Genomic DNA, 144179 nt, shown 5'->3' with positions numbered 1-144179 from the left:
TCCTGTTGCTGAAGTTCCGAAACTCGATGGGATTCAAAGGTTGGCAAAACTGATGAATGCTTGCAAAGCCATTGCAGTACAGGCTTTGCATCAGTCCAGAAGTACACTTTGGATATGTACTGCTGCAGTTTCTGTTGAAACTTGTGGTAGGTTCGACTAAGTAGAACTCGGATGGGATGGACAGAGTTTTGATGGGTGCTACCTTTGATTTGCCGATTAGAAAGTGGATTCTGATAACCCCGTCGACTTCTGTGCGCACGTATAAACAACACCCATATCCACGCTTGGATGCGTCTGCGAACCCGTGAATTTCTCCCTTGTTGTGGGGTGATGTGAATACGAAGCGCGGAACTTGTATTTGCGAAATGTTTTGAAGGTCAAGTTTTAAAAGGTTCCAAGTATTGACTAAATCCTCTGGGATCAGTTCATCCCACGACAGATTCCTTAGAACAAGATCCTGGATAAATATCTTGCAGTTCATGATTATGGGCGCAATTAATCCAAGTGAATCAAAAACTCGTGCCACTTTTGACAGCACTGTTCTCCTGGTCGGATTCTCCGAAAATTTCACCTGGTTGTGGAATACGAACAAATCCTTTGAAGGCTGCCAAGCGAGTCCAAGCATCTTTGTTCATTTGCATTCGTTTAGTTGCATCGGGATTTCGTTGTCAGAGGATTCCACTAGAACAGCTGAGTTGCTGTTGAACTTCGTCATGGTTAATCCCGCCTTGCTGGGTAGCTGTGTAATTTGCGTCTTTTTCTGAGCAGCTTCTTCGATATTATTGGCACCAGTTAAAAGGTCGTCAACATATACGTCCGAACGTAAAACTTGAGCTGCAAGTGGAAATTCTAATTCATATAGATTAGCGATTTGAAAAAGACTGCGAATTGCAAGAAAGGGAGCAGCTGATACGCCGTACGTTACAGTGTTCAACTGGTAAGTGTGCAAGGTGTGACTCTCAGACTCCCTCCACAGAATCAGTTGAAATCGCCGATCTCTTTCATCCATTAAAAATTGTCTATACATTTTCGATATGTCCCCAGAAAGTGCATACCGATTTAGTCGAAATGAAAGAAGAGTCGTGATGAGATCCTGTTGTATGGTTGGGCCTACCATTAAAAGTTCGTTGACGTCGTTTTAGCGCTCGCGTCGAAGACCACCCTAAGCTTGGTTGTTAGGCTTTCCGGACGCAGAACGCAGTGATGAGGGATATAAAAATGTGGCATGCTTGTGTCCACTGTTGTAGTGCGAGTCATGTGTCCAAGCTCGATATACTCCCTCATGAATTGGATATAGGGCTCCTTCAGTGATGGATTGCGATTGAGTCTGCGCTCCAGCATTATGAATCGTTTGAATGCACTATCATACGATTGCCCTAACCTTTGTTGTTCGATTTTAAAGGGGAGCCGCACCTGAATACGGCCGTCGCTTAGAGCTACGTTGTCGGAATAATGTTGCTCGCAAAGCTGCTCCTCTTCACTAAATCTCTGAGGTGCGGTTTTGTATTCCTCCACTTCCCAGAACTTGTGCAAGCATTCGTCGAGAGACATCCTTTCCTGAATGAGATTGCACTTGTAGGTTGCTGAATTTGCGAGGTGTGTTGCGTTTCCATCCAGCCAAATGCTGTGTTGATAAATGCGGGCATTCCTGGGCCAACCTCGCACTTGCCGCTGCGAATGGCCTCGAAGAATCCTTCTATTCCTATGAGCACGTCGATCCTGTGAGATTGATCAAAGTTTGGATCAGCTAAAACTAATCCATTTGGAATGTCCCATTGTGAGATGTCAATTGGTTCGCTGGGCTGGTGGTTGCAAATCCGTTTGATCACGGCGAAATGAGAACACCACTTGAATTCCGAGACGCGAGACTTAAGAACTGTATAAACGTTGAAGTTTACAGTTTGAGTAGTGTTAGAAACCCCACTTATGGACTGAGAAACGCGAGACTTTTCTAGCTGGAGTCGTTTGGCAGTTTCTTCGGTGATCAGATTCACCTCGGATCCTGAGTCTAGAAGTGCCCGAACAATTTGGAAGTCTCCATGTCCATCCTTGATTTGCACTAGTGCTGTAGTGGCCGTGCGCGCTATTAGAGATACCCTAGGTCTGCTGTGCTGGTTAGAATCAGCGTGTTCTGGAACCAGGGTTTGTTGTGGTTGGTTTGTCATCGAATCATCCTTAATTGGGCTTGGGCTATACGCATGCAGAAGAGTGTGATGAGCGCCCTGACAAACCTTGCACCGAGATTTGGATGAACAATCCGTAATAACATGGGATTTGCGCAAGCAATTAAAGCAAAGCATGGCTTTCTTTACGAAGTCTTTCCGCTGCGTGAGTTGAAGTGCAGAGAACGACTTGCATTGTGTGATGTAGTGACTGCCCGAGTCACAGTATGTGCAACTGGCATTTGTTGTGATGAACGATTTGGACAAATGCATGTGGTTTGTCTTTTGTCGTTGCTGTGTGTCGATGGCTCGACCTTTTATGATGGCGCGTGATCGGCCTTCCAAGAATTGACAGCGGTGTGTCAGAAACTTGCAGCACTCGTTCCAGTCTGAAAGCTTTTCAAATGATTGCTTCTCATCGTAGCTTAACCTCGTCTCGGCATCGACCTTAGATAGAAGCAAGTTTATCATGATAGCGTTCATGACGTCGTTCGGTGATCCCAATGATAATAATGATCCTCGGATCGCTGATGATGTGTCCACAAGGCGTTGCAATCCTGTAGCGTCTGAGATCGAGATGGATTGCAAGTTGAAAAGCCTAGAAATGGAATCGAGAAAAATAAGCACGTTGTTGTCGTAACGTTCTTTCAGCCGTTTGAATGCCTTTGAATAATTGTCCTCAGTGACCTGGAATGCTTGGACTACCTCCAAGGCTGCGCCTGACACACAGCTCAACAAATAATTGAATTTGTCAATATCTGAGATTCCAGGGTCACAGTGCACGAGATTTGTAAAAGCGACTTCAAACCGCTTGTAGTCTGAATATTTGCCATCGAAGTGCGGCAACTTCAAGTTTGGCAATCGGGAAGAATGTACACTGGCGGAGGCATTAAAAACACTGACGTCTGCTGAATGGTTGTGTTTAATCATTAGAGATTTTATTTTGCTTTTGGTTTTAATGAACAATGTTTCCACCTTAGCTCTACCGTCGTCCGCATAATTCAGCTCTTCAATTCGTGTTTGCAATTGACACAACTGGCGAAAGTAAGACTCCAAAATTTGTAAATGGCAATCTAACTCTTCGTGGTTGAGCTCGGTTGCATCGGACTCCCTGTTCACTCTGGCCGCTAAGTTTTCGACGTTGGCTTCCATTTTTGAGCGCTGTAGTCGAAGGGGAGTCAATTTTGCGTCAACTGCCTCTGCTGCCGAATCTTTGGTCATTTTAAACGGTTGTACGAAAGGGCGGCAGAGTAAAGAGCTGAGAAACTGCGGTTCAAAGAAGAAACGAAAAGCTAGTCTGAAGGCGAAACTGTACCACGTGTGCAGCCCGGCGTTATAGTTTTGAGCAAAAAGCAGACACAGAATCAGAACGTATTGGTATGCGTAAAGCAACGGTTATTTCTGCCGTAATTGACCACCTTCAGCAAAGTAATCACACTACCAGCAAGAATTTTATGTTTGTATGTATTTGTAAGTCTACTCACAGGTTATTGTGTGCGTGGCACACGATTATATAATTACGGCGTAGTTTGCGTATGTGCGAATGTTGCAGGTTATGTAGCGGCAAATCTCACTGGTCGGGTAGAGGGAGGGAATCGTCTTGGTTGTACTAATCCCGCTTGTGGAGATGTTTTCAAGCGATTGCGACCTGCGCCTTTCCGATCCACTGCCGATGTTGCGCCCTTTGATTTGCGGGAATCCAGTGCGTGCCTTGATGGTGTCTTCAACGACGATCACACTGAAGATGCTGCGGTTGCAGGCTGGCCTATGTCGGATTGGTTCTCGGCTTTTACGAAATAAAATTATAACCTCTAAACAGCCACGCGGACTTTACTATTTGTCTGGGTCCTGTCACGGTCGCCAAATGTTGCGGTCATACGCAGCTTTAAATTTATATTCTTTCAAGCCCAGCTCAAATAGTAATAATTGCGTGGTTTTTTAGATGTTATAATGTTTATTTGCTGACTTCAATAAGATCTCCCTTCAGATTCGTTGCGAGTAGAATCGTAGAAGGGCAGAGAGAGAGTAATACACACGAGAAACTTAAGCGAACGCGTTTGGGCTTTTGTCGTTTACCAAAATACCAAATTGCGTAAAAATACTAAATTCATGTATGGCTGCAGATTCTGTTAACATTTAAACTTAATTCTAATCTTCCCCAACAGTGATCTCATTTAAATTTCTGTAATCCACTACTAATCTAAACTTCATTTTGCCTGATGCATCGCTTTTTTTTGGAACTATCCAAATGGGTGAACAATAGGGAAATTTTGATTTACAAATTATTCCCTGTTCAATCATTTCATTTATTTGTTTATTAACTTCTTCATCAAAGGTTTGAGGGTATTTATATGGCTTCCTATATACTGGGTCTTCATGTTTTGTTTGTATTGAATGTTTAATAGTACTTGTAAAAGTCAAATTCTCACCTTCCTTGTACTGTATGTCATTGTATTCAAATAAAACTTTCTTTAAATTTTCTTTTTCTTTCTCATTCAAATGTTTTAATCTGTATTCATTGCATTCTTTTAATTCATTATTAATGGCAAAATTAAATGATTGGTCCTTTGATAAGGGCGGATTAAGGCATTCTAATGCGGTCTTATCCTCTTTAATCTCCTTTTTAACCGATGGTGGACTAAGGCATTTTACTGCAGTCTTGTCCTTTCCTACATCGTTCTCACCATATTTTATATAAAGTAATGTATCTCCTAACGTCACTGTTTCTTCTTCGTAATTTATTTTTGCTTTACTTTCTTTCAAATAATCTCTACCTATTAAAATGTCAAATTTTCTGAGAATTTATGTAAATAAAATTTTTATTTAACTGGACAGATTTTACATGGATCCAATGTAATACTTTTATTTAATTCCACTGACCCATTTATTGTGAATACTTTTAAATTTTCATCTTGTTCCTCATTATTTCCAAAATTCTGCGTCATTATATTGATAGATGACCCTGTATCTATCATAGCTCTAAGAAGTTTTCCTTTAATTTTCATTACTCTGACATATGGGCAACACTTTCTGTATCCGAGGCAGTTTGCTGAAAATTTACATCCATTCTATTCTGTGCACTGTCACTCTCTCTTTGTCTTTTAACAGGTGTATTCGGAGAATTATTGGAAGTTGATGCTTGGAAATTTAAGGGGTTTTGGGCCCTACCTTGATCTAAGTTCCTCCTACACTCTTGATATTTTCCCTGATTTTGAGGGGGAATTTGATTTCTATTTGGTGAACTTTGAGAAGTTGTTGAATTTGAATTATTATTGTTGTTTCTTGGATAACTATAGGAGTGGGAATTGTTCCTTTGATAATAATAATTTTGATGTGTATTTCCCGAATTCCTTCGATTATCGTTGCGCCTGGGTTTATAATTATCAAAAGGGTCTGCATCCCAATGACCTAGAATCATTGCTGCTTCTTTTAGATTGGCAACTGTTGTTATATCTTTGTTGGACAAGGAAGTATACAATCTATCAGGAAGTTTTCTTTCGATACAATCCCTAATTGTTTTTTTTAAGGAACTTGTGTAAATTAGCTTGTCTGTTGGATCTGATTCTAATTCTAACTTATTGTGTACATTTGATGATCTGGATTTTAGTTCGTTTACGAACTTACTGATGCTTCCTTGGTATGGGGTGTCGCGAACGTGCTGTACGATGTCCTCGTATGGCCTATGATCCTTGAAAGCTTTAATTAGGGCCACTTTTGCTGTTCACCATGTGTTCGACTTTTCCTCCTCGATCACTGCTTGCGCGGAATCGACGATGGTCCTCTCAATGGCTCCATAGATGATGTGGGTTTGGCGAACATCTTGAGTAGGGTAAAGTTGCAGTAAGTACTCTACTCTGGCAATATAGCGACTTAATTCCGATGGGTTGCCGTCGAAATAAGGTAGCTCTTTGATTTGTCCGATAAGCTGATTCAGATGCAGCTCAGACAACTGCGGTAGCACTGGTGGGTTTGCCATGTTTATATTTTGTTTTCAATATTGACACTTTTTAAAATTCTAGCGCGTATTGACCGAATTGGATTTTTTATTTTAGTTTCTGCGTGCGAAAATTACACATAGATTCTTTAGCGGATCTCGATATTTGTCGTTTTGTATATTCACGGATTTTTCGCTGATCAGGACAAGCTCGTTGTATAGTAATATCCTTTAGTTGATCAGTACCGATGACTTTTAAAATGACTTCAAGATCCTACCAACTGCGCCAATAAAATGTTTGCACCATAAGTTTAATATAGAAAAAAAACTTTATTTAATTTAATTTTAAACTGGTTACAATATTTTTTTATTTGGAAGAACACCGACTGTCTTTAGACAAGTCTCAAACTGAACTCGCTTCTTAACTTAAACTTCTTTGATGATCATACCTCGGTTCTGAGCTTTAGAGCTTTCTATGAGTGGAGTTAGCTTTAATTGAGTGAGTTTTAAAATTGCCCTTTGGATTGTTGATTGATAGTGCACAGGCGACTCAATCCGATTGTTTAGTCTAAATCTTTTGGGGATTCTTTCTCATGGTAATTTTCCATTGTGGGTCCGAAAGTGTGGGAACGAACTGATAACATAATTTGATTCGTTCTGGATGTTTAGTCTAAAGCCTGGGTACATTTGCAATGAGATATTGGCTGGTTGCGAACTAAGGTTATCTGAAGGGTGAATTCTGGGATGGTGTATGTGTGTGTAAGTGTGTGGGCGTATGGACATGTGCATAGAGTTATGTGGAACTATGGATATGTCACTATATATATTTAAATATTATAACAGTAACAGTTTTAAGAAATTGCGTTTTTACTAAACAAATACAAATTATTTAGTCGGATATATACCGCTTTTGAAAGAAGCATTGGGATGCGCCAGCAGCGAAGATGAAGCAAAAGAAATCGGTTAAAGGGGTAAGAAGACTTGATGCATCGCATTATTTTCGAAGGTTTTCTGAGAGAAGGAGGTTTTCCGTGATTAGTTAAATATTTTGTGGCAAGTGATATTGTACATAAATTAAAGTCAGGTAAGTGCTACCTTATATGTAAGAAAAAACGTGTAAAAAACGTATACGAGTAAAAAGAGACAAAATACGCGCCCCATTTCAAATAATTTAAAATTTGCATTAACATAATGTGAAGTAGAGTGACCACAGAAAAAAAGGCAGATTTTTTCCAATGCCATTTCCTAGATGGCGCTAGTGTATATTGTATTGCGCCATCTACCGCCAGATATTGGTACTACTGGTCATAAAAGGCGGAAATGTAGTGATCCTGATCAAGAATATATATACTTTATGGGGCCGGAAACGCTTCCTTCTTGCTGTTACATACTTTTGCACGAATACAATATACCCTTTTACTCTACGAGTAACAGGTATAATTAGAAACAAGAAAGGAAGCTAACTTCGGCCTGCCGAAGTTTATATACCCTTGCAGGTATGCCTACTAAAAATGTTGTTTTTACAATGTCAAAAATCAAAACGCTAATTTCTACAAAGTTACAATGGTTTTTTTATTATTTCTTTTGATTATTCCTATGGGAGCCATAAGATATAGTGGTCCGTTCCGGCTCGTTTCGACATATGTACTATCTGCAATAGAAAGAAGACTTTTGTGAAAGTTTCATCGCGATAGCTTAAAAACTGAGGGACTAGTTTTTTATTTTTTTTTTTCATTTTTCAGTTTTCAGGGTCCGATACTAGAATTGTTTATTCCAGTGTTGCCAAATATGCTTATAAGCTCACTGAGGAAAAATTACCTTTTGCAAATGTCTGAGGCAAATAACACCAGTTTACAAAAAAAAATCGATGAAATATACCATGAATGAAACCTTTGTTTTCCGGTAAGGTACGTCTTCCTGATTAAGAAAATGACACTTAAATTTTTTTTATGGATAAAATTTTTTTAAACGACGTTTTTGACACTTTTTTAATTTCTAACTTGAGTTGTGGTTAACTGATTTCAACCATAAATAACTAATTTTACAGGTAATAGAATGCCCTCCAACTTTCTTATACACTGCATTGATTTCCATTCATTAGTTTAGAAGCTACACTTCGTCAAAGTTGTAAAAGTGAGAAAAAATGCAAAAATGGTGGCATAAATGGAATCGTTAAAAATACACACCTAAAAACCGAAATTATTTTTAATCTTTCCACTAACTAGTCGGATTCCGACTATCGAATGTAGTTTCATGGTATAAAAAGGGAAGGGGGGTTCATATAATTAACACCAAGATCGTTTTCGTTAATCTTTGCACAATTTATTCATTTGTTTTGAATCTTTCCGATTCACTGCACCGTCTCTATCGTTTATTTCACTAACCTTTAACTAACCGTCGACTCACTTTCCAACTTCACCGTATTTTCCCTTCCGCGCGCGTGACCACTTCGATCGAAAGCCCGCAGCCAAGGGCGGGTCCTTGCCAAAGGTAATTCCAAAAAAACTGGTCTCTCAAAAGCTGAGTTTAGAAAGCGGGGTTGTGCGGTTGACTTCACTTGTCTTCGGTTTCTCTTTTTATTTGGTACTGGTTACAATGGCGTAAGCTTAGACTACATGGTTTTTAACCGGTTCGGTTACCAGTGATGCCGAACCAGCGATTCGAAACTAGTTCGACATGAACATTCTCCCCCCTCGCAATGGGGAGAGTGGCGAATCAAGCAAGGGAGCAAGTGCCCGAAAGGAGCCAGCCCAAGGCTGAACTTTGCGCCATGGGCAGTCCGTTTTGACTCGGGCGGATACGTGGCAGAATTAATTCCGCGTACACGTCGGCTCCCAAAACAGCAGACACTAGGGAAGGGTGGAACCATCTGTCATCAGCCAAAGTGATATCTTGAAAGCCATCCCGGACCTTCGGATCCAGGGGCTTGGCCGGAGTTCGGGTCTGCATCTGGTCATCAACCAGCATTAGCAGCTGTCGGGTCATTTTCGACGACTTTGATCGGATTTCGGTGGTGCACACCCGCTCATCGCCTACGCGGGTGACGGAATGGTTGAGAGCCTTTACCAAGGATGCGTGAATGCGACTCACGGGGCAGCAAGGATCCACCAGAGCTCGGACGTCAAACCGTTTCTCCTCAGACCCCACCAAAATGGATGCAGTTGGCAATATGCTCACACTCGTGCGCTGCATCGCCTCCTTCGGCGATGATGAGCGCAACGACGTCGTCGACGCCGCTCTCTGCTGCTGCTGTCCTTGGGGTCGTGACTGCTGTCGGCAGTTTAACAAAGTTCTTAGAGCCTAGCTTAACGACAGTTGACGAAGACGGGGCGAATTCGCAGAGAGCGAGAGAACTTTATTGTGCACCGCCTTCGTCCTAAACTAACTTACACTAAACTTCAAACTTCAAGTACAAATTCAAAATCTCTCAACACCGGCCCCGTTGAACGCTTCAGGCTTCCACAAATGGGAAGCGGCGCCAATTTATGGATGGCTCGCCGAAAAACGCCTACTGCGCCCGTCCTAACGTCGACGACCCTGACCATGCCGTCCTCCCCTGCGTGCCTGGCGATGATTCTCCCCAGGAGCCATTGTTGGGGCGGAAGGTTGTCCTCGGCCACGACGACGAGATCTCCCTCGCTGATGTTCGGCTGCTCCTGGTGCCACTTGCCCCGAATTTGTAGGCCCAGGACATATTCCCGGGACCATCGCCGCCAGAACATTTGCCTGACTGACGAGACAAGCCGCTATCGCCGTAAGCAGCTGAGACCCTCCTGGTCCGGGGTCCGGAGTGCTGGTGTAGCGAGCAGCGGCCCGCCTGTCAGCAGGTGCCCGGGAGTCAGCGCCTCTCCGTCGCTTGGGTCCTGGCTGATCGCTCCGAGCGGGCGGGAGTTCATCACCGCCTCGATTCCGACGAGCACTGTCGCCAGCTCTTCTGCGCTTAGGAGCGCGCTGCCCACCGCCCGTAGGAGTAGGTTCTTGGCAGTTTGGACACCTGCCTCCCATAGTCCGCCCATGTGCGGAGCCCGAGGCGGTGTGAACGCAAACTCGCATCCGCTTCTTGATGCGAATTCGCGTATCGCGTCGGCTTCCTCCTCGATCCGCTCTCGAAGGGCCTGGAAGTGGCGACTGGCTCCGACGAAGTTCGTCCCGTTGTCGCAATGGACGACTTGGAGACATCCTCGGCGCCCAACGAACCTTTGAAAAGACAATAAAAGGAATCTGTGGTTAAATCTGAAACAACTTCTAGATGACCCGCCTTTTACGCGAAACAAACAAAGAGCGCAATGTAGGACTTATACGGAGGCCTACCACGAATTTTCAGTGTATATATATAGACAGGGCCACAAAAATCAACTCACATATAGCAAATTTCCCATAATTTGTGTCATCAGTCGAGGCTTGCACTTGAAGCAGCGGATACATGATCGAACTGTCTGACTGCAGACCTCCTGAGCGTTTACGATCGAAATTCGCTGTCGAAGGAGACTCATAAGTGCTCGTGGACCAACATGAAAATCAGAATGGTGCAGATGCCGAACATAGCTCTGCACAAATTGGGAGCGTTTCGTCAACAACAATGGAAACTTGGCATCGTATGATATAGGAGCGTTAGCTAGTCACCCCCCATCGCAACAACGAAAAGTGACACCAAGTCCCCTTTTCTTCATGAATGAATGGATTCAATCGCTGAAGACTCAGGAGCCTTTACGGACTTTTTCCCTTTCTTCGTGATACTCGTGTTTTTGTAATACCTCGACAATTTGTAAAAAGGCTTCATTATATTCAGTGGGTGACAAAGTTTTTTCAAATACTTTACTTTTGTCTTTGCATTTTCTAATGAAGCGGAACATATAAACGAATACCCTAAGCAGTTTAAGGTGTGACGAAAATCCCTCGATGACATCTACCAAGTCCGAATTTTGTACCGCAGCGGTCAGCCCGACCGCAGTCTTCCTCGATTCTTGCAGTAGGACTTGTTCATCTAGGTCAAAGTGTGCATTTTGGGGCCAGTTTTCTTCTCCTTCCGTTAGATACGCTGGTCCAGTAAACCATATCGACTGTATGATTTCGTCGACGTCAAAACCTCTTGATACGATATCTGCTGGGTTCTGTTTCGTGGGGACATGCCGCCATGTAGCTTCACCTGTCCACTCTTGAATCTCCGCAACTCTATTCGATACAAATGTTTACAACGAAGACGGATTAGACCGGATCCAATGAAGCGTAACTTCAGAATCCGACCAATAAACAATTTGTTCGATAGGTACCTTTAATAGGGGCTTGATTCTGTGACAGAGATCTGCGAGAAGGTGAGCGGCACATAACTCAAGTCTTGGAAGAGTCTTAGTCTTGACCGGCGCTACTTTTGACTTTGACGTCAACAATGATACTTTATAACCTTCTGCAGTTTTGCTACGAATGTAGACGCAAGCTCCGTAAGCTCTTAAGGATGCGTCGGCAAAGGCATGTAATTGGACCGGTGACATCGGATCGGTATGCACAAACCGAGGAATTGATATTTCTTCTGAATTAGACAGTGTATTTTTTATCATATTCCATTCTGTTTCCAAATGCATTGGATTCGACTCATCCCAATCTAACTTATTGAGCCAAAGTTCCTGCAGCAGGATCTTTCCTCTAATTACAATTGGACTTAATAAGCCGAGGGGGTCAAACAGCTTCGATGTCACCGATAGTATGTTCCGTTTTGTCGCTCGGAGACCCATGACAGCATTGTCAATTTGGAACTTAAAGGCATCTTCGTTGGGCAACCACGATATTCCTAACGCCTTTGTGGACTCTGAGTCCGAGATGGGTATGGATTTAGCTGTGCTCTCAGATGCGGTGACGTCAGGTGAGTTTGAAAACCACTTTGTCAATTCAAAACCTGCAGTTTGAAGAACCTGAGACACTTCAGACTTGATAGTCTTTAACTCCTCTACGCATGCAGCACCAGTCAACATGGCATCGACATAAAAGTCGGATCCAATAACTTCAGCAGCTCTAGGAAAAGAAAGTTTGGCAGACTCGCTTAACCTTTTTAAACACCGAATTGCCAGAAATGGGGCTGGTCCAGTCCCATATGTTACGGTGTTGAGCTTATATAATCTCAAGGACTCAGAGGGGTCTCTTCTCCACACTATAAGTTGAAACTGCCTATCCGCTTCATTTACCATCACTTGGCGATACATTTTCTTTACATCGGCGGTCAAGGCGAACCTATGCAGCCGGAAGCGAAGAAGCGTTGAGTACAACTCATCTTGGATTGTCGGCCCAACCATCAAAATATCATTTAGAGAGATCTGAGTTGACGATTTACAAGAGGCATCGAAAACGACACGTAACTTGGTTGACGTACTTTGGGGTCTCAGAACGCATTGGTGTGGGATAACATAATGTGGAGCAGAAGGAATTTTATCTGTAGGAGACATATGACCTAAGGAAAGGTACTCTTCCATAAATTCTAAATACATTTTCTTCATGTCAGGGTCTCGAGACAACCTTCTTTCAAGCGACAAGCCGTTTTGCAACTTCAAAGGAGTTGCCCAACCCATTTGGATCAGATTTAAACGGCAGCTTTACTTCAAACCGACCTGATGGCAAAACCTGAGTAGTCTTCCGGTAGTGTTCTTCAGATAACTTTTGCTCAGGCGACAGAATTCTCTTTAGAGAAGGCATTTCTTCCAGTGACCAAAACTTCTGTAGTGTGCTGTCAATAGATACTAACAGCTCTTCACTACAACTAAAACTTTTCACAACTTCTGTAGGGGAAGATGCCTTATATCTTCCTGATACAACCCATCCTAGGAGGGTTTTCTGGTTTCGAAAAAAGATTCTGCTCCTATTAACAAATCTATTCTTTGTGGCTTGTAGAAATATGGGTCCGCTAAAGGTAGGTTCTTTGGAATTTTCCAGTCATTGATATTAACAGACTGGTCAGGATGGTATCCTGATATTGATTTTAAAATCCAAAAATCGAATGAGAACTCACTACCATTTATACGCGACTTCACCACTGTATGTACCTTTTTCTTAACTTGAGAATTGGACTCGCCAATACCAAGTAAGTTGATACACGACTCCTCTTTACGGATCTGTAAGCGGTGAGCAAGGACCTCTGTTATAAAGTTAGTTTGGGACCCAGAGTCAAGAAGTGCTCGGGCCAAAATATATTCACCGTTTTTGGTTCGTACACTTACGATCGACGTGGCCAAAATCACCCTGTCCGATGATGTCGCATGCATAACATGTGACGTGGAAGGCTGATCTTGATTTAAAGGAGGAGTAAGAATCTCTTGGGGTGGTGGTAACGCTAAACTGTTCTCGGAAACTGTATATCTATGCAGTAAAACGTGATGCGAGCGTCCACAAACTCGACATTTGTTAAATTTGCATTTCGAGACAGTGTGACCCTTTCGCATACAATTAATGCATAATGAAGCAGATTTTACAAAGTCAAACCTTTGCATAACGGAAAGACGACCAAACGGACCACAGTTCGCTAGGATATGGTCGTCTGCATTGCAATAGCTACAACCTTGCTGGGATTTACTGTTGGACGAAGAACATGTAAATGAGCTACGATTATGTGGCTTGCTCGACGTAACTTTATCTAGCTTTGGTTTCGTCGATTCTTCAGCAGATAAATGCTGATATCTGCGTTTTAACATTTTTTCAAAATCGGACCAAAGAGGTAATCTTTCATAATCTAACTGTTCTTCCCATTTTTGTTTGGTCACTGGGTCGACTCTGTTCAAGACGAGATAGATCAACATTGCATTTGAAATCTTGGTATCGTCTCCTATCGATAACAAAGAACCATATATCGATGACACGGTATCGATAAGATTCCTTAGAGACGACGCAGACTGTTGCGATATTTTCGGAAGACTAAACAATGTTGAAATATTATTCATAAAAATTAAACATTCGTTATCATACACTTTTTTCAAGCTGACCAAAGCTTTCTCATAATTGCTCTCTGTAACTTGGTAGGCCTTGATAGTCCCCAAAGCTTCACCAGAAAGACAAGAGATTAAGTGATTAAATTTTTCAATAACGGGAATGTTATCGTCTTGATGAACTAGAGTTTCAAAAAGGCTCATGAAATTTTTAAACTCCGAGTATTTGCCGCTGAATTTCGGCAATGCCAAATTCGGAAGTCGAGCTCGAGTTGGGACTACAGAAGCTGACCCAAGAGTTTTGGTATCGCTAGCTGTCTTCAAGGCCGAGATAAGCGACAATACTTTTGCCTTGGTTGTTATGGAAAGCTCTTCCAACTCTTCTCCAAACTCATCGCCATCATCTAAATCTTCTATCATTTCTTGTAATTGATTTGCCTTGTTAATTACATCATTTAAATTTTCTAGCCTACATTTTAATTCGTCTTCCAAAATCGGAATCTGGCCGGCTTCTAGCCGATTATTAAATCGGCGGATGCTATTTACTGGGTTTTTGAGCTTGTTTTTAAGGTCAACAAGAAGTTCAATACTTTTTGGCTTATCTGGACTCATTATACCCGTTACTCGTAGAGTAAAAGGGTATATTGTATTCGTGCAAAAGTATGTAACAGGGAGAAGGAAGCGTTTCCGACCCCATAAAGTATATATATTCTTGATCAGGATCACTAGCCGAGTCGATCTAGCCATGTCCGTCTGTCCGTCTGTCCGTCTGTTTGTCCGTCTGTCTGTTTGTATGAACGCTGAGATCTCAGAAACTATAAAAGCTAGAAGATTGGCATTTTGCATGCAGATTTTAGGAGTTCCTACGCAGCGCAAGTTTGTTTCAAAATGGTGCCACGCCCCCTCTAACGCTCACAATCGCTTATATCCGATTTTAAAAATTTTAATATTTTGGAAAAGTAAAAATGCAGTTTTATTGTGTTTATTAATACCTATCGAAATGTAGAAGAAATTTTTCAAATCGGACCATTCGTTAAAAAGTTATGCGTGATCAACGTTTTCTATCTCTATCTCCATCTCCCTCGCACTCCCTTTACCTGAGTAACGGGTATCTGATAGTCGGGGCATCCGACTATAACGTTCCCTCTTGTTTTTATATTAATTTATATATATAGGCCACGAAAAAATTATATATACATAATTATGTAGAATAAATTATATCCAGCAACAATTTATTAAATTGAATAAATTTAATTTAAAAAATATAATTCAAATTAGAACAGTGATGAAATAAATTTCGAAACAAAACAACGAGAGTTAATAATAATTTTGTCTATAATTATTAAATTTGTTCGAAAATGTTGTTACCAAATGTTGTATTATTCACAACAAAGCGACGAAAATATTTAATTAAATCAAACCACGTAGTATCAAATTAATAGTGGTGACGGCAAATCAGTATACCCGACCGAATGCAGGGTAGCGCGTCACTTAACGGTCAGCTAATCGTCAGCGCGCCAAACCAAAATACTACAACAATAACAACGTTGCTAGCGGCGGACAAGCGAAAGCGAAAACGAAAAAATTCACCGCTTCAGCTGCTTGTATATGAGGGCCTATGTATTGGTTATGTATAGCGGCTGGGATGAATTTTCCCAACTATTAATTTTTCGAGTTTTAACACAATGTAGGGAGGGGGGGCGACAGTGATTGCAATAATTTTCGTAAGAAAACACAAATTAAATGTTGCATCCAAGGGCGGTTCAAATGGGTTATGTAATGTGTATGTGTATGTGTATATATGTATATAATAAATATAATATAAATTGTATTTATTTTTTCTGTAAATGTGTAAGTTTGCAATTTTTTCCTTTTTATTATAATTAATGCATGCACAACTAGCTCTACTATATCGATACGTCTGTGCCAAAAATTGAAAGCGAGGTGCAATTTTTCAGCACAAGACAAGAAACAAATAGATTGATTTGTTAACAAACTCTAGCTTTCAATTTTTTGCACAAATACCTCGGGTTCTGCATTGGGGTCTTTTAATCCGGCTGCCACTTTCCTTTTGCACATCGAACAGTCACAGGGCATCCCTTGGCAACGGCAGTACTGGCGGATTTAGAGGGTATTTCGCGACCGGCACGATAAATTGAGCAAAGCTGCTATGTATTTAACTTTTTACTCGCCGCGGGCAACGATACACTCAATTTTGTGTATTTTTATTAATTTGAATGCAAATCAAGTTTGCTATCACTTGCTGTGATTTCACTGTGTCACTGTCACTTGTTGCCTTTAATTATTAATAGTTTAAAGTCCACTCGGGAGCGCCATGAATATTTAGAATAGTTTTTCTAAATATATATAAATACGAAAACCAAAAAACTTGTGGCAATAAACTTTAATTTTAGGCAAAGCGAAAAACGAGAGTGAGAAAATACGTGTGGTCGATCTAAATCAATTTTAACGATTGGACGACTATATTTTAACAAAGTTCTTAGAGCCTAGCTTAACGACAGTTGACGAAGACGGGGTGAATTCGCAGAGAGCGAGAGAACTTTATTGTGCACCCGCCTTCGTCCTAAACTAACTTACACTAAACTTCAAACTTCAAGTACAAATTCAAAATCTCTCAACAGCACCTGTACCCTTTAGTTATGCGTGGCCGAGCGTGCTGGATTGTGGTTGGCGCCATCGTGAAAAGTCTGGGAAACGAGTAAACAAAGGTTAGCGGTGATGTATGATGCGAATGATCGTGACATGTATGAGGACTGACGATACAGAATGATATGAACTTAGGAACTTAAGACTAGTAGGATTGGCTGTTAGTCGCTAACCCCAAAAAAAAGGAAGGAAACGGGCAGAATCACTTGTAGCTGGAGGCCTCCATCGGAAGGCGGATCATCTTTGCGATTGGTCGTCGGATAGTGCCACGTGCGGTTAGAACCTCTGTACGATGTGTTGCGGTACGGAATGCCCGGAACACCCTGTATGCCGGCACACACCCCAATGTGCAAAACAAAACAACCATAGAATAATTAAAATTAAAAAATATAAGCTAAATGATTATTGGGTTGTGTTTTCCATTCGGGATGCCGGGGAGAAAGACCCAAAAAAAAACGGTTGCCGCCACTCTTAGACTCGCCGGTCCGACAAGTATGCCAAGTTGGTGGTTCTGCAGCAATGTTCGTGTGCCGTGTTTTCTATTATTTGTGTGCTGGTTATGTTTACAAAGAAAGCTGAAAAACAATGGATTGTTGGCGGATGGGTGCTGGCTAAGCGTTTTAGTTTAAAGACCAATGTGAAAAAATGGATGATTGATGTATATGTGTATGGATATGGGCGGTTCTTTTACAAACCGAACACCTTTTATTGGCTCACATTTTTGATTTGCCTTAAACTTTTTTTACACGTACTATTCGGAAAATAAGTAAACACGTGTATCAGGATTTGACCGAAAAAAAATTATTTTCCTAGTTAGAATTTTTTTAAGTGTGCCAAAAATTGTCAAATTTTAAAAAGTACCCTCTCATTGAAAATCTGTATCTCCGGTTATATGAATCCAATTGACTTCATGTCTTTTGCATTAATTCCTCTAAAACCTCTCCTTTCAAAATAAAATTTCTTAAAAAAAAAAATTTTTTTAATTTCTTAAAAATAAAAACAAAATAAGATTTAAAAAAATTTTTTAACTATTGCCCCCACAAAAAAAAAAAATTTTTTATTTTAATACTTGCGTAATATTGTTAGTTACAATCGGTTTTTGTAAAAAGTTGGAGCCACTTTTAGTTTTTAAAATATCGAATTTGTTTTAGCAAGGCCTCGGCTTTTTTCTATGAAAAAACGTCGCAGCAAGTAGATCTACTCTCTCACTCTTATCGGATCCTAATGGAATTTATGTTTTCTCATTGTTTACTAGTCCTTTAACAATTGTTAATGATTAAAAGTTAAGTTGTAAGTTTTTTGACAATTTCTGAATGACAAAAAGTAAAAAGTAATTTTTTAATCAATTAAAAACTTACAACTATTTATTTAACCGTCTATTTAATAAACAATAATTTTAAATTTATTTTATTTATTATTTTTTTATATTATGTAATTTATTAAACATTTTTAAATATTTTTTTTTTAAATTAAAAAAAAAAAATTAATTAAATTTTATAATTTTTTATTTTTATTAAATAAATTTTTTTAAAAACTTAAAAAAAAATATTTAAAAATGTTTAATAAATTACATAATATAAAAAAATAATAAATAAAATAAATTTAAAATTATTGCTTATTAAATAGACGTTTAAATAAATAGTTGTAAGTTTTTAATTGATTAAAAAATGACTTTTTACTTTTTGGCATTCAGAAATTGTCAAAAAACTTAAAACTTAACTTTTAATCATTAACAATTGTTAAAGGACTAGTAAACAATGAGAAAACATAAATTCCATTAGGATCCGATAAGAGTGAGAGAGTAGATCTACTTCCTGCGACGTTTTTTCATAGAAAAAAGCCGAGGCCTTGCTAAAACAAATTCGATATTTTAAAAACTAAAAGTGGCTCAAACTTTTTACAAAAACCGATTGTAACTAACAATATGACGCAAGTATTAAAATAAAAAAAAAAATTTTTTTTTTGTGGGGGCAATAGTTAAAAAATTTTTTTAAATCTTATTTTGTTTTTATTTTTAAGAACTTAAAAAAATTTTTTTTTTAAGAAATTTTATTTTGAAAGGAGAGGTTTTAGAGGAATTAATGCAAAAGACATGAAGTCAATTGGATTCATATAACCGGAGATACAGATTTTCAATGAGAGGGTACTTTTTCAAATTTGACAATTTTTGGCACACTTAAAAAAATTTTAACTAGGAAAATAATTTTTTTTCGGTCAAATCCTGATACACGTGTTTACTTATTTTCCGAATAGTACGTGTAAAAAAAGTTTCAGGCAAATCAAAAATGTGAAATTTTTTTTTTGGCCAAATCTGTTCGGTTTGTAAAAGAACGGCCCATATGTGTGATTTGTTCAATTTTTGTGTTTTAATTTTTGTGGAATTGCTCGGAAAGTGCCAATAGTGTTGTGGAGATCAAAGGGGGTATATAAATATAAATATTTCCGCACGAAATCGAGACCTTAGCGGTGGAGCGGGGTTGTGCGGAAAATATATATATATATTATATATGATAGTGGGAAAACCCTTTGGAATTACTTAGCTTGTGGAGAATGACGAAAATATATATCCGGCTTCGATTGGATCAAAAGTTGGGGCGGGTCCTTGCCAAAGGTAATTCCAAAAAAACTGGTCTCCCAAAAGCTTAGTTTAGAAAGCGGGGTTGTGCGGTTGACTTCACTTGTCTTCGGTTTCACTTTTTATTTGGTACTGGTTACAATGGCGTAAGCTTAGACTACATGGTTTTTAACCGGTTCGGCTACCAGTGATGCCGAACCAGCGATTCGAAACTAGTTCGACATGAGCAACGAGGTAAAAAACTAGTGACGATCGCACCTTCAACGTACAAAAGTACTGATATCAACTTATGTGACTAAAAATTATTTTAGATGCGACTAAATAAGTACGCTTAAGTAATTTAAATGTTTATATTAGCACCTATGAGAGCAAAAGTAAACAAACAAAAACTTCTGATATCAAATAAAAACACTTCTTAACGAAGTAAAAAACTAGTGACGATCGCACCTTCAACGTACAAAAGTTCTGATATCAACTTTTGTGACGAAAAATGATTTTAGATGCGACTCATTCCGCTGCTCATTCATCTAGTGCTTCTACTGCTGTCAGCTCCGGTTATGTTCCAACACTGGGATCCTACCGCTTGGCTACCAGTAACGCCTCTACTGTTGTTGCTGACGGACTTACACCTGCCGCTGCCTCTTTTGGACCGCCCGATCCCGTCACACCTTCTGATCTACATCCCGTCAGCTTTGACCAGTCATCTACGTCGCGTGCTGCTGCAGTTGGCTCTGTCATAAGTTTGACGCCTGCTAATACGAACACGAGACCATTATGTGAAGTCGCTTAAAGGGAACCCATTCCCTTATCGGGCGTTGCCCAAAAAAAAACTAATTTTTGTCTCCCGCCTTAATCCTGGTGCTTCTGAAGATGACGTCAAAAACTACCTGAGCAGCAAACTGGATGTTTCACGATCCGTACTTAGCGTCTTGAAGTTCAAGTTTAAGCAGAGACGTGAAATATCTTTGTTTAAAATTTGACTTCCTGAGGAACATCTCGATAAGGCTCTTGATCACGAATATGTAAGCAAGCTCAATCCTTGGATCCACGGGCCTCAGATTCCTTCAACCAACGCTGGGTAAGAATTTCTCAACTGCGCATATGAAATTTTAGATTTTCTTCAAACTCGGGTACTTTAAAGAGTTTGCCTTGGTTATCACCTGTGATTTTTTTGAAATTTGTTGGTGTCCATTTGTGGGCGCTATGAATTTTTGAAGATAAGAACTTAAAAAATGTTCTCAAACTTCAAATTAGTATACCTCGAGAAAGGCTTAGAAGAACAACGTGCAACTTTACACGTTTTTAAAAGTGTACTGGGGGAGTTAGAAAAGAATTTTCTTAAGTTTTTTGTTGTCCAATAAGTATGAATTTTAATTATTTGAAATTTTTATCGCGGTTTTGAATGTCTTCTTCATCCTGTAAAAGAAACTTAACTATCCAAGATTGTCCATCTCATAACCAACTTAATTTACCCGAAGAAACATTTTTATTCCTATTCATCATTTCAAAGATATATATTTTTTTATGCGAATTTAGAAAAACCCTATTTATATTTCCAATGAGTACAATTCTTACATGTTTAAGCTAAAAGTTTGCACAACTCGATTACTCACTGACATTATGCACATATATTAACATCATAATTTTACCACCGTCCCTTTATATAGCTGCCATACAAATCGATGGATTTTCTTATTGTTAAGAAGGTAGGCTTTGAAAAAATTGTTTGTTTCAGATTGTAATTTTAATTTTTCAAAGCCTACTTTCTTAACAATAACAAAACCCATCGATTTGTATGGCAGCTATGTGAAGGGACGGTGGTAAAATTATGATCTCGAAAGATTATAAAATGAAAGACCGATTTTTAGAGGGATACGACCACAGCCTAAACCATAAGAGCTAGAGCAGCCAAATTTTTTCACAGTATTCCATTGGGGGCGTAGGCGCCCACTTAGGTCCGACATGCCCCCAAAGTGGCCCCAAACAGCTCCAATATCCATATTTAGAGCAAAAAATCATTAGATTTTCTTAAGCTTAACTTCTAAAGTGGTTGGAATTTCGAAATTTTGATTTTGCAGAATTTTAGGTCTTGAAAGGGCCTAATTAGAAATCTAAAATAAATTTCGATATCCCCCAAAATTTGGGGGCTACATTTAAAATTAACTTTTCGATTTAAAAAATCTAAACCGCTGCTCCGATCGAGATGATTTTTTGGTAAATGGTTATTCTATGGCCCAAATGCTTAAGTTTAATTTTTTAAGTTTTAACATTTTTATACCCGTTACTCGTAGAGTAAAAGGGTATATTAGATTCGTGCAAAAGTATGTAACAGCTAGAAGGAAGCGTTTCCGACCCCATAAAGTATATATATTCTTGATCAGGATCACTAGCCGAGTCAATCTAGCCATGTCCGTCTGTCCGTCTGTCTGTCCGTCTGTCTGTCTGTCTGTCTGTCTGTCTGTCTGTCTGTCTGTCTGTATGAACGCTGAGATCTCGGAAACTATAAAAGCTAGAAGATTGACATTTTGCATGCAGACTCTAGGAGTTCCTACGCAGCGCAAGTTTGTTTCAAAAGGGTGCCACGCCCCCTCTAACGCCCACAATCGCTAATATACGATTTTAAAAATTTCAATATTTTGGAAAAGTAAAAGTGCAGTTTTATTGTGTTTATCAATACCTATCGAAATGTAGAAGACATTTTTTAAATCGGACCATTCGTTAAAAAGTTACGGCGGATCAAAGTTTTTCTCCATCTCCTTCGCACTCCCTTTAGCTGAGTAACGGGTATCTGATAGTCGGGGCACCCGACTATAGCGTTCTCTCTTGTTTTAAAGTATTTTTAGCGAATTTATTTAGATTTCCTAAGTTATTGCGTTGCACCCAGAGAGCGGATGGCAAGAGAGCGACGGCCGAGAGAGCAGCAGCCAAAAAACTGTCGTGGGGTAGGGGTAGTGCTGTGCGGAAGGGGGAGGGGAAAAGGGTAAATTTGTTTTTAATTTTAAAAACTTAAACTGCTTTTCCGATCAATATGATTTTCGATCAATAGTCAGTCCTGTGGATCAAATGCTTAGGTTTTTTTTTCAAAAAATATTTTTCATTTTGTAGCAGAAGTAAGAGCCTTATTTAATTTCCACCATGGAAAAAGATAAAAAATTACTACAAATTCTGTAAGCAAAGCCAAAATGTTTCCAAGTTAAATATCTTAAGATTCGAACTTTTGCCCAAATACCCTGCAAGCATTTTCTATCGCGGAAGTCACTATTTAGTGACGTCTAGAAGATGAAAACGATCGTCCGCGATATCGCATTCGGATCGCCGAAGTCACCCCCGTCGGGAAGAACTGTTCCACTACGGCGACACTTCCCGAAGTCACTTCTGAGTGACTCCTAGAAGTGACTTCGGCGACGCTTCTAGAAGTGCCGCTGTAGTGGAACATTTCTTCCCGACGGGGGTGACTTCGGCGATCCGAATGCGATATCGTGCAAGTCACTAGTAGAAGTGTCGCCGAAGTCACTTCTGGAAGTTACTCAGAAGACACTTGTAGACGATACCTAGAGGACCCTTTCCCAATTGGAAAATATGTTTTTTGTGAAATATATTTATTGAAATATATAGTTACAAAAGCATTGCGGCATGTAAGCACGGTCCATAAGCTTGTAGGAAATGGTGTTGTATTATTTTATTTAATTTCAGTTCCGTCTATGAAAATGCTTAAAACAACAAAAAAATAATTAATATTGTGCCATATAAAAATCGGAGGAGGTATTTACCTTTTATAATTAAATAAGTGGAGTATAGTTAAGTTTTCGGTTTGCCCAGAGTTTCACGCCAAGTAATTCCCTTTGCTTTCGCATGACAGCCTTGTACACGCTTAAATCTCGATTTCTCCAATCACTTTAATTTTTGATGTAAATAAATATTGTATTTTATTTATATTCCACCGGTATGTAATATTTAAAAAATACCGGGTTCACTCCCCATTTTATCACAAACACAGAAATTCAGAATAAATCGCACTGATCACAAAGAAATCTCGAAACGAACTGACGCTCGAATTCAAAATACAAAGTGCGTAGGTCAAAGAGAAAAAAGGGTAGTTTTCATGTATAAAGAGAGAGCCAAGACTGTACCCCAAAAACTTCAAAAAAATAAAACCAAATTCCTTTCTATCTTCAATTTAACTTCCAGAAGTGAACTGGAAGATGTTTTTTTCCCATTGGTTTTATTTTTGTAAAATGTGTTCTATCGCCTTTTCATCGCCCAAAAGTGTCTCAGAAGTTACTCTTCGCGATCGCAAGCCTTTTTAGGTAGTCAAATGTGATCTATCGCCATTCTATCGTCCAGAAGTGCCTCAGAAGTTACTTCCTCGCGATTTGAACCCTTTTTGTTTTTGTAAAATGTGTTCTATCGTCTTTCTATCGCCTAGAAGTGTCTTAGAAGTTACTTTTCCACGATCGTGACCCTTTTTGTTTTTGTAAAATGTGTTCTATCGTATTTTAATCGTCCAGAAGTGACCAAGAAGTGACTTCTTCGCGATAGATGTATATTTTGTATAAGAAGTGACTTCTGGACGATAGGCGATAGAAATATCGCCCGTTTGCTTGCAGGGTACGTATGTATATTTTGATATGTTTTGATTTGTACAATACATGTACAATACAATACATACACACAATGTGTGTTTATGTTTCTACTTGAAAGTCGATAAAATAAAAATAACAAATAAAATTATTCATTTCCCTTTAGCTAATGCAAAATTTGACGAGTTTCATTTTAATAATTATCAATCAAATGTGGAGTCGGAAAATAATAAGGTACTTCGCTACTTTTGTGTATACCTACAAATGTTTTCGTTTCATTCAAAACCACAAATTTTAAAACAATAAATTACAATTTACAAACAAGTATACATATTTGTGCGCAAATTAAAATTGCATTGATAACATTGTAACTGATAACAAAATATACAAGTTCACCACTTTTACTTGGATCACATTCATTTATTATTTGTATTTGTATTTTTTTTTTTATTTGTATTTGTATTTGTTTATTTAAAGCAATGTACTGCTCAAAAGACTTAAAATTATATACATAGCATAAAAATATCATAAATGTAAAAAAAAACAATAAGTAGGAGAACTAATTAAGTCGATGTAGAAAGGAACGCAATGACTTTTAGCGAATTAGCCTTGGCAGAGCACTCATAGGATATGAGGTGATAAAGTTCATTATAGTTATCACATAGGATTCGGAAGGGGTCGAAACGGGAGTAGTTTGACCTGCACACAGGAAGTGCTAATGGACGGAATCTGCGAGTAGCTCTGCAAGGAACGTTCCAATTGAGGGTGGCTAACAGATCAACTGAGTCGACGGCGCCAGTGATGAGTTTGTGAAGTAATATCACACCATAACAGGTCCGACGATCCTTTAAGGTAGGTAGATCCAAGAGGCGCAACCTGTCTCTATAAGATGGCAAACGGCGTCCCTCCTCCCAGTTTAAGCCTCGTAGTGCAAAAAGGAGAAATTGCTTTTGGACGGATTCTATCATATTTTGATAGTGCTCATATTGTGGAGACCAAACACTGGAGCAGTACTCAAGTGTAGGACGAATTAGAGAGACGTAAAGGAGCTTAGTGGTGAAAGGGTCATCAAATTCCTTAGACCAGCGTTTTATGAAAGCTAATAAGCATTTAGCTTTATTGGAGATGGTACTGACGTGGCTATTAAAACAAATCTTGTGGTCAAATAGGACACCAAGATCAAGAACAGTATCAATGCGTTCAAGTGCAGAGTGATCTATTGAGTATGTACAAATATATGGATTGGATCGATAAAATGACATGGATTTACATTTATCAGGATTGAGCAGTAGCTTGTTGACTAGGCACCAGGATTGAAGGTTATTTAAGTCGAGCTGGAGCTGCATGTAGGAACTAGGTGAGGTCAGATGCATACACAACTTGACATCATCCGCAAACATAAGTACTTTGGAGAACTCAATTACTTGAGGAAGATCGTTGATAAATAAGCCAAATAGTAAAGGACCGAGGTGACTGCCTTGTGGTACACCCGAATATACGGAAACAGCTTTTGAATAAATGCTGTTGTACTGGACCTTTTGGGTACGATTTGTTAAATAAGAACGAAGCCATGTCAGTAGAGTTGGAGGAAATCCGAGGAGGAGGAGCTTGTGGAGCAGTAGCTCGTGGTTGACCGAATCAAAGGCTTTACTAAAGTCAGTAAAGATAACATCAGTTTGCATTGTGGATTTAAAGCCTTGACTAATGAAGGTCGTAAACTCAAGCAGGTTAGTTGTTGTAGACCGGCACTTTGTGAAACCATGCTGCTTAGAGGATATTAAGGAGCGACACTGGTGCTGCAGTTGATCGCAAATAAGTTTTTCAAAGAGCTTAGGAATAGCACTAAGTTTGGCTATGCCGCGATAGTTGCTGATATCAGATTTACTACCTTTTTTATGTAGCGGAATAAGAAAGGATTCTTTCCACATAGATGGAAATGTGCCAGTAGCAATCGACTTATGAAAAATCATAGTTAATGGAACTGCAAGTGGTATGGCGCAATGTTTGAGGACACAGCTTGGAACCATATCAGGACCCGCAGAGAATGATAATTTAATCGTGGATAGGCTACGTAGAACTTCTGCTTCATCAATTAGAGGATTGAAAATGGCGTCAGTGTGGGGTAGCTGGTAGGAGTAGCTACAATTGATTCCGGTATTATTTTTGCAATAGGTGGATTGGAAAAAGTCCGCAAACAGGTTGCCAATATCTTGATCATTCGATGCAGATACATTATTTAGCTGTAGTGATGGAGGAAATTTGTTAGCTTTGCGCTTTGAGTTGACGAAGGAATAAAATAATTTAGGATTGCTGCGAAATTCGTTTTTACAGCGTAGGAGGTAGCTGTTATAACATTCAGAATTATGCAGGAAGTAATTGGATTTAGCAACGCTGTATTTGGAAAAATCAGACTGAAGTCCTGTTTTGGCGAACTTCTTAAAAAGTTTAGTTTTTATATTTTTTAAGTGAGCCAAGTGTTTGGAAGACCACGGAGGGCTGTTAGAGTTATTAACAACTGTGGAAGGGACTAATTCATCAAATATGGAATAAAGGACATTATAAAAAGTTGAAATGGCCTCATCAAGATGAAGACTATCAAGACAAGACCAATCCACTGAAGATAGGGATCTCGACATTTGCAAATAATTTACATGCCGAAAACAACGAGTCCGCAATGGGGCCTCAAAGGAATTGGGTACCCGAAAAATGCCACTAATGGATAGTTGGAGTGTAGGATGATGAGAGTCCTCAGGAGTGGTCAATGGAGAGGTACGTGTGACAATGGCATCACAAAGGTCAGACACAAAAATAAGATCTAAAAATCTTCCATTCGCATTAGAAATTGAGTTAACTTGACCAAGAGATAAGTCAATAAGACCGTCGACAAAATCGTTTTGATCACCAGGAACGAGGGCAATTAGATCGACACAAGGAGACCAGGATAGGTACGGAATATTAAAGTCACCCAGTATTATAATATGGTCTGAGTCAGAGGCATATGATGAGATATTCTGGATAGCGGAGAGGTGTTGCATATAGATCGAAGCCTCAGAGCATGGAGGAATATAGGAGCAGGTTACAAATATGTTGCAGTTAGGAAGACATATTTTGACTGACATGAATTCAATATCACCAACATTGGGAATGGATACAACTTGGGATGATATTTCAGACTTTACTGCGATTAGGACACCCCCACCTCGTTTAGAGGGACGGTCACGTCTATAGAGGAAAAAATTATTGGTAAGTATTTCATTATCAGATACCGTTGGATTAAGCCAAGTCTCAGTAAAAGCAATAACGCTGGGATCAAAAGCAGCACTGTCAGTATGCAATCTGGACAGCTTACTGAGAAGGCCACGGACATTTTGATAATGTACTACAAAATCTAGTTTTTTTTTTTATTATATTTGTTTAATTAATCTGAATTTAATATATGTTTTTAAGGAATCTATACACTTGCTCTCCTTTGCCACAATTCGATTTTTGGGAGTGAGAAGCAGGCAATTAGAAGAGGGCTATTTTTGTTATTATACATATTAAACTTTGGATTTAGCTAATTTAGAAACACCTAATTGCTCTATTTCAAAGCAATGTAATATGGCTGCGGTGTTTAAAGATTGTAAGTTAATTGTTTGGGATGAGTGCACCATGTCACATAAAGGTGGGCTTGCAGCCATAAATATAACTTTGCAAGATATTAATGAGAATACTATGTTGATGGGTGGTATAACAGTCCTGCTAGCTGGAGACTTTCGCCAAACCCTTCCTGTTGTGCCAAGAGGTGCAAGAGCTGACGAAATAAAGGCCTGTTTAAAATCTTCATTTTTATGGCCACAGATAATAAAACTAGCGCTCACAAAAAATATGCGAGTGCACTTAAAAGGAGACAGTTCCGCAGGAATATTTGCTGAAACTCTTTTAAAAATTGGGAATGGCGTCCATCCAACAGTTGATGGAAAAATATAACATCACGCTTAGGAAATGTAGTCAAACACGTTCAAGACCTAACATCCAAAATATTTCCTGACATTTCTAACATATCAAGTAACAGCTTAGATTGGCTATCTGAGCGCGCCATTTTGACAACGAAAAATGAAAGAGCAACTACTATTAATAATTTATTGCTAAACTCATTTGATGGTTTAGAAGTCTCCTATAAATCGGTCGACTCTGTTCCTGATGCTGATAATGCTGTTCATTACCCTTTGGAATTTTTAAATTCTTTGAATCCTCCAGGAATTCCTCAGCATAATCTTGGATTGGAGCACCCGTAATGTTATTGCGAAATTTAAGTCCCCCAAAGTTATGCAATGGGACACGATTGCAGATAAAAGGGTTTATAAGAATGTAATTGAAGCAACAGTATTTACGGGATGCGCGAAGGTGGAAACAATGTTTCTACCCAGGATCCCATTAATACCATCCAGTCTTCCGTTTCAGTTTAAAAGGCTACAATTCCCTCTAAAAGTTTGATTTGCAATAACTATAAATAAATCGCAGGGGCAGACTTTGAAGCTCTCTCTTTCTAGACAATTTTTTTCTCTCATGGACAATTTTATGTCGCATGCTCTAGAGTTAGCTCTGCCAGTAGCCTTATTATTCTCGATCCTAAAAAATGTTGTTTACACAGAGGTTTTAAAGTAATCTATTAATTAACATTATTAAACCAGAAAGTTTCAGTGGAATAGGTCTAATTGGACCTCAGGGGTGGTGTGGGAAAGTCTTGACAACCGTACTCAAAACTAATTTTAAGCGAACGAAGTCGCGCCGGGTACAGCTAGTATTAATATATGTGCATAATATCAGAATTGTACTCATTGGAAATATAAATAGGGTTTTTCTAAATTCGCATAAAAAATTATATATCTTGGAAATGATGAAAAGGAACAAAAATGTTTCTTCGGGTAAATTAAGTTGATAATGAGATGGACAATCTTGGATAAGTTTCTTTTATAGGATGAAGAAGACAGTCAAAACCGCAATACAAAATTTCAAATAATTAAAATTCATACTTATTGGACAACAAAAAACTTAAGAAAATTATTTTCTAACTCCCCCAGTACACATTTAAAAACGTGTAAAGTTGCACGTTGTTCTTCTAAGCCGTTCTCGAGATATACTAATTTGAAGTTTGAGAACATTTTTTAAGTTCTTAACTTCAAAAATTCATAGCGCTCCTAAATGGACACCAAAAAATTTCAAAAAAATCACAGATGATGTCCAAGCCAAACTCTACTCTCTCTTACCCCGCTTCAAAAACCTAATAATTTTTTTTCTCTCCACTACCAGAACGTTCGCAGTTTATTGGGAAAACTTAGTAAACTGCACGTGAACAGTGTCTCCTTCGATGCCAATGTGATTGCTTTTACCGAAACGTGGCTTAATTCTTCTGGGTCTGACTGCGAAATATTTGCTGGTAATTATGTTATCTATAGATGTGACCGCTCAGTGCGTCTTGGCGGTGGTGTTCTCATCGCCGTCAAGTCCTATCTTGTCTCTCAACGTATTTTGATAATTGTTACGGATAGTACATTAGAGTTTGTCGCTGTTCGGATTAAACTTCACGATTATTTCGTTTTCGTATCATGCTCATACACTTGAGGTTACCTTAGAAGCATCAGCTCCATTACTGTCATGTCGTGAAATCGAACCAGCAAATTTTCGCTGTTTTCGAAGAGCTAAATTTGCTGAAATGAATAGACACATGAATGAACGCGATTGGTCTTTTATAGATTCTAATGATGATCCTTGCATATTAAAAACCAGTTATATCGTTCGTTCCCTCATTTCCCACTGGAAACGCGTCTCATAAGCCTCCGTGGATCTCTCGTCGACTCCCTTTCCTTAAAGAACCGGGCTGCAAGTCGACCATTCTAGGTATCTAGTCGCTCGTTCAAATTTTTTAGTCCACAATTCCGATTGTTACAACAGTTACCTAAACCGTTGCATAATCGAATTCCAAGACAATCCTAAGCAGTTCTTCGCATTCGTTAATTCGAAATGAAAATCGCAACAATTTTCATATAGTGACTCCGATATTGCGAACTTATTCGCAAAATTTTTCCAGTCCACGTACTCTTCTTTTAGTTACGATAACACCTCGATAGCACCTCTTCCTCCCCATACACTCTTCCTCACTCCAATTGTTTTTTCTCACCCTTAATTAGTGAGGATGATGTTTTACAAAATTTGCAATCAATCAAAACGTCTTTCTCTTCTGGCCCTGATCTTATACCGAGCTGTATCTTAAAAAAATGTGCCGAGGCTTTGTGCAAACCGTTAACTAAACTTTTTCAGATATCCCTTCTTCACTCGTTTTTCCCTGAAGTTTGGAAGGAATCTTTTATCATTCCACTTCATAAAAAGGGAAGCAAGTCGGACATTAAAAACTACCGAGGTATTGCAAAAAGCGCGATCCCCAAGTTTTTCGAACAGCTTATCACCGCTCAGCTACAGCACCAATGCAGCTCAGTAATGTCTCAGCATGGCTTTATGAAACAAAGATCAACGACTACAAATCTTCTTGAGCTTACTTCAGTCATCGGAAGCGCCTTTAAAAATGATATTCAAACCGATGTTATCTTTACGGACTTCAGTAAAGCTTTCGACTCCGTGAACCATCAGCTATTATTGAAAAAATTAGGATTCCCGATCACGTTGACTAAGTGGATCTCAGCTTACCTGACGAACCGAACTCAAAGAATTGCTTTTAAAAGCACAGTCTCAAACCATGTTCACGTGATTTCTGGTGTTCCGCAAGGGAGCCACCTAGGACCCTTACTGTTTGAAATTTTCATAAATGACTTGCCCCAAGTTGTTCTCTCTGCTCATGTTATGATGTATGCTGACGACGTAAAACTCTGTATGCCGTTATCGAATCCCGATTCCCAGGCACTTTTGCAAGCTGATCTGAACAATCTGGATTCTTGGTGCATCCAAAATTTGTTGTTTTTGAACAATTCTAAATGTAACTTTATGTCCTTTTATCGGAAGAAGCTTCTCCTCACTACATATTCTATTGCGTCGAATGAACTTGAACGCATAAATTCCGTTACAGACCTTGGAGTGTTATTCAACCACAACTTAAATATCTCTAATCACATCGGTATCATAGTTAGTAAAGCAAAAGGGGTTTTTTGCCTTTGTTAAGCGCTGGTCGAAGGAATTTGAGGACCCCTACACCACAAAACATTTATACATTTCCTTGGTTCGTCCAATTCTTGAATATTGTTCGTGTGTTTGGTCACCCCAATATACCATTTATCAGGACCTTATCGAATCGGTACAGAAGCAGTTCCTTTTGTTTGCTCTACGCGGTTTAAACTAGGAAACACATCGTCAACTGCCATCGTGGATAGTACGTGGATAGATTGCGTCTACTTAACCTGCCCTCCCTCAAGGATCTTCGGACCTGCCATGGTGTTATGTTCCTGCAGAAATTAATTACTGGACTTGTAAATTCAAGCTACCTTCTTGGTCAAATTCGTTTCTCCATCCCTATAAGGTCTACTCGGCACTTTCGACCTATTGCCCTCGATATTTGTAAAACGAACTTTCAGTTACATGATCCATTTCGCGTTTTATGTTCGCAATATAATGAACTGTATTTTTTGATATTTTCGGAATGCTCTGTTAATTTTACTGTAAAAAACATCCTAACTTACCTGTCTTTGCCCCCTTCCACGTGATGTGGGTGGGGTACTATGTTTATGTTGGCAGATATTTGCTAACTTTATAAATAAATAAACTAAATAAAAAAATAAAAGCACACAAATAAAAATATTTGCAGCATGTCATTTGGTTATAAGCTATAACTTAAATTCAAAGTATTAACGCTTTTTTCTTAAATGTATACTTGGTTTTCCCTCAGTATAGAGTTTTAAATAAAAATAAATGATCTCATAGTCTCAGGAAAATTTGGTGTTAAGGCTAAGAAAGATGGTTAAAATGATCTTAATTCGGTAATAGGGTTTAGTTTGCATTTTTTAGACCGTCACGAAAATCTTCTTCTTCTCTATCACCGCTGATGAACGTTCTCTTTGTACTCTGAGCGAGTTACCGTACCGGTACCATCGACTATGCCACCGCCTAAACCTCCCCGTGTTATCCTCTTCCAAGTGGACAGTGACCGGCAGCTAGCCGTTCGTTGTCCCACATAAGATTGACATAAGAAATGCAACATCAGCACAAGGCAGGATGTTGCTAAACGACACCCACTCAGCAGAGCTCCAGAAAATACTTTGTTAGCATTTACTCACCCACACATACATAATTGTAAACACATAAAATTCTTTGGCGGAGGTTTGATTTGAATCTCAAGCCACAATAAAAATTATTCCGTTTGGAACAACCAAAGCGAACACATTAACTTATTATTAAAATATTGGACGAGTAAGAACCCCCTTAACTACTTTATACTATAACTAGCGCGCTCAGAGCAAAGAGAGGAAAGAAGAGATATATGTACAATGTACATATATATATAAATATTTTATATATATTTATGCGTATATATGTATTTGCACATAAATGTATATATATTTATATTTGTATATTTATGTGTATATATGTATTTGCAACATGTGCCAGCGCGCTCAGAGCGAAGCGAAATCCATGTTTTAATACATAAACAAAAACAAAGGCTGGAAGTCTCTCCTTTACTGACTAAAATTGAAATACCATTTAACGGGATGTAGAGGCCAAGTTCAAGCTTCTTTTTGTCAGAGGACTATGTAAAAAAACGCCCAGAATCGGTATAGAAAACCGGTAACGTCCAAGTAAGTTTTATTTTTGATAAAAAAAAATTAAAATCAACAATAATCATTATTTTTGAGTTTTATTTTTTTCAGAATGTCGAAGTTATTTTTATGAAATAATTATTATTTTTGAGGAATATTATAAAAATCTTAAAAATAAAAATCATGGTGAAAATGGATAGATTAACCAAAGAGGAATACTATGGTGTTTTACCTTTTTGCATACGTCGATCCTAAGTGCTTGATTTTTTGGTTCAAAAAGTAGGCCAATAATTATAATTATAATTATAATCATTATTTACGGTGCCTGGTAATTTTTAATTCTTATATTGTTATTTATGTAATATTGTAAATAAATATGAAATAAACCAAATCCATGCTGCGTCCTTGAATTATTTGACCTATAATCTTCAAACTAACCTAAGACAGAAACAAAAAGATAAGGAAATGATAAACGAGAGAGGAATACTACAAGTTTCACTTCTGTCGTGCGTAGGCTTGACACATCCTTTTTTTTTCTTTTGTGAGGAGTTGACTAACTCATTACAAATAGCAGCAGCTAGAATAACGGATGGCCGGCCGCTTACCAGTTACGCGGCGAATTAGCGTAGTAGCGGCGCGGCGAAGAGAGTTTGGAGACCGAGAAGTGTGGAGTGAGAGTTTGGAGACTTCGAGGTCGAGAGAGAGACCTCTCACAAAGAGAGTTTGGAGAGTCATGGCGGAGAGTGAGAGAGTGGAGACTTCGCGGGCAGAGCCAAAGTGCCGTGGATGCAACGGATAACGAAATAACGGAACTGCACCGGACTTTGGATTTTGCCGTGAACTTTGGACCAGGAGGATGAGTGCCACATCTCAGCAGCGGAGCGGCACACAGGCGTGCCACGTGCAACAACAAAATCAGCGGGACGGCAGCAGCATGTAGAGGAACAAGTTAAGGCCGTGCGTGAAGGACAAGTGGGTCAAACAGGGACCAGGGACTTTGGACCTAGAGTGGAGAGATTCAGCGGGCAGAGCGCAAAAGGGAAACGTCACGAACGAGCTAGCGGGTGAGGCCAGGGTGGAAAGCAAGGTGAAGCACTAGGCATCTTCCAGGTTGCCACCTAGACTGTCAGCGCGATCCGAGCAAGAGCCTAGTGGGACCATCCGGGGCAGAGCCAGGGACAGGCGGTTGTGTGTCTATAGGCGTTATCTTGTAGAGCGCAGCTCCTGTTCACCCTAGTCTGAAAACGGAGACGCTTCCCTAAGCCCACACGGCTGATCTCCTTGCGAGTCCGAGGCGCTACGAGTGGTCGTCGAGTCAACGCATCAGAGACGAACATCGCCGAGCGTCCACAGGGAGCTGCAAGACCGGAGCACGGAGTCAAAGAGGAAGGCGATCACAAGCATCACTAGGAGGCACCGAGGACCACGAGTGGCGACACCAAGGCCAACCGAGCCATCAAGCCCGCTGTAATCATACCCGCAATAAACCCAATTCGAACCCGTGAATTCTGTGCTTTCTTACTGATCTACTGGGCGGTCACGTTTATATAAATTTGGTGGGACGAACACATACCTTCTATGAGCTAGCCGCACGTAAAGCAGAATGGGGAAGAAATGGATTTACCGCCTCAAGACAGAGGATTTTGCCTAAGGTGAAAAAGAAGACGGGCAAATGGAGACTCTGTGTCGATTTCAGGCAGATTAACGCAAAGTCGATAAAGGATGCCTACCCAATGCCGTGCATAAATTATATCCTCGACCAACTGCGAGAAGCGAGGTACATCAGCAGTTTGGACCTGAAGGATGGGTACTGGCAAATCCCACTGGAGGAAAGCAGCAGGCAATTTCACGGTGCCCGGAAAAGGTTTATTCTTGTGGAGGGTTATGCCTTTCGGTCTCTATTCGGCATACGCGACTTTTCAACGAGTTTTGGACCAAGTAATTGGTCCGGAAATGTCACCTCACGCGTTCGTCTACCAGGACGACATAATAGTGATCGGACGCACGCTAGAAGAACACAAAGCGAACCTGGGAGAAGTGTTTCGGTGGCTAAAAGAATAAATCTGAAGCTAAACCCGGATAAATGCCAATTCTTCCAGAAGGAACTATTGTATCTAGGTCATCGAGTGACTAGCGAAGGAATAGGCACGGATCCGGAAAAGGTAGCAGCCATCGCGGAACTAGAACCACCATCCACAGTAAGAGAGCTCCGACAATACCTGGGCGTAGCATCATGGTACCGCCGATTCGTACCCGATTTCGCAAAAATAGTCAAGCCACTCAACGACTTGTTACGCAAAGGCAGTAAATGGGAATGGACACAGGAGCACCAGATGGCATTTGATGAAGTTAAGGCTAGACTTGTGGCAGATCCGGTGCCGCTATGCAGTGCGACAGCCGAATCGCTTAAGAAAGCGTTTAGGGAGCGTATAATCGCAAGGTATGGGTCCCCAAAGGTGGTCATAACGGACAACGGAGTGCAGTTTGCGAGTCGCATGGGTATCAGACAGCAATTCACCGCTCCCTATACGCCGCAAGAAAATTCGACGGGGCGGGCAAATAGGACGGTCAAAACGATGATTGCTCAGTTCGCAGGACGAGATCAGAGAACATGGGACGAAAAGTGGCCGGAGATCATGCTGGCCGTCAACTCACATAAAATCGCCAGGAGAGTGCAGACGTGTTTTGCGCAAGCTCCGGAAAAAGCAGCTTAAAAGTGAAAAATAAATAACTAAAAATACTGGAGTAGTGTAATAAAGGCAATCTTATTGCTAAAAAACATTCATAATAATTGGTGCTATGTATAAACTAGTGCTAAGTTATTATAAAAACTAAGAAGTGCCACGAGTAATAGCTCAATGAGCGGCGATTCAAAAAATGAGCGTAGAAGCTCCGTAGACCAGAGAAACAGTTATGTCTCTTATTTCTCAACCCGTGATGTACAAGTAGAGAAAAATTCTTCAAAGAGCAACTCGGCCCAACTGACTATTGACAGTGCGAGAGCACGGTCTTGTTCACCGCCCTACTCACACCAACTCCCACTCCATGGAGCTTGCAGTGTAGAACCCCACCCCCAGCTTCGACTCACTGCTCACCAGCCACGAGCATTGCAACCTCGTTAATTTCTGCAACCGCAGCCACTGCAACAACAACATCAACGGTCTCCATAACCAACAACGCGATTTCGAATGCGTTAGCAACTTCTGCAGCGCCGAATACCGGCAATACCAAACAACAACAAGTCGGTCCGGCATACAGACTGGCATGGATCGCTACATCCAAATCAAACGGAAGCTAAGCCCGCAAAATAAAATGGTTGGAAATAAACCAAAACAAAATTGCCCCAATAAAGGCAGCGATCAACCAGGGGCATCTAGTAACAACAGATTCGCCCTGTTGTCGGATATTGAAAATATTCAATCCGAGACTGGACAGGCTGTACAAAAGAAGCCTAAGCCCCCATCAATTTACATAAGGGAACAAAACTCAAATGCCCTAGTAAAGAAAATTGTTGCAGTGGTCGGGAATGACAACTTTTACGTTACTCCTCTTGTCAAAGGGAATATACACGAAACAAAGCTTCAAATTAAAACTGAAGATCAATTCAGAGCTGTAGCCAAATACCTAGACGAGGCTAAGAAACCCTACTACACGTACCAGCTCAAGAGTAGCAAGGGCTTGCAAGTAGTGTTAAAGGGCATAGAGCCAGACGTATCCAAAAATGAGATAATAGAGGCACTGAAAGAAAAAGGCTTTCTCGCAAAAAAAATATTATAAATATTCTCAACAGAAATAAAAAGCCGCAACCACTCTTTAAGGTCGAACTGGAGCCAGAAAGCAGAGCCTTGAAAAAAATGAAGTGCATCCGATCTACAAACTGCAATTCCTGTTGCATAGAAGGATTACTGTTGAAGAACCGCATAAGCGAAATAGTCCGCTGCAATGCACCAACTGCCAAGAGTATGGACATACGAGAAACAACTGCGGGCTTCGATCAGTCTGCGTAGCTTGTAGAGGCGTCCACAACTCCGAACCGTGCCCTGCAAGCAAAGAAGACCCAAAGACGAAGAAATGCGCTAACTGTGGAGACAACCATACCGCAAACTACAGAGGCTGCCCGGTCTACAAAGAATTAAAGAGTCGGTTACAACAAGCTAAGAACGCTCCCAGAACGCACAAAATGTATACGTGCAATCCCAAGCCACACCTGATGTTTTCTTTGCGAAAGCAGTCAGATCTTCATTTGGGCCCCTCAACACAAATGGGGGAGTTTCATACGCCAATGCCCTAAAAACAGGACTCGCCAATCAGACAGGGTTCCCACAAGCTCAATGCTCTGAGCAAAATATAATAACACCTCAGCATGGAATAGGACAAACACCGAACAGCATTGAAACCATGATGATGACTTGATGAATTTATGTCCTTTATGAAAACAACAATGGATAACCTAATGCAAAATCAAAACATTTTAATGGAATTGCTCACATTCCAACAATCTAAATAATCGATGTCTTGTCTTCGAATATCCATGTGGAATGCCAATGGCGTTTCACGGCACAAATTTGAAATAACTCAATTTCTCAATGAAAACCAAATAGATGTAATGCTGCTGGCAGAAACGCATCTCACAAGTAAACGCAAACTTCCACACGATCATAAGTCGGTCCAAATGCCCAATTCAGGCAACAGCACTACTAGCTGATCATCTCGTGATAGTGGAGAGGTGGTTATCAGACTGGCGTATAAAAATAAATGCGAAAAAGTGTAAACACAAACGTTTACTCTTAATAGACAAGCGTGTCCCCCGCTAACTCTGAATAACTCTCCACTTCCACAAGCTGACGATGTAACGTATCTTGGCGTTCACCTAGACAGGAGACTTACATGGCGGAAACATATCGAAGCTAAGAAAATTCACCTAAAACTAAAATCCAATAGCCTCAATTGGCTCTTAAACGCTCGCTCCCCCCTCTGCCTGGACTTCAAGGTCCTGCTCTACAATTCAACACTTAAGCCAGTCTGGACTTACGGCTCCCAGTTGTGGGGAAAAGCGAGCAACAGCAACATCGACATTATCCAGCGAGCACAATCAAAAATCCTGCGAACAATCACTGGGGCACCATGGTATGTTCGGAACGAAAACATCCACAGAGATCTGGGCATACCACCGGTCAAAGATGAAATATCAAAGCAGAAAGCGGCCTACCATAACAAGCTTACACTGCATCCAAATAACCTCGCAAGGAACTTAACACGGATTTCGAAAAGAACTCGTCTTCATCGAAACGATCTACCAGATCAGGAATAAATATTAGGGCCCGTTAGTCCGAATTCAGTCTACGTGACTGTAAGTTAAGTTATATTCTTAAGATTTGATACACTTGTTGTTGGTCTCATATAGAGAAGATTCAATAAATAAAGCATATATATAAAAAAAAACAAGAGAGAACGCTATAGTCGGGTGCCCCGACTATCAGATACCCGTTACTCAGCTAAGGGAAGTGCGAAGGAGATGGAGAAAAACTTTGATCCGCCGTAACTTTTTAACGAATGGTCCGATTTAAAAAAAATTTCTTCTACATTTCGATAGGTATTGATAAACATAATAAAACTGCATTTTTACTTTTCCAAAATATTGAAATTTTTAAAATCGTATATAAGCGATTGTAGGCGTTAGAGGGGGCGTGGCACCCTTTTGAAACAAACTTGCGCTGCGTAGGAACTCCTAGAATCTGCATGCAAAATGTCAATCTTCTAGCTTTTATAGTTTCCGAGATCTCAGCGTTCATACAGACAGACAGACGGACAGACAGACGGACAGACGGACAGACGGACAGACGGACAGACGGACAGACGGACATGGCTAGATCGACTCGGCTAGTGATCCCGATCAAGAATATATATAGTTTATAGGGTCGGAAACGCTTCCTTCTACCTGTTACATACTTTTGCACGAATCTAATATACCCTTTTACTCTACGAGTAACGGGTATAAAAACTCAAGTATATCGGAATCCACTGGATACAACCCATCGTTTCTTACACAAGGCAGAGAGCCACGACTACCGAGCGCCCTGTACGACAAAGAAACCTTAGGCACCGGACGAGCCACGGAAACCCCGGATGAAAACGCGCAGAAACTAAAGGAGATCTTTGAGATCGTAAGGCGGAACCTGGAGAAGGCCTCCCAGGACCAGGCTAGGTATTACAACCTAAGGAGGAGGCAATGGACGCCGGGGTTGGGCGACGTAGTCTGGGCCAAGGAACACCACCTATCAAAAGCTGCAGAAGTGTTTGCCGCAAAATTGGCATATACGTATGACGGGCCCTACCAGGTCGTAGATTTCGTCTCACCGGTGATCTGCAAAATACAGAATGAAATACAAAGAAGGATCGGACCATACATGTAAGCGAGCTCAAACAGCAACAAACACAAGACACAAGCGAGCAACAGCATCAGACAGACGCAACCGAGAAACAACAACATTAAAAACTCCAAGGATCCTCGTATCCTCCACTCCAGGGAACTGCCGAGGAAACTCCAGGGAACCGGCGAGGAAACTCCAGGAAACAGCCAAGGAAACGCCAGGGAACTGCCGAGGAAACGCCAGGGAACATCCAAGGAAACTCCAGGGAACAGCCGAGGACACGCCAGGGAACTGCCGAGGAAACTTCATGGAACATCCGAGGAAACTCCAGGGAACAGCCGAGGACACTCCAGGGAACCGCCGAGGAAACTCCAAGGAACAGCCGAGGAAACGCCAGGGAATTGCCGAGGAAATTCCACGGAACATCCGAGGAATCGCAAGGATACATTAACAAGGATACACCAACAAGAATATACCAACAAGGACAACATCAAGGACACTGCGAGGCAGCTGGATCACTATGGACGGCAGTCCATGTAGTGACGAAGCGCACCAGGAGAGTGTGCGAAGGCGACTACTATTATATAGCCGCAAAATTGAAAATCTGCTGTGATAGTCCGATCGTAATGAGTAATACACCAATCGAAAGGTATTGCAAAAACTTAAAGGATTGCATACCAAGACCTCAAGAAAATCAATTGGTTTGGGAGAGAGAGAGGTGAAAGTGAAAAAGTGAAAATTTCGAATTTTTGAAAATACTATTGAAAATACCCGTCGAATGAGGGGTCATATGATAAAATCCGACTCTCCGTTCAAAAGTTATAGCCAAAATACGATTTTCTTCTTCTTCCCAAAATGAAAATTGAATTCTGTTTGTCAGTTTGTCCAAAATATGATTTTTAAGTTCTGAAAATTTGATATGACGTTCATCACATCGATATAAAACACTTTTGTTCTACCACTTTTGGAAAAACCCGCTAGTTTAGCGGGAAAACAGCTATAAATAGCTAAAATTCGGAAAGCCGTAATTTCTATACTACTAAAGCTATAGCCAGTCTGGACTTACGGCTCCCAGTTGTGGGGAAAAGCGAGCAACAGCAACATCGACATTATCCAGCGAGCACAATCAAAAATCCTGCGAACAATCACTGGGGCACCATGGTATGTTCGGAACGAAAACATCCACAGAGATCTGGGCATACCACCGGTCAAAGATGAAATATCAAAGCAGAAAGCGGCCTACCATAACAAGCTTACACTGCATCCAAATAACCTCGCAAGGAACTTAACACGGATTTCGAAAAGAACTCGTCTTCATCGAAACGATCTACCAGATCAGGAATAAATATTAGGGCCCGTTAGTCCGAATTCAGTCTACGTGACTGTAAGTTAAGTTATATTCTTAAGATTTGATACACTTGTTGTTGGTTTCATATAGAGAAGATTCAATAAATAAAGCATATATATAAAAAAAAACAAGAGAGAACGCTATAGTCGGGTGCCCCGACTATCAGATACCCGTTACTCAGCTAAGGGAAGTGCGAAGGAGATGGAGAAAAACTTTGATCCGCCGTAACTTTTTAACGAATGGTCCGATTTAAAAAAAATTTCTTCTACATTTCGATAGGTATTGATAAACACAATAAAACTGCATTTTTACTTTTCCAAAATATTGAAATTTTTAAAATCGTATATAAGCGATTGTGGGCGTTAGAGGGGGCGTGGCACCCTTTTGAAAAAAACTTGCGCTGCGTAGGAACTCCTAGAATCTGCATGCAAAATGTCAATCTTCTAGCTTTTATAGTTTCCGAGATCTCAGCGTTCATACAGACAGACAGACGGACAGACAGACGGACATGGCTAGATCGACTCGGCTAGTGATCCCGATCAAGAATATATATAGTTTATAGGGTCGGAAACGCTTCCTTCTACCTGTTACATACTTTTGCACGAATCTAATATACCCTTTTACTCTACGAGTAACGGGTATAAAAACTCAAGTATATCGGAATCCACTGGATACAACCCATCGTTTCTTACACAAGGCAGAGAGCCACGACTACCGAGCGCCCTGTACGACAAAGAAACCTTAGGCACCGGACGAGCCACGGAAACCCCGGATGAAAACGCGCAGAAACTAAAGGAGATCTTTGAGATCGTAAGGCGGAACCTGGAGAAGGCCTCCCAGGACCAGGCTAGGTATTACAACCTAAGGAGGAGGCAATGGACGCCGGGGTTGGGCGACGTAGTCTGGGCCAAGGAACACCACCTATCAAAAGCTGCAGAAGGGTTTGCCGCAAAATTGGCATATACGTATGACGGGCCCTACCAGGTCGTAGATTTCGTCTCACCGGTGATCTGCAAAATACAGAATGAAACACAAAGAAGGATCGGACCATACATGTAAGCGAGCTCAAACAGCAACAAACACAAGACACAAGCGAGCAACAGCATCAGACAGACGCAACCGAGAAACAACAACATTAAAAACTCCAAGGATCCTCGTATCCTCCACTCCAGGGAACTGCCGAGGAAACTCCAGGGAACCGGCGAGGAAACTCCAGGAAACAGCCAAGGAAACGCCAGGGAACTGCCGAGGAAACGCCAGGGAACATCCAAGGAAACTCCAGGGAACAGCCGAGGACACGCCAGGGAACTGCCGAGGAAACTTCATGGAACATCCGAGGAAACTCCAGGGAACAGCCGAGGACACTCCAGGGAACCGCCGAGGAAACTCCAAGGAACAGCCGAGGAAACGCCAGGGAATTGCCGAGGAAATTCCACGGAACATCCGAGGAATCGCAAGGATACATTAACAAGGATACACCAACAAGAATATACCAACAAGGACAACATCAAGGACACTGCGAGGCAGCTGGATCACTATGGACGGCAGTCCATGTAGTGACGAAGCGCACCAGGAGAGTGTGCAAAGGCGACTACTATTATATAGCCGCAAAATTGAAAATCTGCTGTGATAGTCCGATCGTAATGAGTAATACACCAATCGAAAGGTATTGCAAAAACTTAAAGGATTGCATACCAAGACCTCAAGAAAATCAATTGGTTTGGGAGAAAGAGAGGTGAAAGTGAAAAAGTGAAAATTTCGAATTTTTGAAAATACTATTGAAAATACCCGTCGAATGAGGGGTCATATGATAAAATTCGACTCTCCGTTCAAAAGTTATAGCCAAAATACGATTTTCTTCTTCTTCCCAAAATGAAAATTGAATTCTGTTTGTCAGTTTGTCCAAAATATGATTTTTAAATTCTGAAAATTTGATATGACGTTCATCACATCGATATAAAAAACTTTTGTTCTACCACTTTTGGAAAAACCCGCTAGTTTAGCGGGAAAACAGCTATAAATAGCTAAAATTCGGAAAGCCGTAATTTCTATACTACTAAAGCTATAGACTTGTGCTGCATCTCGTTTGAAAGGTTGTTTTAAATGCTATAAACGCCTTCTATATGCAATTTGTGTAAATGTAATAGTTAAAAAGATATGAACAAAAGAAAATTAGTTTAAATTTTTTGTTTTAGCTTTTTTTAAATTTTTTTAAAAACGGCTCTAACGATTTACCTTACAACTTTAAACTGTATAGCCCTTGAGATTCCTTAAATTTTGGTATATATCATGTTTATGTAAAAAATCGCGTTTAAAAGTTATTCAGAAACGAAAATAGCCACTTTTGCCAGCTCAGAACAACTAACGCTTCCTGAGTGTTTAATTTTGTGCGTGGGTATCCAAACTGTATTTTAGGCTCATCGAATCATTTCAATTGTTTTAAGGAGTTCCAAATAGGAAACTTTTGTTTTACGACTTTTGGAAAAAGCCGCTACTTTGGGGGAAAAGGCTAAAAGTAGCTACATTTCGTTAGTTTGTAAGTTCTACACTACTAAAGGTACAGACATGTGCTATACCTCGTTTAAAAGGTATTTTGAAATACTTCAACGCCTTTTTAACATAATTCGTTAAAATACAATAGTTTAAAAATTATGATTTATGACCAATTTAAATTTAAATGTTTATATTAGCACCTATGAGACCAAAAGTAAACAAACAAAAACTTCTGATATCAAATAAAAACACCTTTTAACGAGGTAAAAGACTAGTGACGATCGCACCTTCAACATACAAAAGTTTTGATATCAACATTTGTGACGAAAAATTATTACTCTCGTCATTAAATACACTTTCTAAGATTTTCTCATTCGGCACGCTGCAATAGAAAATGCCTATGAAGGTAAAAAGGCTAAAATAGTATGCTAGGGCGGGCCGAATGAGAAAATATTAGAAAGTGTATTTAATGACGAGTGTAATAATTTTTCGTCACAAATGTTGATATCAGAACTTTTGTATGTTGAAGGTGCGATCGTAACTAGTTTTTTACCTCGATAAGAGGTGTTTTTATTTGATTGAACATCAGGCCTAAGCGAGAGTCATCCAAAATACGCCAGGTAACAAGGATACAATCGCAAGCATACCACAAGGATACACTAACAAGGATACAATCACAAGGATACACCAACAAGGACAACATCAAGGACACTGCGAGGCAGCTGGATGGAACATCAGGCCTAAGCGAGAGTCATCCAAAATACGCCAGGCAACAAGGATACAATCGCAAGTATACCAAGGATACAATCACAAGGATACCACAAGGATACACCAACAAGGGTCCACCAACAAGAACACAACACCAAGTATACAGATACAAGTCAAAGCGAAAACCTTAAAGAGCCCAGATCCATGACGGCCGAGGTCTCGTGAAAAACTAAAACCAAACTAAGTCGTTGCCATGTCGAAGAAAGAGGGAAGACGGAACAGCAGAGAGCTGTTCCAAAGAGGACGGCTCGAAACCGAGGTTTCGTCAGAGGGGGATCAGGCTACAGGCGGTCATTCGAAAACAAGTCATCATGAGTTCAAGAATTACTCGAGCGGAAGCACGCAGGAGGATGACGGCCCAGCAGCAACCCGAAGCATTCTGCCCGGGGCAAGGAGGATCGACCAGCCGTCGGCCTGCCGGAGCTCCGCGGCGGATGCCAACGCAGGCCAGGAGGGAAGGCCCCATGCCGGATCCCACGGTCAGTTCGGATGGCGACGTGATGATCCTGGAGGACTCCGAGGAGGAAGCGAGGGAGTGGCGGATCTGCAACGCAGTGGACCCAACCGAGCAGCGCATCCCGGTCAGAGCGGTGGGCCACGCTAGGCGGAGGAGAACCCAGCCGAAGGTCAAAGGGGCGGACGAGAAGCCAGCGGCTCCATTAAGCCATGACGAGGCCGTTGTCCAGGCCACGATGATTTTCCAGCGGACGAGGAAGGTGGAGACGAACGAGGAGAAACAGCGGCAGCAGGACGAACGGCAACTGGAGGAAGAGGCTTGACGACGAGTTCAGCATCAGGAGGCCAGTAAGGCATACAGACGGCGGCTGCAGGAAAAGGCCGAGGTCGAGCGACTGCTAGAGAGGGCCGAGGAGGAGGAACGGCAGTTGTGGGTGACCCCACAGGCGGCTCCTTTAACCCCGCGTTATACACCGGGAGAATGCGACCCGACGCCAGTCGACCACGAGGAGTTCTGGATTCCGTCGCCACCGCGCTGGATCCCGGAAGTGCCACCTACACCCCGATATGAAGGGATGTGGGAGCAAGGCGCGACGACGGACGGCATTCCCGAGGCCATGGAGGAGGAGGAGCAGTGGAGGCAGCAACCATCGCCCGAACTGCAGCAGCAGCAGCCGCAACCACAGCCCGAGCCGCAGCAGCAGCAACCACAGCCCGAGGACCCTGGACCGCTGGAGAAAGGACCCTGGGTTTGGCCCGAGCCGGTTACGAGCGGCAGACCCAGGCTGCTACGCCAGCACTCGGAAACGATGACGACAACGGCGGCGAAGCGACCCATGTTGATGCGGCAGATGTCCGCGCCCACAAGCGGAGAGTGGCAGGAAGTCGCCCAGGACGAGTGGCCAGCGGAATTATGGAGGAGCCCGAGGTGGAGATAGCGCGACGCAAAGGCGGCAGACGATGCGTCCGTGTCGTCGTGGGTGACCGCGCGTACCGGGTGCGGCTATCCGCTAGAGACGTCAGGGTTTTCCGCCAATAAACAAAACGAAGTAAACCGAGAAACAAAACCGAATGTTTACACAGGGGTAACCGACACGTAAACACGCCCGAAAGTCGGCTGAAAAACAAAACAGGGGCATTCATAGGGTGGCAGCAACCTGGAATAAAAAGACAAAGGGGTTAGCTTCACAAAAGAAAAGCTGAACTGCGTACCAAATACTCACCTGTTGCGGTTGGCAGCCGCCATGCATGGAAACATATTCCGTTCTTGCTCTAGCCGGCATTGCCAACATGGGGCAAGCCTGAGCCACTGGAGCACTAGCCAAGGGCAGATGGAGGGCGAAGGAGTGCTAGAAAGGAGAGAGAAGGATGAGAGTGAAAGGAAACGACAGAAAGTTGAAGAAACTTACCGAGAAAATGCAGAATCACCATGAACTAGGGACGGGGCGCTCCGATTGGGCGGTCGATTGGCACATACGATAGTGCGATCGATGGGCACAAAGCAAAATGAAAACATCGTTCATGAGAAACATCGCAACGCTGCTCCAGCGATATCGATACATGAATATCGATAGCATGAGGGGTCACGCGGGGTTATCGATAGCCCATGAATATCGGTGACCAGTGGGACCAGATCGTCGCGGGAGATTCAAACCAAGGGCCGATGGGCTATCGATAGCCGATGGTTATCGATGCTCAGTGGGGACTTCGAGCCGGATATTTCCGACCAGCGTTCAGCAGCAGCTACGGTGGCTTGACCCGCTCCAGATAAGTGCTTTCCAATTCCTATTATTTGCCGGTCATACAGCCAGTTGTTCGAAACCCATTTCGTTCAACTTGTTGTATGATTTCTTGTCTAAATCCAAAAGAGATTTAATCCGACGCAACGGCATTTAATATATATTCCAATATATCGCAATTCCTTTGTGCCCAACTTCCGTACACTCCAAATAATTTCGTTGCTATCCAAAAGTTTGCAAATCCGCAGTGATAATTTATTACAAATAAATATATATGCCTAAAAACACGAAGTGTTTGTAAAATATTACCCAGCCACAGTAAAAGTTTACGATTTTTAAAATTGTTCCGCAAAAATTGCACTCTGCATTTTTTACTGTGTTCCAGCTGCGTGTATATATTTATACATAAATATTTTAACACAGTCCACTTATACTACTCTGCATTTCTAAATCAATTACAAGACCCTAATAAGACAAACATACGTATCACACGGCCATTATTACATATATCCTATAAACGGTCTATAAACTACATTTTTCCGAATGTGTGTAAAAAATATATAATCCAGCCACAGTGAAAATTTTCAATTTAAGTGATCCGCCGAAATTGGCAGCTTTCTGTTTACTGTGTTCCTGCTGCGTGCATATATTTTTTACATAAATATCAAAATACAGTCCACTCCATCCACATACATTTTTAAGCTAATTGTTTTAATAAAATCCCGCAAACATATTTTGCATTTCAAAGCTATTCCGCTATTCGCAATAAGTCTCCAGAACTCCCGCAATTGGCGACTTACAATATCCAACTGTTAGCTAGCCACATACCCTGCAAGCATTTTCTATCGCGGAAGTCACTATTTAGTGACGTCTAGAAGATGAAAACGATCGTCCGCGATATCGCATTCGAATCGCCGAAGTCACCCCCGCACAGTGTAAGATTTTGCCAATCTAGGGGGACTTAAATCAGTAGGAGTCGTATTTTTAAAGATATCGGCTTTTGAGTGAATATTCTAGTAAGCCCAACGATTATGTTGGACATAAAAAAATGGGCGTGGCATTTTTGGAGGCGTTAAAAATTAAAAAAAAACTGTTTTTTTTAAAGATAAAAACCCCAAAAAAAATATTTAAAAAAATGTTCGACATTTTTAACTATTTTCTTATTTTTTGTTATAAGTTTCGCCAACTTAAAAAATTTTGTTTTTAATTTTTGGAGACCACTTTTTTTTTTTTTTTTGAAAAATGTTGAATTTTGGTAATATGCTCATTTTTTTAGCTGTAATTTCAATGTTATAAGCTGAGCAGCTGCAAATAAGGGTTTATATTAAAGATATTTGATAACAAAAACAAAAAAACTTTGGTTTATATTTTTAAGATTTTTTTTTTTTAAATGGTAACAATTCAAACTTCATGTGTACATCGTCTAGTGGAGACAGTGACTCAAAAATGTCTTCTTGAGCACTTATCAGCCGTTTTACGGTATGATCAATGAGGGATTGTAAACTTATTTCAGCATAGGATTCTCTTACTTTTATACCAGTAGGATAGCATAACATTTTTGGCTCCTTAACGAGATCATAACATGGATATAATTTTGGACAGACAATTTTTGTGGTATTGTACTTCTATTTCTACAGAAGGGCAAGTGCTTGATCTGCTAAAAGGTGTTTTGCAGTGCTATTAGAAGATAATTTAGCTTTCTTAATTATAGTCCCCGTGGACGGGGGAGCATTTGGTAATTCATTAATTAATTTAGCTGAATCCCGTTTTCCTTCTGCCCGCAAAGCCTGCTCTGCAGCTGATAGCAATTGATCCTCATCTATCGTAGGCAACAATTCTTGGCTTTTCCTTTTTTGTGTTTTAGGAAAACACTCAGAAAAAACTTTTTGTGACCTCCCTCTTGTACTTGAGGTGGAAGCAATGACATCAATGCGACAGTCTTTGCCATTTAATGTGACCTGAAGGCCACTTGCATTATGAGCAAAAAACCTGGCTTTATCTCTCCTAGATTTCTCAAATCGGTTTTGAAACTCAAAAGACAGTGTAATTTCAATTTGGAGTGATCAATGTCATTGCCAAACACCATCACTGCGTGCTTTACAAGAGCGTCTCGCGGAGTGGTTTTTATGTTTTTCGACCAAAGCTCGAAAAATGCAGCACGGCTTATTTCACTCATTTCTAAATAGAAGGTCTTTGGGCAAAATATGGGCAAGATTTTATTCTAGGTTCTGAATCAGAATGAATGCATGCGAATGATGTATGTTCTGGTTGGACAGAATACGATAGAATAAAAACAGAAATATAAAAAATTACACTTATTTTTTGGCAATTTGTTGTAGATGAAAGGGACAGACGTTTTCAACTCATACTCTGGAGATCGGACCCTAAGGATATTCTACAGACCTATGCCTTAAATACCGTGACATACGGCTTATCCTCTGCTCCGTTCTTGGCCATTCGCAGCTTACGTTATATGTCCGATCTATTTCAAAACCAATTCCCAATCGGTGCAGATTCGATACGTTCCGATTTGTACGTTGATGACTTGCTAACCGGAGCCGACAATATGGAGGAACTTGAAATAAAGAAAACGCAGATTACTTCATTACTAGCAATGGCCGGTCTTACAATGACACAATTTAATAGCAACTCCTTAAAATTGGTTGATGATTCAGAGACTGAGATACCGATGCATTTTGACGAGCAAGAACTCACTAAAACGTTAGGCTTAGCTTGGAAACCTAGGCCCGATAAATTAATTTTTCGCTTTGAATTCTTACCTGATCTAAGAGCCACAAGACGATCAATACTTTCTACGATAGCTAAGGTCTTTGATTCACTTGGTTTGATTATTGTTATTCGGTGTAAAATGTTTCTTCAGAATCTTGTGCTAAAACGGCTTGATTGGGATCAATCTATTCCCGACGATCTACAGAAATTCTGGAACGATCTCGTTTTAGATTTGAATGAGTTGACCAACCTGTCAATACCAAGATATGTCTGCACCTCTCCTCAATACGTGGGTCAAATTCACGGCTTCGCAGAAGCTTCGGAAAGAGCTTATGGCCGCTGCATCTATATCCGTGTGAAAATGGAAGGGAAGGTATTGGTAAACCTATTGATCGCCAAGGCCAGAGTGTCACCAATAAAGGTGCAATCTTTACCTAGGCTGGAACTATGTGCAGCGGTGTTGTTAAATAGAACATTTCGTAAATTTCAACATAAATTAACACCATTTATTAATGGTATTTACTTTTGGAGCGATTCCAAAGTTGTTTTGCAATGGATGGGGATGCATGCATCCCAATTGAATGGTTTTGTTGCAAATCGAGTATCAGAGTTGCAACAACATTCCAGCGACGTCAAATGGAGACACGTACCCTCGGCTTATAACGCGGCCGATATCGTTTCACGTGGATGCACTACTAAGAACCTAATGCACAATATGTGGTTAAAGGAACCTTCATTTTTACAGCATGAACCAGAGACATGGCCAGTACTTACTGATTTACTGCCTACACTGACAGAAGTGAGGAAGACTGCAATGGTCATATGCCATAACAAGGATCAAAATACAATAATTAACGAAGTCATTGAAAGATCGTCATCATGCATTCGTTCTCTGCGCATCATCTCCTACGTGTATCGAGTGTTCAATGGTGTAGAACCCAATCATAAGATGAAGGTAGACGATGTGGTCCATATTTCAGTATCTGAGTTAGACGAAACTTTTTGGCGAGTAGTTGCACACATTCAACAATTGGCTTACAGCGATGAAATCGCTTTGTTTGGTAAAAATAGGGTCTTAAAATCTAGTTTACAGAAGCTTTCACCTTTTATGCATGAAATGAAGTTTGAAAGAGTTACCTTAAACGTTATGCGAGTGGGCGGGAGATTGGCAAACGCAGAGGTACCTGTTCACGCCAAAAGGGCGTTTAATTTCGGGAGGCAGTGTCGAGCGGCAGTTTTCTCTAGATGTCCACATCTCGCTCGCTCGCACTGCCCTTCGCTCTCCCTCTCCAACTCTCCCGCAACTCTACGCTTCGCTCTGGAGCCGCTAAGTTAAGCTCCATGTAATCAGTTCCTTTTTACAAGTGTAATAATAAACATCCGCACGTCGCGCAATACCCTGGAAAGTTTCCCCCGTGTTTTCGATAATATTTCCACGCGGATTTCCACCGCCGCTTTTCCTGGGACTCATCATCGCTTCGACAATCAAGCCACCCCCGCCCCAACATTTGATCCATCGCCGGTCATACAGCCAGTTGTTCGAACCCCATTTCGTTCAACTTGTTTGTATGATTTGTCTGATTTCTTGTCTAAATCCAAAAGAGATTTAATCCGACGCAACGGCATTTAATATATATATTCCAATATATCGCAATTCCTTTGTACCCAACTTCCGTACACTCCAAATAATTTCGTTGCTATCCAAAAGTATGCAAATCCGCAGTGATAATTTACTAAAGTTACAAATAAATATATATGCCTAAAAACACGAAGTGTTTGTAAAATATTACCCAGCCACAGTAAAAGTTTACGATTTTTAAAACTTGTTCCGCAAAAATTGCACTCTGCATTTTTACTGTGTTCCAGCTGCGTGTATATATTTATACATAAATATTCTAATACAGTTCACTTATACTACTCTGCATTTCTAAATCAATTACAAGACCCTAATAAGACAAACATACGTATCACACGGCCATTATTACATATATCCTATAAACGGTCTATAAACTACATTTTTCCGAATGTGTGTAAAAAATATATAATCCAGCCACAGTGAACATTTTCAATTTAAAGTGATCCGCCGAAATTGGCAGCTTTGTGTTTACTGTGTTCCTGCTGCGTGCATATATTTTTTACATAAATATCAAAATACAGTCCACTCCATCCACATACATTTTAGAACTAATTGTTTCAATAAGTTCCCGCAAATATATTTTGCATTTCGAAGCTATTCCGCTATTCGTAATCGAAGTCTCCACAATTCGCGCAATCAGTGCCCTCACTTTATCCAGCTGTACATACATACAGACGTACATACCGAACGTACTTCTACATATTCAGCAGCGCACCGTGGTTCTGGGATATCCAGAAAATTAAAATATATTATTTTTTTTTTCAAATATATTTCAAAAAAAATTCGAACTAACTAATAAAGTTAGAAAATTAATATATGCATCCACGAGTGTCAGTGTGACCATATACTAACATATTACTATTAATTATATTAATTTAATTAATTTTTTTATTTGCGCCAACTTAAATGTTACCGGTCGAAATTATTTCTTAAAATTAAAACTACGGTTCCATTTAAGCTCCAAAATACATTCCAGTATGACCGTATATCTTACGGATTTTCTTTCGGTTCCTAAATTCCAAATTGTCTATAAATTTCAATTCTCTGTTCGAAATGGCATCCTTAGCTAAATCCGCACTTAAGAAATTTATTGCTACAGCTGACACTCTCGGCCATTTTGAAGCCACATTAAATGTTCCCGGTGCATCCACACCAACTTTATCCACCTGCAAAATCCGTAGGGAGCACGTCAGCTCCTTATAGCAAAAGGTAAAGGAGGCATACGACACATGCTCCGAATGCATTGTGGCTGCAGGCGAGAGCGCCGCAGACGCCAAATCCATAAAGCGAAATACAACGAAACGTATTCCATATACGAAAAGTTCGCCGCTCAGATTCTCGAGCAAATCGAAATCCAACAGGGCTCCTCCCAAGTATCTCAGGCTCCAGTAACTCCGTCCCAAAGTTCAAGATCTTATGGCTGTCGACTCCCCCCTATCGACACAGAGGTTTTCTCGGGCGATTATCTTCGCTGGCCGACTTTCCGGGACCTTTTCAAGGCGATATATCCTAGTCTCACTTCCGTTGAAAAGTTATTTCATTTAAATTCAAAAACTAGTGGCGAAGCATATTTCATAGTTTCCAGATCCCCACTCACCAATGAAGGCTTTCGCTCAGCTTGGATAAATCTCACTGAGCGTTTTGAAAATAAGCGATTGCAGGTTAACAGCCACCTTAAATCCTTTTTATACCCTTGTAGAGGGTATTATAATTTCAGTCAGGTAAAGGAGGCATACGACACATGCTCCGAATGCATTGTGGCTGCAGGCGAGAGCGCCGCAGACGCCAAATCCATTCTTAAAGCGAAATACAACGAAACGTATTCCATATACGAAAAGTTCTCCGCTCAGATTCTCGAGCAAATCGAAATCCAACAGGGCTCCTCCCAAGTATCTCAAGCTCCAGTAACTCCGTCCCAAAGTTCAAGATCTTATGGCTGTCGACTCCCTCCTATCGACACAGAGGTTTTCTCGGGCGATTATCTTCGCTGGCCGACTTTCCGGGACCTTTTCAAGGCGATATATCCTAGTCTCACTTCCGTTGAAAAGTTATTTCATTTAAATTCAAAAACTAGTGGCGAAGCTTATTCCATAGTTTCCAGATCCCCACTCACCAATGAAGGCTTTCGCTCAGCTTGGATAAATCTCACTGAGCGTTTCGAAAATAAGCGATTGCAGGTTAACAGCCACCTTAAATCCTTTTTATACCTTGTAGAGGGTATTATAATTTCAGTCAGATGTGAAAGGAGAACGTTTCCGACCACATAAAGTATATATATTCTTGATCAGCACCAATGGCCGAGTCTATCTAGCCATGTCCGTCTGTCCGTCTGTCCATCTGTCCGTCTGTCCGTCTGTCCATTTCTATGCGAACTAGTCTCTCAGTTTTAAAGCTATCGCGATGAAACTTTCCCGAAAGTCTTCTTTCTATTGCAGGTAGTACATATGTCGGAGCGAGCCGGATCGGACCACTATATCTTAAGGCTCCCATAGAAATATTCAAACAAATATAAGAAAATTCATTGTAACTTTGTAGGAAGTAGGCGTTTTGATTCTGGACTACTTAAAAATAAAATTTAAATAAATAGAAACGCTGAATCTGGAATCCCTGGAACTGCACCGAGTGAGCATTCTTTTATCTGCAAGGGTATATAAGCTTCGGCTGGCCGAAGGTAGCTTCCTTTCTTGTTCAACGTGCAATCCATAGCACAAGAGTCTGGAGCAGCCTTAAAGGAACTTCAACACACCATTCAAGGTTGCTTACCGTCCTTACAAATTTCCGGTATTAACATTGAGAGTTGGGACCCTATCCTCGTTTACATGTGCTCCACAAAGCTTACAAAGCTCACGCTCTCATTATGGGAGCAATCCATCCAAAATAAAGCCGAAATTCCCACTTGGCTCGAGCTTAATTCCTTCTTAACTAACCGCCACGAACTCTAGAGGCCGTCGATAGCATCCGGCCTGCTAATTTACTTCAAGTCCAGTCCAAAGCCACAAATGCATCGGCAGAACTTCCAAAAATAAATTCATTTTCCACGAGGGCACTTCCAACACCCAAAGGCTGCGATCTGTGTTTAAAGGAAAAACACCCCATTCGTATATGTCCACGCTTTCTCCAAATGAGGTTAAATGATCGTTCAGCCTACATCCAAGATAAACAGCTATGCTCCAACTGCTTTGCAAGCAGCCATAAATTGCAGGATTGCACAAGCCCTAACACTTGTTTCACTTGCCAAAGTCGGCATCATACGCTGTTGCATCCAAGCAACAATTCTACAATGACTTCGATTCCATCCAAACCTCCAGGGCCAGTATCGGCCTCAATCCCATACAGAATTTCGTCCTTCTCAGCGCGTGTTTTCAACGCGTGTGGGACTAATAGAATTTCCGATCCGGACCCGATTATAAGGGTCCTTCCTACAAAGAATTCCGACTATTGCGTTCCATATCCCGCCTTGGATGACAGACGAGGTATTAAATCCTACCAATGCCGAGTCTGTCAAAAGATCCATCCGCTACGGAAATGCCACCGCTTTCTGCGGCTTAGTGCCCAGAACGGCTCCAGGAAGTACGTATCCACAAGTACTGTTCCAATTGCTTGGCCCACGACCATTCCGATGACTCCTACCGCAGTGATGACCACTGCCACAAGTGTGGAAAGGGCCACCACACTCTACTACATAAGAAAGACCGATCTTCGCTTCAATCATGTTCCTGCGTCTACTCTACTGAGGGTCTTGCTACGGTGGTCCTCGCAAGGGGGGGGAGAATGTTCACGTCAAAAGGGCGTTTAATTTCGGCAGGCAGTGTCGAGCAGCAGTTTTCTCCAGATCTCCACATCTCACTCGCTCGCACTGCCCTTCGCTCTCCCTCTCCAACTCTCCCCTGAGTCTTCGCTCCACTCTGGAGCCATATTAGTTCATATTTCCAAGTGCACAAATAAACAGCCGCACGTATTGCAAAACCGGAGAGAGAGTTGAGAAAGCATAGAGTGCGGTCGCGTTTTAAAATCGCTCCGTCTAATCCTTCTAGTTTTCAGCACAAATCAAAAAGCGCAGCCGGCCATCCGGCTAGGAGAACCAGCACACGTACCTGGACATCTTCTGGTGGCCAGGAGGCCGTGGGCGACATCTGGGGAATTTTATTTGCGCCAACTTAAATGTTACCGGTCGAAATTATTTCTTAAAATTAAAACTACGGTTCCATTAAAGCTCCAAAATACATTCCAGTATGACCGTATATCTTACGGATTTTCTTTCGGCTCCTAAATTCCAAATTGTCTATAAATTTCGAAATGGCATCCTTAGCTAAATCCGCTCTTAAGAAATTTATTGCTACAGCTGACACTCTCAGCCATTTTGAAGCCACATTAAATGTTCCCGGTGCATCCACACCAACTTTATCCACCTGCAAAATCCGTAGGGAGCACGTCAGCTCCTTATAGCAAAAGGTAAAGGAGGCATACGACACATGCTCCGAATGCATTGTGGCTGCAGGCGAGAGCGCCGCAGACGCCAAATCCATTCTTAAAGCGAAATACAACGAAACGTATTCCATATACGAAAAGTTCGCCGCTCAGATTCTCGAGCAAATCGAAATCCAACAGGGCTCCTCCCAAGTATCTCAAGCTCCAGTAACTCCGTCCCAAAGTTCAAGATCTTATGGCTGTCGACTCCCTCCTATCGACACAGAGGTTTTCTCGGGCGATTATCTTCGCTGGCCGACTTTCCGGGACCTTTTCAAGGCGATATATCCTAGTCTCACTTCCGTTGAAAAGTTATTTCATTTAAATTCAAAAACTAGTGGCGAAGCTTATTCCATAGTTTCCAGATCCCCACTCACCAATGAAGGCTTTCGCTCAGCTTGGATAAATCTCACTGAGCGTTTCGAAAATAAGCGATTGCAGGTTAACAGCCACCTTAAATCCTTTTTATACCTTGTAGAGGGTATTATAATTTCAGTCAGATGTGAAAGGAGAACGTTTCCGACCACATAAAGTATATATATTCTTGATCAGCACCAATGGCCGAGTCTATCTAGCCATGTCCGTCTGTCCGTCTGTCCATCTGTCCGTCTGTCCGTCTGTCCATTTCTATGCGAACTAGTCTCTCAGTTTTAAAGCTATCGCGATGAAACTTTCCCGAAAGTCTTCTTTCTATTGCAGGTAGTACATATGTCGGAGCGAGCCGGATCGGACCACTATATCTTAAGGCTCCCATAGGAATATTCAAACAAATATAAGAAAATTCATTGTAACTTTGTAGGGAGTAGGCGTTTTGATTCTGGACTACTTAAAAATAAAATTTAAATAAATAGAAACGCTGAATCTGAAATCCCTGGAACTGCACCGAGTGAGCATTCTTTTATCTGCAAGGGTATATAAGCTTCGGCTGGCCGAAGGTAGCTTCCTTTCTTGTTCAACGTGCAATCCATAGCACAAGAGTCTGGAGCAGCCTTAAAGGAACTTCAACACACCATTCAAGGTTGCTTAACGTCCTTACAAATTTCCGGTATTAACATTGAGAGTTGGGACCCTATCCTCGTTTACATGTGCTCCACAAAGCTTACAAAGCTCACGCTCTCATTATGGGAGCAATCCATCCAAAATAAAGCCGAAATTCCCACTTGGCTCGAGCTTAATTCCTTCTTAACTAACCGCCACGAACTCTAGAGGCCGTCGATAGCATCCGGCCTGCTAATTTACTTCAAGTCCAGTCCAAAGCCACAAATGCATCGGCAGAACTTCCAAAAATAAATTCATTTTCCACGAGGGCACTTCCAACACCCAAAGGCTGCGATCTGTGTTTAAAGGAAAAACACCCCATTCGTATATGTCCACGACATCTGGGAATTGTATCCCCAACAGGTTTGGCGGCCAGGCAGGGGCCGGTCATTGGCGAGGGAGGGGAGGTGTATCTGTCTCTTATTATAATTTCCAATCGTTGTTTGTTAGTTGTTGCCAAATTTTCACTCGCGCTTTTATTTTCGCAAACACGCGTTCAGTGGTGGAAAGCGCTTGCGCGATCAGCTGATCATAGTGTGCGAAAGGGGCTGCGGGTGCCATAGCAGCGAGCTTCGGACAGAGTGCAGGCCAAGCACGTAAGTGCGTGCCGTTGCACGTAGGGAAATACTTGAATTTGGGCGGTACTTTTAAAAAAATTGAAATATATTTTTTTTTTTAATATTAAGATTTATTCTTTATTTTAAATTTTATTTATTATTTTCTTTTTTTTTAAAATTGTGTCCGATTGAAGATCAGCAGGATACTGCGGGAAAAAGGTCCAACCTCCCCGAAAAACCAGTGCACACGCACTGAATCCTCCAGGCGGGGAAATGTCGAACATGGGATCGGGGGGATCGACCCACGACCATGGCTCGACGCCAAGGGACTCACCTTAGCAGGGCACAAGACGGAAGCAGTCCTGATAATTAGCAGGCAGGTAGTAGAGACGGCAACTATCAAAATTGGAGAAGCCACAATTAAATCTCGCCCAAGCCTAAAATACTTGGGTGTCATGATTGATCACCGGCTAACCTTCAAAGAACATCTAGCGTACGCTATTGGCAAGGCAGGTAGGACCGTGGCCGCAATCTCGAGGATTATGGCAAATACTCGGGGACCAAGGCAACCAGGTCGGAGATTACTGGTTAGCGTTGTCACATCGACGCTGATGTACGCTGCTCCCATATGGGCCCGAGCCACTGAAACGGAAAGTTATATGCAAGAAGCCGACTCCGTGCAGAGGCTGTGTGCCCTGCGGGTATGCTGTGCGTTCCGCACGGTATCCCATGATGCGGCATTGGTAATATCGGGAATCATACCGATCGACCTGCTGGCACTGGAATCAGTGGAGATCCGAGCAGGCAGCACAGGAATCGCACCTGCTGAACGCCTACGGAAAAGGTGCAGAGAACTTACCATTGCGAAGTGGCAAGAGAGATGGGAACGAAGTAGCACAGGACGTTGGACGTATAAGCTTATCCCAGAACTGCAGAGATGGCTGGGAAGGAAGCATGGTCATGTGGACTTCTACTTAACGCAACTGTTGACAGGACATGGATGCTTTAAATACTATCTAAATAGGTTTAAGCATGAAAGTTATCCGCACTGTCCATTCTGCGAGTCGGATAACGAAGACGCAGAACACGCGTTTTTTGTCAGTCCGAGATTTAAAAATGAATGAAGAGATCTGAGCATGAGGGCAAGCTAGCCCAGCTCCGAGTTGGCTTTCGATGCTTTTCACCACCACTAACAAAAAAAAAAAAATCGCGCAAAACCCCGAAAGTTTTTCCCGTGTTTTTATACCCTTGCAGAGGGTATTATGATTTCAGTCAGAAGTTTGCAACGCAGTGAAGGAGACGTTTCCGACCCCATAAAGTATATATATTCTTGATCAGCATCACAAGACGAGTCGATCTAGCCATGTCCGTCTGTCCGTCCGTCTATCCGTCTGTCCGTCTGTCTGTTTCTACGCAAACTAGTCTCTCAGTTTTTGAGCTATCGGGACGAAACTTTCGCAAAAGTCTTCTTTCTATTGCAGGTAGTATATATGTCGGAGCCGACCGGATCGGACAACTATATCTTATAGCTCCCATAGGAAGGATCGGAAGAAAAAAACTTTAAAAAATTCTAGCTTCGGTGTTTTTTGAAATATTACCTTTTACTTTTGGGGATGTTATTTTTTAAATATTTCTGAATTTCGAATTAATTATTTAAAAAATCGGACTACTATATTATATAGCTGCCATAGGAACGATCGGAAAATTAATGGAAAAGTAATAGGAAATAAATTCTAGCTTCCTTGGTTTTTATTGTATTATCTTCTACTCTGGGATATAACTCTTTTTAAATATTTCCGAATTTCAATTTTAATTTGATCAAAATCGGACGACTATATCATATAGCTGCCATAGGAACGATCGGAAAATTAATGAGAAATATTAGAAAATTGAATATTTTTGCGATTTGTTAATTAATAGGAATGATCTGCAAGGGTATATAAGCTTCGGCTGGCCGAAGCTAGCTTCCTTTCTTGTTTTTTATTGTTTTTATGACAAAAAAACAGTCTTAAATTAAGACCAATCGTTCTAAAATAAGGATTCACATTTTTCTTGAATTAAGAACAGAATGTCGAAGTTTGGAACATTCGGTAATGACTCATTCGTGACCGTTTATCGCCTGCGTCAGGTAGTTATCCACCTGGCCGCGCTTGTGGCTTACACACGACTCGATGCAAGAAATGAACTTGTGTATCCCAAGCTTCCTTCCAGCAGCTGACGCTCTGCTTTCTGGCACGGGTCTTGGCCTCGGCCTTGGCCCTCGTTTCTGCCTGTATGTTACCCAGGGTGCGTGGAGTATCCTTTTATCTTGTCTCGGCAGGATCCTGAGTGCTCAGCAGGATCCTACTAAGCGATATTTTCGTTTCTCTCGTTTTCTTGTTCGCGTACTCGAGGTGCTCGCGGAACGACAGGAGTGTGTCCAGAATCACTCCCAGGTACTTTACAGTACGTTGAGACTGTGTGCGATGCCTCCACCGCTTGGATCACTCCGTTAGCAGCCGTTACTGTTGTTGACACCTCCTCGGACACCACTACCAGCGCCACGTTGTAGGCGATACCAACTACATTAATGTTGAACGCCAGTGAAAGCTGTCACCGTCATACATGGTATTCCACAGCAAAATCCCCAGCACCGAGTCGTGAGGAACTCCGGCTGTGTTATCGTAGGTCTTTGGTCCCAATGTGGTGTCAATGGATAGCTGCCTTTTGCTGAGGTAGGTGTGGACTACGCATAACAGGTACCCGGGATGTTGAAGGACCTTAGTGACTCCAATGTCCTTCCCCAATCCGCTTTGTAGTACTCTTTTGTCCCTCTCTGCAATGGCTTCGGCAGCAATTCTGGTTACTTTGCCAGACCGATATCATCCCACATTGGAATTCACAACTTGACTCCCCTGCGTTGATACCCTCCCTCTTTAAGTTTCTCAAACTAGCAGCAAACAGTAAGACATGCATTACGCAGGCCCACAGTGTTTTTGGTGCAGCCCTATGGACATTAAATTGTAATAATATAGATGTATATAAGCATATCTGCATACTTAGTTTTCGAGTTTAACGGCTGGTATTTGTGCAATGGCGGCTTGAAAAAAGTAGCAACATTTAATGTTTTGACTTAACATATCTTCGGGGGTCTGTGCTCAACTATAGTAAAACCTATACCAAAAAATTGCTTAGATGCCCTTCTACATAATGGCATTTAATAATCATCATAATTTGAGTAAATCAAAGCCTACAAGCCATTTAATTAATTTGTTCACCGCTATTCACAACCAACTTAATGCGGTGAACAGGCTTAAAAAATATAAGGAAAAAATTATGCCCAAAAATATTTTACAGGCATTTAGAGGCGTCTTTCACCGAATTTTAAAGACACCGTCGATGGATGGAATTTATAGAATTTTGCACCTGCACCTTTTATTAAAGTCCATTTTGTTGTTCTGTGTTATGAATGAACTCTGAAAACTCGGTTAAAGTAAAGAGAATAATATTTTTCGACTAGTGAAACTCTTAGCCCAAGTAAGTACTAGGCTTTAGGTATATAATAGGTATGTAATAGGTACATATATTCCCCTTCTAAGTGAAATCTGCTATGGAATGAAAACTTTCGCTTGACGAACTTAGCTTCGGTTCTTTGACGATTGCTTTTGAAACTCTAAGCAAGCTCTGCCCAATCCCCCATACTCCATTAATAAATGTTGTAGTACTTTTATTTCCGATATTTAAGATAGTTTAGTTTGTAAGGACAATTTTGATTTTTTGTCTTATAAATTAAAAATTTAATTGTTCTAAATAGTATATATAATGAAATAAAGGATTATTTGCAACCTTCGTCTTTAGGATTTTTAGATGACAATATTATAAACATTATTTACACTACTGAAACCGGCTTGTCATTTCTAATATATTCTTCAAAGTTTTTATCTTCTAACAGGGCCGGGTCAAAATCATTTATTATCTGACTTAATGATGGGTTGTCCAACATAGTCGTATGATTTCCTTCAATTACTTTGAGTGTTACTGTCCCAGATGTCAGTGATGAAATGCAATAGTCTTCATCAATATCTTGCAGTGACACCTCAGCAGGTCGTACTAAAGTAATTGGTGATTTAATTTTTTGCAAACCATCTAAATTAAAGGTAGCGGCCATTTTAACTCTCTTAAACATGGCTTCTACCATTGTCGCTGAGTATTCTTTGCTGTATATATTCTGTTTTTCAACATAGTCCATAAACAAAGACATTTTTTCTGAAAGACTGTCAATTTTGTGAAAAACTTCCGACATCGATTCTTTAGTTTCTTCAGGGAATATTTGGTTAACAATACTAGAAAAAAGTAGATCATAAAGATCGTTATCCGAAAAGTTTTCTCCTAAATGCAGATTAGTAAGCCTTTTTAAAAAATGAGGTGCTCCATCTATTAACATTACATGTCCTCGAAACCCGGAATTTTCTAGCAACTCAGTTAGCTGTAAAGCGACAAAAGTGCCGTATGAGTATCCAATTATATAAAAAGGTTCTGATTGCTTTAAAATAAGTTTAACATGCTGTAAAACAAAAGAAAGTAATAAATAATAGCGTGTAGATTATTAATAAAATTTGACTTACTTCAAAACTTTGTTGTGCTACATCCTTTAAATTTTCCAAATGGGCGAACCTATGAAGCTGTAGTACAATAGCCCTGCTTTGTAAGCTTGAGCCTATTTGATACCATGCGCGTCCAGCTGTACCCTCTAATCCGGGTATTATAATGTTTGGTGAAAGACTCTGCTTTGATGGAGCTGCGGAGGTCTTAAGCGGGATAATAATTCGATCACAATTTGTTTCGTCGCCTAAATTTCGTATTAGTAACTGCATCCCTAAAAGCTTACTTTCTGAAGCAAAAATCATTTTAATTCCATCTGTATTCTCCTTTTCTCTAGCCTCAATAAACTCTTGTAGTTTTTGGAAAGTGAGAAGCCGTAAATCTTGTGGTGATAAAATTAACTCAAAATCACGCTCTAGGGTTTGTTTAATTTCAACAGCCATTAATGAGTCCATTCCCATTTCTGACAGTGTTGTGCCTAAAGATACTGATTTTAGATCCCGGATACCCATAATATTCATGACGGCATCAATAATACTTTCGTTTCCTGATCGCCCTGTTCGCTTTTCAGCGACGACCATACTTGAAACAATTGATGCTTCAGCACTCAGTAAGTGATCAAGTTCCTGAATACATGACGAAATTCTTTGCTGAAGAGTGCCTCCAATTTCCATATCAATTTTATCTTCAGCCATATCCGCAACTAAACCCACTTCACCGACTGCACCCCATTGAATAGCCTTGCCTGGAAATCCGTCTTTCTTGCGATTCTCAATTATACGTTCCATTACTGAATTAGCCATTCCATAATTCGTTTGCCCAGCATTTCCGCGACCGCAAGACACACTTGAAAAAACTACGAAATGCTTCAAATCGGGGCAAGAAATCCGAGATAGCTCGTCCAAATATTTGGTCGCAATCGCTTTTGGTGTAAAACTTTCTAAAAATTGATTAACGTTTTGATTGGGAAAAATGCTATCTCTTAATACAACTGCCAAATTAAAAATTCCACCAACTGGTCCCAGTACAGCAGCTTCAGAGAGTAATTGACGACACCCCTCTCTTGATGAAATGTCTGCGGTGCTGACAGCGATTTCACAGCCATAGGTCTTCCATAGCCTATTTAAAAAATCGTTTTAGTTACTTTTTAGATAACAATGTAAATATTAATATCTTACGCAATTCTGAATGATTGATAGTCTTTTGTAATACCACGGCTAGAGCTGAGCAAAAGTCTTCGTGCTCCACGTAGGGTCATCCAATCAGCCAGTTCCATTCCGAAACCTCCAAGGCCACCAGGGATGACATAAGAAAGATCATGCCTAAAGTAAATTTGACTAAGCACTCGAATAGGTAACGTTGTTGGATCATCCGGCTTTTCACGAACTTGAATTACAACTTTTCCAATATGCTTGCCACCGATCAAATGTCTAAAAGCTTGTTCAATTTCATGTGCCGGAAACACTTTAACCGGTAATGGTTGAATTATTCCATTGGAAATGTCTGAATCGATTAGGGCTTTTAAATGCTATAAAAAAAATGTAATGTATATTTTGTGTTATTTTATATCCAAGAATTCTATTACCCAAATGTCTTCATCAGGAGCAACAAGGAGGCTATCAGCTAGAACAGCATGGAACGTTATTTCTTTTAAAAAGGATCCCAATCCAATCTTGTTGTCGTTAGCCATGTCGAATTTTCCAATTTCCAAAAAACGACCTGACTTTCCAAGACAACGTACAGAAGCAAGCAGCTTTTCTTCTGATAAAGAGTTCAATACAAAATCCACTCCTTTTCCATTTGTCTCACGCTGCACCATTAACTCAAATGATGTATCTCGAGAATTTCCAATGTTTGATTCTACAATTTTTTTTAAAAACCTGCATTATACATTTACTCACATGTACTTGAAATTACCTTTAAGTTGCGGAAACTTTTCCAATAAAAATTTTTTTTTTTCTGGAGTACTGCAAGTTGTAAAAACCTCCAAGTTATAGGATAAAGCCACCCGAATAGCGGCTAACCCAATGCCCCCAGTACCAGCATGTATAAGAATACTTTTTCCTTTACGTATATCGGTAATCATAAAAAAGGCATAGTAGACAGTTATATATACCACAGGGACAGTGGCTGCCTCTTCCAGTGACCAGTGATCAGGAATATCCCAAATAAGTTTTGATGGTTTCTCAATATAGGAAGCCACACCACCCTTGACCACCATGCTCATTATACGTCGTCCCGTAAGTACGTTGATGCCAGAATACTCAAAACCCAGAACACAGTTTTGGTCTATTCGACTTGATCCATATAATTCAACGGCTAACCGACCAGTTGCAAGCATTACATCTCGAAAATTAAGTGAAGAATAAGCTACTTTAATCTGGCAATTTTGTGAATCATAAGGTCCTTTTAGCCATTGCAAAGTCGATAGATCTCCACGTTGAATAACATTTCCATATATATGATCTAATCTGGCCATTGGTTTCTCACTTTTGATCAATTTCAAATGCCTATAGCTGCCCCAAGAACCCTAATAGAAAACAAACTAATATGTTGAAAGGTAAAAATATATTAAATTACACTTACATTGCGATATATGTTGAATGCCAGACCCAATGATAACTGAGCTGCATAGAAAGGTAGAGACAAATCAAACTCAGGAGCACTTTGGTCATCAATGAAAAAACATCTGATCATATTACCGTCTGGCTCTTTTCGCAAACAGTTTACCAAACCAATAATACCGTTTAATGATTCGTTAAATGAATACACAATAACAGGTGTTTTTGTGCTTATGGCAGATTGTAAAACTGCAATCCATTCAAAATGCTCATCATTTTGAGATACTTTTACCAAAATTGGTTGAACTGATAGTTTAGTTGATACTTTCTGCATTAAAACAAAAGTTTCCTCGTTGTTATCTATCGGAATTGTTGTAATCGTTCTAAATTTGTCCATTTCTAAAATATTTTCCGTAGACTTCAGTCTAAGCACCATATATCCAGTCTCGACAAGCACTTTATGGGCAGTTAAAATTTTATCTTGCATTTGTTCTTCATCAAGGCCTCCCAATAAAACAAAATGACAATTGGTTTGAGAAGACAAACATCCATTTTCAACATGAACGCCTGGGATGTCTTCTAGCTTTCGAGATGTTAATAGAATGCAGTCTCCAGTAACAACAGGTAGATCTTCAATTGCTTCTAAAAATTCAGTTAAGACGGTTTCTTTTCCATCCGTATCTAACTCTACCAGTTTCATTTTTGGGATTGGATTATTTTCAAGAGCTATTTGAACGCAAGCACGTGCAGCATTTTGTAGGGAAAGAATCGGGGAAAGAGAAAGTGGAAGAAAAACATATTCTTCCAAAACTGGAATACCGGGAGGTCTACGCCTTTGCACTGGGCTAGCATGTAGACCGATAAGTTCTATTCCTCCTGCAACGATCCGGTCATACATGTGATCTACATAGACATCAAAAACGCGATTATCGGGATTCATTTTTGTCATTAAATCGAAATGGTGTAAGCCATTTATTTTAAGTTTCCGTATTTTTGTTGGTAATAAAAGAGTTCTCGAATCAGTACCCAAAATTTGAATTTGAAGCATCGCATCCATGAAGGTTACCCAATTATAATTCCACTCAACCTTTCCGAACAATCCATCAGAACGGGCCATTTGAACGGCTTGAAATGCGCCATTGTAATGATAGCCACGCAATCTTAACTCTTTGTAAAAGTCTCTTTTTGAAATCATTGGAAACATAGATTTCTTTTGGAATTGATAAACTTCTGGAATATTGGGATTTTCAGTCTCACGGATAATACCGGTAACAACTAAGCTACCCGCTTCAGTTATCTAAAATGTGATCGATTAAGGCCTCCTAAATATATATGAAAATCGATTAACAATGTACTTACCTCAAAATGGCCGGTCCCATAGTGAATCATAACTGTTAAGTCAACTTTTCCATTTACTGGCATACTTGTAGCTCTTATAAAACGAATATCTTCAAATTCAACGGGTACATCCATATAACTTGGGCCGTGGTACATAAGTGAAAATGTTTCCCAAACATACTGAAGATAACATGTAGCTGGCACAATAATTTTTCCATCTATTATATGTCCACTCATAAATTCTTCATTATCACTCGCCAAATTAACTGGAAACACACGCTCTCCGCTGGATTTAGTCTTCATGTTTTCGTATTTCGTCACGAACCAGTCTTCACTATGGTCCCACCGAATAAGCGAGCTAATACTGGGTGTTGAGCGGGATACAGGGAACTGAATTTTTTCATATAAGTTGGCAACCGGTAGTAATACGCCATTTTGATATAATCTTCAAGAAAATTTGTTTACATTATTTTAAGATTTTGACTTAATTATAATACATACTTTCCAAGGGCCGAAAGAAAAAACAAAGCGTTGTTTTTATTGCCTCTATTTGTTAAAGGAATATGTATACCATTGGGCATTGATCGCTTAAGAATAGCACCTAAAAGACCATGGGGCGCCACTTCAATAGTCAATGCATTTTTTGGTAGCAATGAAAATGTTTCATCAAAAAGTACACTGTTTAATAAGTTATTGGTGTGATACTCTGCTGAACAAAATTTAGCTTGATCCTTATCCCAGTCACATTTAGGAACACTAGTACTCAACCATTTTGTAGTTCTAGCTCTAGGATTTGGTATAATTTCTTTCATGTATTTCAATAATGGAGGACCCATATGTGCGATATATTTGGAATGATAAGCAATATTTGAACAGGGCACTTCCTTTGCGAAAATTCCCTTTGATTTTAACTCAGCTACAAAGTGGGAAACATCATCCAATGGACCAGATATTGTGCAAGAATCCGGTCCATTATGGCAAGCCGTTTCTATAGACTTTGGCATCATATGTAGAATTGTCTTATATCCAACTCCGATTGCTGCCATTGAACCCCTTATTTTTTCTAGGTCCACACTAACCCTACCTCGATAATAGGCTGCCAATATCATTTGTTGAGCAGTTAGCCCACCATCTGCATATGCGCAGCCTAATTCACCAACGGAGTGCCCAATAATATAGTCCGGCTGAAAATTAAGAGACCTCAAGACATCTGTTAGCCCTATTTGGACTGCTGCTATTCCCACAAACGAATGCAAAATGTTTTGGTAAATTTCTGGATCATTTGTTGTTAATATATGTAGAAGATCAAGGCCTTTCGATAACAATATCTGATGACAACTTTCAATTGCTTCCCGAAAACGAGGTATTATCATTAGCTTTGTTCCCATTTCATGCCATTGCGAACCCATACCGCTATAAACCCAGACAATCGGGCGCTGAAGACCAGTGTAATGTTGAACATCTCTTGTCAAGGATTTACACGGTTGAACTCCTTGCTTGGCAAACACTGCATACCCCCGAAATACCATACCGGATACATCTTCTTCTTGAATATTTTGAAGTAATCCAATAAACTCAGCATCCAAGGGATTTTTTTCTACTGCATTAAAAATCTCTTGAACTGCCTCCTCAGTTCTTCCTGCCCATGTGAGTAGCCGCGGTACTTCATCTTGTGGTAATCCATGGTTAGTTTTGGACTTTGTATAACCCTTCAAAAGTGCATGTGCATTAGCTCCACCAAACCCAAAGGAGTTTATTCCAATGAAGGGCTTAGGTAGCGGAGTTACGTCTTTTACGACTATCAACCTTCCTTCGGCTAAGGGTGCAATTACTTGTTTAACTTCCGTAAAGTTTATGTTTGGTGCAATTAACCCAGATTCAAAGGCAAAACAAGCTTTTACTAAGGAACAGATTCCAGAAGCCGCTTCAGAATGACCAACATTTGACTTTACCGAACCAACTAATAATGGCTCTCGCCTTTGATTGCATAAAACATTATCGATTGCTTTACACTCTTCTGGATCACCGACCACCGTTCCTGTACTGTGAGCTTCCAAATAACCCAACACACTTGGTTTAAGGTCAATATCTTTGTAGAACTGATCAAGCAACTTCTCTTGTACTATACCCGACGGATATGTTATTCCCTCTGGCTTGTATCCATCACAGTTAGTTTTCGAATAAACCACACTTGCATAAACTCGCTTAGCATCTTTTTTTCTTTGTAAGAATAGGCAATTTATGGTTTCCGATCTAGTATAACCACTAGCATTTTTATCAAAGGGCCGACAAAAGCCATCTGGGGCCAGAACACCAAGTCTAAAATATTTATTTAAATTATTCCATCTGAACACAATGTTTTTTGGCTTACCGTGCAAACTGGAGTGTTACAAATGGATGAAGTAATAAGTTTGACCCACCAATAATTGCAGCATCAATTTCTCCGTTTCGAATAGCGCTGAATGCATTGTCTAAGGCGTACATTGAACTAGAACAAGCTGTATCTAGTAAAAATGAAGGACCCTCAAGTCCCAAACAATACGATATTCTGTTAGCCATCATTGCTCTACTACATCCAGTGATTCCAAATCCGCCAGAAGAAACCTTTTCATAAAACCACGTTTTTTCAGATTCAGAAATACAAGAGCCTATGTACACTCCAGTTTTTGATCCACGTAGACTTTTTGGATTTACTCCAGAGTCTATGACAGCTTCATAAGCAGTTTCAATAAGAATTCGTGTTTGCGGATCCATTGTGTGCGCCTGTTTAAAATGGACTCCGAAAAATGTTGCATCAAACTTTTCAAGTTCACCAATTTTTCCAGATCTTTTTGGTATCTCCGGATTGAAATGACGCCAACGACGTTCATCATCGTCAACCATGTCAATCTAAAATATTAAAAAACATTTGTTTTTCATTAAAATTTAAATTAAAAACAATATTTTTATAGAAAATAATTTGGTTCATAAGGCCATTATTGCAGGAAACGGAATCAGTTTTGGACTATTAAAATACTAGTTGGGTCAAGAAGGTTAACTAGTTCAAGTTATGTCCATTTCCTTGTAACGAAGTGGTCCATTTTTCATATGCTTGTCGTCGGAAACAACTAGTCCATTTGCTACTAGTTTTGCACTAGTTACTGTTAACCAATTTACGTTTACAGCTGTTAAACTACACTGAAAAAAATTATTTTCACCAAAAAACTTAAAATTTATATCTAAACCATCAAGTGATTGGATTTCACTAGTACTTGACGATGCCTAACTTGACGCTCTCCTAGTTTAGTATCCAATTAATAGGCGCGGTCCTTAGAGAATTTCTGATAATTATTATGAAATCAAATACAGTAAATGATAATTAAATGGAATTAAAACAAACTTACTTTTTTGAGGCAAGTCGCCCTCTCTAGGACTTGAACCCGGGACCTTTGGATTTGTAGACACACTAACTGATTGAGCCATACACGCATCACATTTTGTATTGACCTAACAAGGTTTATGAATTTTAGTGTGACATAATTCAAAAACAGTGATTTTTCACATATATATTGCCTCCGACAGATTAAACAAAGTTTAAAATAAAACTAAAGCATCACCTAGCAAACAAAAAACAAAAAAAAATGTACAGAGACTAGGGATTGAACCGAGGACCTCGAGTGTTTGATTTGTTTAGTGTTAAATTTCCCAAGACATTTACACTCTAGGCTATATTTTTGGATCATATGTGTTTCATTAGCAACCAGTTAAATTCCAGTTGCATTTTAACTAGACCCTAACATGTATTTGTTCTACCAGTTAAATATTTTTAAGGTTTTTTTTGTCAGAAAGGTACCAGTCCGAGAAAAGTTTCTTTTTAACTAGTTTTGTATTAATCATTTTTTCGACTAGCACAAATTTTCTAGACCCTGTGTAGTCCAAATGCATTCAGACAAATTCCGGTTGCTTTATATTAGTTGTATAACTAGTTGTTTTTCAGACTAGTTTGCATTTTTCCTGCAGGGGAACTAGTTGAATTTGTCTGATGCATTTAAACTACATAAAGTCCAGAAAATAGAAAAATAGCACAAAACTAGTAAAAATGTAATTTGCCTCGGACTGGTAAATATTTAACTGGTAGAACAAATACATGTTAAAGTCTAGTGAAAAGACAACTAGAATTTAACTAGTTTCAATTGAACTACATATGATCCATAAGTATAGCCTAGAGTGTAAATTTCTTGGGAAATCTAGTACGAAACAAATCAAACTGACTAAGTCCTTGGATTTATCGCCAGTCCTTGAGAATTATTTTTGTAGCTTTGTGAAGCTTTTTATACCCGTTGCTCGTAAAGCAAAATTGTATATTGTATTCGGGGAAAAAATATACTGTAACAGGTGTGAACGCTGAGTTCTTGGAAACTATAAGAGGTAAAGAGTTGTCATTTACGATTTAGATTCCTTAGCTTCCCATTTAGCTCAAGTTTGTTAAGCGAATGTGGCACTCCCATTCTAACGCCCGTAACCGCTTACGACACTAAGGTCTGCTAGCGCCCATATTTTTGAAATTTTTGTGAAAGGGTAAATAAAATGTTAAGTAATAGCCCAAAAACCATTAATTTAAAAGTTACCCAATAGATGGAGTCAGTTTGAAAATCATGAACATTTATTACTCGCAATGTATGTCCGTCTGTCTGTCCGTATGAACGCTGAAATCTCGAAATTTTAAAAGCTAGAAAGTTGGGATTAACCAAACGAAATTTGGGACTTTCTACGCAGCGCAAGTCTAATGCCCACTATCGCCCAAAACAATTTTAATACGTATAAATACATAACGAATTGTAAAGCAATGGTTGCACCTTTCATTAAAAAGCAGTTGATTTGCTATATGCATATCTTCATCTCCCTCGTACTTCCATTAACTGAGTAACGGGTATACGAAAAAAATGTTGCTCACAAACTCTCTCTCTGAGCGGAACCCTTTTTTCGTTTTGCTTGTCGGTTTCGGTCCGACCGTTCGGCTCAACCGAACAAAGCAATCGGTCTTTCAATAACCACTCGGTGAGACCCTTTTAAGTTAAAAGGGTTTCTATAAGATTACTGTTAAATAAAAGTCCGAAAATTGGGTTTTCTCTAGAAAGGGAAAAGTATAGGCCTGCTGTGATATGTGCATCAATTTTACATAGGAAATCAAGATAATTCTAAAATTGCATTGTACATATAAATGTACATAAAATTCTGTCCTGAATCTAGGTTAGATGTTATTTTTTTTGTTTACTTCAGTATATTTATTGACTATATAAGAAACTATCTTTAATAAAAAATGCCATAAAGAATCGAATTACCTTTCAAATAAGCTATAATAGGCAGATCAATTCAAATGAACTACCATAAGTCTTAAGATAAAAAATGTCTCAAAGTATTCCAACCAAGCCTATTCCTACAAATTGGTTCGCGTGTTCTTTAAAATCTTTCGAAATTATTTGAATAAAACCAAGTAATGTTGTAAAGATATTCTTAGATAGTTAGGAATTGATTTAAAGCTACAAAAACAAAATGAGGTTTGCAAGCTCTGTTCAGAACACAAATATAGGCGCTAGACAGGTTTAAGCATTAAAAGCGCTAAATAGCGCTGATACATATTAGCTTAAATTTTCATTATAGCATCAAACCTGTGGGCGCCACACCTTTTTGCGGTTTCTGTGGTTTAGAGGGGGCGTGGCACCGATGAAACAAACTGGCGCTGCATAGGAACCCCTAGAATCTTCTTGCTCAATGTCAATATTCCAGCTTTTATAGTTTCCGAGATCTCGGCGTTCATAGAGACAGACAGACAGAAGAACAGACGAACATGACTAGCGATCCTGCGATACACGGCATTGTTCTAGTTTTCACTTCCGAAAGATTCACACGGAATCGAATTTTCCAGACCTGTTTCATGACTCACTTCCGAAAGAACTGCGCGGATTCAAATATCCATCGTTGGTATTTTTTTAACTTCCGAAAAATTCACAAGGAAACTTTCCGCCAAGCATTTGACATGCGGACTTAAATCCGCCAGCATGAAATGAAATTCACTTCCGAGTGAAAACTGGAACAGGCCGGATATATTTTATAGGTTCGGAAACGCTTCCTTCTACCTGTTATATGCTTTTGCAAGAATACAATGTGATCCTTTAATCTACGAGTAACGGGTATAAATAGAAATGGTTCGTGGAAATTTCGCAAAGTTAAATTTTGTGTTTCTGTTTAATTAGTGCGTGTGTGACCATTGTAGCTGACTAATAAAAATTCCTTTAAATTCATTACAATATTGATACCCTTTTGCTAAAATAATATTTCATTTGCATTTTAACAACAGATGTAACACATTTTTTTAAAACTTTTGGTTATAAAATTAAAATTGCATCGCGTTACATCTACATATTTACCCCGATATCCCAAATTAAACAGCGTTCTCCAAAGAGTTCCCCGACGCAAAGATTCTGAGAAACCGGACGTCAAAGGATAATAATTGCCAAGTTTACGGGGGCAATTTGTTTGTTGTGTTGTCAAAACTATATATTTAAAATACTTTTACCATTTTAAAAGAAATAAAATAAAACATTTAAACATACAGTTGCGGTCAAAATTAAAGTAGTCTACCGCCCTTCGTTTTTAAAAATTTTGTTTTTGTAGCCAGTTAGTACAACTATAATACAACCTTTAAAAACATCAAAAAAATTGTAAAATTTTTTTGTGTTTTGACACCACAACACACCAAGAAGCCGTCTGCATTTATAGCATTTTTCAAACTTAGAGGTCCTGTTTTTCAGAATCCATGCGTCAAGAAACTTTTCGGAGACCGCAGTTTAATTTGGGAATTCCTAACGAGTTCAAATTTATTGCATACAGCGAAGTTTGTAAATTGTTAAGTCAATAGTTTCGTAATGCGGTTATTTCACGACATTGTTCGGCTTATTCATTTCAGCATTTATTAGAGGCTTAGAAAAAGACAAATTTTTATAAACATTTACTAAGATTGGTTTGGATAAGATGGCGTGTTCACTTACAACAAGAAAAAACAAGAAAGGAAGTTAACTTCGGCCAGCCGAAGTTTATATACCCTTGCAGATATGCCTACTTAAAATGTTGTTTTTACGTTGTCAAAAATCAAAGCGCCTACTTTCTACAAAGTTACAATGGTTATTTGAATTATTTTTTTGATAATTCCTATGGAAGCCATAAGATATAGTGGTCCGATCCGGCTCGTTCCGACATACATATCTCATTTTTTTAGTCGTTTTATCTACTATCAAAATAAAAATAAAAAAATTAAGAATTTAAAATTTAACTATTTTTTTTTTGGATCGTCCAATTGGCCCAGACTTCTTATAAACATGATCCTAACTTAAGGTAAAATACTAACCGTAGCCCCATTCTAGATTTAATATTTTAAAATTTATAAGTAACTCAAGTGTACTTATTATTTTGACCACACCAAAACCGACCTATCGCACAAATGTAGGGCTAACATGGATTAGGCAGGTTTTACTGTATCCATTGTTTATTTAAATATTTCAGAACAGAATAACATTTCCAAATAAAAAGGTTTGGGAGGTCTGGCCTCAATAACTATAGAGATATCTCTTAGCAAGTGAGGGTGTAACGTGTGTACTTATTCTTTTGACCAGTAGTGTATGTACTACCTGCAATAGAAAGAAGATTTTTGGGAAAGTTTCATCGCGATAGCTTTAAAACTGAGAGACTAGTTCGCATAGAAACGGACAGACGGACAGACGGACAGGAGGACAGACAGACATGGCTAGATGGACTCGGCTATTGATGCTGATCAAGAATATATATACTTTATGTCGGAAACGTCTCCTTCACTGCGTTGCAAACATTTGACTGAAATTATAATACCCTCTGCAAGGGTATAAAAACCGTGCTCACCGATGTTGATTTCAGTATTCTCCATCTCAAAAGCTAGCCAAGATTAACTCATACTAAAAATCTTAAATCAACATCGAAGTCATCTCGGTTTGTGAATGGTTTTTTAGTATGTGTGCTCTCATTATCGAGATGATGTCTTCTTGGTTTCAACATCAAACCGATGTCGATTTCAAGATAAAAATTGAACAAGAAAAGACGAAATCGGGGTATCGGAAATTATGCCTGTTGCTCCCCCTCCTGTCAATCGGTGTTGTGTTGTTTTTGGGTCCCGTTTCTAAACTTATTTTTCTCTCGTTTTTTTTTAAACACATGGATAAAGTCACTACGTTCGAACATGAACACACTTTTAGTTTCAAATTTTAACTGAAACAATAACTGAATTTTTTATATAATTAATATAAAAATCAAAAACCTTACCAACTAGAGAAAAACTTCGTGGGTATCGAACCCCTTGCCTCACAGATTGCAGTCAAACACTCTACTACACTCATAAAAATTAATTTCTTAACTTTAGAAATCTCACCATTAAATCGGCCAACCTTTGAAAATAGAAAAAAAAAATTCTTGTTATTAGAAAATTTGCCTTTGAATGTAGAAAACCTTTCGAGATGAAGAAAATTCAAGAAAGAATTTTTCTAGAAATTAGAAAAATAAAAATCTCATATGTTTGTTTTGCCGTCGCAGCCAAAACAATTTCTACGTATTTAATTGAAAATTGAAGAGGTGAAGCCTTTTTCCAGAATACCGCGCGTACAATTGTATGTACATATGTAATTGGGTGTCCATTTGTGGGCGCTATGAATTTTTGAAGATAAAAACTTAAAAAATGTTCTCAAACTTCAAATTAGTATATCTCGAGAAAGGCTTAGAAGAACAACGTGCAACTTAACACGTTTTTAAATGTGTACTGACGGAGTTAAAAAATAATTTTCTAAAGTTTTTTGTTGTACAATAAGTATGAATTTTAATTATTTAAAATTTTGTATCGCGGTTTTGAATGTCTTCTTCATCCTATAAAAGAAACTTAACTATCCAAGATTGTCCATCTCATAACCAACTTAATTTACCCGAAGAAACATTTTTGTTCCTTTTCATCATTTTCAAGATATATATTTTTTTATGCGAATTTAGAAAAACCCTATTTATATTTCCAATGAGTACAATTCTTACATGTTTAAGCTGAAAGTTTGCACAACTCAATCACTCACTGATATTGTGCACATATATTAATATCGTAATTTTACCACCGTCCCTTCATATAGCTGCCATACAAATCGATGGATTTTCTTAATGTTAAGGAGGTAGGCTTTGAAAAAAATTTTTTGTTTCAGATTGTAATTTTAATTTTTCAAAGCCTACTTTCTTAACAATAACAAAACCCATCGATTTGTATGGCATCTTGGAAATGATGAAAAGGAACAAAAATGTTTCTTCGGGTAATTTAAGTTGGTTATGAGATGGACAATCTTGGATAATTTTTTTTTTTATAGGATGAAGAAGACAGTCAAAACTGCGATACAAAATTTCAAATAATTAATTATTAATAATAAATAATTAATTTGAAGTTTGATAACATTTTTTAAGTTCTTAACTTCAAAAATTCATAGCGCCCTTAAATGGACACCAAAAAATTTCAAAAAAATCACAGATGATATCCAAGCCCAACTCTGCGAGGTACCCGAGTTTAAAGAAAATCTAAATCTACAAGTTTGTACATAGATATGTAGGTGTAGAGTTCTATAATAACTTCACCTTATTACTCGCATTATATTTATTTTTCTGAGTGGAAAATTACAGATGAATCGCTAAAATACCTGCAGTTGCATCAGCCAAATAATTTGTTTGGCGAAGCTGTTATTTTTTTAAAACCCTTCTAAGGTATGAGTAGGGGAGAGTGGGGCAATTTCGTCAGCATTTTTTCAAAGCTATTTTTTGTCCATCTATTTTTATTGTTGAATGCGGTTAGCACCAAGCTATAAAATGTGACATTCCCCTTTTTATACCCTTTTACTCTACGAGTAACCCGTTATACCCGTTACTCGTAGAGTAAAAGGGTATATTAGATTCGTGCAAAAGTATGTAACAGGTAGAAGGAAGCGTTTCCGACCCTATAAACTATATATATTCTTGATCAGGATCAAGTGAAGGGTATTAGATAGTCGGGACACGAACCCGACTATACCCTTCTCTCTTGTCATACCCGTTACTCGTAGAGTAAAAGGGTATATTGTATTCGTGCAAAAGTATGTAACAGGGAGAAGGAAGCGTTTCCGTTTCAGGGTCAATAGTCGAGTCAATATAGCCATGTCCGTCTGTCCGTCTGTCTCTCTGTCTGTCCGTCCGTATGAACGCTGAGATCCCGGAAACTACAAAAGCTATAAGGTTAAGATTTCCTACACATATTCTTGGGCTTCTTACGAAGCGCAAGTTTATTTCAGCCGAGCGCCACGCCACCTCTAACGCCCACAATCGCCCACTAACGATTTTAAAATGTGTCTGGCGCCCATACCTTTAAAGATTTCCGAGAAGTATAAATGCAATTTTCTTGTGTATATTTATACCTATCGAAATGTAGAAGAAATTTTTCAAATCGGACCATTCATTAAAAACTTATACGCAATCAAAAAAATGTTATATATTCATCTCCCTCGCACTCTGTTTAGCCGAGTGACGGGTATTAGATAGTCGGGACACCAACCCGACTATAGCGTTCTCTCTTGTTTTTTAATTACCTTGGTGATTTATAAGAAGTTAAAAAGTAAAACCAATATACTGGGTCAATCCCGCCACATAGGGGGGTAAAACCGCCACACCACTGGGGCTATTTCGTCACCTGAAAAATGTAGGGAATTTTACGCCTGTAAATATGCTACACTGATCAAGCGTACCATTTTTGTTGACGTCCTTTATTTGTTGCTGCTGCTTGTAGTCTGTTCGTTAGCCAGCTCGTCAAATAAAAAAATATGTATTTAAAATAGGTGCGAATTTACCCTAAGCATAGGGCGTGTTCACTTACAACAAGAAAAAACAAGAAAGGAAGTTAACTTCGGCCAGCCGAAGTTTATATACCCTTGCAGATATGCCTACTTAAAATGTTGTTTTTACGTTGTCAAAAATCAAAGCGCCTACTTTCTACAAAGTTACAATGGTTATTTGAATTATTTTTTTGATAATTCCTATGGAAGCCATAAGATATAGTGGTCCGATCCGGCTCGTTCCGACATACATATCTCATTTTTTTAGTCGTTTTATCTACTATCAAAATAAAAATAAAAAAATTAAGAATTTAAAATTTAACTATTTTTTTTTTGGATCGTCCAATTGGCCCAGACTTCTTATAAACATGATCCTAACTTAAGGTAAAATACTAACCGTAGCCCCATTCTAGATTTAATATTTTAAAATTTATAAGTAACTCAAGTGTACTTATTATTTTGACCACACCAAAACCGACCTATCGCACAAATGTAGGGCTAACATGGATTAGGCAGGTTTTACTGTATCCATTGTTTATTTAAATATTTCAGAACAGAATAACATTTCCAAATAAAAAGGTTTGGGAGGTCTGGCCTCAATAACTATAGAGATATCTCTTAGCAAGTGAGGGTGTAACGTGTGTACTTATTCTTTTGACCAGTAGTGTATGTACTACCTGCAATAGAAAGAAGATTTTTGGGAAAGTTTCATCGCGATAGCTTTAAAACTGAGAGACTAGTTCGCATAGAAACGGACAGACGGACAGACGGACAGGAGGACAGACAGACATGGCTAGATGGACTCGGCTATTGATGCTGATCAAGAATATATATACTTTATGTCGGAAACGTCTCCTTCACTGCGTTGCAAACATTTGACTGAAATTATAATACCCTCTGCAAGGGTATAAAAACCGTGCTCACCGATGTTGATTTCAGTATTCTCCATCTCAAAAGCTAGCCAAGATTAACTCATACTAAAAATCTTAAATCAACATCGAAGTCATCTCGGTTTGTGAATGGTTTTTTAGTATGTGTGCTCTCATTATCGAGATGATGTCTTCTTGGTTTCAACATCAAACCGATGTCGATTTCAAGATAAAAATTGAACAAGAAAAGACGAAATCGGGGTATCGGAAATTATGCCTGTTGCTCCCCCTCCTGTCAATCGGTGTTGTGTTGTTTTTGGGTCCCGTTTCTAAACTTATTTTTCTCTCGTTTTTTTTTAAACACATGGATAAAGTCACTACGTTCGAACATGAACACACTTTTAGTTTCAAATTTTAACTGAAACAATAACTGAATTTTTTATATAATTAATATAAAAATCAAAAACCTTACCAACTAGAGAAAAACTTCGTGGGTATCGAACCCCTTGCCTCACAGATTGCAGTCAAACACTCTACTACACTCATAAAAATTAATTTCTTAACTTTAGAAATCTCACCATTAAATCGGCCAACCTTTGAAAATAGAAAAAAAAATTCTTGTTATTAGAAAATTTGCCTTTGAATGTAGAAAACCTTTCGAGATGAAGAAAATTCAAGAAAGAATTTTTCTAGAAATTAGAAAAATAAAAATCTCATATGTTTGTTTTGCCGTCGCAGCCAAAACAATTTCTACGTATTTAATTGAAAATTGAAGAGGTGAAGCCTTTTTCCAGAATACCGCGCGTACAATTGTATGTACATATGTAATTGGGTGTCCATTTGTGGGCGCTATGAATTTTTGAAGATAAAAACTTAAAAAATGTTCTCAAACTTCAAATTAGTATATCTCGAGAAAGGCTTAGAAGAACAACGTGCAACTTAACACGTTTTTAAATGTGTACTGACGGAGTTAAAAAATAATTTTCTAAAGTTTTTTGTTGTACAATAAGTATGAATTTTAATTATTTAAAATTTTGTATCGCGGTTTTGAATGTCTTCTTCATCCTATAAAAGAAACTTAACTATCCAAGATTGTCCATCTCATAACCAACTTAATTTACCCGAAGAAACATTTTTGTTCCTTTTCATCATTTTCAAGATATATATTTTTTTATGCGAATTTAGAAAAACCCTATTTATATTTCCAATGAGTACAATTCTTACATGTTTAAGCTGAAAGTTTGCACAACTCAATCACTCACTGATATTGTGCACATATATTAATATCGTAATTTTACCACCGTCCCTTCATATAGCTGCCATACAAATCGATGGATTTTCTTAATGTTAAGGAGGTAGGCTTTGAAAAAAATTTTTTGTTTCAGATTGTAATTTTAATTTTTCAAAGCCTACTTTCTTAACAATAACAAAACCCATCGATTTGTATGGCATCTTGGAAATGATGAAAAGGAACAAAAATGTTTCTTCGGGTAATTTAAGTTGGTTATGAGATGGACAATCTTGGATAATTTTTTTTTTTATAGGATGAAGAAGACAGTCAAAACTGCGATACAAAATTTCAAATAATTAATTATTAATAATAAATAATTAATTTGAAGTTTGATAACATTTTTTAAGTTCTTAACTTCAAAAATTCATAGCGCCCTTAAATGGACACCAAAAAATTTCAAAAAAATCACAGATGATATCCAAGCCCAACTCTGCGAGGTACCCGAGTTTAAAGAAAATCTAAATCTACAAGTTTGTACATAGATATGTAGGTGTAGAGTTCTATAATAACTTCACCTTATTACTCGCATTATATTTATTTTTCTGAGTGGAAAATTACAGATGAATCGCTAAAATACCTGCAGTTGCATCAGCCAAATAATTTGTTTGGCGAAGCTGTTATTTTTTTAAAACCCTTCTAAGGTATGAGTAGGGGAGAGTGGGGCAATTTCGTCAGCATTTTTTCAAAGCTATTTTTTGTCCATCTATTTTTATTGTTGAATGCGGTTAGCACCAAGCTATAAAATGTGACATTCCCCTTTTTATACCCTTTTACTCTACGAGTAACCCGTTATACCCGTTACTCGTAGAGTAAAAGGGTATATTAGATTCGTGCAAAAGTATGTAACAGGTAGAAGGAAGCGTTTCCGACCCTATAAACTATATATATTCTTGATCAGGATCAAGTGAAGGGTATTAGATAGTCGGGACACGAACCCGACTATACCCTTCTCTCTTGTCATACCCGTTACTCGTAGAGTAAAAGGGTATATTGTATTCGTGCAAAAGTATGTAACAGGGAGAAGGAAGCGTTTCCGTTTCAGGGTCAATAGTCGAGTCAATATAGCCAATATAGCCATGTCCGTCTGTCCGTCTGTCTCTCTGTCTGTCCGTCCGTATGAACGCTGAGATCCCGGAAACTACAAAAGCTATAAGGTTAAGATTTCCTACACATATTCTTGGGCTTCTTACGAAGCGCAAGTTTATTTCAGCCGAGCGCCACGCCACCTCTAACGCCCACAATCGCCCACTAACGATTTTAAAATGTGTCTGGCGCCCATACCTTTAAAGATTTCCGAGAAGTATAAATGCAATTTTCTTGTGTATATTTATACCTATCGAAATGTAGAAGAAATTTTTCAAATCGGACCATTCATTAAAAACTTATACGCAATCAAAAAAATGTTATATATTCATCTCCCTCGCACTCTGTTTAGCCGAGTGACGGGTATTAGATAGTCGGGACACCAACCCGACTATAGCGTTCTCTCTTGTTTTTTAATTACCTTGGTGATTTATAAGAAGTTAAAAAGTAAAACCAATATACTGGGTCAATCCCGCCACATAGGGGGGTAAAACCGCCACACCACTGGGGCTATTTCGTCACCTGAAAAATGTAGGGAATTTTACGCCTGTAAATATGCTACACTGATCAAGCGTACCATTTTTGTTGACGTCCTTTATTTGTTGCTGCTGCTTGTAGTCTGTTCGTTAGCCAGCTCGTCAAATAAAAAAATATGTATTTAAAATAGGTGCGAATTTACCCTAAGCATAGGGTGGCGAAATTTCCCCACACAGTACATTTTTAGAAATAATAATTTTTCTTCCGAAATTAGGAGCGAAGTTAAAAATTACTAACGCAGAAATCTGCATTATAGCACTGTGTATTATATAAAAAAACCTGCATCTTATCCCTTTTCAATTGTGGCATACAGAACAAAATTTCGTCGAGAACTAAATGTAGCTTTTGAACTATTAAAACACATTTTATAATATAGCTTAATTATCTTGGCCTTCTGTGCAAAAAAAAAATGCATTGGTTGTGTCATGCCGTCTTGAAGGACTAAATCAAAAAAATTATATATTTTTAAAACTTATGGATTCCGAGATATTGCAGGTGACGAAATTGGCCCAGTGACGAAATTACCCCACTCTCCCTTATATCAAAAATAAAAATAATTTGTATTTGTTTGACATACTTAGGGCCGGTTTCTCGAATCCCTGTCAAAGTCCCTGATAGCTATCTGTTCGAAAAACTTTAAGACCAGATAAACTGTTCGTAAAAGCAAATCCGCTTTCTCGACTGCTTTAATTTATCTGAACGAGAAACAATTACAGAGTGCTGTTAACGCACAGAATTGTGCTGTAAAGCGCAAAAAGTGGCGTGCTTCGATTATTTCGTCAGCTGTTTGGGTATAATTCAAAGGAAAAGTCAGCTGTGATTTTGTTTCTTCTTCTTAGTTGGCTTTGGGAAATTAGCTGTCATTCTATCGAGTCGAAAACGCTTAGCAGGGACTTCGAGTCCCTGTCAAAGTTAGCTCTCACATTGATGCTCGAGAAAGCCAAAATGCCTTAGCAGGGACTTTATCTGTTCGAGAAATGTTAGCCGGAACTCGAGAAACCGGCCCTTAGGCATGTAAATATGTATACATGTACGCGGCTCGCCCGATCTGAAACCCGATTTTCAACCCTTTCATATCCTGCTCCTGTCTCTTGACCGACGCGTCCCAACCTTTCTCTCTTCTTCTTAAAATTATCATGATCTGTCCTGCTTACAGTCGATCACTCTTCGCGCAAAGGACTGTATGTAAATATATGTACGTGCCTCTCCCGGATCTCTCTCGCTCAAATTCGATTTTCAACCCTTCCATCCTCCAGATGTGGGAAGGCGAAGAAAATGGTTTTTGATGCCTGCTACAACTACAAACTGAGTTTTGAAATCACCTTATGTCATATGAAGTTCAACAAACCTTGTATTATACAATATTAAATTATGTGAATTAAATACACCACCAATTATAACTCGTATGCTCAATAATACATTTTTTCTTATATCAAAAGTGTGTTATTTAAAAATGTTTAAATGTTAAGTGTTAAATGTTTGAAATGTATAAAATATAATATACAAAAAAACTAAGTTACATTTTACTTTCAGGGTTTGTAAAACTTCCTTTCAATAAATATTATTTCTTAAATCAAGAAATAAAATTTCTTAGAAGGAAATTTTCAAGAAAGAATTTTCTAGATTTTAAGGAAATTCTTCGATTTTTTTTTGAGTGTAGCAGCGCCAGGGAAGTATTACATGAGGAGCTGTACAAAGAACATTCATATTTTGTTCTCTTGGGTTCTAGGTTTATCTCTATCTCTAAAGATTATAAAATGAAAGACCGATTTTAAAGGGGATACGACCACAGCCCAAACCGTAAGAGCTAGAGCAGCAACATTTTTTCACCGTATTCCATTGGGGGCGTAGGCGCCCACTAAGGTCCGATATGTCCCTCCAGTGGTCCCAAACAGCTCCAATATCCATATTTACAGCAAAAAATTATAAGATGTACTTAAGCTTAACTTCTAAATGGTTGGAATTTCGAAATTTTGATTTTGCAGAATTTTAGGTCTTGAAAGGGCCTAATTAGAAATCTAAAAGAAATTTCGATATCCCCCATAATTTGGGAGCTACATTTAAAACAAACTTTTCGATTTAAAAAATCTAAACCGCTGCTCCGATCGAGATGATTTTTCGGTCAATGGTTATTCTGTGGCCCAAATGCTTAAGTTTAATTTTTCAAGTTTATAACATTTTTTTATGTATTTTTAACGAATTTATCTAGATTTGCTAAGTTATTGTGTTGCATTTTGAGGGAGCCTACCGAGTGAGCGAAACAAAGAGAGCGGATGGCAAGAGAGCGACGGCCGAGAGAGCAGCAGCCAAGAAAACTGACGAGGGGGAGGGGTAGTGCTGTGTGGAAGGGGGAGGGGAAAAAGGCAATTTAAGTTAAAATTTGTTTTGAATTTTAAGAACTTAAACAAATGAGGAATCGGAAAATAATAAGTTACTTCGCTACTTTTGTATGGGATGTCAATCTTTTCGTGTGTGTACAAATGTTTTCGTTTCATTCAAAACAATAAATTTAAAAATAACAAATTCCAATTTACAAACAAGTGTACATTTGTGCGCAAACTAAAATTGCATTAATAACATTGTAACTGGTAGAAGGTATAAAAATTCACTACTTTTACTTAGATCGCATTCATTTATTATTTAACTCTACCAGTAGCCTTCGGATTCTCTCTCTGGAAGGATCTTCCACAAAGATTGTTTACACAAAGGTTTTCAAAAAACGCGCAAATAAAACCAAATTTCCTACCTCCAAACTAATTTTAAGCGAACGAAGTCGCTCCGGGTATAGCTAGTACTTTTATATAGCCATTTAAGTGTGTGTTAAATATTAATTTGTATTAATTATCAGAGTTGTGACTATAAACATTAGCATTGTTTTTGAAATATCATGAAAAAAGTAATGCTACTGAAAACACTTTTCATTGGCATTGAAAAAAGTAACTAACTGAAAACAAATTTCATTAGATTGTCAAAAAAGTAATGCTACTGAAAAATATTTCATTGGCATTAGAAGCTTTCAATGCTACTGGAAACACATTTCATTGGCATTGGAAGCTTTCAATGCTACTGAAAATGTATCTCATTAAATTCCCCAAAATCAATTATACTTAGAAATATAATTCCAAAAAGTAATGATAGTTAAACAATTTTAATTACCATTGTTTTGTAATAAATGTTCTCTTTTCTCCATTAAAGCTATAATTTTTATTATCCCTGGCTAAAAATAGGTAGCTTTTCTGAGATTGACCATGTAGAATAGGAGGAATATTTGCTCCACAGGTCAGGGAAAGCTCGTCGATTTGCTGACACCGAGAATGAAAAATAGTTGAACCGCGAATTCTTCAGAAGAGGACCCTTTGGTCCTTGGCACAGAAAACGCATGTCTATTCGCTGACACAAGTATGAAAAGTATTTATACCGCGAATTCTTCAGAACTTTGTCTCAATGTTCGAAGAATCATTTACTTCTTGATTTCGGAGGAATTTAAATACATAAATCGTATATTTCTGCGCTAGGATATAAGATTTTTGAACTACGATTTTATCGATGACTCTTCTTGATTTCTAAACTTGCTAACGTAGCTATCAGATGTGTCCCAAAAATCTCTTCTAACCAAATAATCCTTGTTTGGCGTCCAAATTTGGTTGCAAATTAGAAGGTCTTTGGTTGGAAGGGATTTTTTTTGACACATTTACTGTTATACACTGTCTCTCAAATTTGTTTAAAGTTAAAGTTATTAAAGTGCGAAATGGATAATGAAAGTGAATTTACCTATTATTTATCTGACGTTGGTGATATATCGATGTCTTTATCATCAAACTGCTCGTAAGTATGTATATTAAATAAACTACATAGACTTTAAATGGACTTTAAAACTATGGTTAGTGCTGTCGAAGACAACCATCATAGTGATTCAGAGAACGCACAAATGTCCTTTATCCTAACTGAGGATATTGGATCGAACTCTTCATCATCAAACTGCTCGTATGTATATTTACCAAACTACATGAATTTTTAACATTTTTTTTGGTTACCAATTAAGAACTAGCCTTATGGTTAGTGCCGTCGAAGATGGTAATGGTAGTGATTTAGATAACGCACAGTTGTCGTTTATCCTAACAAAGGACATTGGATCGATGTCTTCTTCATCATCAAACTGCTCGTAAGTATATTAAATAAACTAGATGGATTTTACTCTTTTTTTTGTTTTTCAATTAAGATCTAGCACTATGGTTAGTGCCGTCGAAGCTGGTAGTGGTAGCGCTCTAGAAAAGGCACAACTACCGTTAATCTTAACTGGAAAATATTTTATGATTACACAGTCTGTATGTACCAAGAAAGCTTACTTTAGAATTTTCTACAAGGCGAAACCAACATGTTCTATGGATATTTTGTCTCGACTCTGTTAACGATCAAAGTTAAATGGGAAAAGATGCTTGAAAACGGAGAGTTCAGTTACCTAGGCGACCGAATTCCACCACTGTTGGCTGCTCTACAGCAACGATTCACGGGATTTTTGGAGGTGGATCCAAAATGTCACGATGCCTTTGTTGCCGCAGTTTCTTGTCCGGCCATAAAACTGAAATTTTTACCAGCAATACGTCAGTCTACTCCCGAGTGGACCGATCAAAAACTAAAAGCCATGTTTTTAAAACATGCAAGCAAGTTTTCAGATAATGTCACCAAAATACCTTCACAGCCCAAAAAGTTTACCTTTTTTGATTTTGGAGAGGTAACTGAAGGTAATTAATTTTATAAATACTTGTATACTATTTATAAATTTGCACAGATTTATAATTTGTATTTCTTCAACAGATGTAATATTTCTAGGCTGAAGACATTGAAAGCTTAAACAAATACCCAACCATTAGAGCCACTTTTATGAAATACAATACCCCGTTGCCCTCTCTGCCCCAGTAGAGCGCCTCTTCATCTATGCAGGAATGGTCAATGGCAAGAAAAGACAAAATTTATTAGATGGTCATTTTGAAAAATTAGTAATTTTAAAAGCAAGCAACATTTTTTAAAAATTCACCGTTGTTTCTCAGAGAAGTGGTCCTAATCAGCGACTTATACATCCCCTCAATAAGAGAGCCAATCAACATGCACTCGAGACGCTACTGGCACACACCAACCAATTTGCTGCATCCCTGGCAAATCAATCCACCAGAAGAAAGCTACACCCTGGCGATTTCTGGATAAGAAAATAAAAATGCCTATTTCCAAGAGTTACTTATCTTAGGAGCTAATAACATTTTTTTAAATTAAATAACATGTTCTAACCAGGGACCGTAAATAACAGTTATTTGTACAAGTTTTAATCAACAATTTAATTGGTTTTTATGCACTTTATAGACATGAACAAATAACAGTTAATTTGCTTTCCAGATTTGTTGAAATGCATATACTTTGTGGACAAAAGTAAAAAGAACGTTATTTTTGACGTTTAAAACCAAATATCACAGTAGTCTTTTTAAAATAAAAATCAAAAACAACTGTTATTTACGTTCCCTGGTTCTAACGTTTTTGTAATTTGATATCTAAAGCAGTTATAAAAGTGATGATCTAAGGAGCAAAGGGTTCTCCTCTTCTGAAGGATTCGCGGTGTCAGCGAGTCGTCATGCGTTTTCTGCGCCAAGGTTCTCCTCTTCCGAAGAATTCGCGCTTCAACTATTTTTCATCCTAGGTGGGGTCATCCTGACCTGGGGAGCAAATGTTTCTCCTCTTCTCAAGAACTCGCGGTTCTATTGATTAACATTCTTAGTTAGTCAATCTCAAAAAAGCAACTAATGATAGGCTTGGAATACGAACTAGCGTCTTCTTGAGATCTTTTTCTCTTAATAAATATGAACATTAATAACTTAAAAAAAATAAAAAGACGCAAAGAATTTCCACCTTGACGTGCAATCACACTTTGAGTGATATTTTTTGAGTTAAATATATCGCTCACAAAATAATCATTGTTTCTGAGCGATATTTTTTTTCGCTTACAAAATAATCATTATTTTCGGTCCCTGATTTTTTATTTTCATAAATGAACAGCATTACAACCAGGGACCGTAATCATTATGAGTTTTATTTTAAAACTCACTCAATAATCATTATTTTTGAGCAAAACAAATAAAACTCAAAAATAATCATTACTTTTGAGTTTTAAAATAAAAATCAAAAATAATCATTATTTCTGATCAGAAAAAATAAAACTCAAAAATAATGATTATTGTTGATTTTTATTTTTTTCGCTCAGAAATAAAACTCACTTGGACGCCACGGCTTTGCTGTGCCGATTTTCGGCGTTTTTTTTGCATTGTCCTATGTAGCGAATGCAGACGTACCACCTCTGAAAAAAAAAAATTGAACTTGGCTTCTGCATCCCGTTAAATGGTATCATTCTTTTAGTCAGTAAAGGAGATACTTCTAGCTTTTGTTTATGTTTATGATGTCTTATGTTGTTCATGTATTAAGACATGGATTTTAGTCTAAATGCTCTTTTCCTTCTCATTCTACAAGAACTACTTAAGGCCGCGAGTTCTTCAACACAACCTGGAACCACATTTACCAAAAGACCACTACTTTTTCATATCTTCAGTAGTCCACTAATCTAGGTATAGAAAGTACCCACACAATCAGCTCCTCTTCTTCTTAAGAATTCGCGGTTTTTGAAGAGTCGATTAAAATGTCAAACGATTTATAAGAAAAATGTCCTTGGAGAAAGTATCTTCTTCTTCTTAAGAATTCGCGGTTTTTGATGAATCGATTAAAATATCAAACAAACTATAGGAAAAAGGTCCTTGGAGAAAGTATCTTCTTCTTAAGAATTCGCGGTTTTTGAGGAATCGATTAAAATGTGAAACAAACTATAAAAAAAGGTCCTTAGAGAAAGCATCCACTTCTTCTTAAGAATTCGCGGTTTTTGAAAAATCGATCAAAATGTCAAACAAACTATAGAAAAAGGTCCTTAGATTGAGTATCGTCTTCTTCTTAAGAATTCGCGGTTCTTAAAAAATCGATTTCAACATAGAACCTACTTAAAGACATAGGTCTAAATGAGTGACTAAAATGAGTGAACATACAGATACGATTTTAATTATGTTATTAGGAACGCGTTCAGGTATTAAGTAATCAGCTCAACTTTCCCAGAGCGAACAGGGAGATATATGTCAGTATTCATAAAGTAACATTGGATCTATAAGTTATTAATAAAAACAATTTATTTATTTTCGTCCGGTATCAATATGGGTCGCAAGCGTAATACTACCCTACGCAACTTTTTTGAATATAATACGGAAAAAAATATTTCAGAATGCAAAATTTGCAAAATTACTTTAACCGGTAACTACGTTTCCAACCTTAAGCGACATTTGCAAGCCAAGCATAGAAGTGATTATGAAGATGATGACGGAAGCTCAGATGGAAGAAAAAAAAGTAAAGTTTTCAGTTACAATGGGCCGAAACGAAGCGAAGAATGCGTGCATCGATTTGGTAACTAAGCAAAAACTTCCATTGGCTGTCTTTGATTCCACAGGTTTCAAGACATTGACCAATCAAATATTTTGTGGATTGAACATGCCAGCGGTTACCTCCCGAAATATAATGGGACTAGTGGAGGAAAGGTACCATTCGATTAAAATCAAAATTGTAAATGCCTTAAAATCTCGTATTATTTGCCTTAAAATGGACACTGCAACAAGGTGCAATCGCGGAATCCTCGGAGTGAATGTGCAGTTTATAGAAAACGGAAAAATTGTTATTAAGACTTTGGGTCTTATAGAGCTAACAAAATCCCATACGTCCCAAAATCTCTGCTCCGAAGTTCAGTCTATAATGGATGATTTTTGCATCAAAAAGGAACAGATTTACAGCATAACAACTGATATCGGCCGAAACATGGTGAAGGCTGTAGATTTGCTAAACAAATGGGAGATTGATGATGACGAAAGCCCGGACGAGTTGCAAGAAGAAGAGCTCACCCAGCATTTAAATATCCATTCAATAGTTTCGATTAAGTGCGCAGCTCATACTCTTCAGCTCGCAATTAAAGATTTCTTTGATCGCTTGGGATCAGTTCCATTTATTGACAAAGCACGAAATATTGTCAAGCTTCTGCGAACCCCGTCATTCAGGTGCGTTTTTTAATATATACTCAATTTATTTTATTCTCAATTCTTTTTCAATTAAAGCTACTTGATAGAAGAAGAAGCATTATCAAAACCGGTTCTGGATGTTCCGACTCGTTGGAGTTCGACATATCTTATGCTGCAGAGGCTCCAAACCTTTGAACATTTTTGCGAGCGACATTTAAAGTCCTCAGTTAAGCTAAGTGCAACAGAGTGGAGCGAATTGGAAAATCTGACAAAAGCATTGGAGCCGGCATACCTAGCCACTCAAAAATTACAATCCAGCCAATTATTCCTTGGCGATTTTTATAAGCTCTGGCTTGAGCTTAAGTTAACAGTCGCAGCAAGCCAACTAACATTCTGCAGAGATTTATACCAATGCATCCAGAAGAGGGAAGATGGCATAATAGAAGACAAAATGATTCTATCTAGTATCTATTTGGATCCACGCATTCGAAGAGTTTTATTAAAAAATCCGACAAGTGTTATGCTAGCCAGAGCCAATCTTAAACAACTTTTGCTTCAAATATTAAGTTTGAAAAGAGTAGGTAATTAAATTTAGAAGAGCTTTATATCTTACATTATATTATTTTGCAGACTAAATCGACGTCTGAAGGAGCAATCTCATCCCTGGCTTTGACATCATCCCCTGCTTCGACATCATCACTGGATTTAACTACATCACTAACTTCGACAACGTCACTGGCTACGACATCAACAATAGCATCGACCTTAACAAACGAGTCACCTAATAACTCTAGCTCTTCCCTGCTCTTAGATGAGTTCCTAAACGGAATCGAAGCCGCCTCTGGAGAAGAAGAGGAATTTAATCAAAATGAAGTAGTACAAAAAGGATTTGCAGAAATCGAGAGCTATTTTCCCAAACCTATAAGCCTGGATACAGACATAATGAAGTTTTGGGAAGAAAATAAGCTGCGCTACCCAATTCTATATCAACTGGCCACAGTCGTACACGCTGTACCTGCAACGCAAGTTAGTGTTGAGAGATCGTTTTCAGCACTGAAAATGATGCTGACGGACAATAGGTGCAACATAAAAAGCTCGTCCTTGGCCATGCTTCTATTTGTCAAATTAAATAATAATTAACTAAAATATTTAAATAATAATACTATTTAAAATAAAATAACACGATATAATTGTTTTAATATTATTACCAATTTTGTCTTTCTTGAGTGGAAAGTTGTGCTGATTACTTAATTCCTGAATAAAAACGTATCTGAAATCGATTTTTTAAGAACCGCGAATTCTTAAGAACAACTTATACTGCAGACTTTGTTAACCAATTTCTACTTACCTAAAACCCTTTTCTATACATGGTTTGATATTTAAATTAGTTTTGCAAAAGCCGCGAATTCTTGAGAAGAAGAGGATAAGCTGTTCTTAAGAATAAGGGACAATGCTTCTTTAGATTTTAGAGATTTCAAACAGCGGTGGCACTTTGTTAAATGTTGCTCCAGTATGTATTGTCGAGCTGGCGGCCTTCATTGGTTAATTATTTCGTGTAGAGTAAGAGAGAAAGACAAGTGCATTTCGACTGCAATCCATGGTTAAATACATAAACATAATGTTTGTTTAAATACATAAACATAAACAAAGGCTAGAAGTATTTCCTTTACTGACTATAAGAATGATACCATTTAACGGGATGCAGAAGCCAAGTTCAATTTTTTTTTTCAGAGGTGGTACGTCTGCATTCGCTACATAGGACTATGCAAAAAAAACGACGAAAATCGGTACAGAAAAGCCGTGGCGTCCAAGTGAGTTTTATTTCTGAGCGAAAAAAATAAAAATAAACAATAATCATTATTTTTGAGTTTATTTTTTCTGATCAGAAATAATGATTATTTTTGATTTTTATTTTAAAACTCAAAAATAATGATTACACTATGCAGCATTAAAAATTAACCTCGATGAATGCTATATTTTTGGATTCGTTACGAATTCCCAAGTTAAACTGCGTTTTCCAAAGAGTTCCCCGACGCAAGGATTCTTAGCAAAAGGACCTCAAAGTTCGAAAAATGCTAAAATTGACCAACTTTGCGGAGCTCTCAGAGGCAAATGGATGCATGGCTTGGTTCGAAGTTAAAGTTTTTTAAAAGATACACCCTTTATCTTTCAAATCCCATACATAAAATAATTTTAGGATTTTTTTAAGGCAGAAATAAATTCCAAAAAACATAGTCAAAAAACTGAAAAACATACAGCTGCGGTCAAAATAGTAGCAGTGTTGCCGCCTTGTGTTTTTAAAAGTTTGATGTTGTAATTTTTTCTTATCCAATTAGTCTAATAGTAAAATTATAATCAATGCAATATTACCAGAAAAGGTCAATTACAACAACAAACTTTTAAATACACAGGGCGGCAGCACTACTACCATTTTGACCGCATCTGTATACTTTTATGTTTTTTGACTATGATTTCTAGAATTTGTTTCTGCCTTAAAAAAAATCCTAAAATTATTTTATGTATGGGGTTTGAAAGCTAAAGGGTGTATCTTTTAAAAAACTTTAACTTCGAACCAAGCCATGCATCCATTTGCCTCTGAGAGCTCCGCAAAGTTGGTCAATTTCAGCATTTTTCGAACTTTGAGGTCCTTTTGCTAAGAATCCTTGCGTCGGGGAACTCTTTGGAAAACGCAGTTTAACTTGGGAATTCGTAACGAATCCAAAAATATAGCATTCATCGAGGTTAATTTTTGATGCTGCATAGTGTTATTAATCTTAAGATTCAAAAATAATGTGCTTAAATACAAATAAAATTATTCCTTTCATAAATTATATCCTTTCAGCCAATGCAAAATTTGACGATTTATTTGAACGCGAATTAAAATGGCATCGATAACATTGTATCTGATAGAATTTATAAAAATTCACTGCTTTTACTAGATCACATTCATTTATTATATAATAGGCCAGTAGCCTTCCGATTCTCTCTCTTGAAGGATCTTCTATATTCCAGCGGCGAACATGTGAATTGGGTCTGGAGAAAAAATGCATTACAAGTGTAGACATTGTAATCGATTAGGATCGCTGTTTTTCGACAGTGAAGTTGTAATCAGAGATCCTATGACTTCGTATTTTTGTTTGTTAACGATTTCCTTTTGTCAAAAATCGCAAACACACCTTAAAAATTATTGCATATGTGTTCGTTTTCCGTTTCCCCTCCGTCACGTTTGAGCTTCGGAACTTTAATAATAACAGCATGCATTCTAAGTATAGTTTAACGAACTAAAAAAAACACAGACAATGGCCGAGCGGTTAGCCTTTCCATCCATTATACAATAATACCCATGTTCAATTCCTACATGAGGGAAGAATATTTTTTGTTTTTATAAATGAACAGCATTACAACTCAGCATACGTTTTTCAAAATGTATGTTGAATTTTCTCTAGTCTGTCTACATTTTGCATTACAATTTTGGGAAAGTATAGTGAATTCGTAATGAAGACCCGAAGGTGACTCGGCCCTAGCATACTTTTCCCATTACTAGTAATGTAAATTGTGTTCCGACCACATTACAAGGCGGCCATGCCTATGGCAAAGTAATCCATGTTGTATTCCATTGTTTCCCTATTACTGGAGGAGAAGTAATGCATTCGTAATCCATTTTCGAAATCGAATTTAATATTCTGTCCCACATTAAATTAAAGCTCCCTACTTCTTGATTGTCAGCTATCGCAAAGCTCCCGTCTAAGTTCTTTAATACGTAATTCATATTGATCGTATCGAGTCTGAACAAAAGAACTTCTTAGTTTTGGCATAAAAGGCGCCTAAGCTGGGATGACAACCACATTTTACCTTCTTATTCTAGTAGATTACTCGTAATTAATTTTTGCTCACTAGCCAACCGTAGAACGATGATTGAAGCTGTTTTCATACTTAAAAAAATCTTATTCGTGGGGAAATTGAAATTCCAAGTAGATTAACTAGATATTAGGGATGTCGCGGGACAACTGGATATGGTACATCAGCGAAATGAATTTTGGGAAGTGTCACTGAGCGCACTTTCGCGTATTTCTTTCCGATGCCTAAGCATTTACTAAGGCAAAAATAGCAATCCGTCACATGACAAGAGGGTTTTCACCAAATCATTGGTATGTCAAACTTCAAGTAGCCTCTAGGTCAAGAAAAGTACTTTTCAACAAAATATCGAAAACTAAAACATACCTTTTGCCTTTGCTTCATTTAACTAATGTCAAGCGGCAAGAAGCCCAAATTCTCCTCGGTGTCCAAGCCTCTTCAACATTTGGCTTAATGCGAAAGTAGAGGAAATATCGATTTATCACCTCACTATCAAAGGGTCGAAATTTATTGTTCATAATAAATTTACCATACACATTGCAATAAGTGTTTGCACCATTTAAGCAAGTTTATTCTTTTATCTTATTCATTATTTTCTTTCTTTTTCTTAAATACGTTCTCTTTTTTTCGTTTTTGATAAGGCAGTACTTATTGAAAAAGCATGGTTTTGTGAAGTTAAGGTTAGCTACTTTTTATACCCTTGCAGAGGGTATTATAATTTTGGTCAGAAGTTTGTAAGGAAGGATACGTTTCTGACCCCATAAAGTATTTATATTCTTAATCAGAATCAATAGGGGAGTCGATATAGCCATGTCCGTCTGACCAAAGAGAATATAAACACTAAGAGGTGTAAAGCCCATACAACTGAATGTACTGCAAAATTTTTGGTGTGGATTCAGAAAGTGGATTTATAATTTTCCTAGTGTGCGTTGTCCGTGTTAGATTCTTTGGTTGTGTTAGTGTGCAATTTCGTTTGCTCTGCTGCGAAATAGACTCAATCACGCATCTGTCTGACGTCTCGAAACAAGGCACTGTGGGTTAGGGGTGTAGTCGCTCAACTGCGGATCTTCTCGGAACGAGCTCAACTCCGATTGAAAACAAAATTTTTTTTTAAGTAATTTATATACCCTTGCAGAGGGTATTATAATTTTGGTCAGAAGTTTGTAACGCAGTGAAGGAGACGTTTCCGACCCCATAAAGTATATATATTCTTGATCAGGATCAATAGGGGAGTCGATATAGCCATGTCCGTCTGTCCGTCTGTCCGTCCGTCTGTCCGTCTGTCCGTCTGTCCGTCTGTTTCAATACCGTTTGCGAGCTCAGTTTAAAAGCTAGCGCCTTGAAACTTTCACAGTCGTCCTAAAACATGTGTACGCAGATCAAGTTTGAAAGCCGACCCGATCGGACGTCTATATCCTATAGCTCCCATAGGAACAATCGGATATAGCTTTCACAAAATGAAGACATTTCGCTCAGTGTACGAGCTTTTGACATGAATCTTATTCTTTTACGCATACCTTGATCAGGGTAAAAGCGCGTGCCGATCGGACGTCTATATCTTATAGCTCCCATAGGAACAATAGGGTGAAATCGGTCAAAATTTTACGTTTTTCGGGATATTTCGCGCAAAACATAAGCTATTCCCATGAAACTTTCCAAATCGTATTTTTTTGTGCGTACCTTGATCAGGGTAAAAGCGCGTGCCGATCGGACGTCTATATCATAGGAACAATAGGGTGAAAAATTTTAAATTTTTATTTTTTTATAGAATAATTCGTTTCTTATTAATTCATGTTGCTATTTTAGTCAAGTTTTCATTCGTGAAATCTGCAAGGGTATTAAAACTTTGGCTTGCCGAAGTTAGCTTCCGTCCTCGTTTTTTTTAAACATTGTTCATTTAATATAAATTTTTAAAATTGAAAGAAAGGTAAAAGGATTAAAAGGATTAAAGGATTAAAGGATTGAATGAATTCAGTGTAACTCATTTCTTTCTAGGGATTGTGTGCTTTCTTTTTTGTTTAAAAAATAAAATCAATGTTATTTTTGTCCCTGAATTGCATTTAAAGTGTATACTTCAATAAAAATTAAAAATTAAATAAAAATTATAAAAGTAAACTCGGATGCGTATTTCATAAACTTTTAATTCAAAAGTAATAAATTTAAAAGATTTGCTTAAAATGCTTCTGCTTTTAAAACAAACAAAAAACACAAAAAAAAAATTAAAAAACAAACCAAAAAATTAAAAAACAAAAAATTAAAAAAAAACAAAGTAAAATAAAAAAAATTAAGATAAAAATAAAACCACTTCGCCTCAGAGTGGACTCGAACTTCAATCGCATTATTCGCGGGCCTCCAACTAACGCAATGTGCCACAGCCCTTTTTGAAATGTTGTGCGCAATGTGCCTTTTAGGACGATTCCTTTTCGGCAACATAATTCAAGAATCAACAAATAAGACAAAAATTGAATTTTGACTTTTCTGCAGCGCGGAATTTTGAGAGCGAGAATGCAAGTGAGCGAGAGAGAGAGAAGTCAAGAAACGGCATTCTAAAAATAGACTGAATACGTGTGAGTCGCATTTGACAAAAATGACGCTGCCTCCGTACATTTTCTTGCTTCTCGTTACACATCTTAGTGTTTATAATAGCTGCTGGGCTGCCATTACTTATCCAATCATATTGATCTGTATAGCAAAGTTAAGCTCTGACTGGCCGAATCGGGGTGATATCTGCCGAGATATAAGAGAAAATTCGAAAAAAGTCCAAAATTTAACATTTTGAACTTTAAAATAAAAAAAATAAAAAATTAGTGGTACAGTACCGGACAGTACCCTTTTTGGGAGTTCACCCACTCCTATTGCTTTTACGGGAAAAGTAATGATGCAGTTTTGTTCTTAATGTTATTAATACAAAAAAACCAAAAAATTTTTTAAAGTTCATAAAAATTACAGACGAAAAACTCAAAAATGGCATTGACAAAAGTCTACGGACGATTTTTTACGTAGAACTTTCAAAATTTTCACTCCAAAATTACCCAAACCTGCTCTATAATTTGTATGCCCAGGCTTTATGGTGGTGAAAACAATTGGCGAAAAGCATAAAACAGCAGCCACCTTACACATTCCTAGTGTGCGTTGTCCGTATTAAATTCTTTGGTTGTGTAAGTGTATAAGCAAAATAAATTATGCAATTACACTCTTTGGTTGCAGCATGCGCATCAATTAAGATGCAGAAGCATACAGAGAGCGTCTGCGATCTGCTGCAGTTGACGCTATAACGCCAGCTACAATTTCATAAAAAAATCAAGAAAGGAAGCTAGCTTCGGCCAGCCGAAGCTTATATACCCTTGAGGATAATTCCTACAAATTTACAATTTTTCCAGAATTGAAATCCCTCTTCGTTAATGTTGAGCTGAGCAACTGCTCTTCAGTCAGCTGTTATTGGATGGTGGATGGAGCTCTGTGGGAACACGATTTTTACATTTGTTAAAAATCCCAACCATTTCACACGGATGGATAGGTTATTTCCTAACCTATTTGTTTGTGATTCCGACACTTTCAGGGCCGTTTTCTCGTCCGTACTTTAGTTTGCCTGCCGGGACAACGGAGCGATAAACAAAAAATGGTTTACTCGTCCTTATGTTAGCGCAGGTAGCGCTCATCCACCGTGCAAAATATGTGCGGTTGGATTGTGCGCAAGTGTTGCCAGACATTTGAGCGTTGCCAATCTGGTTCCACTCTTCATTCGAAAACAGGTGATTCTATTTACAGTTAAATATAAATCAAAATTGCTTTAGTCATCAAATTTATTTTAAAATGAATTCCCGAGCGATTTGTCTGAAGTGCGAAATTATCGGCGCAGATATCAAGACCAAAGAAATTACTTCGAACATTAAAGTGCTGAAGAATTTGTTAAAAGGGTTCCTTTGCCAAAAAGCGGTGCTATTTGTTTTGCAAAAAATTGTTTTGCGACTTGAATCTAAAGTAAAGAAGTAAGTGCATTCATTTGATTTTATTAATTCCATATAGTCAAAACCCAGTATTGCAGGAAAACGACAATATAGTCAATATAGGCAAGTGGCAGTTTTCTTATAACTGTTGGCGATTGTTACGGTGGTTTCTTTTGCTATAACGTCTTTTTAAAAACAATCTATGAAGTACCTGCGTATTGAAGATCTTCAATAGACAAGTTTCCGAAAGTCATTGGAGCCATAGATTGCGCGCTCTCCTGTTCATGGGTATAATTTTTACCGCGAAACTTTTTTTCTGCCGACATTGTTTTTTATTTGTTTGAAATTTTGTTTATATCATTAGCTGTTAGTATGACTGTTTTATGGTATTTTTCAATAGTTTTTCGATTGATTTTTGACAATTAGTTAACTCTTCTGTTCTGGAGCTGCCACCTAGTCTCAAATTAGTGCGCCTTTTACTTGGAGTTTTAAATGACATACGAGATAACGAAAACCGATTTGCCACCGGGATAAATTTATCCTTCCATTAGCTAAATTTTACTTTGCAGGACGGACGACAAAACGTCCCAAAGTCTATTTCTTCCACAGTGCAAACAAAGGGGCATTTGCAAAATTTGAGGTCATGATTTAAAAAACTAAATTTATTCAGGAATCGTAAAAAGTTTATTTTCCGACTACATTCATTTTAAAGAGAATTTCGTATTCTTTTATTCCCAAAGGTTTGATGAATGGACTCCGCTGGACCCGCTTTGTATCTCTATTCAAAAATTAGTTTTCTTTAAAAATATTCATGTTGAACCGGTCACAAAAATAATCGATTACAAGAAAACCACTATTAAGTTAGATTGTTTAATCACACAAATACTTAGGGTACCCTACCATCCTTTGAATTAATTCCAAAAATTACACTTTAATTCCTTAAAAACTCTAATTTTTAGCAACTAATTAGTCTCAGAGTTGCGACGAATTTCTGAGGCGTAAGAATGCAATATGCAACAGCTGATATAACAGCTGTAAGCTAGCAGAGGCGCCCTCTATTGAAATTCCTGAAATCTAACATTGCAGATTGGTCTTCTGTTAAAGTAATCTAGAAAACCAATTTTTAGTTTAACGACTTTTGAAAAATAGGTTTTCGTCAAAAAAAAGTGGTCAAATTCCCCATAGTGCATCCCTGGCGTTTTGACAGCCCTCCAAAGTCAGCTGTTTGAACTAAGTTGGGTGTGCCTTAATTTTTTTACAAATACCGCGAATTTATTTCGGTTGAATTACACCAGTTTACAAAAAAAATTAATGAAATACGCACTTCATGAAACTATGATTTTTAAGGTACATCTCCCTGAGTAAGAAAAGGGCACATTTAATTGTTTGTATGGTACAGTTTTTTTCTTAAGTGTAAAAAATTTTTTTGACGCTTTTTTAATTTCTAACTCGACCTGTGATAAACCGATTTCGGCCATCGAAGACTCATTTTACAGGTAATAGAATGCCCTCTAACTTTCTTATACACAGCTTAGAAGCTAAAAGTTGTCAAAGTTGAAAAATTTGGAAAAAACGCAAAAATGCAAAAATACACGCCTAAAAACCGAAATTAGTTTTATAACCTGTCTTCGATGGCCAAAATCGGTTAATCACAGGTCGAGTTAGAAATTAAAAAAGCGTCAAATGAAATATTCTTTAAGCAAAAGGATATCAGTATTATCATGAATATGAATCTAAGCGAATCTCACTTCCATAGTAAGCTGCAATGCACACACACGCAGATAAATAAGGATTGTGTTTATAAAAAACTAATTTTGTGGCATATATATATTTCGTCCATGTGTGTGTGGAGCGAAATAATGTTTTTTACCAATCCACAATTTGTCAATATCTCCACGTTTAAAAACTAATAAATAGTTTGACGATCAGTTTTTTGCATCATAAAAAAAAACAATTTTAAGGAACATTTTGACTGTAAAAATCAGCTTAATGAAATTTCTGTAAGTCTACCGATATTTTAAATTTAACGTTTACCTAAAAAAAAAGAAAAGAAAAGATTTGCGAAATTATTTTTTTTGGTTTTTTTGCAGGGAATAAAAAAAGAACCGGAACCAAAACCGAAACCGATCACCGAAATAAACCGATTCCTAATAAAGAACCGGAACCGGTACCGGGACCAAAATAAAAATTTAATATTGCTGGTACATGTACGGTTTTTGTACTCATTTACTAGATTTGTAAAAAATCCTGAATAAAAAAATATCCATAGGTATACTTCAGTTCTGGCTGTTACCTCATGACAAAGTCATTAGGCCAAACGAACAGCCGCTGCCGACGTCAGCAGAGAAGTCGGCGCAGCGTAGAAGACTGCGGAGCAGGGAATAAAACCAGAACCGGAACCGGAACCGATAACCGAAATAAACCGATTCCTAATAAAGAACCCGAACCGGTACCGAGACCAAAATAAAAATCTAATTTCAAACCGATTACCGTATTGCTGATACCGGTACGGTTTTGGTACTCATTCCCTAAGGGCCGGTTTCTCGAGTCCCTGTCAAAGTTCCTGATAGCTATCTGTTCGAAAAACTTAAATACTAGATAAACTGTTCGTAAAAGCAAATCCGCTTTCTCGATTGCTTTAATTTATCTGAACGAGAAACAATTACAGAGTGCTGTTAACGCACAGAATTGTGCTGTAGAGCGCAAAAAATGGCGTGCTTCGATTATTTCATCAGCTGTTTGGGTATAATTCAAAGGAAAAGTCAGCTGTGATTTCGTTTCTTCTTCTTAGTTGGCTCTGGGAAATCAGCTGTCATTCTATCGAGTCGAAAACGCTTAACAGGGACTCCGAGTCCCTGTCAAAGTTAGCTCTCACATTGATGCTCGAGAAAGCCAAAATGCCTTAGCAGGGACTTTATCTGTTCGAGAAATGTTAGCCGGCACTCGAGAAACCGGCCCTAAATTCGTTAAAAATCCTGAATGAAAAAATACCCATATGTAAGTATCAGCTCCCGCTTTCCGCTAATTGACTTCTTCTCGTCCCTTTTTAGCAGATGTACTGCTCATGTACGAAAATATAGCTCTAGCAGAAACATTCTGTATCTAAACAAGTTGAAAATCTGGCATTTTTGGCGCCATTCTACTCATTTTTTTTTGAAGTAGCCAATAACCCTAATTCTTCTTAGAAATTAAAAAGTTAAAAATATAATTAAAATCTCATTTTGATTATTTATATCAAAAATCAAATTAATTTTAATGATCAGTATTAAAGTATTAATTGAAATCAATACCGAAATATAACCGTTTACCGAATAAACAGATTCGGTCTGGTACTGGTACTGGTACTGGTCCCAGTACCGGAAATAAGATTCGGTTTGATTCCCTGTTTTTATGTCAATCCGTTCTGGGTGAAATTTGCTACTGACCGTTTTTTTGATAAAGACAAATATAGATTTAGATTAAATGGATTTAATACGTTTTGCGCATAAATAGATTCGGAACAACTCGACATTAAAAGGGGCGAACTGCTGCACTATGGGGACTTTGACCACTTTTTTTGGCCAAAACCCATTTTTCAAAAGTCGTTAAACTAAAACTGAGTTTTCTAGAATACTTGAACAGAAGATGTTCAATGTTAGATTTCAGGAATTTCAATAGAGGGCGCCTCTGCTAACTTACAGTTATTATGTTGCATTCTTACGCCTTAGAAATTCGTCGAAATGCTGAGACTAATTAGTTGCTAAAAATAAGAGTTTTTAAGGAATTTAAGTGGAGTTTTTGGAATGAATTCAAAAGATGGTAGTGTGCCCTAAGTATTTGTGTGATTAAACAATCTAAATTAATCGTGGTTCTCTTGTAATCGATTATTTTTGTGACCGGTCCAACATAAATATTTTTAAAGAAAACTAATTTTTAAATACAGATACAAAGCGAGTCCAGCGGAGTCCATCTATCAAACCTTTGGGAATTATTTGGAATTTGGGAGTAAGGAATTCTCTTTAAAACAAGAAAGGAAGCTAGTTTCTCGAGCTAAGGTGTGGTGCTGGTGTTGCGGTATAATTACAACATAAATCATAAAACTTAACTACATCTGTGTCTTTACTGGGTATAATTAGCATCATAAACAATAGGTTATGGGCCCAGTCCATGCCTAATAAACAATTGATCTGTAAAACAGTTTATATAAAAAGTCTTATTTCAATTTCTTAGAAATTTCTAGTTCTTGTGAAATAACATTGAGTTGAGTTCCGCGTGTGTATACCTATACTTGTACAACTACATATGTATGTATGCACAGTAAAATGGACAGGGCAAAACGTAATATAAAGCCATTCGATGGCGAGAAGTACGCAATTTGGAAATTTAGAATTAGGGCTCTTTTGACCGAACTGGATGTACTTAGGGTCATTGATGAGGAAATACCTGCCAAAGTGGATGAAAAGTGGACGAAAGCAGAGCGTTGTGCAAAAAGTACGTTAATAGAGTACCTTAGCGATTCATTTTTGAACTTTGCCACAAGCGATATAACTGCGCGTCAAAATCTTGGAGATTTGGGCGCTGTATATGAACGAAAAAGTCTGGCGTCGCAGTTGGCAGTTCGCGAATTGTCCCATATTACTATTTTTGATGAATTAACAAGTGAGTTGTTGGCCGCAGGTGCAAAAATAGAAGAGATGGATAAAGTGTCTCATTTGTTGATTACTTTGCCTTCGGCTTAAAATGGTGTCATTACAGCAATAGAGACATTATCAGAGGATAATTTAACATTAGCTTTTGTTAAGAATAGATTGCTAGATCAGGAAATTAAAATTAACAAGAGAGAACGCTATAGTCGAGTGCCCCGACTATTAGATACCCGTTACTCAGCTAAACAACTTAATAGAAATATGCCTTGTTATATGTTTTTTCGCCGCTCGATTTTTACCAAGTAATCTCTTTCTAGAAGGGGCTTTCTAGAACTTTCAATTCTGCCTAGCACATCTTCCGTCTCTCTCTAGCGCAGGTGAATGCACTTGTGAAAAACGTATACGAGCAAAAAGAGACAAAATGCGCGCCCCATTTCAAATAATTTAAAATTTGCATTAACATAATGTGAATTAGAGTGACCACAGAAAAAAAAGCAGATTTTTTCCAATGCCATTTCCTAGTGTATATTGTATTGCGCCATCTACCGCCAGATATTGGTACTACTGGTCATGAAAGGCGGAAATGTAGGCGCTGGCCAGGTTTAAGCGTTTATTGGGTTTGTGGGCGTTAGAGTGGGCGTGGAAATTTTTTACTTGGCCAATCGATAGGTATTGACAAAGCGAATACATATCAGTTATTATTTTCATAATAGCTTCAAAACTGTGGGCGTTAGAGGGGGCGTGGCACCTTTTTGAAAAAAACTTGCGCTGCGTAGAAACTCCTAGAATCTGCATGCAAAATGCCAATCTTCTAGCTTTTATAGTTTCCGAGATCTCAGCGTTCATACGGACAGACAGACAGACAGACGGACAGACAGACGGACATGGCTAGATCGACTCGGCTAGTGATCCCGATCAAGAATATATATACTTTATGGGGTCGGAAACGCTTCCTTCTAGCTGTTACATACTTTTGCACGAATACAATATACCCTTTTACTCTACGAGTAACGGGTATAAAAATGATAATAATGACACTAGCAAAAAAGCTTTAAACACGATCGTTCAAAACAAAAACTACAACAACAAAAACAATTCATTTAAAAACCGTGTAACTAAACAAAAGAAAATATTTAAGAATAGGGCTAGATGTCACCACTGTGACAAAGAAGGACACATTAAAAAGGATTGCTACCAGTATAAAAGAATTATAAATGAAAGAAATAAAGAGAATAAAAATTACGATAAACAAGCTAAAACCGCAACATCACAAGGCATTGCATTTATGGTCAAAGAAGTGCAAGAAAAGTCCCGGGTAGATAAATGTGGATTTATTCTTGATTCCGGTGCAAGTGATCATCTGATAAATGATGAGTCGCTGTTCATCGATAGTGTGGAATTGGTGCCGCCGCTGAAGATAGCTGTGGCCAAGCAAGGCGAATATATCTACGCATCTAAGCGTGGCATTGTGCGTTTGCGCAATGAGCACGAAATAACACTGGAGGATGTGCTGTATTCCGAGCAGGCTGCTGGAAACTTGATGTGAAGCGCCTACAGGAGGCAGGAATGTCAATAAAATTTGACAAGAATGGAGTAACCATTTCCAAGAATGGATTGACGGTGGTCAAGAATTCAGTTTCAAGCATATAATATAGATGCGAAACATATAAATAATTTTCGATTATGGCATGAGAGGTTTGGTCATATAAGCAATGGCAAGTTATTAGAAATAAAACGAAATTATATGTTTAGTGATAACAGTCTTTTAAATAATTTAGAGCTATCGGATGAAATTTGCGAACCATGCTTAAATGGAAAACAAGCAAGGTTACCGTTAATACAATTTAAAGATAAAACACATAAAAGACCCCTATTTGTTGTGCATTCAGATGTTTGTGGACCCATTACTCCAGTTACAGTAAATGACAAAAATTACTTTGTGATCTTTGTTGATCAGTTTACACACACACAAATCTGACGTATTCAATATGTTTAAAGACTTTGTAACAAAATGTGAAGCTCATTTTAATTTGAAAATTGTTAATTTGTACATTGACAATGGGATAGAATATCTCTCAAATGAGAGGCGTCAGTTTTGTGTTAATAAAGGTATTACTTATCATTTAACAGTACCACACACACCACAATTAAATTGTGTTTCTGAAAGAATGATTAGAACCATCACAGAGAAAGCTCGTGCCATGGTAAGTGGTGCACAACTTGACAAAAGTTTTTGGGGTGAAGCAGTGTTAACTGCAACTTACTTAATTAATCGAATTCCTAGTAGGGCAATAGTTAATAGCGTGATGACCCCTTACGAGATGTGGCACAATAAAAAGCCCGATTTAAAAAATTTGAGAGTGTTTGGTGCAACTGTATATGTGCACAATAAAATTAAAAAAGGAAAGTTTGATGATAAATCATACAAAGCTATTTTAGTAGGCTACGAAGCAAATAGCTTAAAACTGTGGGTGCTGTTCATGAAAAATTTCTCGTTGCAAGAGATGTGGTTGTCGATGAAACCAATATGGTTAATTCTAGGGCTGTTAAATTTAAAACAGCATTCCTGAAAGATAGTAAGGAAAGTACAAATAAAAATTTCCCGAATGAAAGTAAGGAAAATAAAGAAACAAAATTCCCGAATGAAAGTAAGGAATGCGACAACACGCAAATCCTGAATAATAGTGAGGAAACAGATGAACATTTTCTGAATGAGAGTAAGAAAAGAAAGCGAGATGATCTCCTGAATGAAAGTAAGGGATCAGACAACCCGAATGAGAGTAGGGAAAATGAAACAGCAGAACACTTCGATGAAACTGGATATGTTAAGAATCCAATTGGAAGTGATGGTATTGAAATAACGAGTAGAAGAAGGGAGAGAGTAAAAACAATGCCCCAAATATCATATAATGAAGATAGTAATAGTTTTGATAAATTTGTATCAAATGCTCACACTGTCTTCAATGATGTTCCAAATACATACGATGAAATTCAGTATAGGAATGATAAGTTGTTTTGGGAGGAAGCTATAAAAACAGAGTGAGGTGCCCATGAACTAAATAATACCTGGACAATCGTAGAAAGTCCTACACATAAAAACATAGTAGATAGGAAATGGGTATTTTCCGTTAAATATAACGAACTAGGAACTCCTACTAGACTTAAAGCTAGATTAGTTGCACGAGGATTTACTCAAAAATACCAAGTCGATTATGAAGAGACTTTTGCTCCTGTAGCTAGAATTTCCAGTTTTCGATTTATATTATCGTTGGCAGTACAATACAACTTGAAAGTCCATCAAATGGATGTAAAAACAGCATTCTTAAATGGCACGTTAAAAGAGGAAATATATATGAGACTTCCTCAAGGGCAAAGGAGACAATGTATGTAAATTGAATAAGGCAATTTACGGTCTCAAACAAGCCGCTAGATGCTGGTTTGAAGTTTTTGAACAAGCATTGAAAGACTGTGAGTTTGTTAACTCTTCTGTAGATCGCTGTATATATATCCTTGATAAAAGTGATATCAAGGAAAATATTTATGTGCTGTTATATGTTGATGATGTGGTGATAGCTACGGGAAATATGACAATGAATAAATTCAAAAATGATTTAATGAAAAAGTTTAGAATGACCGACCTAAAGGAAATAAAACATTTTATTGGTATTGGAATAGAAATGTATGAAGATAAAATTTTCCTGAGCCAAGCTGCATTTGTTAAAAGAATCTTAAGTAAATTTAACATGGAAAATTGCAATGCAGTTAGTACTCCCTTACCAAACAATCTAAATTATGAGTTACTTAATTCAGATGAAAACTGCAATGCTCCATGTCGTAATCTCATAGGATGTTTAATGTAGGGGAGTGTAGGGTAATTTGACGAGTAGGGTAATGTGACGAACTCGTCGAATCTCATATATGACGTCACGACAAAAATTCCAAATAAATGTAGTCGTCTCCCCTTATCGTGCCGACAATGTATTTACAGTAATATTAATAAGAAGTCCCGTAATTTGTTCGTGAGGTAATTTTCGCTAAAAATGTGGTGCGCAAACTAGCAAACCTATTCAATTTACTTGTGTTTCAGCAGTGCCAGAGCAAAGATGAGTGGAAAATAAAATCAGGCAAATATATGCACGTATACATGAGATCTTTATCAACAGTTTTTGGTACCTCGCGTTTTTTTCTTTTGCGCCGTTTGAGAGTGACACCGTTTTTGCTCCAAGTCTACCTTGTAGGGTATCGTGACGAACTTTTTGTAGGGTATTGTGACGAACTTTTTTTATTCAAGAATTTTAATTGTTATCGTTGATTATTTGTAAAAAAAATCACTATGGACGGCAGTCCATGTAGTGACGAAGCGCACCAGGAGAGTGTGCGAGGGCGACTACTATATATACACGAAGAAATGAAAATCTACTGTGATGGTCCGATCATAATGAATAATACACCTATCGAAAGGTATTGCGAAAACTAATAGGATTGCATACCAAGACTTTAAGAAAATCAATTGGCTTGGGAGAGAGAGCGGTGAAAGTGAAAAAGTGATAATTTCGGAATTTGGAGCTGTTGGGGCCGGTGGGGATAAATGCCCCCTCGCAATGTTTTAGTTGTATTCCTTTTGAAAATACCCGTCGAATGAGGGGTCATTTGTTAAAATCCGACTCTCCGTTCAAAAGTTATAGCCAAAATAAGATTTTTTTCTTCTTCCCAAAATGAAAATTTAATTCTGTTTGTCAGTTTGTCAGTTTGTCCAAAATATGTTTTTTAAATTCTGAAAATTTGATATGACGTTCATCACATCGATATAAAAAACTTTTGTTCTACCACTTTTGGAAAAACCCGCTAGTTTAGCGGGAAAACAGCTATAAATAGCTAAAATTCGGAAAGCCGTAACTTCTATACTACTAAAGCTACAGACTTGTGCTGCATCTCGTTTGAAAGGTATTTTTAAATGCTATAAACGCTTTGAATATGCAATTTGTGTAAATGTAATAGTTCAAAAGATATGAACAAAAGAAAATTTGTTTAAACTTTTTTTTTAGCTTTTTTTTAATTTTCTTAAAAACGGCTCTAACGATTTTCCTTACAACTTTAAACTGTATAGTCCTTGAGATTCCTTAAATTTTGGTATATATCATGTTTATGTAAAAAATCGCGTTTAAAAGTTATTCAGAAACGAAAATAGCCACTTTTGCCAGCTCCGAACAACTAACGCTCCCTGAGTATTGAATTTTGTGGGAGGGTATCCGAACTGTATTTTAGGGTCATGGAATCAGTAAATTTGCACTTAAGAGTTCCATATAGGAATCTTTTGTTCTACGACTTTTGGAAAAAGCCGCTACTTTAGCGGGAAAAAGCTAAAAATAGCTAAATTTCGTTAGTTTGTAAGTTCTACACTACTAAAGGTACATGTGCTATACCTCGTTTAAAAGGTATTTTGAAATACTTCAACGCCTTTTTAACTTAATTTGTTAAAATACAAAATTATTATTGACCAATTTAAATTTAAATGTATATATTAGCTCCTATGAGAGCAAATGTAAACAAACAAAAACTTCTGATATCAAATAAAAACACCTCTTAACGAGGTAAAAAACTAGTGACGACCGCACCTTCAACATACAAAAGTTCTGATATCAACATTTGTGACGAAAAATTATTACACTCGTCATTAAAAAGACTTTCTAATCTTTTCTTATTCGTCACGCTGCAATAGAAAATGCCTGTAAAGGGAAAAAGGCTGGAATAGTTTGATAGGGCGGGCCGAATGAGAAAAGATTAGAAAGTCTATTTAATGACGAGTGTAATAATTTTTCGTCACAAATGTCGATATCAGAACTTTTGTATGTTGAAGGTGCGGTCGTCACTAGTTTTTTACCTCGTTAAGAGGTGTTTTTATTTGATATAATAATACCAGATAACATTTACTGCTGCAGTTTTATTGTTGTTTTTAATAGTAAGGTCAGTTTAATTTAATAAAACAAAAAAAAAAAATTTTTAATTTAAAAAATTGCACTTTGACCATTTTTTTTTGTAAGTTTCGGTATTATCTTATTACTTCTTTCTTATCCGTATCGAAAATACCTTTTCCGTAAATTATATATACAAAAAATTTTTTTTTTTTTTTTGTGAAAAGGATGATTTACACCAAACGCTGTGGGATTTGGATACGTTGAAATTTCGAATACAAATTTTTCAGAAATATGCTTAGTAAATGTAAGTTACTTTCTGCTTTTACACTTTTAAAAAATATTGATTTTTGGAGAAGTTACATTAAAGAACAAATCGTTCGTCACATTACCCTACAACTTTTGAAAGTGAAAAAACAGAAGGGTTCACGCCAAACGCTGTGGGATTTGGCTGCATTGGAATTTCGAATCCGAATTTTACATTGATATGCTCAGTAGATGTAAGCAACTTTCTGCGTTTACACTTTTGAAAAATATTGATTTTTAGAAAAGTTACATTCAAAAAACGAATTGTTCGTCACCTTACCCTACACTCCCCTACATAATTCTATGTACACGTCCCGACTTAACTACTGCAGTAAATATTTTAAGTAGACATTAGAGTCCTGCATGAGTACACTTGAATTGACAAACAAGTCAATTTTTTGAAAATAGAGTGAGTGAGTTCAAGTGAGTTAACTTGGATCACTGGTTTCACTTGATCACTCGTAAAAAAAAACAAGTGATACAAGCACAGAATAAAAGTGAGTGGGAGTGATAAAATTACTAAGCAAATTATTTAGGTGATTCGAAATTATTTTATATCTATTTATTTTATATTAAATCAATTGTTTTTCCTTATGAAAAAATAAAATGAAAAAAGTGATCCAAGTTAACTGATTTCAAAAATTGACTTTCAAGTACACTCATGCAGGACTCTAATAGATATAGTAGCAAAAATAATTCCGAGCTATGGCAGTGCTTAAAAAGGGTCCTTAGGCATTTAAAGGGAACTATTGAAATAAAACTTATTTTTAAAAGAAATGCTGAGTTTAAAAATACATTAATTGCTTATGTAGATTCTGATTGGGGAGGAAACGAGATTGATAGAAAAAGTACCACAGGGTATTTATTCAAAATGGTCGATCTAAATTTAATTTGTTGGAACACAAAGAGGCAGAACTCAGTAGCAGCCTCATCAACTGAAGCTGAGTACATGACATTATTTGAAGCTGTGAGGGAAGCGCTGTGGCTAAAATCTCTTCTTAGTAGTGTTAATATCAATCTCGAAAATCCAATTAAAATTTACGAAGATAACCAAGGCTGTATCAGTATAGCAAATAATCCCTCATGTCATAAACGAGCCAAACATATTGATATCAAATACCATTTTGCCAGATAACAAATTGAAAGTAACACCATTTGTCTTGAATATATTTCCACAGAGAATCAACTTGCTGATATTTTCACAAAGCCACTGCCTGCCGCTAAGTTCTATGAAATACGACACGAGTTGGGATTACTACAAGATGACTGATCCGCTGTTTGCTGATGCCGAAGTTTTTTTTTATTATTTTGAATTTAATCGATCTCATTAAATACTTTTGTTCATTTTTGTATAAGCATTAAGTTATTGAAATTTAAATTTTTCTGGATTTTCCCCGTATCCTTGCAGCAAATGCTGGATCATATAACTATTCCCAGAATGCACACCACCCACACTAAGTACATAACATTAACAAGTGAATATATTATATTAAGTTTATAATTTTATAGATGTTACTTCTGAGGGGGCGTGTTGGAATACCCCTATTCCTATTCAGAAATACCATTGAAATACAATTTTAGTATATATCCTTTTTGGCTTTAATGAAGACATAGCCTTTGGCCATACTGACCGATCTTTTATCTCTTCCTTGTAACCTTTTCTTGAGCTAAGGTGTGGTGCTGGTGTTGCGGTTTAATTAAAACATAAATCATAAAACATAACTACATCTGTGTCTTTACTGGGTATAATTAGCATCATAAACAATACCGTAGTATATAGTAGTTCAATTTCGATAAAATTAAAATTTAACTTCGGTAATATTTAAAAAGAGTCACATCCCAGAGTAGAAGAGAATACAATAAAAACCAACGAAGCAATAATTTTTTTCCTATTAATTTGCATTAATTTTCCGACCGTTCCTATGGCAGCTATATGATATAGTGTCCCGATTTGTTCTCAATTTTATTCGAAATAATTTATTCGAAAATAACATTCCCAAGAGTAGAAGGTAATATTTCAAAAAACACCGAAGCTAGAATTTTTTGTACGTTTTTTTCCAATTTTTCCTATGGGAGCTATAAGATATAGTTGTCCGATCCGGCCGGTTCCGACTTATATACTACATACAATAGAAAGAAGACTTTTGGGAAAGTTGTATCCCGATAGCTTGAAAACTGAGAGACTAGTTTGCGTAGAAACGGACGGAAAGACGGACATGGCTAGATCGACTCGTCTAGTGATGCTGATCAAGAATATATATACTTTATGGGGTCGGAAACGTCTCCTTCACTGCGTTGCAAACTTCTGACTGAAATCATAATACCCTCTGCAAGGGTATAATAAAGCTATAACTGTAGCAAAAAATGAAAGAAAGGGCATGTAAGCTCTACTAATTCTCGGTTCTATGAAACTGAAAGAAATATAGTTAATAGCGTTCTCTCTTGTTATTTTCTTCTTCTTATTCAACATAGGAATTTAAGAAATTTTTTTCTGTTTTTTAGAAAATTTGTTTCTAAAAGTCAAGGCTAGCTGCCTTTGGCTTTAAACGTATGGCGATTTTCTAAAATTCAGAGCGATTTATTTTCTGAGTGTAGTTCTAAACCAATTTAAACTACATTTTAAATTGTCCGGTGAATTTTCTTTATTTTGGCTTACCTTAACTACTGATTTTTACTGTGTTTTAAGAACACTTGTTTGAAAATGTTGATTACACCAGTTTACAAAAAAAAATCGATGAAATATACCATGAATGAAACCTTTGTTTTCCGGTAAGGTACGTCTTCCTGATTAAGAAAATGACACTTAAAATTTTTTTTATGGATACAATTTTTTTTAAAGTGTAAAAAACGTTTTTGACACTTTTTTAATTTCTAACTTGAGTTGTGGTTAAGCGATTTCAACCATAAGTGACTCATTTTACAGGTAATAGAATGCCCTCCAACTTTCTTATACATTGCATTGAGTTTCATTCATTAGTTTAGAAGCTACATTTCGTCAAAGTTGAAAAAGTTAGAAAAAATGAAAAATTGCTGGCATAAATGGCTTCGTTAAAAATACCCGCCTAAAAACCGAAATTATTTTTATAACTTCTACTGGTAGAAGGTGCTTTGACAAAAAAAACAAGCTATTGATTATTACAATCCACCAGCAAATTATTTTGATATGCATTTTTGAAGCTTGCGACAACGGTGTTTTTTTGTCCGTTTACAGCTGTTAACTGACACAACAGGGCTCTAACAGAGCTGTAATACCCGTTTTTCCCAACGTAAAAAATCGATATAAAATCGAACTATTGATTGATTTTTTTGTTGATGGTCTTGTTAGTTGACTGAAAGAAGTATCTTTAAGTATAAGTCATAAAACTAATTTCGGTTTTTAGGCGTGTATTCTTAACGAAGCCATTTATGCCATCATTTTTGCATTTTTTCTAACTTTTTCAACTTTGACGAAATGTAGCTTCTAAACTAATGAATGGAACTTAATGCAGTGTATAAAAAAATTGGAGAGCATTCTATTAACTGTAAAATTAGTTATTTATGGATGAAATCGGTTAGCCACAACTCAAGTTAGAAACTGAAAAAGGGTCAAAAACGTTTTTTACACTTTAAAAAAAAATGTATCCATAAAAAAAATTTTAAGTGCCATTTTCTGAATCAGGAAGACGTACCTTACCTTAAAACAAAGGTTTCATTCATGGTATATTTCATCGATTTTTTTTTGTAAACTGGTGTTATTTAACATACATATGTAGTATTTACCTTGTTATAGAGCTTATACTGGTATTCAGTTATGTTTCGGCAGTTGGGAAACTTTCCAGCCATTCCAGATATTACTATATCATCGCCGTCAGTATCAGGAAAAGATCTAGAATATTTCTTATTTTTTTTGCACTCCATTTCTGTTTTAAGCTTAAATTTTTAAAATATCTTTATAAGCTTTAGCTCTTATTTGAATATTAAATACATAAAAACGTATAAGCGAATTCCGAAACAGTTTTCAACTAGGCATCTGAAATCCCTGACCGTTCTTTTATACAAACTCAGTAGCATTCTACTTTATAATCAATTCCAAAAATTATGGTAAGTGCTTTGACCACAAACACTTCAAAGTAATTAAAGGCGTTGAATTGTATAAATAGGCTTGTTCATGTAAATTTGGAAACTTTTAATTTACAAAGCATGCCTACTGGCATGCTTAATATGGTATGACGATTTTTCAATGGACGAACTAAAGTATACATAAGTACAGCTGCGGTAAATTGAATAGTCATTTTATGTAAAAATGTTTAATATTTCCATATATAAGGATTAAACATACCTTGCAGGTATACCTACTTAAAATGTTGTTTTTACATTGTCAAAAATCAAAACGCCTACTTTCTACAAAGTTACAATAGTTAAACCCGTTACTCGTAGAGTAAAAGGGTATATTGTATTCGTGCAAAAGTATGTAACAGCTAGAAGGAAACCTTTCCGACCATATAAAGTATATATATGATTGATCAGGGTCACTAGCCGAGTCGATACAGCCATGTCCGTCTGTCCGTATGAACGCTGAGATCTCGGAAACTATAAAAGCTAGAAGATTGACATTTGGCATGCAGATTCTAGGAGTTCCTACGCAGCGCAAGTTTGTTTCAAAAGGAAGCCACGCCCCCTTTAACGCCCACAATCGCTTATATACGATTTTAAAAATTTCAATATTTTGGAAAAGTAAAAATGCAGTTTTATTGTGTTTATGAATACCTATCCAAATGTAGAAGAAATTTTTTAAACCGGACCATTCGTTTAAAAGTTACGGCGGATCAAAGTTTTTATCTCCATCTCCTTCGCACTCCCATTAGCTTAGTAACGGGTATCTGATAGTCGGGACACCCGACTATAGCGTTCTCTCTCTGGTTTTTCTATTATTTTTTTGATTGGGAGCCATTCGATATAGTGGTCCGACCCAGCTGGTTCCGACATATGTACTACCTGTAATAGAAAGAAGACTTTTGGGAAAGTTTCATCGCGATAGCTTTAAAACTGAGGGACTAGTTCGCATAGAAACGGACAGACGGACAGACGGATATGGCTAGATGGACTCGGCTATTGATGCTGATCAAGAATATATATACTTTATGTGGTCGAAAACGTCTCCTTCACTGCTTTGCAAACATCTGACTGTAATTATAATACCCTCTGCAGGGTATAAAAAAGGAATGTAGTTTAACTTTTCCGATAATTTCATACAAAATAAGTCCACCCTAATGTACATATATTCGTATACATACCTTTTGCATATATATGGGGAGAGGTCTGTAGGTTGGTACACCTTTTGTTTTTAATCTGCCATTTCGACATTCACTTATGAAACTTCACGCATTTGATCGAAAGGTTAGTCTATTGGCTTTAAAAAAAAAAAAAAAAATTTTCCTAAGGGAAAATTAAAAAATAATTTTTTTTGTAAAGTGCCAAACATTGACATTTTGAAAAGAGACACTTTTAAAAGTCAATATACTCACACCAAAAGTACTCCAAACTTTTAAACACTATTTATTTATGTTAATTTCATCAATTTAAGTTCGTCTTAAATTATTTCCCATCCATTTTTTAAGAACCTAAACCAAATAACAATTAAAACCAAAAGGCTCATTGAACATTCACTTTTCCCCTAATATCAAAGAAATGTACTAGGCAGAAAGCGACCTCTGTCGGGCTAAGGCCTTTTTGTATGAAAAACGGGTGTCTCGACTTACACGCTTAAAGTGTCCCAACTTACACAAAATGGGATGTTTCGGAAAAAAATTAATAACATTCTTTCTGACTGTCATATCAACCTGATTCTTTTTTTAATTTTATAAAAGTTAAATTACTCTAGTTTACAAAATAATATTCTTGGTGTGCTCCCCAGCAATTGATGGCAAATTCTGTTAGTGCTGGACCCCTAGATCACAAAAGATCATAAAACTAATTTCGGTTTTTAGGCGTGTATTCTTAACGAAGCCATTTATGCCAGCATTTTTGCATTTTTTCTAACTTTTTCAACTTTGACGAAATGTAGCTTCTAAACTAATGAATGGAACTTAATGCAGTGTATAAAAAAATTGGAGAGCATTCTATTAACTGTAAAATTAGTTATTTATGGTTGAAATCGGTTAGCCACAACTCAAGTTAGAAACTGAAAAAGGGTCAAAAACGTTTTTTACACTTTAAAAAAAATTTATCCATAAAAAAAATTTTAAGTGCCATTTTCTGAATCAGGAAGACGTACCTTACCTGAAAACAAAGGTTTCATTCATGGTATATTTCATCGATTTTTTTTTGTAAACTGGTGTTGTTTAACATACATATGTAGTATTTACCTTGTTATAGAGCTTATACTGGTATTCAGTTATGTTTCGGCAGTTGGGAAACTTTCCAGCCATTCCAGATATTACTATATCATCGCCGTCAGTATCAGGAAAAGATCTAGAATATTTCTTATTTTTTTTGCACTCCATTTCTGTTTTAAGCTTAAATTTTTAAAATATCTTTATAAGCTTTAGCTCTTATTTGAATATTAAATACATAAAAACGTATAAGCGAATTCCGAAACAGTTTTCAACTAGGCATCTGAAATCCCTGACCGTTCTTTTATACAAACTCAGTAGCATTCTACTTTATAATCAATTCCAAAAATTATGGTAAGTGCTTTGACCACAAACACTTCAAAGTAATTAAAGGCGTTGAATTGTATAAATAGGCTTGTTCATGTAAATTTGGAAACTTTTAATTTACAAAGCATGCCTACTGGCATGCTTAATATGGTATGACGATTTTTCAATGGACGAACTAAAGTATACATAAGTACAGCTGCGGTAAATTGAATAGTCATTTTATGTAAAAATGTTTAATATTTCCATATATAAGGATTAAACATACCTTGCAGGTATACCTACTTAAAATGTTGTTTTTACATTGTCAAAAATCAAAACGCCTACTTTCTACAAAGTTACAATAGTTAAACCCGTTACTCGTAGAGTAAAAGGGTATATTGTATTCGTGCAAAAGTATGTAACAGCTAGAAGGAAACCTTTCCGACCATATAAAGTATATATATGATTGATCAGGGTCACTAGCCGAGTCGATACAGCCATGTCCGTCTGTCCGTATGAACGCTGAGATCTCGGAAACTATAAAAGCTAGAAGATTGACATTTGGCATGCAGATTCTAGGAGTTCCTACGCAGCGCAAGTTTGTTTCAAAAGGAAGCCACGCCCCCTTTAACGCCCACAATCGCTTATATACGATTTTAAAAATTTCAATATTTTGGAAAAGTAAAAATGCAGTTTTATTGTGTTTATGAATACCTATCCAAATGTAGAAGAAATTTTTTAAACCGGACCATTCGTTTAAAAGTTACGGCGGATCAAAGTTTTTATCTCCATCTCCTTCGCACTCCCATTAGCTTAGTAACGGGTATCTGATAGTCGGGACACCCGACTATAGCGTTCTCTCTCTGGTTTTTCTATTATTTTTTTGATTGGGAGCCATTCGATATAGTGGTCCGACCCAGCTGGTTCCGACATATGTACTACCTGTAATAGAAAGAAGACTTTTGGGAAAGTTTCATCGCGATAGCTTTAAAACTGAGGGACTAGTTCGCATAGAAACGGACAGACGGACAGACGGATATGGCTAGATGGACTCGGCTATTGATGCTGATCAAGAATATATATACTTTATGTGGTCGAAAACGTCTCCTTCACTGCTTTGCAAACATCTGACTGAAATTATAATACCCTCTGCAGGGTATAAAAAAGGAATGTAGTTTAACTTTTCCGATAATTTCATACAAAATAAGTCCACCCTAATGTACATATATTCGTATACATACCTTTTGCATATATATGGGGAGAGGTCTGTAGGTTGGTACACCTTTTGTTTTTAATCTGCCATTTCGACATTCACTTATGAAACTTCACGCATTTGATCGAAAGGTTAGTCTATTGGCTTTAAAAAAAAAAAAAAAAAATTTTCCTAAGGGAAAATTAAAAAATAATTTTTTTTGTAAAGTGCCAAACATTGACATTTTGAAAAGAGACACTTTTAAAAGTCAATATACTCACACCAAAAGTACTCCAAACTTTTAAACACTATTTATTTATGTTAATTTCATCAATTTAAGTTCGTCTTAAATTATTTCCCATCCATTTTTTAAGAACCTAAACCAAATAACAATTAAAACCAAAAGGCTCATTGAACATTCACTTTTCCCCTAATATCAAAGAAATGTACTAGGCAGAAAGCGACCTCTGTCGGGCTAAGGCCTTTTTGTATGAAAAACGGGTGTCTCGACTTACACGCTTAAAGTGTCCCAACTTACACAAAATGGGATGTTTCGGAAAAAAATTAATAACATTCTTTCTGACTGTCATATCAACCTGATTCTTTTTTTAATTTTATAAAAGTTAAATTACTCTAGTTTACAAAATAATATTCTTGGTGTGCTCCCCAGCAATTGATGGCAAATTCTGTTAGTGCTGGACCCCTAGATCACAAAAATAGCACTTATTTTTTTTTCGATGGCACAGTTTTTTTTAAAGATTTTTTAAAGTTTGAAATGTTAAATTTCGGACTTTTTTCGAATTTCTTCTTATATCTCGGCAGATATCCACTCGGTTGGGCCAGTTTTAGTTTTATTTTAAAGTCAATAGATCAGAGCTTAACTTTGCCATACAGATCAATACGATTGGATGAGTAATGGCAGCGCAGAAGCTCGACAAAGATGAAAAATGTGTTTTTTGGTCGTCTGTAAGTCGGCTGTATATATCGTAAAAACTCGAAATAAATCCGTTGAAAAATCATAATGGGTACAAACTTAAAGTTTACATCCTACCGAATAAAACAAGCAGGATATGGCCCAAATCCATGGAAAACTGGAATTATGGTGGATTTTTAAAGTTCGGATTTTTTGACTTTTTTGGGTTGACAGAGTTCAAATTTAAGATTTATCATAGGCGGCGACATGTAAACAAAAATGAGTGGTGACGGCAGCCGGGTCAAAAATAGATTTTATCATAACTTTTTTCTTATTTTCCGCAAAAACAACAGTATATTGTCCTATGATGGCTACTTAAAATATATAAAAAAAAACTTGCGAAAAAATTTCTAAAATTCTTATTATTGAAACAAATTAATTTTTCGACACAAATCCTTACACTAATTTTCTTCACAACATTAGTACTTTGTCCAAAACATATTGTTTAAATATAGAATGTCATACTGGATTGAGCATGTAAATAAATTTCAAATCGATAAACGTGTAAATCTAAAAAAATTAGCTTGTTTTCAAAAAAAACAAGAGAGAACGCTATAGTCGGGTGCCCCGACTATCAGATACCCGTTACTCAGCTAAAGGGAGTGCGAAGAAGATGGAGATAAAAACTTTGATCCGCCGTAACTTTTTAACGAATGGTCCGATTTAAAAAAATAAACGCAATAAAACTGCATTTTTACTTTTTCGAAATATTGAAATTTTTAAAATCGTATATAAGCGATTGTGCGCGTTAGAGGGGGCGTGGCACCCTTTTGAAACAAACTTGCGCTGCGTAGGAACTCCTAGAATCTGCATGCAAAATGTCAATCTTCTAGCTTTTATAGTTTCCGAGATCTCAGCGTTCATACAGACAGACAGACGGACAGACGGACAGACAGACGGACAGACGGACATGGCTAGATCGACTCGGCTAGTGATCCTGATCAAGAATATATATGGTTTATAGGGTCGGAAACTCTTCCTTCTAGCTGTTACATACTTTTGCACGAATCTAATATACCTTTTTACTCTACGAGTAACGGGTATAAATACACCAAAACATTGCTTAAATATACCTCTATCTCTAAAAGATAGCTCTTCAAAAACCAAAATGATTATTTTGGTTAAGATTAAATAAAAACCAAATACACTTTGCGATTTAGCTAATATGGGGGTTTCTAGAAGGTATCCACTGTAGACAACTCTTATAATATTTATGCGAAGCAATGTTTTGCTTTATGTATTCCACTAATTTAAGAAAAGACATCAAGAAAGGCAATTCCATATTACTGCATTTTACCATTGATATTTTGTTTCAGTATTTTTCTTTTCACATTAATTTTTCAGGTGGGCGGGGAAGCCGTGAATCAAATTGTTTAAACATTTGAAATTGTTTAAACAATATGAGGCACGTGTAATAAAGAGCAAGAGAATCAATTGGTTTGAATATTTAATGTTCTTTTAATATTATCAATGCGATTTTAATTTTAGTTCACAAAAATCGGTTACAAAATGTCTTATGTAAGTATGTTGTGGAAATGTAAATGAAATATTCTTTTAGCAAAAGCATATCAGTATTATCTTGAATTTGAATTTGAGCGAATCTCAATTCCTTAGTCAGCTGCACCCACCGGGAAAATTCCTCTGGAAAATAACATATTTTCAAGAGGTTTCTCCATAGAAGCGGAAGGGACTAAACCTCATTCACCCCTTACATTTCTTCCATCTCTGGTTTCAAAATACACGGGAGTGACACAAAAAGTAAGGGGGAAATGAGGTTTCTATCTGGATCTCTGGCAGAAGAATGCAGGACAAAATCCACTGGTTTTTCGACTTCCCGCATTATAGATTTTCCACACGTACCCAGTTATGGTTTTCCTCCACTTGCAATATCTGTTTTTCTACACCCTCCCAGTTTTGGTTTTTCCAGACCCTCGCAGTTTTGGTTTTGCACTGCTTTGCAGTATCTAATTTTCCACAATAAAAATCATTTTTTTTGTAATATTTGTTTGTGTATTTATTAATAATATTTACAATCGAAGCATTGGAACTACAAATTTTTAATGCCTGAAGCATTCCCGGGTTTTGCTTGGCCGAATGCAGTACTTAGATATCCATTTCTTGTCTGTCTTCTGAAAATATCAAACATAATTTAGATATGAATATAAGACCAGGAATAATAATAAGAGTAATTACCATTATTAGGTCTCCGCACAAAATTAAAGGATCTCTCCAGAAATTATGCCTGGTTTGCCATGGCCGATCATTTACCCTCTGTTCAGTTGTTTAATGTCGGGTATCTATATCAAAAACTATGAGAAGAAAAAATAAAATATGACAAACGCAGGCGCAACACTTCTGGTCCCAAAAAGTCTCAGTCGGCCTGGCTGAAATAAATGTAATATTTTGATTAAGTTAAACAACTAAGTTAGTACTGAAGTACTATTTATACACCTCACACCATTTACCACTGGTAAAGATTAAAAACATTTCAAGTGTCACTGAAATGCAGAATTTGTGTTGAAGATAGCATCCGGAGGCGTATATTTATTAATGGCGAAAATATCTGTGATACTAACCTTTGTAACGCTGAAATAAAGGTTATAAAAAGACAAAATTCATTTTATCACTCACCTTTTTATTGTTTTTTAGATTAAAATTAACTATTTTCACTTTTTTTTCACTTTTTCCAACAAATTTCAAAAATGATGTGACCCTGCATTATATTCTTGATAATACCATACAAAATGCAGATAAATGTGGTGTTAATTTCGTTGTAAAGTTGGGTCACACTTTGGCGCCGAATAAATATTTAAACAATACTTTTCAGGGACCGTAATCATTAAAGGTTACGTATATTATAGGTATATTAGACATTTTTCGTGTTATCAATACCACCAACACGAATTTTTATATTTTAACAACACTTAAAAATGGCTTAGGCCACGATCTGACGATCAAATTATTTTATTTCACAGAAAATGTTTAAAAATGTAAAAAACAACAATAGTTTTCTTTGTAATTTAATGTAATTGTAATAATAAATGTGATCAAATATTTTAATCGTCTTACCGTGGCTTTTCTCTATAATTTGGTTGATTCCCACATTCATCCTTATTATTATTTGAAAAATGTTGAGTAAAATAAATTAATATTATCATTATAGACATTATGATAATAATGTTATATAGTTTAATTTTTTTGATTAACAATTATTAATATTTTTTCTACGACTTTTAAAATTAATAAAAATTAAAACTAAATGTGAGAACAAGTCTTTTGGTTTTGGTGTAAATCATAGGATTTTTGAATATTATAAGTTGGTGATTTTATTTTTTTAAATATTATAATCGTAGTGCCACAGAAATCACACAGCGCATAAGTGGCCTGATATTGATGCTACTCAGAAACCCACCCCCATTTAACGCTCAGAAATTATCTATCCCCACACCGCCGCCTGCAAAAAGGAACAGGATTTCAAGAACACTTTCCCGCTGGGTATGTATCTAATGAATGTGTGTGTAAAATACGCATTTTTTGGATATATTTATTTTTTTAAAAAAATTTATTTAATAAAAATAAAAAATTATAAAATTTAATTAATTTTTTTTTTAATTTAAAAATAAATATTTAAAAATGTTTAATAAATTACATAATATAAAAAAATAATAAATAAAATAAATTTAAAATTATTGTTTATTAAATAGACGGTTAAATAAATAGTTGTAAGTTTTTAATTGATTAAAAAATGACTTTTTACTTTTTGTCATTCAGAAATTGTCAAAAAACTTAAAACTTAACTTTTAATCATTAACAATTGTTAAAGGACTAGTAAACAATGAGAAAACATAAATTCCATTAGGATCCGATAAGAGTGAGAGAGTAGATCTACATGCTGCGACGTTTTTTCATAGAAAAAAGCCGAGGCCTTGCTAAAACAAATTCGATATTTTAAAAACTAAAAGTGGCTCCAACTTTTTACAAAAACCGATTGTAACTAACAATATGGCGCAAGTATTAAAATAAAAAAAAAATTTTTTTTTGTGGGGGCAATAGTTAAAAATTTTTTTTAAATCTTAATTTGTTTTTATTTTTAAGAAATTAAAAAATTTTTTTTTTAAGAAATTTTATTTTGAAAGCAGAGGTTTTAGAGGAATTAATGCAAAAGACATGAAGTCAATTGGATTCATATAACCGGAGATACAGATTTTCAATGAGAGGGTACTTTTTCAAATTTGACAATTTTTGGCACACTTAAAAAAATTCTAACTAGGAAAATAATTTTTTTCGGTCAAATCCTGATACACGTGTTTACTTATTTTCCGAATAGTACGTGTACAAAAAGTTTCAGGCAAATCAAAAATGTGAAATTTTTTTTTTGGCCAAATCTGTTCGGTTTGTAAAAGAACGGCCCATATTCTTGATCAGCATCACTAGACGAGTCGATCTAGCCATGGCCGTCTGTCCGCCTGTCCGTCCGTCTGTCCGTCTGTCTGTCCGTCCGTCTGTCCGTCCGTCTGTCCGTCCGTCTGTCCTTCCGTTTCTACGCAAACTAGTCTCTCAGTTTTCAAGCTATCGGGATAAAACTTTCCCAAAAGTCTTCTTTCTTGCAGGTAGTAATAAGTCGGAACGAGCCGGATCGGACAACTATATCATATAGCTCTCATAGGAGCAATCGGGAAAAAAAATTTAAAAAAATTATATCTTGGAAATATAATTTTTTATCTAATTCTGAATTTCGAATAAAATTTTTTCAAAATCGGACGACTATATCATATAGCTGCCATAGGAACGATCGGAAAATTAATGGGAATATAATAGGAAATAAATTATTGCTTCGTTGGTTTTTATTGTATTCTCTTCTACTCTAGGATATAACTATTTTCAAATATTTTCGAATTTCGATTTTAATTTTATCAAAATCGAACTAATATAACATATAGCTGCATATAAGGCAAAATTAATGAGAAATAATAGGAAAATTAACATTTTTGCGATTTGTAAATTAATAGGAATTATCTGCAAGGGTATATAAGCTTCGGCTGGCCGAAGCTAGCTTCCTTTCTTGTTTTGCATGACCTCATGGACGGATTTTTGACAACGGAAGAACAACAACATCAAAAACTGTAAGTATTAAATTTAATTTCAGTTTTTGTATAACAAAAGTGCCGTTTTGGTTTCATGTGTTCTCTATTTGTTTTTGTGAACGACAAAAAACCGGGTCTATAAAGAGACTACCCGAAGAAAGGCGACGACTAGAAAGGACAAAGGAACGGACATGGACATTTAATTCGAGTATAACTAATTTTTTTCACTCCTGAGAATCGCATCCAGAAGCACTCTAAAAGATGCTATCCAGAACGCATTTTTTGGAACGCAACTACAATCAGAAGCAATCCAAAAGATGGAAGAGAAAATGGAAACCAATCCCGAACGTTTTTTCCGAAGTGGAAACCCATGGCCGATGCGTGAAAAGGGAGCGCTCCAGGAGCGCTGAATAGGATAGCACCCATATTGTCCCGCTTTGCTGTAAAAAGGAAGTGAGAAGTTCATCGATCGGGCATGCAAGTTCTCCAGCCCGTGAAACGTTTCCATTTATGGAATTAATAAACAAATTATTAAATTCAATCTCAGCTAAATTGCCTTTGCCTTTGTTTAAGATTCTGCCTTCGCCTTTTTCATTAACTTCGAGGGCCGCGCTTGACCGTCCTGCTAAGATAAATAAACCAGTCGTAAAGTAAACAACAGCTTCCGTTCGAAGCCAAACTCTCACGTTCAAAGCCAAAAGTATTGCGTTCCGATTTTAAATCAAAATTGCATCGGTCAGCATAATTTAATTTCACAACGAGATGCGACAGTTTCAGCATAAGCTTTTATTTTAAACAAAAATCAAAGTTCTAGAAGCTTAAAAAAGAAAAGCTTCTGGCCGAGGTTCGTTGGAGAAGATTTTAGAATTAAGAAAGCAGTCTTATTCGGATTGAAACCGTGATCGGTCATATCTTAGAATCAAAAGTAAAAGTGTCTTGATGTAATAGTGAGTTAACGAATTAAGGTTTATTACCAATAAAGAAAAATTATAAAATAAAAAATTATTTTTTTTAATCAACCACAACGATCAAATTTAATTGGCGCCCAACGTGGGGCTGTGTCCATAAAAAGTTCAAAAAAATAAAAAATTTAATGAAAAATAAAGTTAATTTAACAAACGGAACTCGCGCAGCCAAGAACTCAAATTTTTATTGGAAAAATTAAAACATCCAACACAAAACAGTGACCGTGTAAAATTTTTAATGGAAATCAATAAATGAAATAATCCATTAAGTTGATTAATTGGTAGACTGAAGATCTTATTCACAAAAATCCGAAGCGACAAAAACAAATAAAAATACAAAACCAACAAAAAACAACAAACAAATAATCAGAACCGAAGAAAAATTGACAGGAAGGAAGGGCTGTAGGGCAATCCCTCGCCAACACTGGAAACAATTTTTTACTCCCTATCGACAACAAGAAGATCATCGTACAAAATTGAAAGAAGACCCCATCGGACAGTATCGTGAGGAGATGGTATTCTTTAATTGAAAGTTTTACCCCAAAAATTATATACAAACCCGGAACAACAAATGTTGTAGCCGATGCATTATCACGAATACAAATAAATAATATTACAAACAGCGATATAGACGTTTCTGAACAGTCAAACTCAGACCAAGACACACAGCATTCAGCTGAAAGTAGTTTTGAAAATGTAATACAAGAGACCCGTAAACCGTTAAATCAATTTAAACAACAATTGTTATTAACAACGGGGAGGTATACAATACATGAGTCACTGGACATTTTTGACAAGACAAGACACATAATCGAATATGATACAGTTGAGAACTTAATAAGCATTTTATGAGAGTATCTTCCACCTAACATAACAGTTGGAATTCATTGTAGTTTAGAAGATTTATATCATATTCAAGTTTCTTTAAGAAATAGTTTTACTAACAAATTTCTTTTTACGCGATTACGTAGAAAACGCCGAAGATAGAGCTATAATAATAGAAGAAACACACAATCGAGCTCATAGGGGATTAGACGAAAATCATAAACAAATCAGTAGATTATATTATTGGCCCAATCTATTTGTAAAACTAAAAGATAGAGATAGATAAAGATAGATATATAAAAAATTGTAAAATTTGCAATGAGAACAAATATAACAGACACCTGATTAAAATTCCAATTATGGAAGCCCCAATCCCAACTAAAGAAGGCGAAAATTTACACATTGATATATATTATGCGCAAAGTTTAACTTTTTTAAATTGTATTGACGCGTATTCTAAATTCCTAATAGTTAAAGAAATTCAAAATAAATTAAATATCGAAAATAAAGTAATGGAACTACTTCAACATTTTCCCCAAGCCAAAGTAATTATGACCGATAACGAACCGAGCTTTACCTCAGCTCAATTTAAATCCTTTGCACAAAGATGCGGTGTAACTCTACATTACGCAGACCCGAGGCACAGTACCTCAAACGGACAAGTGGAAAGAGCACATTCGACATTAACAGAATTAGCTCGCTGCATAAAAGAACAATTTAATTTAACTGACTATTCCGAAATCGTAATAAGAGCCGCTCAGGAATATAATCAGAGTATTCATTCCACAACAAACCAAAAACCTGTTGACGTTCTTTATAATAAAATCGAACACGATAATATTCCACAATTATTAAAAAATACTCAGGAGAAAATGTTAGAAACCCATAATGAAAACAGAAAAGAAAAACAATATCACGTAGGACAAGTTGTTTATGAAAAGAAATATGGAGAAAGAAATAAACTAAAACCAAGATATAAGAAGCAAATAGTTAAGGATAATATGCCTAATAAAATAATAATCAACAGTAGAAACAGAAGTATTCACAAAGATAATATTAAGCATTAATAAATTCCTTTTTTTTAAATTCCAGAAAATGTATTCTTTAATACATATTTTATCAATCATAATATTGGCCAGTTCAGAAATAATTGATTACTCGAACCAAGAATTTTTTCTGTTCCAAGACAACAAGGATGTACTTACCTATAAATCTTACAACGATTTATTCCACGTAACTAATTTAAGTTTTTATAAGGAAATACTTGACATAGAATCAGATAATATAAAAAAGGATTCAAATAAAAGGTCACAATGGGAAATTAAGTACGACATAGAAGTAATCAAAGTAATCTTATCTCAGTTAATATCAGCTAGAACAAAAAGGGGAATAAACTCCGGATCATGATGATTTCATAAAAGTACAAAATAAAATCAATGACTTAATTGAAAATAATAATAAACAGTCTATTATTAGTTCCAAATTGTTCAAAGAAATAGAATCTCTCTCTGAATATTTTAAAAAGGTTTTTATTGATCAAGATTTACCACTTAGGAAACATGACTTACGATTAATAACATTTGACCTACAAAACTTAATTGATACTATCACTCTTGCAAAAATTAACGTTTTTAACACCAAAATTTTAAACAATGAAGATATAAAAGAAATATTAAAACACGAGCAAAAGCCAGTAATTATCGCTGACTTAATGGATATTTCTGTGTTCAAAATCGCATTACACAAAGAACTTTTAGTAATTTATATAAAATACCCAATAATAGAAAATAGATGCGAAATATATTACCCTCGATCCATTTCCCAAATCGATGGAAAATTATTAATAAGTAATCAAGTCGCAAAATGCAAAAATACATATTATATAATGTCTACATTTAAGAAAGAACTTTTTAATAATTATTGCACTTTAAGTTTAGAAAAAACATGTTTTACCCGATTATTAAATGGTGAACAAACAATTTGTAAAAAAATAAGAGAAAAAATAAAAAAATAGACATTATCCAAGATATTGCCATTTTAATAAATGGTAACAACATCGTCAACAATTCCGAATTAGGTGGTTCATTCTTAATAATATTTAATGGTACAACCACAATAAATAACGTTTCATATACCAATTTAGACATACAAATTCTTAACTATATTACTACAAACCACTTAAAAAATTACGAAATATCCGATTATATATTTTCAAATAACTCAAAACTCTCTTTAGATAATATAAATATTTTAAATCCATTCATTAAAATTAATAATACCTAAATATCTATATCCTTTATATTATTAATTTTAATCATTATATATTTGATTTCTCTACCTATTATTAAATACAGAAATATGTTTGTAACCTATTATTAAATACAGAAATATGTTTGTAACCAAAAAACAACGGCCAGAATCAGAAAAACCTAACGAAGACATATTTTTAACAGAATTAAAAGATCGTTTAAACGAAATCCAGCCCGTGAAACGGTTCTATTTATGGAATTAATAAACAAATTTTTAAATTCAATCTCAGCTAAATTGCCTTTGCCTTTGTTTAAGATTCTGCCTTCGCCTTTTTCATTAACTTCGAGGGCCGCGCTTGACCGTCCTGCTAAGATAAATAAACCTATTGTAAAGTAAACAACAGCTTCCGTTCGAAGCCAAACTCTCACGTTCAAAGCCAAAAGTATTGCGTTCCGATTTTCAATCAAAATTGCATCGGTCAGCATAATTTAATTTCACAACGAGATGCGACAGTTTCAGCATAAGCTTTTATTTTAAACAAAAATCAAAGTTCTAGAAGCTTAAAAAAGAAAAGCTTCTGGCCGAGGTTCGTTGGAGAAGATTTTAGAATTAAGAAAGCAGTCATATTCGGATTGAAACCGCGATCGGTCATATATTAGAATCAAAAGTAAAAGTGTTTTGATGTAATTGTGAGTTAGTGAATTAAGGTTTATTACCAATAAAGAAAAATTATAAAATAAAAAATTCTTTTTTTTAATCAACCACAACGATCAAATTTAATTTGCATGCATCGGTGCTTCGGATGCTATCCATCACCCATTCTGGATGCGTTCCACTTCCGACTGGGGTGTCATGGAAAATGTTTGATCCCAAGCGTGTCTTGTAGATCAATATAAGTTTGTATACGAGGCCTCTTCCCGGAGGTCAGAAAGGAAGACCACGGAGTTATAAGATGTGTTGATAACTGATTTATTGTGAGCTTGGTACATGGTTATATACTACTTGGAGATGAGGAAGTTAAGTGTGTAGAATAGTGGAATGGGTTGTATTCTGGAGTAGGTCAGTATGTTTTGACTATGGGAGTGGTTAGCGTAGTTGGGTCGGCTGACACTGCAGAATGTGCTGACCGCTTGGAGGGTCAGTGAGACATCGAGTCAACCGTTGACATTGACTATATAGAATGTGCCGATCAGCACTTATTATCTGCCGTGGGTGCAACTGAACGCCTGGTACTGTTACCAAACTGTAGTACTGCTTGATTTGTTGGTTGTTGGTCATGTAGAGCAACATTGAGAACAAACAGAAAAGTTTTACTGATCAATAAGGATCCGATAAGAGTAAGAGAGTAGACCTACATGCTGCGACGTTTTTTCATAGAAAAAAGCCGAGGCCTTGTTAAAACAAATTAGATATGTTAAAAACTAAATATGGCTCCACCTTTTTGACAAAAACCAATAAGAACTAACAATATAACGCATATGTTAAAAAACAAAACAACCAGCTAAAAAAATTTTTGAAATCTTAATTTATTTTTATTTTTAAGAAATTAAAAATGCATTTTTTTTAAATTTATTTTTTAAAGAAGAGGTTTTAGAGGAAATAATGCAAAAGACACGAAGTCAATCGGATTGCTACAACAGAAGATTCAGATTTTCAATGAGAGGGTACTTTTTCAAGGTAAACGTTTTTTGGCAAACTAAAAAAATTTAAAAAAAAAAAATTGTTTTTTTTCGGCTAAATCCTGATACACGTGTTTACTAATTTTCCGAATAGTACGTAAAAAAAGTTTCAGGAAAATCAAAAATGTGAAAATTAATTTTCGGTTTGTAAAAAAACCGCCCATATGTACAAATGTAGGGGAGTGTAGGGTAATTTGACGAGTAGGGTAATGTGACGAACTCGTCGAATCTCACATATGACGTCACGTTAAAAATTCCAAATAAATGTAGTCGTGTCCTCTCATCGTGACGACAATGTTTTTACAGTAATATTATTAAGAAGTCCCGTAATTTGTTCGTGTGTTAATTTTTTCTAAAAAGGTGGTGCTCAAACTAGCAAACCTATTCAATTTATTTGTGTTTCAGCAGTGGCAGAGCGAAGATGAGTGAAAAATAAAATCAGATAAATATATGCTCGTACAAATGAGATCTTAATCAACAGTTTTTTTTACTTGGCGTTTTTTTGTTTGCGCCGTTTGAGAGTGACACCGTTTTTGCTCCAAGTGTACCTTGTAGGGTATCGTGACGAACCTTTTATATTGTATGGTGACAAATATTTTTTATTCACAAATTTTAATTGTTGTTGTTGATTTTGTGTAAAAAACTCTAATATTACCTGATAACATTAAATGCTGCAGTTTTATTGTAGTTATACCCGTTACTCGTAGAGTAAAAGGGTATATTGTATTCGTGCAAAAGTATGTAACAGCTAGAAGGAAGCGTTTCCGACCCCATAAAGTATATATATTCTTGATCAGGGTCACTAGCCGAGTCGATCTAGCCATGTCCGTCTGTCCGTCTGTCTGTCCGTCTGTCTGTCTGTCCGTATGAACGCTGAGATCTCAGAAACTACAAAAGCTAGAAGGTTGAGATTTTCCACACATATTCTTGGGCTTCCTACGCAGCGCAAGTTTATTTCAGACGAGCGCCACGCCCCCTCTAACGCCCACAATCGCCCACTAACGATTTTAAAATGTGCCTGGCGGTCACACCTTTAAAGATTTCCGAGAAGTATAAATGCAATTTTGTTGTGTATATTTATACCTATCGAAATGTAGAAGACATTTTTTAAATCGGACCATTCATTAAATAGTTATACGCAATCCAAAAATATATATCCATCTCCCTCGCACTCCCTTTAGCCGAGTGACGGGTATTAGATAGTCGGGACACGAACCCGACTATAGCGTTCTCTCTTGTTTTGTATTGATTTCAGTCGTGCCGTCAGTTGGATAGGATGGCTCACGCCAAAAGCTGTGGCATCTAACTCCGATGGATTTTCGAATCGTACTTTTACAAAAATATGCTCAGTGGATGTGGTCAACTTTCTGCTTTTACACTTTTAAAAAATATTGATTTTTGGTAAAGTTACATTAAAAAACAAATCGTTCGTCACATTACCCTACAATTTTTAAAAGTGCAAAAAAAGAATGGTTCACGCCAAACGCTGTAGGATTTAGCTGCGTTAGAATTTCTAATCGTACTTTCACAGAAATATGCTCAGTGGATGTAAGCAACTTTTTGCATTTTCACTTTTGAAAAATATTGATTTTTGGAAAAATTACATTAAAAAATTGAATCGTTTGTCACCTTACCCTACACTCCCCTACATATAGGGGAGAGTGGGGGAATTTCGTCACAGGGGCAATTTCGTCACCTGCAATATCTCGGAATCCATAAGTCGTAAAAATATATAATTTTTTTGTTTTAGTCCTTCAAGACGGCCAGACACAACCAATGCATTTGTTTTGCACAGAAGGCCAAGATAATTAAGCTATAATATTAAATGTGTTTTAACAGTTCAAAAGCTACATTTAGTTCTCGACGAAATTTTTTCTGTATGCCACAATTCAAAAGGAATAAGATACACGATTTTTTATATGATACACAGTGCTATAATGTGCATTTCTGCGTCAGTGATTTTTAACTTCGCGCCTAATTTCGCAAGAAAAATAATTATTTCTAAAAAAGTACGGTCTGGGGAAATTTCGCCACCCTACGCGAAGGGTAAATTCGCACCTATTTTAAATACATATTTTTATATTTGACGAGCTGGCTAACGAACAGACTACCAGCAGCAGCAACAAATATAGGACGTCAACAAAAATGGTACGCTTGATCAGTGTAGCATATTTTCAGGCGTTAAACTCCCTACATTTTTCAGGTGACGAAATTTCCCCAGTTGTGTGGTGATTTTACCCCCCTGTGTGGTGAGATTGCCCCAGTATATTGGTTTTACATTTTATTTTTTTATAAATCACCAAGCTAATTAAAAAAATAGGGGAATGTCACATTTTAAAGCTTGGTGCTAACCGCATTCAACAATAAAAATAGAAATATGATAACGTGTCTCAAGATGGACAAAAAATAGCTTTGAAAAAATGCTGACGAAATTCCCCCACTCTCCCCTATACATAAAGTAAAGATATTATAAGAAATGTAAATGTGCATAAGATTTGTAAGCATCAAATAATTTTGGCTCTGCATAAAAACGTATACATACATATATGTACATATGTATGTAATTTGGCATGCATACCTATATATGTATAATGTACATATATACCTATATATGTTATTTATTTATTTATTTATTGTCAGGTTAAATAGGGAATTCTAAATTGCCTATAACCTTGGTGTTTAATAGTTGCTATAGCTGCTGTGGCCTTAAGCTACGTTTGTGCCGTATATATTTACATTTTTACATTGAGCTTAGGTTTAGTTTTATATTAGTTGGTATATTTTTATTTTCCTTAGAAATTTAAGGGAAGCTAGGATATTTGAGGTGTTAGGGGTAAGGAATTCTGTTGGGTTTGATGGGAGGATCGCACGCCTCTCTAACGAGAAAAGAGGACACTCCATTAGGATTTAAAGTGATTTAAAGTCATTCTTGTGTTGCAGCTCGTACATTGCGGGGTTGCTTGCTTATTAATTATATGTTCGTGGGTGAGTTTGCAGTGTCCGAACCTTAATCGAGCGAACTTAACCAATTCCTTGCGGTTAAGGTTGTCGTCTGGTTTAATGTTGTAGTTTTTTAATGTTAGTTTTCTGGGGTTGATAAGTTTGTAGTGTTCTGATGTTTTTTCCCATAGGCATGCGAGTTTCTTTTTAAATTTTTGTTTTATGTATGATTGTGTGTCGTTGTAGTTGTAATTATTTTCATATATTTGAGGGAGTATGTGTGCTTCCTTCGCAGCTGAGTCAGCTGTGTCGTTTCCAGTTATATTTGTGTGTCCTGGGACCCACAGTAATTTGATATTCGCCTGATGGCTATTGAGGATATCTCGGATTCTTGTCGTATAGAACGATTGATTGCCAATGTTGGCTATTGACTGTAGAGAAGATAGTGAATCCGAGCAAACTACGAATCTCTGCTTTTGTAAGACAGCGTATTGGCAAGCGGCATAGATTGCTGCCGCTTCTGCCGAAAATATTGAGCTGTGTGTTGGTAGAATTGCTGTGTCGGTAGTGATGCTATAGGATACTCCGTTTTCGGACTTTGATCCATCTGTGTAAATAAATGTATAGCTGTCGTACTGTTCTTTGAGGTATACAACTTTACATTGAAATGCTTCTGGAGGGGTGTTGGATTTGATGGTGTAATGTAAAGATAGATCTATATTGTCTTCTGAGAAAAACCAGGGGGGATATTTTTGCTTCTTTAATTTCGCTGGACTACTGAATATTTCATTTTCGTAGATGAATTTTGAGGCTTTGTGTAGGATTGAGAGGACTCTGGGTTTTCTTTTAGATTTCTTTATTTTTTGTAGGACAGTTTGCAGTTGAGTGTTTCTGGCGTGTGAGAAAACCTTACAAATCCTTGCAGTGGTCATCTCAACTCTGAGCTCGATCGGCATTATTCCGGCTTCGAAAAGGAGGTTATTAATGGGAGTGGTGCGCACTGCTCCAAATTCAAGTCTTAGAGCTGCGTGGTAGATGGTTTTTATCTTTTTTAAATATGTGGGTGGGCAGTTTCCATAAAATGGAAAACAGTAATCTATTTTGGACATTATAAAAGAGTTTATTGTGTTTATTAACTACTAACCATTTGATGATGTTGAGTCTCTTTGATAATTGAACTGCCAGGGTCTCTATATGTTCTTTCAATCTGTATTTGTTTGATATCGTAAGTCCTAAGATTTTAAGGGAGTTGGCTTGGTTAAGGGAATACGCTTGTAAAGTAATTGTGAAATTGCATCTATGTTTCCTGCAAATGTGCAGGTGCTTACATTTTTGGACCGAGAGTTTTGCTCCGGAGTAGTCGCACCAGGATAAAATGTCTGTGAATAGACTCTTAATCGACATTGTGTTTACATTTTTATTGATTTTCTTTAGAATAGTAAAGTCGTCTGCGTAGGAAAAGAATTTAAAGCCCCTATGGACTTCAATGGTGCGGCAAAGTTTGTTGTATGAAATTAGGAAGAGAATTACAGACAGTGGTGAACCTTGAGGGATCCCGTTGTACAGTGGTTTGTTATCGGAAAAGCTATTGCTGACTTTGACTTTGATTTTGCGGTTGGTTAGGAAATTCTTTACAAAATTTAAGATTTTTGGTCCAATCTTCCATCTTTTTAACTCGTCTATTATTGCGTGGATACCTATTTTATCATAACCTTTCTCGAAGTCGAGACTAATAACTGAAAGATGACTTCTGGTTGATAGGGCGGTGGTAGTCTGGTAGTCTAACAAGGTTAGGCATTCAGATACGGACATACCCTTTCGGAAACCAAGTTGTCGACTGTCTAGGAGCTTGCTGTTAATAGCAAGCCACCAGAGTCGGTTTGCTATGATTTTGTCTAGTACCTTAGATATGCAAGTGTTGAGCGAAATAGGACGATAAGAGGTAAGGTAAGGCTGTTTTGAATGTGTTGGGTTTATGAATTGGTATTATAGTACTATTCTTAAATTGCTGAGGGATGTGGCTATCGAGAATGTTGTTAAAAAGATTTATTAATCGGTTTGTTAGTGATCGGCTGAGGTTTTTGAGCATGGGATGTGAACAGTGTTGGGAAAGGTACTGTGTTTTTTTACCTAGGTAAGGTAAAAGGTATTGGGCAAAAATAAATACCTAGGTAAGGTAAAGGTACTTCAATTTCCCAGTACCTAGGTAAAGGTATAAGGTAAATATATTGTTTTTTTTTATTTTTTTATAATTTTTTTGTTTTGTTCAATGTAATCATTTAAACTTAAAATAAGACTAGTTTTAAGTTTTTAGTCGTCTTAATCAAACAATATCTTTTCATTTCATTTAAATTTAAATGTTTTAATTTTGTGCATATATATTTTTAAAACACGCGGCATGAATAATTGTATGCACGTATCACTTCATTAATGTATTTATGAAACCCTCATATACATATTTGGCGCGCAAAAATTCCGTATGTAGAAACATTAACTATATATTGTGCATATGTATATGCCGTTTGTTTACGTACATACGGCATTTTTGCGCGCCTAATACACTTTGGTTTCATAAATAAATTGATGTAGTGGTGGGAACATACATACGTGCACAAAATGATATAAAATAAAACTGCGATTAGTTTTAACTTCACAAAACAAACAATAGAACGGCTGAATTCCAATGACTTTTAATGCTGCGTTCCGACTATTACAATTTCGAAACGAAACGATACTACAGTGTCGCAGTCAGATTTGGCTATTTTAAATCAGAGCAATGTTTAATACCTATGTAAGTACCTTCATAATTCCAAAGGTATATAAAAATCTGTAGCTAGGTAAGGTAAAAGGTACCACTAAATTGTACCTAGGTACATACCTAGGTAAAAGTATCTAGGTATGTCCCAACACTGGATATGAAATGCGGTCGAGACCAGGGGTCTTTCCCTTGAGGCTATTTAGTGCTGCTTTGAACTCTATGTAAGTTACTCTACTTTCAATTAATAATGAATCAGGTGAAGGGTTGTGTGTGGACTGAGATAAATTGCTTCTGTTTTTGTTGGTTTGAAATTATTCGCTAAAATTAGAGTCCAAAGACGATTCTGACCAGTGAGAGACGAAGATTTGGGCTATAGATTCGAGATTTACAATGTTTAATTTTGGGGTTGTGGGAGATGTTATGCAGTGTATTTCATTTCTAATTTTTCTTCCGCAGAATTTATTGATGTTTGCACATATTTTTGTAGGAGTTGAGTTAGGGTTGATTTCTGCCGTAAAGTTTTGAAGTGAGGTACGTTTACCTTGTTTTAGTTCTCTTCTGAACAATGCCTTGTTTCTGTTGAACTGTATGATGTTCTCAGTGGTTATATTTCTTCTTAGCAGGAGCCAAGATTTGTTTTTATTAGTTTTAAGTTGTTCGAGCGATTTGTTCCACCAAGGAACCGTTTTCTGTATATTGAATATTGGGTTTGTTTGAGGTATTGCAATATTCGAGCTATGATGAATTATTTTTATAATATTAGCGGCTTCTTGGTTTACTTGGTTGCTTGCTGGTTTTTCGTTGTGAAATGTTTCCGTGAGTGACGTAAAGAGAGGCCAATTTGCGGCATCGAGCTTGTATCTGGGAACTTTATCGTTATAACTGGAATTCTCATTATCAAACAGGTTTATGTGAATGGGAAAATAGTCACTTCCGAAGAGGTCGTGGTCGGTTTTCCATTTGGTCTGCGTGGCGATGTCTGGCGTTATGATTGTTAGGTCTACGTGTGTCATTGTGTGATGAGTTGAGAAGTGGGTTGCAGATTCATCGTTCAAAGTTATTAGGTTGGATTGCGAGATGTACTTAAAAATTGTACATCCCTTCCATTTATTATTGGGTGACCCCCAGCTTTGGTGCCAGCTGTTAAAGTCACCTAATGGTATTATCGTTTCCTTACATATTTTCTAGGTTTCTTATTTTAAACTTCTTGTTTGGGGCAATATAGGAGGATATGAGACGTAACTTTTGCTTGGAGTGAATAATTACTCCAACAGAATCAAAATCATGGTTAAGATTTAATAGTTCGTGCTGTATCGAATTGTGGATAAGTATTCCTACTCCACCGTGTGAATTGTTTGATGTGTTCTCATGTATCAGGGTAAAGTTGATAGGGATGGGAATGTTGTGAAGGGAGTGTAAATGTGTTTCTTGTATTCAGAGGGCTTTTGGGTTATAGCGTTTTAACAGTAATTGGATTTGGTCGTAGTTGTTTTGGTAGCCGTTACAGTTCCATTGCAGTATTAATAACATTTCGATTAATTAAACAATAATCAACTAAAAATCTATTTAAAGCTCTTCTTCAGAGCTGTTGCGATTGGCTAATCTGCTGTCGTTAGTGTTGGTGGTTCCTTCGGTACTGGCAGTCTTCTTAACTTGGTTTGTTTCGATTTCAGGTTGTTGGGTGGATGTTATCTTGGAGTACGGAGTAGATTGGTGGGTGTGGTGCATGTGATAAATTCTTGTAGCGGTTTTAAAGTCAACTTTTTGTAGTGTTTTTGGTTGTGGTTGAATTGGTTGTTAATGTCATATTTGCAATTTATGCAAAACTTGGGTTTGTCGCATTCAGAGTCGTCTGTTGTGTGTACTTCTCCTGAGCAGTTGCTGCAGGCTTTGGTGGGGATCTTGCAAGCTTTCGTAGGGTGTCCAGTTACGGCATTTCAATGGGCGTGGAATATGTGGACAAACTCTTACTCTTTCCCATCCTATCATTAGGGTATCCGGGAGAGTCGCTGATGAGAAGGTGACAATTACAAGTCCTGATTCTTGAAGAATGTTGTTCTTTTAAGTAAGTATTTTTTCGACATTTATGACCTTTTGAAACTTAAGATCGTTTATTATGTCCGCTTCGTCTATATGGCGTAGTTCGTTCGAGTAGATTACTCCTTTCGAGGAATTTAAAGTTTCATGTTCAGTGACTGATACCGTGAAGTTGTGTAATTTGGTGAGTTTTAGCAGTTTTAGTGCCTGTGTTAAACTTTTGGTTCTTACTAATAGTGATCCGTCTCTGGTCTTATTACAGGTTTCAATTTCGCCGCCGCAGGTGAAATCAATAACTTTTTTAATTATAAATATATAAACTTTTTCAAATGTTTCATTGGCTGTTCTGGTGATTGTAAGAAATTTCGGTTTAAATATTGTTGTTGTTTTTTTACCCAGTGCAGGGTAATCTAAGTCAGGTGGTCGATGCATTGTTATTGTGCTTGGGCTGCCGCTAGCTGCACAGAGCACTTGCACTTTTTGTAACGGTTTTGCTGTGTTAAATGTTTTTCGGTTTTTTTCGAAGTCTTCTTTGCACACTTGTTTGTTTTTACCAAAATTGGTAGAACTTTGTTTTTGTAACTGATAGTACTCGCGAAGTTCTGCCGATAGCACGTCTTTACTCAATGAGGTTTGGACTGGTATTGACCTATATATGTATATATAGCTATATATGTATGGTATACTCATTTTAATACGACATAATTTTAACAGTGACATAATTTCGCGGCTGGCGAAATTATTTCTTTTTTTCCTCGGTGGACTTATGTCACTTTAAAACGACATAAGTTCGCCACAAGTAATTTTTAAACGACACAATTTCGCCAGAAAAAACATCATAAGTTCGCGGATCAAATGTACTGGGCGGAATTGGCATAGCGTCATATCTCCGCGCGACATATCTCCGTCCTTCTACGAACGACATATCTCCGCGCGGAGGTTTTTAATCGTCATATCTCCGCCAAATAAATCACGACATATCTCCGCTGACAAAATACACAAATATCTCAAATAACTCCGCGTTGATAAACGGGGGAGATATGTCGTTTTAAAACGTCATATCTCCGCCAAATAAATCGCGACATATCTCCGCCGATGAAAAAAGTTTTCGTTGCGTAGGAAGCCCAAGAGTATGTGTGATTAACCCCAACCTTCTAGCTTTTGTAGTTTCCGAGATTTAATCGTTTATACGGACAGACAGACGGGGAGGCGGACATGGCTAGATCGACTCGGCTAGTGATCAGGATCATATATATATATATGTATGTAAAGCAACCTCCACTCAACGGCGCGAGACGAACGAGCAAACGGTGACGAAGCAGCGGAAGGACCACACGGCACACGACGCAGGGAGTCAGGCCAGTCCGGCCCACCAAGAGGCACAGCCGAACAGACACAACGGAGTAAATGAGTCCCGATACCAGCGAACTGGAGAACTACAGGCACGGATTGCCCGTAACCAAAGACGCAATATCCGGGTGTTGGAATCCGAGAACGGACAGCATTACCGAGCCCGGATCAACAGCAAAAACGAAGTTACCATCTCATTGCGCCCGGTGAAGTAGGGGGGGGGGGGGGGTGTGACGGCCCAATTGTTCCTTAGAGTTAAGTTATTTATAAGAAGTATTAAGTTCATGAAGTTTTCCCATTTTGGTTATTTAATAAATAAGTCAAAGTTAACTACAAACTAAAGACCATCTCTAAGCAGCAAGGGAACGGGGAGAGCACAACAACATGGAGACCCAGAGCATAGATAAATTGAGGGAAAAGCACAACGACGTGAAGTACGATGAGATCGTACGGGCAGAGGACGGCGGCAGAGAAGCGACAGAAGTGTAAGAACTTTGGCGGGCAATTAATTCGATGTCAAGAAGAACTTCACTTATCTCCGAGGCCCAGTTTTGACCAGACGTCTTTTCTCCGGCACCGGCACGTGCCAGGCCCCGTTCTGTGTCTCGCGATAAAAGCGCATCACATACTTTGGCCCCCCGCAACTACGCCGCGAACGCCCCGATCACAGCCCAGCCTCTGCTCCTGCTTTCGTGCCACGCCCCTACCCCCGTGGAACCCGGTAACTGCAGCCAGGCGCCCAGCCTCTGCTCCCGCTTTCGTGCCACGCCCCTTCCCCCGTGGAACCCGGTGACTGCAGCCAGGCGCTCAGCCTCTGCTCCCGCTTGCGTGCCACGCCCCTTCCCCCGCGGAACCCGGTGACTGCAGCCAGGCGCTCAGCCTCTGCTCCCGCTTTCGTGCCACGCCTCTTCCCCCGCGGAACCCTGTGACTGCAGCCAGGCGTGCCGCCTCTGCCCCGATGTGCGCCGCTTCCGTGGATCACAGCCAGGCGCCCCGCCTCTGTGTCCGGGAGCGCATCGCATCCAGCCGCTAGCGCGAGAAGCCTCGGCCGATACCCGTTTTCCCTGGCAACTGCTATCGGCGACCACCCTCAGTTGTTTCCCATCTTTCCCCCCTCTTTGCAGCCCACACTACCGTGAGCCCGACACCTCCATCTCAGTCAGATTTTTCCAATCTAGCGGGACTTTTAGCAAAAGTTGAACCATTTTTGAGGTCGATGAGTTTTAAGCAGCAGTTTTAGAAATGTTTAACTATTACGAAAACAGGCACAAAACAAAACAAACAATTTTTTGTTGGAAGATAACGGTTTTTAATGTTGTACTTTAGAAATGCATGAAAAATTGCACTGGAAAGCGAGCAACAGTTGACAAAGTTTAGTCTTATCAATTGCATCGCGTGATCAGTGGGAGCAGTCAAAAGTTATTTTTCCCAGAAACTTTAGACAATTTTTATTCCACTTTCAAAAACAAAAACATTTTTTTGGTACAAAAATTTTTTTTTTCATTTTTTGAAAAAAGTGCCAAAAAGTAAGTGTGTTTTTTCGTGTTTCTGTTTTTTGGTGGAAAAAAACTTATATTATTCTATCCTATTCTATCCAACCAGAACATACATCCATCGCATGCATTCATTCTGATTCAGAATCTAAAATAAAATCTTACCCATATTTTGCCCAAAGACCTTCTATTTAGAAATGCATTTTTCGAGGTTTGGTCGAAAAACATAAAAACCACTCAGCGAGACGCTCTTGTGAAGCACGCAGTGATGGTGTTTGGCAATGACATTGATCACTCCAAATTGAAATTACACTGTCTTTTGAGGTTTAAAACCGATTTGAGAAATCTAGGAGAGATAAAGCCAGTTTTTTGCTCATAATGCAAGTGGCCTTCAGGTCACATTAAATGGCGAAGACTGTCGCATTGATGTCATTGCTTCCACCTCAAGTACAAGAGGGAGGTCACAAAAAGTCTTTTTTGAGTGTTGTCCTAAAACACAAAAAAGGAAAAGCCAAGAATTGTTGCCTACGAAAGATGAGGATCAGTTGCTATCAGCTGCAGAACAGGCTTTGCGGGCGGAAGGAAAAGGGGATTCAGCTAAATTAATTAATGAATTACCAAATGCTCCCCCGTCCATGGGGACTATAATTAAGAAAGCTTAATAGCACTGCAAAACGCCTTTCAGCAGATCAAGCACTTGCCCTTCTGATAGACAGTAAATTATCAATGCACCAGTACAATACCACAAAAATTTCTGTCCAAATTTATATATCCATGTTATGATCTCGTTAAGGAGTCAAAATTGTTATGCTATCCTACTGGTATATATACTATGCTGAAATAAGTTTACAATCCCTTATTGATCATACCGTAAAACGGCTGATAAGTGCTCAAAAAGACATTTTTGAGTCACTGTCTCCACTAGACGATGTACACATGAAGTTTGAATTGTTACCAATTAATAAAAAAAATCTTAAAAATATAAAACAAATTTTTTTTTGTTTTTTTTTATCAATTATCTTTAATATAAAACCTTATTTGCAGCTGTCTAGCTTATAACTTCGAAGTTACAGATAAAAACCTAAGCGTATAACCGAAATTCATCATTTTCAAAAAAAAAAAAAAAAAGTGGCCGCCAAAAATTAAAAACAACATTCTTTAAGTTGGCGAAAATTTTAACAAAAACAAGAGAGAACGCTATAGTCGGGCGCCCCGACTATCAGATACCCGTTACTCAGCTAAAGGAAGTGCGAAGGAGATGGAGATAAAAACTTTGATCCGCCGTAACTTTTTAACGAATGGTCCGATTTAAAAAATTTCTTCTACATTTCGATAGGTATTGATAAACACCATAAAACTGCATTTTTACTTTTCCGAAATATTGAAATTTTTAAAATCGTATATAAGCGATTGTGGGCGTTAGAGGGGGCGTGGAACCCTTTTGAAACAAACTTGCGCTGCGTAGGAACTCCTAGAATCTGCATGCAAAATGTCAATTTTCTAGCTTTTATAGTTTCCGAGATCTCAGCGTTCATACAGATGGACAGACGGACATGGCTAGATCGACTCGGCTAGTGATCCTGATCAAGAATATATATAGTTTATAGGGTCGGAAACGCTTCCTTCTACCTGTTACATACTTTTGCACGAACCTAGTATGCCCTTTTACTCTACGAGTAACGGGTATAAATACGAAAATAGTTAAAAGTTTCGAAAATTTTTTTTTAAATTTTTGTTGGGGTTTTTAATTAAAAAAAAAACATTTTTTAAAATTTTTAACGCCCCCAAAAGAGCCACGCCCATTTTTTTATGTTTAACATAACACAGGTCAAGAAAATGGACTTTATTAAAAAGTGCAGGCCTATTGGCATTAAATTGTGTTAATATAGACGGATATAAGCATATCTGCATAGTTAGTTTTTGAGTTTAACGGGTGGTATTTGTGCAATCGCGGTTTGAAACGAGAAAGGAAGCTAGCTTCGGCAAGCCGAAGCTTATATACCCTTGCAGATTATTCCTATTAATTTACAAATCGCAAAAATGTTAAATTTCCTATTATTTTATATTAATTTTTCGATCGTTTCTATGGCAGCTATATGGTATAGTAGTTCGATCTTTTAAAAATTAAAATCGAAATTCGGAAATATTTAAAAATAGTCATATCCCAGAGTAGAAGAGAATGTAAAAAAAATCAACAAAGATATAATTTGTTTTCCTATTAATTTCCATTTAATTTTTCGACCGTTCCTATGGCTGCTATATGATATAGTGATCCGATTTTTATATTTAGTTCGAAATTCAGAAATATATAAAAAATATTATTCCCAAGAGTAGAAGGTAATACTTGAAAAAACACCGAAGATAGAATTTTTTAAAGTTTTTTTTTTCCGATCCTTCCTATGGGAGCTATAAAATATAGTTGTCCGATCCGGTCGGATCCGACATATATACTACAATAGAAATAAGACTTTTGGGAAAGTTTCATCCCGATAGCTCAAAAACTGAGAGACTAGTTTGCGTAGAAACAGACAGACGGACAGACGGACGGACAGACGGACGGACAGACGGACGGACAGACGGACAGACGGACAGACGGACAGACGGACAGACGGACGGACAGACGGACGGACAGACGGACAGAAGGACAGACGGACAGACGGACATGGCTAGATCGACTCGTCTTGTGATGCTGATCAAGAATATATATACTTTATCGGGTCGGAAACGTCTCCTTCACTGCGTTGCAAACTTCTGACTGAAATCATAATACCCTCTGCAAGGGTATAAAAAGTAGCAACATTTTATATTTTGATGTAAGACATCTTCGAGGGTCTGTGCTCAGTTGTAATAAAACCTATGCCAAAAAATTGCTTAGATGCCCTTCTACATTATTGCATTTAAGGTTCCATCATAATTTGAGTCAATCAAAGCCTATAAGCCATTGAAGTAATTTGTTCACCTCTATTCCCAGCCAACTTGATGCGGTGAACACGCTTTTACAGCCATCAAAAAGCGTCTTTCACCGAATTTTTAAGACAAATAAGACCATTGTACGTCGAAGCATGGAATTTATAGAATTTTTTTCCTAAGAACGTAAAAAGTAACAAAAAGTAACAAAAATATCTGACATATTCGTAAAAATGTGCCTTTCAATTTGGTTAGTAGCAGTAGGCGCCGAACATAGACAAATTATATTTTTAAGGGGTTAATATGCCTAAAAAAAATACCCCCCACAATTTTAAGGCTACGCCACTGTTATCTTTAAAAAACCTACTGTGTGAAATCACGACAAACGCTTTACGTAACAGTGACTTTAAAGTTTAAAATACTTGTTACTTTTCCCATTCTTACGGAAAAAATTATATTAATTCCATTCCTCGAAGTACAATAGTGGGATTTATCTCAAAAATTCGCGAAAAGACGCTTCTAGATGACTGTCAAATATTTTACGGCACATATTTTTCCTTGTATTTTTTTAAGCCTGTTCACCGCATTAAGTTGGTTGTGAATAGAGGTGAACAAATTACGTCAATGGCTCTTAGGCTTTTACTAACTAAAATAATGATGGAACCTTAAATGCAATTATGTAGAAGGGCATCTAAGCAATTTTTTGGCATAGGTTTTATTACAACTGAGCACAGACCCTCGAAGATATCTTAAATCAAAATATAAAATGTTGCTACTTTTTTCAAACCGCGATTGCACAAATACCACCCGTTAAACTCAAAAACTAAGTATGCAGATATTCTTATATTCGTCTATATTAACACAATTTAATGCCCGTAGGGCTGCACCAAAAACACTGTTGGCCTGTGTAATCTTTGGACTAGAATATTCACTCCAAATTTGTAGCCGATATCTTTAAAATTACGACTCCTACTGATTTAAGTCCCCCTAGATTGGCAAAATCTTACACTGTACTACGTCCCGACGGGTCTGATGGCGATCTATTGCCTGCACTCATACGCTTCACAACCATCTTTTACGCTCTTCCCCAAGGGTTGTTCTCGAGTTCGTCTCAGAGCTTCCAGTAGCATTTTCTCTTGCTGTACCTAATTGATAGCTTAAGTGCCTTCTTTGCAGCCTTGTACATTTCGTTGAGTGAGTTCAGGTTCGGTGTACCCTAGCACGATGGACCAACCTCCTTGCCTGATAACAGGTCCTCCGCAGACTCGCGATTCCCTCGGTCAACCAGTACACAGGCGAATGGTCCATGCGGAATGTCCTACGCTGCACTATGGGTAATTTGACCACTTTTTGTGGCATTAATTAATAACTTAAAAACGACCCAATAACACTAGTTTGCAGCCAAACTGCTCCAAAGCAATTGATGGCAAATTCTGCTAGTGTTGAACCCCCAAATCACGAAAATACCACTAATTTTTTTTTTCGATGGCACAGTTTTTTTAATGATTTTTTAAAGTTCAAAATGTTAAAAATGGGACTTTTTTCTTCTTCCTATTTTTTCCTATATCTCGGCAAATAGCCACCCAACGGGGCCAGGTTTTGTTTCATTTTAAAGTCAATAGATCAGAGCTTAACTTTGCCATACAGATTAATATGATTGGAGAAGTAATGGCTGCGCACCAGCTCGACAAAGATGAAAAATGTGTTTTTTGGTCCACTGTAAGTCGGCTGTATGTATTGTAAAAACTCGAAATAAATCCGTTGAAAAATCATAATGGGCACAAACTTAAAGTTTACATTCCACCGAATAAAACAAGTCGAGTATGGCCCAAATCCATGGAAAATTGGATTTATGGTCGATTTTTAAAGTTCGGACTTTTCAACTTTTTTCGGTTGACAAAGTTCAAATTTTAGTTTTATCCTAGGCGGCGACATGTAAACAAAAATGAGTGGTGATGGCAGCCGGGTCAAAAAATAGCTAAAACAGATATTAAAAAGCTAGAAAATTATAAATTTTTTTTTTTTTTTTTTAACGGTATTTTATTTATCGAATCTTCTCTCTTAGAGACTAACGACAAGTTTGCAAATCTTAATCTAGTTTATATATTTTAATTAATTACAAATTAATAATTTTTTTTTGTTTTTTTTTTAGAATAACGGCCCTAACTATTGCTGCTGGGTGGGGAGGTCTCTTCGCCGGAGTCGTGTATAGCTTGTGGTCCAGATTAGAGACCGCGCAAGGTCATTAGGATGGGCCTGGAGCTTGAGATTATACTTTGTTTTCGCTTTGTCGAGTTCGTCTTTAACTAAGCCTATGTTTAGATCTTTATGAATATTTTCATTCCGTATATACCACGGCGCTCCTGTTATAGTTCTCAGTATCTTTGATTGAGCTCTCTGGATTATTTCTAAGTTGCTGGCACATGCGTTTCCCCATAGCTCGGACCCATATGTCCAAATTGGTTTTAGGACTGCATTATACAAGAGTATTTTGTATTCTAATTTTAATGGCGAGCGGGCGTTAATAAGCCAATGTAGATTGCTGGCTTTAAATTTTAAATGATTTCTCTTAGCTTCGATATGTTTACGCCAAGTGAGTCGTCTATCCAGGTGGACTCCTAGATATGTTACTTCAGTTGTTTGTGGCATAATAATGTTGTTCAGGGATAGTGAAGCTATTCGTTGCTGGAAGTGGTTTGAAGACATTTTCTAAGTGGTGGGCAAATGTATTCGCCCTCTCTTCGTTGCTGCGGGCCCAAGTTCCTGTTTGCGTATGTAGGGGTGATTCACTTTCTATTGGTGGACATATGCCTGACTTAGCTTTCCACAGTGGATATCTTTTGCTATTTGGTGACAGTTGCTTCATGAAAGATAGTTCATCTCTATTTTTCTCAGCTTCTAGTGCTTTGCGGAGCATGCAGTTGGCTATTTTTAGGCGCTCCTTGGAGGCTGGGGATCTATGGGATTGCCACTCTCGACGAAGCCTTCTCTTATTGTATAGCAGTTCTTCGATGTGCCTAGAAGCACGTCTGCTGTTAAATGGTTTATTAGATGTTATAGGTTGCGTGGAATGTTGTGCAGCCAGTGTAATAACACTCACTAACTCTTCAACTGAATTGTCGAGGTCTTCTTCACAGGAAATGTTTGGGCGGTCATTAATATGAGTACTTACATACTTTCTGTATTTGAGCCAGTCTGTTTTACCAGTAGTTAGAGAATGTAACCGTTCTGTAACCTGAGGGTGGTCGTAGAGGTGAAGCAAGATGGGCGAATGATCTGATGATAGATCGGATAAGTGCTCCACACGCACATGAGCCTGCGGCACTCTTCTTGTGATAGCAAAATCAATCAGGTCAGGTTTCTTATTTGGATCTGTTGGCCAATATGTAGGCTTACCCGGGGAAATAAAGTCAAGCTTGTTTCGCGGAGTTATAATTGCGTTGTAGAGTTGTTTTCCCTTGGGGTTGATGAGTCGAGATCCCCAGTGGGTGTGCTTTGCATTGTAGTCACCAGCTGCTATAAAGCGGTCATCCAATACATCGAAGAAGTTTAGGAATTCTGCTTCGGTAATAGCGAAGCGCGGTGGGCAGTATATAGAGGCTAGGTTTAGGTAGCCGCTTTGGGTTTCGAGGTGTACTGCTGTTGCTTGAATATAAGTCGTAGCGAATGATGGCATCTCGTAATGCCTAATGCGATTCTTTATCAGAATTCCAGTACCTCCATGAGCCTTCCCATCAGGATGATTTGTCGAATAAAATGTATAGCCAGTAAGATGAAAATAGTTTTTATTTGTTAAGTGAGTCTCTGATATGAGCATGGCGTCAATGTCATATTGATCAAGGAACTGCATAAGCTCGTATTTGTGCTGCGAAATGCCATTCGCATTCCAGAAAGATATTTTAAAAGTAATCATCTAAGATTTTTGTTTGACTAAAAGCTCCAGGAGGAGATTTTGAGTGCGCACAAGCTCCTGCAGAGTTTGCTGCATTGCTCCCATTGTTTTTGTTATAGTTGCCAGCATTAATTCTATACCACTAGGTAATTGGGATGTGTTTACGCAGATACTTTCCGAAGTATGGTTCGATGCCTGTTGCTCCAACAATCCTGGAGTGGTTTGTTTAAATGTAGGTGTTGGAACTGAAGCGTAAGACCCGTTGTTGTAACTCAGCGCCTGAGCAAAAGAGACTCCCGGTGTCGTTGTTGATGGTATGTATGGAAGATTTTGGCGGATGGCTGGGTTTCTAGCTCCAGTTATTTTTTGGGTTAGGCGGTTTTTCATCTCCTTATAAATACGGCAACCTCTGTAGTTGGCCGTGTGGTTTTCCCCACAGTTGTTACATTTTTTGGCAGATTGGTTCTCCTTATTTAGAGGGCAGTCCATAGTTAAATGTGCATCCCCGCAGACGACGCACAGTGGCGCCTTGGGCCAAAAAACGTGCAATAAATCACTTTTTCGACTTTGTCCTAGAAAGTTGTGACCCATACCAATCGACAGGTAATTGATCCACTATTACAAATATGTAACCCTTTTTCAAATCAAAAAATTTTTGTAAAAGATATGAATTTTCAAAGTTGAACAATTTTTCACTTAAAAAAAACACACCGTTTTTAGGTAATTTTTCGCACTTCCGGGGGGTTTTTCTTAAAAACTAGGTATCGAATCGCTTTGCTTCTTTTTTCCACGGATTGGTGTGTTAGTTAAGAGTAAAAAAAGTAAAACATATTGCAGTTTGCCATGCCCATCTCTTAGTTATGAGTTATTTGCGAAACGTCCATTTTTTCCATATTTTTCAACTTTGATGGAAAATAAAAAAAAACTATTTAATACTATTTTTTTTATACTTCCGTAAAACGTTATTTGGACTTTCTTCTTGATATTACGAAAGTTATAGCTGCGTCCGCCTGCGTCCGCGGTTTTAAGAGCCAAAAAAGGTAAAAAAGTCATGGTCCCAGAAATTGCATATGGCGCAACCTTGTGAAAGATTTGTCCAAAACATTGTGTTAAAGTCCTGAAAATTTGATATGATGTGCAACAGCTCGATATAAGAAACTTTAGCTCTACCACTTT

General features: G+C 37.6%; 5 protein-coding genes and 1 long non-coding RNA gene across 9 annotated transcripts in view; 1 reads left to right on the top strand and 5 right to left on the bottom strand.

Moving 5' to 3' along the window:
- Nucleotides 1-481, bottom strand: part of LOC138913232 (uncharacterized) — a 656-nt gene extending 175 nt beyond the window's left edge. Inside the window, exons 1-2 of the mRNA XM_070216063.1 lie at nt 283-481; nt 1-202 (exon numbers count right to left, since the gene is read on the bottom strand). The exon at nt 1-202 is cut by the window's left edge and continues 175 nt beyond it. Of these exons, the coding sequence (XP_070072164.1) occupies nt 1-202; nt 283-481 (401 nt within the window). The remainder of the gene's footprint in view (nt 203-282) is intronic.
- A 635-nt stretch (nt 482-1116) lies between these two features.
- On the bottom strand, nt 1117-3314 carry LOC138913231 (uncharacterized). The gene is made up of 3 exons (XM_070216062.1): nt 3241-3314; nt 1659-2760; nt 1117-1557 (listed from the first exon to the last, which is right to left on the bottom strand). Exons 1-3 carry the CDS (start codon nt 3312-3314, stop codon nt 1117-1119), a joined length of 1617 nt encoding a protein of 538 aa, XP_070072163.1.
- A 6528-nt stretch (nt 3315-9842) lies between these two features.
- Nucleotides 9843-16078, bottom strand: LOC138913229 (uncharacterized). The gene is made up of 2 exons (XM_070216056.1): nt 16026-16078; nt 9843-10293 (listed from the first exon to the last, which is right to left on the bottom strand). Exons 1-2 carry the CDS (start codon nt 16037-16039, stop codon nt 9843-9845), a joined length of 465 nt encoding a protein of 154 aa, XP_070072157.1. The 5' UTR covers nt 16040-16078.
- A 43777-nt stretch (nt 16079-59855) lies between these two features.
- On the bottom strand, nt 59856-111338 carry LOC138913405 (fatty acid synthase-like). Of its 3 annotated transcripts, none has more exons than XM_070217083.1 (10): nt 111315-111338; nt 67018-67535; nt 65148-66965; nt 64668-65091; nt 63334-64605; nt 62665-63277; nt 62333-62607; nt 61926-62275; nt 60771-61866; nt 59856-60709 (listed from the first exon to the last, which is right to left on the bottom strand). In XM_070217083.1, the coding sequence occupies exons 1-10, from the start codon at nt 111321-111323 to the stop codon at nt 60035-60037; spliced, it is 7050 nt and encodes a 2349-aa protein (XP_070073184.1). In that variant the 5' UTR covers nt 111324-111338; the 3' UTR covers nt 59856-60034. The 3 variants fall into 3 exon arrangements, with proteins under 3 accessions (XP_070073184.1, XP_070073183.1, XP_070073185.1); XM_070217082.1 differs by lacking the exon at nt 111315-111338 and adding an exon at nt 109801-110031; XM_070217084.1 differs by lacking the exons at nt 59856-60709; nt 60771-61866; nt 111315-111338 and adding an exon at nt 109801-110031 and having other exon boundaries at nt 62014-62069; nt 62135-62275.
- LOC138913449 (uncharacterized) lies at nt 86462-88550 on the top strand. Of its 2 annotated transcripts, XM_070217244.1 has the most exons (4): nt 86462-86925; nt 87004-87435; nt 87493-87973; nt 88027-88550. In XM_070217244.1, exons 1-4 carry the CDS (start codon nt 86699-86701, stop codon nt 88534-88536), a joined length of 1650 nt encoding a protein of 549 aa, XP_070073345.1. In that variant the 5' UTR covers nt 86462-86698; the 3' UTR covers nt 88537-88550. The 2 variants fall into 2 exon arrangements, with proteins under 2 accessions (XP_070073345.1, XP_070073344.1); XM_070217243.1 differs by having other exon boundaries at nt 86462-87435.
- Nucleotides 111339-116824: 5486 nt separating the features above from the next.
- LOC138913223 (uncharacterized) lies at nt 116825-117514 on the bottom strand. Its single transcript, XR_011418878.1, has 3 exons — nt 117455-117514; nt 117017-117207; nt 116825-116952 (listed from the first exon to the last, which is right to left on the bottom strand). It is a non-coding gene; the product is annotated as an uncharacterized lncRNA (long non-coding RNA).
- Between the last annotated feature and the right edge of the window lie 26665 nt (nt 117515-144179).

This window comes from Drosophila takahashii, chromosome 3R (genome assembly GCF_030179915.1).
Source record: "Drosophila takahashii strain IR98-3 E-12201 chromosome 3R, DtakHiC1v2, whole genome shotgun sequence".
Classification (NCBI taxonomy): domain Eukaryota; kingdom Metazoa; phylum Arthropoda; class Insecta; order Diptera; family Drosophilidae; genus Drosophila; species Drosophila takahashii.
The sequence above is the reverse complement of the archived record's forward strand: the minus strand, read 5'-3'. Positions and strand labels throughout refer to the sequence as shown.

What these genes read in the sequence shown, in the direction of transcription:
- LOC138913231 (XM_070216062.1), bottom strand. Translation starts at nt 3,314, where the DNA reads ATGGAAGCCAACGTCGAAAACTTAGCGGCCAGAGTGAACAGGGAGTCC. An exon ending in ACCGAGCTCAACCACGAAGA is followed by an intron (nt 2,761 to 3,240) that starts GTTAGATTGCCA and finishes TTCCATTTCTAG; the next exon opens with GCTTTTCAACTTGCAATCCA. An exon ending in TTCGCAGCGGCAAGTGCGAG is followed by an intron (nt 1,558 to 1,658) that starts GTTGGCCCAGGA and finishes AATCTCATTCAG; the next exon opens with GAAAGGATGTCTCTCGACGA.
- LOC138913449 (XM_070217243.1), top strand. Translation starts at nt 86,699, where the DNA reads ATGAAGATGATGACGGAAGCTCAGATGGAAGAAAAAAAAGTAAAGTTT. An exon ending in CTGCGAACCCCGTCATTCAG is followed by an intron (nt 87,436 to 87,492) that starts GTGCGTTTTTTA and finishes TTTCAATTAAAG; the next exon opens with CTACTTGATAGAAGAAGAAG. An exon ending in AAATATTAAGTTTGAAAAGA is followed by an intron (nt 87,974 to 88,026) that starts GTAGGTAATTAA and finishes ATTATTTTGCAG; the next exon opens with ACTAAATCGACGTCTGAAGG.
- LOC138913405 (XM_070217082.1), bottom strand. Translation starts at nt 109,938, where the DNA reads ATGGAGTGCAAAAAAAATAAGAAATATTCTAGATCTTTTCCTGATACT. An exon ending in CTCCTGATGAAGACATTTGG is followed by an intron (nt 62,276 to 62,332) that starts GTAATAGAATTC and finishes TTTTTTTTATAG; the next exon opens with CATTTAAAAGCCCTAATCGA. An exon ending in TATCAATCATTCAGAATTGC is followed by an intron (nt 61,867 to 61,925) that starts GTAAGATATTAA and finishes TTTTTTAAATAG; the next exon opens with GCTATGGAAGACCTATGGCT.